General features: G+C 48.6%; 7 protein-coding genes and 1 pseudogene across 20 annotated transcripts; 4 read left to right on the top strand and 4 right to left on the bottom strand.

Moving 5' to 3' along the window:
• Window positions 1–1,210: 1,210 nt before the first annotated feature.
• Znf653 (zinc finger protein 653) lies at window positions 1,211–17,374 on the bottom strand. Of its 2 annotated transcripts, none has more exons than XM_021172188.3 (9): window positions 16,735–17,374; window positions 14,027–14,070; window positions 11,550–11,765; window positions 3,593–4,204; window positions 3,290–3,467; window positions 3,076–3,187; window positions 2,161–2,275; window positions 1,745–1,844; window positions 1,211–1,645 (listed from the first exon to the last, which is right to left on the bottom strand). In XM_021172188.3, the coding sequence occupies exons 1-9, from the start codon at window positions 17,025–17,027 to the stop codon at window positions 1,468–1,470; spliced, it is 1,848 nt and encodes a 615-aa protein (XP_021027847.1). In that variant the 5' UTR covers window positions 17,028–17,374; the 3' UTR covers window positions 1,211–1,467. The 2 variants fall into 2 exon arrangements, with proteins under 2 accessions (XP_021027847.1, XP_021027846.1); XM_021172187.3 differs by having other exon boundaries at window positions 3,290–3,491.
• A 492-nt stretch (window positions 17,375–17,866) lies between these two features.
• Ecsit (ECSIT signaling integrator) lies at window positions 17,867–30,959 on the bottom strand. Of its 9 annotated transcripts, none has more exons than XM_029481641.2 (10): window positions 30,864–30,959; window positions 29,520–29,705; window positions 23,453–23,570; window positions 22,500–22,637; window positions 21,555–21,972; window positions 20,173–20,396; window positions 19,313–19,370; window positions 19,056–19,204; window positions 18,602–18,707; window positions 17,867–18,210 (listed from the first exon to the last, which is right to left on the bottom strand). In XM_029481641.2, the coding sequence occupies exons 3-10, from the start codon at window positions 23,546–23,548 to the stop codon at window positions 17,954–17,956; spliced, it is 1,446 nt and encodes a 481-aa protein (XP_029337501.1). In that variant the 5' UTR covers window positions 23,549–23,570; window positions 29,520–29,705; window positions 30,864–30,959; the 3' UTR covers window positions 17,867–17,953. The 9 variants fall into 9 exon arrangements, with proteins under 9 accessions (XP_029337501.1, XP_029337502.1, XP_029337503.1 ...); XM_029481642.2 differs by having other exon boundaries at window positions 30,856–30,947; XM_029481643.2 differs by having other exon boundaries at window positions 29,520–29,701; window positions 30,864–30,942.
• Window positions 30,960–37,708: 6,749 nt separating this feature from the next.
• Window positions 37,709–38,105, top strand: LOC110300973 (ATP synthase F(0) complex subunit f, mitochondrial pseudogene; annotated as a pseudogene).
• A 6,805-nt stretch (window positions 38,106–44,910) lies between these two features.
• Window positions 44,911–54,886, top strand: Cnn1 (calponin 1). Its single transcript, XM_021172395.2, has 7 exons — window positions 44,911–45,080; window positions 46,779–46,900; window positions 50,021–50,087; window positions 50,931–51,068; window positions 51,237–51,347; window positions 53,565–53,711; window positions 53,800–54,886. Exons 1-7 carry the CDS (start codon window positions 45,018–45,020, stop codon window positions 54,043–54,045), a joined length of 894 nt encoding a protein of 297 aa, XP_021028054.1. The 5' UTR covers window positions 44,911–45,017; the 3' UTR covers window positions 54,046–54,886.
• Window positions 54,887–58,888: 4,002 nt separating this feature from the next.
• Window positions 58,889–63,109, bottom strand: Elof1 (elongation factor 1). 3 transcript variants are annotated; one of them, XM_021172449.2, is made up of 3 exons: window positions 63,017–63,109; window positions 59,717–59,852; window positions 58,889–59,588 (listed from the first exon to the last, which is right to left on the bottom strand). In XM_021172449.2, the coding sequence occupies exons 2-3, from the start codon at window positions 59,830–59,832 to the stop codon at window positions 59,453–59,455; spliced, it is 252 nt and encodes an 83-aa protein (XP_021028108.1). In that variant the 5' UTR covers window positions 59,833–59,852; window positions 63,017–63,109; the 3' UTR covers window positions 58,889–59,452. The 3 variants fall into 3 exon arrangements, with proteins under 3 accessions (XP_021028108.1, XP_021028109.1, XP_085700607.1); XM_021172450.3 differs by lacking the exon at window positions 63,017–63,109 and adding an exon at window positions 62,844–63,010; XM_085844481.1 differs by lacking the exon at window positions 63,017–63,109 and adding an exon at window positions 62,749–63,010.
• Window positions 63,110–72,844: 9,735 nt separating this feature from the next.
• Acp5 (acid phosphatase 5, tartrate resistant) lies at window positions 72,845–78,065 on the bottom strand. Of its 2 annotated transcripts, none has more exons than XM_021172205.3 (5): window positions 77,918–78,065; window positions 76,049–76,315; window positions 75,717–75,844; window positions 73,934–74,279; window positions 72,845–73,376 (listed from the first exon to the last, which is right to left on the bottom strand). In XM_021172205.3, the coding sequence occupies exons 2-5, from the start codon at window positions 76,313–76,315 to the stop codon at window positions 73,134–73,136; spliced, it is 984 nt and encodes a 327-aa protein (XP_021027864.1). In that variant the 5' UTR covers window positions 77,918–78,065; the 3' UTR covers window positions 72,845–73,133. The 2 variants fall into 2 exon arrangements, with proteins under 2 accessions (XP_021027864.1, XP_021027865.1); XM_021172206.3 differs by lacking the exon at window positions 77,918–78,065 and adding an exon at window positions 76,700–76,801.
• Window positions 78,066–105,858: 27,793 nt separating this feature from the next.
• Window positions 105,859–107,408, top strand: Pigy (phosphatidylinositol glycan anchor biosynthesis class Y). The gene is made up of 2 exons (XM_021172899.3): window positions 105,859–105,938; window positions 106,791–107,408. Exon 2 carries the CDS (start codon window positions 107,054–107,056, stop codon window positions 107,267–107,269), a length of 216 nt encoding a protein of 71 aa, XP_021028558.1. The 5' UTR covers window positions 105,859–105,938; window positions 106,791–107,053; the 3' UTR covers window positions 107,270–107,408.
• Window positions 107,409–113,754: 6,346 nt separating this feature from the next.
• LOC110301238 (zinc finger protein 441-like) lies at window positions 113,755–119,492 on the top strand. Of its 2 annotated transcripts, none has more exons than XM_029482080.2 (4): window positions 113,755–113,864; window positions 116,409–116,535; window positions 116,723–116,780; window positions 118,364–119,492. In XM_029482080.2, exons 1-4 carry the CDS (start codon window positions 113,862–113,864, stop codon window positions 119,316–119,318), a joined length of 1,143 nt encoding a protein of 380 aa, XP_029337940.2. In that variant the 5' UTR covers window positions 113,755–113,861; the 3' UTR covers window positions 119,319–119,492. The 2 variants fall into 2 exon arrangements, with proteins under 2 accessions (XP_029337940.2, XP_085700611.1); XM_085844485.1 differs by lacking the exon at window positions 113,755–113,864 and adding an exon at window positions 113,934–114,230.
• The last annotated feature ends 19,941 nt before the right edge of the window (window positions 119,493–139,433 follow it).

Here is a 139,433-nt window from a genome sequence, read left to right on the forward strand (position 1 = left end):
CATGAGCTGTCTCAGCGGTCCTTTTTTTTTTTTTTTTTTTGGTTTCTCTGTATAGTCCTGGCTGTCCTGGAACTCACTTTGTAGACCAGGCTGGCCTCGAACCCAGAAATCCGCCTGCCTCTGCCTCCCCTGCCCGGCCCCTATTTTTATTCTTGTACGCCCTTTCAGGATCCGGTTTGTCTAGAGTGCGAACCAGCCTGATTTAACCAATCAGAAATGGCTCTCGAGAGACCCAATTGTAAGAAGCTCTGGAGATTGAGCCAATGAGAGGGCGTACGCGCTGGAGAGGGCGGGCTAATCACAGTGATCCACACAGTAGGGGCGATGGCAAAGCAGGTTCCCGAGTGGCTCCTTCGAGGTTTGTAGGGCAACTCAGCTGCGGAAGCAGGACCTCCCCCAAATGATAGCTCACCCTTGACCCCGCGTTCCCCTTGGCTGGCAGTCAGTCTCTGCAGCCAGGTTACTCCTGGCGCAAAGGCCCCACCGTGGTTCCCATGGAAACTGCCTGCTCCCACTGCCTGAGAAAGAGAACTGGCTCTTGGAGAGCTTAGATCAGCCCCGTTAATTCTGCACCAGGCTGATGTACCCCCGAGTCCCAAGAGGGAATTGGGTCTTGTTGCCACTCCCTCGGGACCAATCTGCGCGTGGCGCCGCAAGGCTCCCAAGGGCACGTGCCAGAGCTCGCGGATGTGCTCCCCTGGGTCACGTGTCAGCTACTATTTCGTCCGAATAGACAAACGGCTCGCGCACCACCTGGTGGTGGCACCTACTTCTTCATGAGTCTCCGAGGCAATTGTTATTCCACGGTGTCCTCTGTTCCAGGAACACACTGAGTCCTCCCATGCAGGGATGGATTCTCTGTCATTCAAGTTTAAGAGCAAAAGCCACCTTCTCAGGGAAGGTTCCTAACCCAACCCATCACTCCATTTTTTGCCTGATGCTTGTCTACATTGGAGTTTCCAAATGTTTGTTCAACAGCTTAGCTCCTCCCACAATTCTCTGGGCCAGGAACAAACATTCTGTAAGGGATGGAAGGTGTGGGCATCAGGATTCTAGTCCCCATCCCCTACCCGTGGGAGCAGAGGCTAACAGGAAAGATCCTTGTGTTTTATCCAAAGGCAGCCACTCCCAACCTAGCCTGGGTCAGGAAGAGAGCAGGGTAATTGGTCACAAAGGGATGCCCAGTGCCCACAATTATCCAGGCTTAGGGGAAGGGCAACTCTTTTTTCACTTTAATCTCATTCTGAGCTCTTGACACAGTTCAGCAGTGCAGTCCCATGTGCCAGCTCCATGGGTGGGATGTGATGGGGCAGGGTGGGGCACCTGCCCAGGGAAGAGTGGGAATGCCTCCTTCCCGCCTGCGGTTGGGGCAGCCCCTGTGGCTGGCTATCTAGGGCTCTGATAGGTCTGGACATAATGTCCAAGAGTACAAATAAATAGAGGCTGAGGTCCATGGGCATGGGCACGTCAGGTAGGTTTGTGGTCCGGGTGGCTTTTGAGCGTGTGGAACTTGACACTGTCCAGCTTCTCGAAGCGCTTCCCGCAGCGATCGCACGTGAAGTTGTACTGCACCTCCGCTGTGTGCTTCTTCATGTGCCAATTGAGCGAAGCACGCTGCCGACACTGGTACCCGCATATCTCGCACCTGCGTAGCAGGAGAGGGGGCCCAAGGGCAGTTCACCGCGGGCTGAGCCTCCCCTGCAACCCGCTCAGGTCACCTCCCTCCCGAGCGCTGGACACTCACTGCAGGGGCGTCTCCCCAGTGTGCGTGCGCCGGTGCACCTCCAGATGGTTCTTCCTCTTGAAAGACTTGCCGCAGGTCTCACAGGTGAACTCGCGGACGCCTGCAGGTGGCAGCGGCCTCAGGACCCCGCCCAGTAGAGGTGGCTACAAGGAGCAAGATCTCCCCACCCCCACCCGAGCGCCAACATCCACTGGAGTGACAGCAGGTAGGAAGAGGGCTTCTGACACAAGGTGTCAACTGCCAAGCTAAAATGAGCTTGCATATGAGTTTTGGGACTCAGGACAACTGCACATGAAAACCAGTGCCGGGTATAGGTATGAATGTGGGAGTTCACGGTACAGCCCAGGCTTCCTGAACGCTGGAATTTACACATGTGCACTACACCTGGCCTATGGATTCTAGCTGGCAGGCCTGACCTGAATGGATGATCATGTGGCGTCGCAGGTGGTTGGATAAATAAAACTTCTTGCCACAGCCAGGGTGAGGACACACTTTGGTCTTCCCTTTTCGGTGCACAAGGTTGACGTGGTTCTAGGGGTGAGAGGGGCAGGAGTGGGTGCCATGGGGCCACGGGGGAAGGAGCTGTTAAAGTGGGGAGACATGCAAATAGCCAGGACATAAGCCATAGCTGGCCTAGACTGGGAAGTGGAAGAGGCATCCTAGTGTCCAGCTTGGACAGGAGTACTGGGGTCAAAAAGCAGCTTTTCCAGTCCTGGCCCAGTTCTAGTTAACCTCGGTAGGCTCCTGCCCAGTACTTGGGAGGAAACCGAGGCTCCAGAGCACAAAGTTGGCTGATGCCTCTCAAGTGCTAGACCGCCCCTGGGAGATTTGAGTCTTTTCTTTTTTTCTTTTCTTTTTTTTTTTTTTTTTTTTTCTTTCTCTTTCTTTAACCCATGAGAACAGCCTAGGTGCTTAAAACATTCTCAGCAAGTTCAAAGGCTTTCTGGTGCTGCCTTTTGTGTGAAGTGATGAGGAAACACCACTCTGCCTCTCCCTAGGGTATACTATCCACACTATAGAAGGTGAGCTATGGGGAAAGTTCTAATTATATAAGGATCTGGCGCTCCCATGTATGGCTAGTGCCTGGGCCTGGGACAGTCTTCCAAGATCAAGAGCCTGACCTGGGAGATGCTGGTCAGATCAGGTTGGCTATACCTATGTCTGCAGACATGGGGTCGAGGAAGTCAGAAGTCAAGCAAGGCCAGCTGTGAAGAAATGGGCTCATGGAGACAGGCCCTACACTACTGACACCTGGTAGAGCCCTCTACTGCAGCCACATGGCCCAGGTCAGCTGGACCCAACAACAGGCCTGCCTAGGGGGGTGGCCTCACCTGGAAGCTGCTGAGAGCCACATACACCTGGCTGCAGCCCTCGTATGGACAGTGGAACATCTCCAGCAGGCCATCAGCATCCATCACCCGTGACCGTTTGCTCCGCCGTCTCCTGGAGAGAAGGGGCCTGTGGCATCAGGGTGCCAGTCCCCAGTGGGCTATAACCTGCAGCTGACCCTTGCCCTTGGTCCCACCCATCCACCCTAGCACCCACTTCTCGGGCTCCTTGGGAATCTCATAGATGATGGCTGACATTTCACTGCTGTCCAATTCTTCTCCATCCACTTCTGCCTCTGCCTCTGCATTCTCAGGCACCGTGGCTGCCAGCTCTGCCAGCTCTGGGGCCACTGAATCCTCTTTCTCCTCCTTGAGCATATACAGGTCCTCCTTCTCTATGGGGTGACACGGGGTGGTGTCTGTGGGGATAAGGCTGTCAAGGAGCTCACTTCGAGGGCTACTCCTTTCCCTCTGCCACCCTTCCCAACCCCTGCCAGAGGCCACAGTGGCACCCCCAGACCTTTCTTGGTTTCAATGCTGGCTATGGAGGTGGTGTCCATGGTGCTGTGCTGGGTGCCCTCGGGCTCCGTCTGTGTGTAGGCTGCCACACCCTCCATCATGGCACAGGGCACCTCCTCACCCAGGCTGCTGCTGGGGGTGCCGCCGCCAGCAGCTACATTGAGGCGGATGCCCTCGGCTGTGAGAGCGTCATAGCCAGGACCAGCAATGATGATCACCTGGGAGCCGGGCACCATGCCTGACACCGGGCAGCTGGCTACCACCTCACCCAGTGCCTCCTGGGGCATGTTCTCAAAGAGGGTGCCGGGGCCAGTGCCCACTTGCATGGGAACTGGCACACACACCACTGTCTCTAGGGCCTCAGGCCCGCTGCCTGCAGGGTTTTGGCACAGAGGGGTGCCCTGCTCAGCCAGGCTCTCCACATGGTGGACGTCAAAGGGGATATGAACTCCTTCCTGAGTGATAAGCCCACTGCTGCCCGTGGGACTGGCGGGGGTGAGAGCTGCAGCAGCAGCTGAGGCTTTGGCTGGCTGGGTCTCAGGAGGCTCCTCCGAGTCAGAGCTGGAGCTCGAGCTGGATGAGTCAGAGCTACCAGCCACCAGGCCATTGCCCACTGCAGGGAGAAGAAAGGAGACAGTTACTAGCTGGGGAGGTGGCTCAGCTTAAAGTGTTTGTTTTATAAATACAAGGACCTGAGGTCCACCCCCAGAACCCATGTGAAAATACCATGCATGGGGACTAGAAAGATTGCTCACTGTGATGACCAGGGTTCAGTTCCCAGCACTCATATATGGTGGCTCAATCTAGTCTGTAACTTTAGTTGAAGGGGATCTGACAGCCTTTTCTAGCCTCTATGAGTACTGCACACATGTGATATACTTACATACAAAGACTAAACACTCATAAAATAAAAACAAATCTTTAAATTTCTGTGTATCAACTAGTGAGATGGCTAAAGGCATTTGCCATGCAAGTCTTGCTACCTGAGTTTGGTTCCTGGAACCCAGATGTGGTGATCTGAGTGGTAAATGTTCCCATAGGTTGAGGCACTTGAACACTTGATCCCTAGCTGGTGTCACTGTTTGGAGAAGTTTAAGTCATACAGCCTTGCTGCAGGAAGTATGTCAGTAGGGGCAGGATTTGAGGTTACACAACCTCATTGTCTCTTTCTCTCTCTCTTCTTCTCTCTCTCAGACATATACATGTGCACACACATATACACAAACAGACATGCATGCAGAGAAGACAAACATACACAGAGAAGACAAATACATACATGTACTCACATACACACACACACACACACACACACACACACAAATACCCATGTGCATGCACATACACAGAAACACGAAAATGCAGGTACACACAATACAAACACACACATATACATACAAACAGATAAAGTAAAAATAAATCAAGGGGGCTGGTGAGATGGCTCAGTGGGTAAGAGCACCCGACTGCTCTTCCGAAGGTCCAGAGTTCAAATCCCAGCAACCACATGGTGGCTCACAACCATCCGTAACGAGATCTGGCGCCCTCTTCTGGAGTGTCTGAAGACGGCTACAGTGTACTTACATATAATAAAATAAATAAATCTTAAAAAAAAAAATAAATCAAGGAACTACTCATTGTGTGACTAATTTACAAAAAAAAAAATCTACACTCATGAAATTCTAAGGATTTTAGAAGTTTGTGCAGAGGGGATTGGTTCTTGAATTCCAAGCTGACATCCAAAATCTTTGATCAGTTTTGGGGTAAAGAGGTGCTCAGTGGTTGAGACCAGGCACATGTATATGTCTGAGAGAGAGAAGAAGAGAGAGAGAAAGAGACAATGAGGTTGTGTAACCTCAAATCCTGCCCCTACTGACATACTTCCTGCAGCAAGGCTGTATGACTTAAACTTCTCCAAACAGTGACACCAGCTAAGGATCAAGTGTTCAAGTGCTTCAACCTATGGCTGTTCCTGCAGAGGACCTGAGTGCAGTTCCCAGCACCCACATGGCAGCTCATAATTGGCTATAACTCCAGTTCTAGGGGATCAGAGACATTCTTTTGGCCTTTACAGGATACGTGTATGGTGCACATATGTATGCAGGAAAACACTTACACACACACACATTTAGACAAGGTTTTTCTAGATAGCCCCAGCTGTTCTGAAGTCTCTCCATAGACTAGGTTGACCTTGAACATGCAGAGATCCACCTCTATCTGCCTGATCAAAGGTGCGCATCACCATGCCCAACCTATGTAATTTTTGTAAATGTAGCGTTTGCAGGGCTGTATCCGCAGCTCAGGTGGTAGAGTGGTTGCCGAGCACACATGAGGCTCTGGGTTCCATCTCCAGTGCTGCGTAAACTGGAGTGGTGCTGTACCTCCAGCACTGCGGTAGTGAGACTGGAGGACCAGGAGTTCACGATTATTCTTGGCTATATAATGAGTTCAAGGCCAGCCTGGAATACATGAGAACCTGTCTCAAAAAATAAGCAGGGAAGCTTGGCATGGTGGTAGATGGGAGGAGAGGCAGGGGGATCTCTGTGAATTTGAGGCCAGCCTGATGTACGGAGTGAGTTCCAGGCCAATCAGGGCTACGCTGAGATGTGTCTCAGAGTAAGGATCTGAGTTTGATTCCCAGAGCCCCAGAGTGGAATGCCAATCACCAACACCCATTAAGTTGTCCTCTGATATACTGACATCCACAACAGTGCTGCAATACCACCCACACTCCCCCAACAAATAAATGTAATAAAAATTAAATAAGTTGCAAACCTTCATAGAACTTATATACACTCCCCCATTTGCCTTAAATCATTTATAATGCCTAATACAATACAAATTACTCTTCCAATACTGTATTGTTTCAGAAGCAAATAAACAAAAGCAAACAGAACAAAGTAAGGATTAAGCATCTCAAGAAACCGAAAAGAAGCCGGGCGGTGGTGGCGCAGGCCTTTAATCCCAGCACCTGGGAGGCAGAGGCAGGCGGGTTTCTGAGTTCGAGGCCAGCCTGGTCTACAGAGTGAGTTCCAGGACAGCCAGGGCTACACAGAGAAACCCTGTCTCGAAAAACCAAAAGAGGCCCACACTATATTGTGTGTGGACCGAGGGCATGCATGCTGCCCTTTCACTCCCTCCAGTTCTTGGATGACTGAATCTGCATGCAGACAGAAGCATTGCATATGGAGCCTCTGGCTGAGTACAGAGTACAGGCTGCATCCATTTTGCATGCGTATGTTTATGTATCTGCATTTGTATGCACATATGTACAGATACATAAGGAGGTCAGAAACCAACAAGTATTGAGTGCTTTCCTCAATAACTCTCTACCTATCTTATTTATTTTTATTTTATTTTTGAATCAGGGTTTCAGTATGTAGTCCTGGCTGGCCCACAACTTACTTTGTAGACAAAGATGGACTTGAACTCACAGAGATTCACCTGCGTCTGCCTCTCCAGTGCCACATTAAAGATATCTGACATCATGTCTAGTTCCAACTCATTTTTGTAGACAGAGTCTCTCTTTCAATGGAGCTCACCATTTTGGTGATTAGCCTGGTTGGTCAGTGAGCCTCAGGGATCTCCTGTCTCCATCCTCCCACTGCTGGGGTTACAGGAGCTGTGGGAACTTAAATCATGTTCTCACGCTTGCATAGCAAGCGCCTTACCATCTCAGACATGTCCCTAGCTCCTGAACTGTATCTATCCTTATGACAACATAGACTGTATCAATGTCCTGGTGACTCTATGCTTTCATGAGGAGCTGGGTCTCCCTATTGAGCCTCAAGTTCTTGGTACCACACTTTCTGCTACCCCATCTCAGAATCCACTCAGCAACACTGGGATCCTCTTCACAAGACATTCTTCCAACAGAGCCTGTGCTGCTCTGCTCACAGGTGGCCCTGTCTCACAGGGTGGCAGTTCTGTCCTTCCTGTGGCTCAAGCCAACGTCCTAGGGCTTTCCTTGACTTTCTCTCTCACACCCACTTCCAATCTGTCAGCAAAACCTGTTGGGACTGGATCCAAAGTCCATCCACCCACAGCCCAACTGTCTCTTCTCAATCTCTACAGATGCTGGTCAAAGCCTCAGCATTCCTGCAACAGGGGCAGCTTGGTCCCCTAGCTCCTGAGAATCTGCTTATTGCCTCCCACAAGAAACAAGCTGGCTACTCTCAAACCCAGCTTTTTCCTGTCCATTCTGCTGTTCAGCCATCTCCCATGCCCTGCAACAAGTAGATACCAGCCAGCACTGGTTCCAGCCAATAGAGCAGCAGATACAGTTTCCCTTGGGTCAAGCATCTACCTCCCTGTCTCTACCATCTAGCCAGGTAGGCCCAGGAGGAAGCTAGAGTCACAGGATGAAAAGGTCCTGAGTCCCCAGGTACTGAGAACAGGTACATTAGGGTTGTCAGGTTTGTGAGAAACAAGAGCATCATGCAGTAGTAAGAACTGTGATGTAGCCATGGGAACGGCTCTAAGGGTAAATGACAAGCTGAGTCTATCCAGGAAAAACTACATGTTACATGACAGAAGTGACTCCTGCAAATTGTCCTCTGACCTCTACGTACATGTTATGCCATGGTCAGCCTACACTCACACACACAATGTCTTAAAATGTATAAAACTTCTGAGTGTGATTTTAGCACTCAAGAGGCAGAGGTGGGCAAATCTCTCAGTTCAAGGCCAGCCTGCTCTATAGACCTAGTTCCAGGACAACTAGGGCTACACAGAGAAACTCTGCCTCGAAAAACCAAAACCAAAACACAAAAGTAAAAAAGTCCTAATGTGTGCCACTGTGAGGCCAGGTCGTCTTTAGTAAGTATTCTGAAGGCACTCAGTGTACACCTGTGGCCCATGCTATGTGTCCCAAGTCGTCTCCCTGCCTCCTGTCTTCATTTCCTCTCTAGGTCTCTTACTCCAGGGACATTAGACAAGTTCTGGCCTCAGGGTCTCTGCACCTGCAATCCCAGCTGCCTACCAGAACCTTCTCTCTGGCATTGGTTGGGGCTGTCAGGCAGCTTACTGAGTTTCCCAGGGAGGTACCCTGATCACCTGTCTCCAACAGCACCTCTCCTAAAGTATTTGATGCTGTACTGATTGTTTTGTTCACTGACTGCTTCTGCTCTAGAACAGAAAGGCCCAAAGTGGGCCAGAGAAGTTGTTAAGAGCATGTCCTGCTACTGCAGAAGGTCTGAGTTCAGTCTCAACACCCGTGTCAGAAAGCTCGTCACCATAACTCCAGATCCACGGAATCTGATGCCTCGACACACAGACACACAGACACCACCCACCTACCCACCCCTCCCATTCCCAGAAGGCCACCCGTAAGCCAAGGGGCCCTGACATGTCAATTAGGCATTTGCTTCTAAAATACTAAATTCATGAAGAGACTGAGGGAGCCACGAGTGACTGGGACTTTGACTATGCCCATAACGCAACTGAAGCATGCTGTCTGGTACCCTGAGTTCTATGGCTCCAGAGCCTGGGCTGGTACTTGCTTGCAGTCATGCGCATGGCCTGCCTTCACAGCACCACTCTGGGTCCCAGAATCATTCTGCTATCAGCCTAACTGACACTGGAGCCATTTACTAAGAAAACAGACCTAACGAGTAGATGGGGTTCTGACATTCTGTTTGGGTTTTTTGTTTTTGTTTTTGTTTTTTGTTTTTGGCTTCATGGCTATGGCTTGGCTAAGTGTTCACCAAGGCTCCTGCTTTAAAGACACAGTCCCCAAGATGGCACCATTAGAAGATGGTGGAACCTTTAACAGGCAGGCTAATCCTGAGGTCCCGGGTCACAAGTGTGCTCTGAAGGAAACTGCAGTACCTCTGCCTGTTCTAGCTTTCTATGGTGGAGGCTGTGGCAAGTGGCTCTTTTCTGCAGGCACACCCTCTGTTGCTATCTATCCCTGAGTACCAGGTTCCAACATCTCCAGAGCCTCTGAAACCTAGACAAGCCTTTTCTTCCTAAGTTGACTGTCTCAGGCACTCATTATAGTGACAGGTGACTCACATAGGCATGGAGACACCACCTGATTCAGAGGCCACAGAATGGTTAGGAAGAGGAACAGGGCTTCCGGACACCTATAACTTCTCAGTTCCCAGGAACTCCCTGAAGGATATGTAATCACAATGGGCCTGGGGGTGCCAGTCTGAAACCCCAGCTACTCAAAAGACTGAGGCAGAAAGATAGCTAGTTCAAAGCCAGCGTGGACAACTTGGTGCCCCATATCCAGCTTCCAAATAGCTCAAAGGTAGACTGCTTGCCTAGCAGTGTAAAGCTTTTGGTCCCAAGCACCAACCAAGAAAACATCTGCGCTTCTGGATTTCCTTCACAGCTCTGGTAGAAGGTTCTCAGGCTGACTCTGGCATTACCACCCCAGACATAGGGAGAGGTGCTTGGGGAAGAGGCCAGGATAGGAGCAAAAACATTTCCTTACTCCTGCCTGGGCAGACATGGCTAATGGATCACAGGGCTCATTCCCCAAAGCCCAATTATGGAGATCAGTATTGGTCTGGGGTGACGCCATTGCAGCCTAGGAAGGTACAAGAGAGACAAGTCTCAATCTTCCTGGGCTTCCTCAAGAGCTGTATGGCAGGAGAGATGACAGAGTTAGGAGGAGGAGTCAGATGGCCCGGGACAAGGCCTCCAGTAGGACACACTGAGGAGTGGCAGGCTGAGGAGGGCAGGGTGCTAACCAAAAAGCACAGGACACCTTCCCTCTGGAGACTGGCCGAGGCCCAGCAGGGTGGCTGTGGGTGTGGACCCATCAGGAGTATTTCTCACCCCAGCGTCTCCTCAGCCAGCTGGGATGCCACCTGCTTGGTGGTGCCTGCCAGCACAGACTAGCTCCACCCTCAAGCTGCCATAGCACTTGGCAACTGGCCCTCCCTACAGGCCTTGTCAGCCATGCCAGGTTCTAAGGTAGCATCCTCACTGCCCACACCAGGATGTACTTGGGCCTTCCTGGGAGTCCCTCTCAGCCTCTGTGGGCAGCTAGCCTAGTGTGACTTCTGTGGAACTGAGAGAGGGAGGGATGAAAAGTGTGACAGACTCAAGAGGCAGGGGGTGGTGGCGGAGAAAAAGGGACCACAGTGAGAAACAGAAGATCAAGGACAGGAAAGAAGCCTGAGTTCAGTCCAGGCCTGTAATCCTAGTTGCTTAGGATGCTGAGGCAGGAGGATTTCAAGTTCAAACTTGAGGTTCACTTGAGCTAGAGAGTTCATGGGCAGTGTGGGTGACTCAGTGAGACCATAGCTCAAAAGTAAAAAGGCTAAAGGGGCTAGAGAGCCTCCTCAGAGGTTAAGAGCATTGACTGTTCTTCCAAAGGACCAGAGTTCAGTTCCCAGCAACCACTTGGCGGCTCACAACCATCTGTAATGGGATCTGAGGCCCTCTTCTGGAGAGTCTAAAGACAGCTAAGTCTACTTATGTATAATAAAGAAATAAATCTTAAAAAACAAACAAACAAACAAACACCCACAAAACAGGGCTGAGTGTGGTGGTGGTGCACGCCTTACCTCCAGCATTCAGGAGGCAGAGCCAGGCAGACTAGTGTAAGTCTCAAGCCAGCATGTCTAAAATACCAAGTCAGGCCAGCCAGAGCTATATAATGGGACCCTGTCCCCAAAGCAAATGGAAAACAAATAAAACCCACAAAACCACAAAGCATAAACTCTTACAAGGAAGCCAGTGAGTAACCCAGCTGATGAGAATGGAGAGGGTGGGAAAGGGAGTAAGCAGGAGAGCTGAAAGGCTGGAGGGAACTTAAAAAGGTTGCTAGTACACACAAGGACAAAATTCTGCTCAGCTTGGCAGGGACTCTAGGCTGCAAGTCCTGCAAAGGGCTTGTCCAAGCCACTGTCCCAAAGCCACCAGTGCCACAATCCTGCCTGACCCACAAGGGAAGTGTGCAGAGGCCCCTGTGCCTGCTACGCAGTGCCCTTGCCCTGCAGACCCACCTTTGTCACTGTCAGGTTCTGAGTCACTGAGGGGCTTGAGCGGGGAGTGTAGGTCCTGGAAGTAGCGGTGTCCAGCCTCGCACTGCCACACGGCCGTTGTGTAAAGGCCAAAGGTCGGGTCAAGCTCAGCCAGGTGTGGCTCATACGGGCAGCGGTGTTTGTGGTCCTCATACCAGATGACCACGTTCTTCAGGCAGTTCACATTGCGCCGCCGCCCTGTGGACACAGGGCCCCAGGCAGATGTGAGGACAGGTGCTCCACTCCCCCTGGGGCCAACAATTCCCAGTTTGAGACAGCCTCTTGAATCCCACTCTCATTTTGCAGAGAGGAAACTGAGGTTTGGGGAGGTGACACATCCTAGAGATAACTAGGACCTGGAATAGCCAGAAACTGTCCTTGGCTGAGAGAAGTCATACAGTAATGGAGCCTGGCACAGGTGAAGGCACAAAAATTGTTGGCTGTGTTTCTTTCTTTTTTCTAATAGGACCTTATTATATAACTGAAGATAGCTTTGAACTCACAGAGATCTGCCTGCTTTGTCTCACCGGTGCTGGGAGTAAAGTGTACCACCCTCAGCCTTTAGCTGTTTCTCTGGAATTGAAGACATGCATCACCACACTGAGCTGTTTCTAAATAAAAATCTTCATCCTGCCACCACTGGGCAGTGGTGCACACGCCTTTAATTCCAGCACTCGAAAGGCAGAGGCAGGCAGATCTCTGTGAGTTTGAGGCCAGCCTGGTCTATAGAGCGAGTTCCAGGACAGCCTAGACTACACAGAGAAACCCTGTCTCAAAAAACAACAACAAAAAAAAAAAAAACAAAGAAAAAACAGCCCCAAACCAAACCAAAATCTTCATCCCACACAACCCTGGAAGGTCTCCCTGGTGCCTTCCCACTGCCATCTACAGCCACCAGGGGGTGCCAGGAGAGCAGGGCATGTCCTCTCTCAGCTTCTCAAGGGGGATGGAGAGAAAGGAGCAAGTGCCATGGTGGTTAGCAAGGCCATATGGCACCACCAGGTCCCATGCCCTCCCTATCTCCTTCTAGCCACACGACCTCCTAGCTATCCTTCAAACATGCTAGATATGACCCTGCCCCAGCCTTTGCACAGGTTCCTCGTCAGCGCCTTCATTTAGAAACCTGCCCCCTGGACACTCTTCTCAGCAGGCACCCTTTCCAGTGTCTGTCTAGTCAACTCTAGTTTGTTTATAACAGCACAAAGAGGCTACCTGTGGCACCCACTTAGATGCCACTTGTCTGTCTTCTCCTGTAGAGTGCCTGCCCCACAGGGGACGAAACACAGATCAGCTTTGCTTCCTTGGGACAAAAGCTTCCAGACGGGGTAAGGAACTGGAGGGTGGGCATGGCAGAACCAGATGCCTGCATTTAGATCCTGGCTTTGCCACAATCTGGCTAGACAACTCGAAGTGAGTGGCCAGGGGCAAACCCAAATTCTGCATCTGCCAGGGAGGCAGGAGGGAGCAAAGAAGCCAGGAAGGCCCTGAGGAAGGCTGAGGCCTATGAGAGTAAGATGACGTTGGGACTGTCCTCCACCTATAGGACTGGAAGGGAGAGAGGGCCAAAAGAGGCACCTGGGCTGCAGGAGTGAGCCCAGGGTCTCCACGCTAGTGAGACTCATGTCAGCGACATGGACCTCCACAGATGCTCCATTGCCAGCTCGGCACTCCCTAGCCCCCTGGGGCTGCAGAGGGAAGCCTACAGCTCACTTGTGTGCCGACGCTGGAAGGGGAATGTTTAGGCATGCCTGTAATCCTGACACAGGGCCATTTTAAGTTTTGAGGCCAGTCTTGGTTACACAGCAAAACCAGCCAGAAAAAACAAGCAGGCAGTCAAGATGGCTGAGAGAGTGAGTAAGGGCGCTTGCTCTCAAGCCTGGCCCACCCAGCTTAGGTACTCAGAACCCATGTGGTAGAAAGCAAAGACCAACCCCCACAAGTCGCTCTCTCATTCCCACACCTGTGATGTACACACACAAAAAAGGATAAATGCATGTAAAAACAATTTTTAAGCTTGGGAGCTGGAGATACAGCTTAGTCACAGAGCTTCTACTTACTATGCACAAAGCCCTGGGTTCCATTGCTAGCACCACGTGAGATACAGGTGGTACACACCTGTCAGCCAAGTATCGTGGGATACAGGCCAGCCTCTGCCATAGGATGAGTTTGAGGCTAATGCATCAAAAAAGAGGTAGAGCAGGGCTCACTGCCACCAGGTGGTTCTCTCTTGAAACACCATGATGGGCATGATGTAGACCCAAAACCCAAGGATTTGACAAGGCACTGAGGTCATACTTAGTGGGGCTATTTTAGATTCACAGCATACTGCCTCGAGCAGCTACCGGACTGGCTTGTCTCCCTTCTGACAGTGTAGCAAAGGGACAAGAATGGCTACTGGCCACTTCCAGTATGCTCTGCTCTACATGCTCCCACCCCTCCCCATGCTGGGCTCCACTTACTTTTCTTCCGCTTTGGCTTTTTGGGGACTTGCTCCCAAGGCTTCCTGTAACACAGAGAGGTGGTGAGGGTGAACGAGGGGCCCAGGTGGCCGAATCCTGGCCTGGTAGAAAACAACAGCTGTTTATGTGCTCTGGGTGCCACCTGAAGGTTTGTCGCCCTGCTCCCTTTCCAGCAGTAGCTCTGAATGGAGGTCTCACCATTCCTTAGCTCAGAGAACACTGGCACTCAGAGGTCCCTGGTAGATGGGATGTGGGACAGTGGAAGGAATGCTGAGAGGGGACCGTGCCTACCCTGGGGGACATATACCCCGAATGTAGTCAGCCTTTGTGTCAATCATTAGAAACGTTACAGATGCAGGAGAGGTGGTGCACACCTGTCTCCCCAGCACTCAGAAGGCAGAGGTGTGGGGATCATGAATTGAGACTAGTCTGGGCTATATCAAGAAAAGGACAGCTTAGGTTATATAGGAAAGCCTTGTTTCAAAAAGGCAAAATATTGGAGCACATACTTAGCATGCACAATGCCCAGGTTTCCTTCTCCCTGAACTGCACAAACCCTATGTGGTAGCTCCCGCCTGTAAGCCCAGCACTCAGGCGGGAAAGCAGGAGGACGACAACTGCAGGTTCCTCCTCCCTGGCTGCCCAGGGCCTACCCTTACCACGCATGCTTCTGTGTCCGAGTTTCCTGGTTTAAAAAGAACGTGTTAACTCATTTATTTACAGGGTAAGGAATATGCCATAGTGCTGTGTATGGAGGGCAGAGGATTACCTGAGGGAGGAGCGTCCTTCCACTACCATGTGTCAAACATCTTCCTCTGAAGTGCTGGGATTACAAATGTGCAAAGAATCTAGAGCTTCATGAAGGATGGGGAAGCTACTGATGGAGCCATATGCTCAACTAGTAGGGTTTTGTGTGTGTGTGTGTGTGAGAGTGAGTGTGTGTGAGCGCGTGCGCCCAGAGCTTCTCACACATGAGACACTCCACCACTGAGTTATACCCCTTGCTCCTAGCTGGTTATTGCCCCTAAGAATCAATGTATTTTTGGTTTTTGTTTTTGTTTGGAGACCTCTGTCTCTCTGTGTAGCCCTGGCTATCCTGGAACTCAACATATAGACCCAGCTGGGCTCAAACTCAAAGAGCTCTAGTTGCATCGGCCTCCAAAATGCTGGAATTAAAGGCACGTGCCACTATGCCTGGATAACTTCTTAAAAATGATTTTACTATTTCATGTGCATAAGTTTTTACTTGCATTCATGTCTCTGCACCTGCCTGATGCCCATGGAGGTCAGAAGAGGGCATGGGATCCCTTGGAACTGGAGTTACAGATGGTTGTGAACCACAATGCTGGTGACTGGAACCAAAGCCAGGCCCTCTGAAAGAGCAACAAATGCTCTTAACTAGGGAGCCAACGTCTTCAGGGCCTAGAATCAACTCTTAAAGAATCATTCATACAGATGAGTGCAGACAAGAGCAGAACACGCTACACCTGAATCCTTACTATGGGCCAAAGCCTTTCTAAGCTCTCTATTTTCATTTTGTATTTTATTTGAGATAGAGTATTGTTATGCAGCCCTGGCTGGCTGGAACTGTCTGTGCAAACCAGACAGATAATATGCAATCCAGTGTTCACACCATGCAGCTACTGGCTGGGGAAGCTGGGGCAACAGCTGGAGTCCCAAGGTGAGCTTTCCCTCCATGGCTTACATCCAGCTTGTCCACTGTGGACACCTGCACTATGAGACAGCAGGAGTAACCTCTGTTGGAAATGCTCCACCTGCTAGCTGTTCTTAAGGGCATGGGGTTTTCACTCTTGGGCGCTTCTGCTGTCCTTGTCTCTTCCTGTCACTGAGTAAGGCAAAGGGTAGTGGAGGTCACTGAGACAGACATGCTTGAGTCTCAAACAGGAGGGGCCATCCACACTTTCATAGCCTGCTTCTCAGTGTGGCAAGCAGCACATGACAGTTTACCAAGTGTCTGACAACTACAGCGTGGTGAACCATTCATGGTCTTAGTCTGATCCCTAGAGCACACGTGGTAGGAGAGAACTAGTTCTGCAAAGCTGTCCTCCCACCTCCTTATGTGGGCCTACATACACCACACACGTACAAATACACAAGAATAAAAGTGCCCTCACACCATGCCTGGCACATGCCTTTAGTCCCAGCACTCAGGATGCACACAAGCAGCCCTGACAAGGTTGTTGAAACAGGTGGCTGGGTTAAGACTGCTTTCTTGTAGAGGATCCGGGTTTGGTTCCCACAACCTACATGATGGTTCACAATGGTGGTTTCTGGGGATCCGACACCCTTTTCTGACCTCTGCAGGTAGTTCATGCACGTGGTACACATATATCCACGAAGGCAAGGCACTCAGACGCAGAAAATCAGAGTGCCCAGCACCTTTGGAGGTTTACACCTGAGAGCCAGCCCCAGGCCAGGCCAGTGGAGGCGGGTCGACTCTTCAGACCGGCCAGTCGGAGCTTCCGAAGGCGGGCAGAGGGGTGGGGCACAGGCTTGCATTGGGTAGTCAATGGGTCGGAGGCGGAGCCGCGAGGAGGTGCGTGAGGGGTCTGGGCTGCCTAAGCCCGAGACCGAGGCCCGCCAGGCGGCCCGGGGGTGGGGCCTCACGCTCCGGGGGCGGGGCCGCTGCCCTTTTCGTCCCTCCCCCCGGCTTCTTCTCTCCCTCTCCCGGCCCCGCGCCCCCTTACCCGTGGCGACCGCTACGCTGGCCACGCTCCAGCGAAATGAGGTAGGCGGCAAGTTTGGCGTCGCTCCAGCCGCTGCGGCGTCTCAGGTCCACCCAGGGGCCGTGCGCCTCGCCCAGGTACACGCGCCGCACGTCGTACTTCTTCCGGGACTCGAGCCGCCTCCGGGCCCGGTCCGACTCGGTGAGCCGCGGCCGGCCCCGCGCCTTTCTGCCTGCCGCGCCTTCCTCTGCCGCCGCCTCCCCGCCTGCGCCCGCCTCCGCCTCCGCCCCGGGCTCTGGAGCCCGCTCCGCCATCCCCCCCTCCCTGGTTACCGGCCTCCCCCGTTGTTAGGAGCCTCGACCGGAAGTGGCGCGCCTAGCCTGCGCCGCCGGGAGATTTCTCACAGGGTCTTCTCTGCCCGCGGCGCCAAACGGGGACAACTAGCCAAAGCTGCGCATGCGCGTAGTCCGTCCGGCTCTGGCCATGGAAGTGCTCTCTGTTTACAGTCAGTTATTTGGGAGGTAGAGGCACTGGGTCCTGAAACTCAGGTTATCCTTGCCTCTCTATTGAATTCGAGAGCAGTGTGATTAAAGATTTTTTTTTCAAAAGGGCTGGAGAAATGGCTCAGTGGTTAAGGGCACTCACTGCTTTTCCAGAGGACTTGGGTTCAAATTCAGCACCTACATGACAGCTAGAACTGTCTGTAACTCCAAGATCTACCATTCTCACATAAACATATATACATGCAGAACACCAATGCACATAAAATAAAGGTAAATACATTTAAAAGATGTTTTTAAGGGCCAACAAGATGGCTCTGCAGGTAAGGTGATGGCTGGCATACTTGACAATCTGAGTTGCATTTCCGAGATTCACGGGGTCGTATATCAGAACAGACTCCAGCAAATGGTCTTCTGACCTCCACATATCCCTGCCATACCATAAATATATAAATGGAACTCACTCTGTAGACCAGGCTGGCCTCGAACTCAGAAATCCACCTGCCTCTGCCTCCCAAGTGCTGGGATTAAAGGCATGCACCACCACGCCCGGCTATAAATGGAATTTTTAAAAAGACAAGTTTTAAAAAGGAGGGTCCCAAGGTGGTAAACCCAAAAGAACCCATGCCGAACATATGAAGGGAAGCCACAGGTCCAGGGAAGAGGTTTTGATTTTGTTATTTTCTCCATATTATTTCATACCAGTCCAGTCTTTTCTCCTCATGCCAGCTCTGTTTGACTCAATTTTGCCCCTGCTGCTGCTCTACCTGAATGGCCTCATCCTCTTCCTCCGGCCCCTTGGGAGAACTGTGGGGAGGGGACTGTCCCTCCAGCCTTGAGGTTGTCAGGAGCTCCCGCGTGGACCTGGCCAGGCGGAATACCACCGGGATCTGTGCCAGGGTTGGGTTGGTCTCCTGCAAGCCTTGGATCCACTTGATCAATGTTGCCTGGTCATGGCCACCAGCCATGCACATGGCGAAGACGGGACCTTCTGTCACTGTTAGGAAAAGAGTTTGTGTCTCACTGCCGTGATGTACTCTGAGCACCGCCATGAGTTCACAGCCAGCTCCCTGTGCCACAGAAATGTTCTACATTTCCCTTGGCCATGCCACCCACTGCTCAGATACTATCAAGAAACTAAGTTTGAGCCCTAACTTGGAGGCTACCATGTGCCTCCTCCCAACTCCCCACATATAACTTGACTGTTCCCTGCTGACCTGAGGCTTGCGTGTATTCTGGTCACATTACTAGTCAGTATAGAATGCTCCTTAAAAGATAGTACAAAGGGGAGAGGGAGTAGCCAAGGAGAGGTACCCTGGACCCCTCATTGTGTGGAGCGTGGACAAATGGCCACCACACAGATGTGCTGTGTTGAGACCTGCTTTTACCTTCATCCACATCAAACTCATAGTCGTCCCAACCACTCCTTGAATATTCCAGGTCCAGCTTCTGTGGGTAGTACAGCTCCCATTCTTCTGGGATCTCCTCTACTTTCTACCTCAGGCAAGAGAGCAGGCAGGATTAGAGGCCAGAACACAAAACCTGTCCCTCAGCTGAGCCTTCAGGATAGTGCCAGCCCCACCCCCGACACAGAATCTGTAGTTCTGGCTAATCTGGAAGTTGCTGTGTAGACCAAGCTGGCCTTAAACTCAGAGAGCTCTGCCTGCCTTTGTCTTCTGAGTACTCCGCTAGTTATGTCCTTTATTTTTTTGGTAAACATTTATGCATACCCCTGTGTAATTCAGAGGACAACTTGTAGGAGTGAGATCTCTCCTTCATGGGCCCTGGGGGTCAAACTCAGGTGGTCTGGCTTGGCAGCAAGTGCTTTGGCCAGTAACTCACCTCTTCCTCAGGAGGTGGCAGGTCAGCTCTTAGGATGTGATAGTAGACACACTTATTACGAAGCCAAAGAGGGAAGGGGCCCTCAACAAAAACAGGCCTGGATGGGTTGTGGCGGGCCAGGGCAGCTTGCTGATCTGGACTCTGGATTCCTGGTGTAGAGATGAGAACCTGTTGGTGCCTTAGCAGCAAAAAGCCCAGGAGCTCATTTAGTGGGCCCAGAGGGATCCAGCAGAAACTGGGATAGGCTGGGGCCTTACCTACAATGTGAGGCTGTGTGGGATCTTCCATGCCTGTCGAGTCAGTGGGCAAAGACATCTGCAAAGAAGAGCAGGGCTGTGACTCCCCAACCTCTACAGGGGAGCTTGAGAGCAAAGGGAGGGAAGGGGTGCTTCCTGGGTGACTGCACCACGTCTTTAGAAGTAGCCTTTCTCTCCTTCCTTGTAGCCAGCTTGACCAGAGTGCCAACACTGAGAGTTTACCCAGAAACCATCAGCCTAAGTTCAGCCTGCAGTGACCTCATCCAAGTCACGGTACCTACATAGCTCAGTTTATCCATGCGCAAAAATGGCAGTGACAGAAAGTAACAGTTCTTCAGATGGCATCAAGAGTTTGACTTGGCTGGGGAGTGCTTGCCTAGCATACAGCATAAAGACAAGTTTCTCTCTTTTGTCACTCACTAGGAATGGAACCACATGCCTTGAACAAGGAAAGCAGGTATCCTACCACTGAGCCATACCCCCAGCTCCATCCCAATAGGGAACAAGGCAGAGACTCCTTGTCCACACCTGGCCTGTCAGTGTTTGTTTTGTTTGAAGCACTATGTAGCCCACGCTGACCTTTAACTCAGCAGGCATCTCTGCTTCCCAAGAGCTAGGATTAAAGACAGGAGCCACTGTGCCTGGCTGCTCTTTTCTTTATAAAGTACCCAGCCTCCAGAATTTTGTTTCAGCAACAAAGGAGGACATAGGGTCTTTTCTTCCAGTGAGTAAATAGACTGAGACAGGTCCGACTGTGGTAATAAGGGATGGTCATGGTTACTGTCAGGACAGCAGCAGAGCCCAGGGAAGCAGTAAGGCCCAGCCAGGGAGGGCGGCGACACGTACACAGGAATGCATACCTGGTAGACAGTGACCTTAGCACTGAGGTCAGGCTCCATGTGTCGCAGGCCTAGCTTGGCCAGGTCCAAAGGGTCCTGGGGAAGATCTCGGGGCACTGGGTAGGGGTTGATATTCTTGAATCGGGTGAACCACAGCTTCATCCGCAGGAACTTGAGCATGGGGTAACTTTTGCGCCCGAATATCTGAATCAGTAGGAACTCCGTCTCTGCGCTGGGCATGACCCCTGTTTTGGGCAGATCCAAGACTTGTTAGACACAAGTTTGAAGTCAGGAAGAACAGAATTACAAGGGATTTATTTTTCATGATTTGTTTTCTTCTTACTTTGAGACAGCGTCTTGCTACTAGCTATGTAGGTAGCCCTGGCTGGCCTGGAAGTCTACCATCTGTAGAACAGAACTCACAGACATCTGCCTGTCCATGTCTTCCAAGTGCTGGAGTTAAAAGTGTGCACCACCACATCTGGCCCATCCATGGTTTCTTGTTGGTTTGTTTGTTGGAAGCTGAGGTTGAGGCTAGGGCACAGTTGAGTAGAGTGCTGGTCTGGCACACACGGTGGAAGGCTTCACTCCCAGCACCATATAAAAGGGGCACTGTTGCACATGCCTGTGATCCCAGCACTTGGAACAGTAGGCAAAAACCTGCCAAGGCCAGACATGGCTACCCAGCACAGCAAATTCAAAGGCAGCCTAGGCTACATGAGACCGTGTAAAGTGTGTGTGTTGGGGAAAGAGGGCTGGAGAAAGAAATAGCTCAGCAATTAGGAGCATGCACTGCACCACTTTTAACTCGAATTCCAGGGCATCCACCACCCTCTTCTAGCCTCCTTGGGCACCAGAATTCACATACCCACTAACACATAGCATACATATAATTTTTCTAAAAAAGATTTATTGTATTTATGTGAGTACACTGTACCTATCTTCAGACACACAAGATTAGGGCATCAGATCCCATTACAGATGGTTGTGAGCCACCATGTGAGTGCTGGGATTTGAACTCAGGACCTTTGGAAGACCAGTCAGTGTTCTTAACTGCTGAGCCATCTCTCCAGCCATAGCATATATATACTTAAAAATAAAAAAACCAAAACCAAACCAACCAAACAACAACAGAAACCCCAAAACCATATGGAGTGAAGGATGAGCTTGAAGCCCTGTCGACCCCTCATTGCCCAGGGGCAAGGTGACAGGGAAGCACCTGAGGTTATTAGATACTGGGATCAGCCTGGAAGCATCCCAGGTAAGTCCTCCTCCAACTTTTCTACAGCCCAAGCCCAATAATTGGAAGAGGGAGGGGAGGGGAGGGGCAGGCAAAGGACTTGGGAGACTGAGAAAGGTGAGTGGAGAAGCATGGGAAGGAAGGCTGGGCCCACATCCCTCACCGTGTCTTTCCATCTGCTCCAGGACTGCGACCCCACATTCCTGCTGCCGTGGGTAGTGGACGAAGATGCGCTGGATAACGTTGCGGGGCCGGAAGACCTCCTTGGGGAAAACATCCAGCAGCAGGTTGTATACTGACAAGTCCCGCTCCACACCAAACTCTGGCATCTTGCGCAGTGCTAGGTAGATGAAGTCCACGTGGCCGCGCTTGCGCACATTGTGCGCCCCAAAGCTGCGCACTGCATTCAGGAAGCTTGCCTTGTCCTGCTCCCCATTTCCTGATGGCTTGAACAGGTCTTCATGCATTGATGGAACCTTGATGGGCTTCCTCTGGGGCTCCGGGGGTCGAGGAACCAACCATGCCTCATCCTTGTGTGTAGCTGCACTACAGTGGAGGCCTCGTAGAGCCTGGAGGGACACCTAGGAGAAAGGATGGTGCCTGCTTTTTGTTTTCTGCTTCCTGGCAGAGGTACCCTGGACATCATGGAGGACCTTTTAGGCGCTTTGATACTGTTGCTGCTAACCATAGCTTAGATATCATGATATAGTACATTAAAGTACAATGCCACATGGTAGTACACACCTGAAATCCCAACCCCAAGGAGGCTAAGGCAGGAGAATTGAGAGCTAAACACTTGCTTGAACCACACATTCATGTTCTAAGGCCATATGGGATTACATATGGTACACACACATGCATACACACACTCGAAGAAAACATCAAGAAGCATTGCCAGGACCACATTGTTGTGGTTTGAATGAGAAGTTCCCCCACAGACCTGTCAAACTCTGCTTACAGCATTCACTTGCTTGGTTAGACCAAATTTCCAAAGTCTTCCACCTTCCCAAAATAACAGTCAGGGTCTTTACAGCAACCACCCTGTTTCTGGACACCGACTTCTGTACTAGTACTTTCCTGTTACTGTGATGAGGTTCCGTGAGCTAACCTGGCAGTGTTGTATGGTACTGGCTCTGAAGGCAGGAAGGTAGGAGGTCCCAGGATACCACTGCATCAATCTGTGAGAGTGAAGCTTGGGTTGCTGAGTAGACCTCAAGATGTTGGTGATGTCAGAGCTATGAGATGTCTGCCAAGGGAAGCCGTACAGAGACTGGAGCCAGTCTGGGGTGGGGTATGGCTTGGGGCAGCTGAGGTAGAGGAGTGGGGCTGTCTGAGCACGTTGGAGCTACAGGGCTTCCTGTTTGTACTGCTGGGTTTTCAGTCTTGTTTGGGGTTCAGTATTTCTTCATTTTGGCTTCATTCCTCCCTTTTGGAATGGAAGGATGGAATGTGTCATTCCCTGATGGAAGTGTGCGATTTACTCCTGCATAGGATGTCACAGCTGAGAGACTGCCCGAGTCTCAGAATAGACTTTGGACTTTTAAGTGGTATTGACACTGTGGCAGACCATAGGAACTTTAGAAATTGGATGAAATGCATTTTGCATCATGATACTGTCAGGAGTCTATGTGGCCGGGAGAGAGGCAGGTTGTTATGGTCTGAGTGAGAAATGTCCCTCAAAGGCTCGCATATTTGAATACTTGGCCCAGATGGTGGCACTGCACAGGGAGGGTACAGAACCTTCAGGTTTATACCGGCTTCTCAGTTACAGGTTGTTCTCCTTCCTATATGCTTGAGATGTGATCTCCGGTTCCTACTCTGGCCACAAACAGCCATAAGGGACTCTACCCTTGGAACTGTAAACCAAGACACTCTTTCTAATGTAAATTGCTTTTGGCCATGGTCATGGTACTTTAGTACTGCGATGGCAAGCTAACACAGGACCACAACTAGGACAGGCAGGACAAGGGCCACCTTCAGTTTCTGTGGCCTGATCCTGAGAGGGTGAGAGTAAAGCTAGGCCTTCCCCTCTCCACCCACAAATGCCCAGCCTGTGGTTACCTGAGCAAAGGGAGTTCCTGAGAGGGCAGACCTGCAGAGGCCTCCCCAGCCCCTAGAGAGGCTTCGCACCAGCAAGTTGACCTGCACCCAGCTCATGTCTCTGTAGATTCAACCACACCTAGTTGAGAGAGATTAGAGAGATTGAGACAGCATTAGCCTGCAGCCTACCTTCCATGAGACAGGGCATCACTATGACAAAGAGCACAGTTCAGACAGAAGAGCCTAGTCCACCAAGCTCCAAGGGTTACTTCTGTTTGATTTTGTTGTTTTCAAAATAGAATATCATATTGCCCGGGTAGCCAAGGGTGGCCTTAAACTCCTGATCCTCCTGCCTCTGTTTCTCCAGTGCTGAGATTACAGGTGTGAGCTACCATGCTTGGGAATCTTTCCATTATATTTACTGATTGTGTGTATGTGTGTGTGTGTGTGTGTGTGTGTGAGCGTGCACATGCATGTATGCGCATGTGTGCCCTTGTGTGGAGGTCTGAGGATAGCTTGGAGAACTGGTTCTCTCTTCCATGTGGGTCTCAGCATTGAGCTTGGCTTTCTAGGCTTGGCAGCAAGCACCTTCATACAGTAATCATTCCACTGCCTCATACCTGGGAGTTTTTTTTTCTTCATTTTTTTAGAATAAATAAATTTTTTTAAGATTTATTTATTATTATATGTAAGTACACTATAGCTGTCTTCAGACTCTCCAGAAGAGGAAGTCAGATCTCATTGCGGATGGTTGTGAGCCACCATGTGGTTGCTGGGGTTTGAACTCAGGACCTTCAGAAGAGCACTCAGTGCTCTTACCCACTGAGCCATCTCTCCAGCCTCTTCATTTTTTTTTTTTTTTTTTGAAAGAGTTGCCTGTTTATTTTGTGTGTGTGTGTGTGTATACTTAGGTTCACATGCTACAATACTTTTGTGCAGGCCAGAGAACAACTTTTCAGTAGTCTTCTCCCTCACTTTAGGAATGCCATGACATCTAGCTTTTTTTATTTTTATTATTACTATTATTATTATTTTTGGTTTTTCGAGACAAGGTTTCTCTGTATAGCCCTGGCTGTCCTGGAACTCACTCTGTAGACCAGGCTGGCCTCGAACTCAGAAATCTGCCTGCCTCTGCCTCCCAAGTGCTGGGATTAAAGGTGTGTGCCACCACACCTGGCTCTGGCCTTCTTTTTTTTTTTTTTTTTTTTTTTTTTTTTTTTGGTTTTTCGAGACAGGGTTTCTCTGTATAGCCCTGGCTGTCCTGGAACTCACTTTGTAGACCAGGCTGGCCTCGAACTCAGAAATCCGCCTGCCTCTGCCTCCCGAGTGCTGGGATTAAAGGCGTGCGCCACCATGCCCAGCTTCTGGCCTTCTTTTTGAGACAGGGTCCTACTAGCCCAGGCTGGTCTAGAAGTTGCTATGCAGACTAGGCTGGTCTCAAACATCACAGAGCTCCCCAACCTCTGCCTCTTGAGTCCTGGGACTGCCAGCATGCACCATGTTTCCTGAGACAGCTGCACTGAACTGGAGCTTACCAGTTTATAGACTGGCTGGCCAGTGGGCCCCAAGGACTCCCTTTCTCTGCCTCCTCCAGCTTTAAAAGGAAAAGAAGACAGGCTTGGGCACAAGGGTTAAGAGAAGGGGCTCAGGAGCTGGAGAGATGATATAGAGGTTAAGAGCACTGACTGCTCTCCCAGAGGTCCTGAGTTCAATTCCCAGCAACCACATGGTGGCTCACAACCATCTGTAATGGGATCCGATGCCCTTTTCTGGGGTGTCTGAAGACAGCAACAGTGTACTCACATACATAAAATAAATAAAATCTTTTAAGAAGAGAGAGGGGGCTCAGAAGAAAGTAGGAGCCACCTGACAACAAGTATGGCCGCAAACAAAATTATTATTGTTATTTTTAGAAAACTTTATGTGTGTATTCCTGAGAGTATATACAAATGTGCCAGGCACCATCACAGAGGACAACTTGCAAAATCGAGTTCTCTCTCCCACCATGTGGGTCCTCGGGATGGAATTCAGGTCCTCAGGATTAGTAGCAAGCACCTTTATCCCAAACTGTCTCCCTCTTTTCTTTGGTTTTTCGAGACAGGGTTTCTCTGTCAGCTTTAGCTGTCCAGGAACTCATTCTATAGCTCTGGCAGGCCTCGGACTCACAGAGATCTGTCTGCCTCTGCCTCCTGAATGCTGGGCATGTGCCACCGCCAACTGGCTGATTTGTTTAACTAAAAAAAAATTTCTTTTGCCACATGTATGAATATTTTGCCGTTATGTAGGTGCATCACATGAGTGCCTGGTGCCTGAAAACATCAGAATTGGGCTTTGGATCCTCTGCAACTCAAGTTTCAGATGGTTGGGAGCCACCATGTGGGTGCTGGGGATTGAACTCAGGTCCTTAGGCTTGGCAGCAAGCACTTTTACCCTGGGAGCCATCTTACCCGTCCCATCTCCTTTTGACCCTGGGTACCTGAGATAGAGCTCAGGTGGTCAGGCTCCTGCAGGAAGTACTTACCTATCTGCACTGTCTCCATGGCAGCTCTAGGTCCTTTTCCTGCCTGAGTGCTACAACAAGATGCTTGATGCAACACTGACAAGTGGCCAGAGTGCACAGCCTTGTCTGGCAAAAGAATCTATTCTTTCACTGGGCATGGTGGCTCATAGCTTTAATCCCAGCACTCAGGAGGCCGAGGCAGGTGGGTATCTGTGAGTTGGAGGCCAGCTGTAGATAGGGCACAGCTTACAGACAGCACTAAAGAAGAAGAAACTGACTCCCACTTTCCATCCAGAAGGCTGGAGATGGATGCGTTAATACTTGGCAGACTTGGCATGGCTGAGACCCCGGGATCCTGAGAGCTTTGTCTCAGTCAGTAGAGCCCATTCTCAGGAAGAGGGCCCTTGTATTCTGCAAAAGAGTTTGCTATTCTGCTTATTCTTCCTTGGGCCCTTGTCCTGATCACTGTTCTCAGCCAACAAAAGCCACTCTTGTGGGGCAGGTGCTTTGCTAGGGATTTTCGATGCAGCCATGCCTAAAGCTTTGTTGTGATACTGTCTTGTGGAAACTTATCCCCAAAGTTTTACTGCTTAAATGTGTAAGAAATAAGTCACTCAGCATTAGACTCCAGAAGTTTGGAACCAGGACCAGCTAAGTTCTGCTGACCCAAGTTTCCTTCTTTGTTTTTGTTTGTTTGTTTGTTTGTTTGTTTTTCTGAAACAGGGTTTCTCTGTATAGCCCTGGCTATCCTGGAACTCACTTTGTAGACCAGGCTGGCCTCGAACTCAGAAATCCACCTGCCTCTGCCTCCCAAGTGCTGGGATTAAAGCAGCCCCACCACCGCCCAGCTCCAGGTTTCCTTCTTAACCTTATCTGGACTGTCTCAGTGCTGGGTATGACACTTGCAGGAACACCACAGCCAGTGTGTTCTACACAGAGAGATGTAGTTTCTAGCAAATAAATAGAGCAAGTGTTGGATTTTCTCAAATATTTTTCTGCATTGCCTGAAATAATCATGTAGCTTTAGGGTTTTTCTATTGATATAACATAAATGTTCAGACATGAAACTAACCTCGCATTGTGAAGACGAGTTCTCTTAGCATGACGTACAATTCTTTCTGCATGTTTGCAAGCCCATTTTGAGAGAATTTTATAGTCATATTCATGAGGCACTAGTGTGCAGTTTTCTTTCTTTCTTTCTTTCTTTCTTTCTTTCTTTCTCTCTCTCTCTCTCTCTTTTTTATGGTTTTAGAGCTTTATTGTAGAAGGGCAGAGAGAAAGAGAGACAGTTAAAGAAAAAGAGGGGCTGGCCACGGCCACATGGAGAGAGGGAGAAGGGAGGGAGAGAAGGAGGGCTAGAGATGAGTGTAAGAAAGGTGAGAGCTTAAGAGATGTGTGCAGTCTTCTTGGTGCACCTGTTTGGTTTTGGTATCCAGGTACCTAGGCCACAGAGAACATGATAGGAAGACTTTGGATCGTTCTTGCCACCACTACAACTGTGTGGAAGTGGGTGCTGTGGCGTACACCTGTAAATCCCAGCACTGGGGTGGAAGCCTTGGGTCAGCCTTAGATAAACAGCAAGTAGGAAAAGTATGAAGCCAGCCTGGGCTATAGCAAACCTGTCTCAAAAACAGGAAAAGAGCTGGGCAGGGGTGGTGCATGCCTTTAATCCCAGCACTTGGGAGGCAGAGGCAGGTGGATTTCTGAGTTCAAGGCCAGCCTGGTCTACAGAGTGAGTTCCACGACAGCCAGGGCTACACAGAGAAACCCTGTCTTGAAAAACAACAACAACAACAACAACAAAAACGGGAAAAGAAAACCAAGACAACAACACAACAAAACACCTTTGGGATGACACAATGGCTTTGCAGATAAAGGCAGTTGCTGCCGTGCCTGACAACCAGAATTCCATCCCTGCAATCAATCCAGGGTGGAAGGGAAGAACTGACCCCACAAGTTGTCCTCTGACTGCCACTCCTCCAGTGGCATGGCAGGCACGGGCACACAGACGCAGAGTGAATAAGTGAAAACAAACAAACAAACAACTTCCTCTAGTTGAACCAGACATGGTAATGCACACCTTTAATCCCAGCCTTCAGGATGTAAAGACAGCCAGACCTTTGTGAGTGCCAAGTTCTTACATATGAGAACTTATTTAAGGAAAAAAACAACAACCCCTTTTCTAGTGTCTCCCATTTTGGCCCAAAATCTCCACTCAGCTCCCTGCTTTCTTATCATTAAAGCTACACCTTAGCCATGTCTATGCACTGGCTCCTTCCTCAGCAACTTGATGGCTGCCCTAGTAATGCCAGTCCAATGAGTTGGTGTGCTCAACTCTTTGAAGAAGCCAATGACTTCAAGATGTCAACTTTCTCCCAAGTATTAGATAGTGAAGTCCCCTCCCCCTCAGCCCTTGTTAACATCTTGGGTTTCTTCCTAGCATCCATGCTTATTTCTCAGCCAGTCATGAGATGCCTTTCAATGTCCACAGTGTCTGCAAAGCTGAGAATGCAGACAAATGCCCTGGGAGCACAAAGCCTGCAGATTCAGGCTTAGTGGAAACATGTCCAAACTTCTGCAACTTTCAGGTGATAGCAACAGTGGCTGGTCTGAGGATATGCAATTGGACCGGACTCAGGCTGTGGCTTGGTAATACAGACCTGTCCTAGACTCCTCCAGTGAGCTGCTGGACCCCGTGAGCCTCTGCTAGGGGGCTAGGAGTGTGGCTCAGTAGTAGAGCCCCTGCCTAGAATGCTCCAGTTAGAGACTGAGGGTGTGGCTCATGGTAGGTACTTGCTTGGTATAGTTGGATGAAAAGAATCTAAAACCTTGCTTTGCAAATTGTGTTGTGTTCCAGAACCTGTAAAATGTTGGCTCTAACGCAGTCGCACTGCATGAGAATCTGCATTGTAATGCCCATAGGTGGCTCCAACTTGTATCAGTGTCGTGAGTATTCATGCTCATGGTTCCCTGATGCGTTTGCCTCCTACAGAAGCACAACTCTGGTACAAAGCAGCCACCACCCCAAACTCCATTCAGGGAACACCAACTGACAACACTTTTGTTTACAGTGCTTCTCTGGAGGTTAGCCAGTAGCACCAGTGCTTACTCAAGCCACAACGTAGGAATCATCCAGCATTCACTGTGTCCCTATTCAATCCATCAGAGTCCTGAAGACGGCTTCCAAATCTATCCCTCTTGCAGGTCACCACAGCAGTCCATGGTCTACTCTCCTGCATTCGTTTCCGCCCTCCAGTTACTTCCTTCCATTGCAAAGGAAAGCTTTTAACAACAGGAGCTAGGTGAGCTGGAAATGTGGTTCCCTTGGTAAAAATGCTCGCCCTGAAAGTATGAGTCCTACATACAAAGCTGCTTGCAATCTGAGCAGTCGGAGGAAGCAGAAACAGGCAGGTCCCTGAGCTCGCTGCATGTCCCACTGAAAGGTCTGTCTCAGAGCACACGGTGGACAGCTCCTGAGGGACAACATCCAAGGTTGACATTTGTCGTCTGTACACGTGTACACACACTAACATATATCCCTGTACCCACATATGAACACATAAGATTGCTGGGTGGGATAGCACATACCTGTAATCTCAGCACTTGGGAGACCCAGGCTGGCAGACCTCTGAGTTTGAGGTGAGATGATCTATATAGGCATAGCAAGTTCCAGACCAGCCAGGACTACTTAGGCAGGAAGATGGCCTCCAGAATCAAACCAGCTGGTGATAGTTAGTGAGTCCCATGTCAGTCTGAGCTACAGTAAGGTCCTGTCTAAAATTTAAATAAATTGGGGAGAGGAAATTTAGCTGAGAAAGGAACTTGCTGTTGGAACAAAGCAAACCTAATGACTTGAGTTTAAACCCTGGAACCTACATAAGGTGTACAGATAAAACTCCAGAGCTGTCCTCTGACCTCCACCATGCACCAGTGCACATGTGCCCCACCCCCACACCATGGCTAAAATAAAAACTTGAAAGTAAATACACATGGGATGGAGTCTACCTGCTGTACTCCAGCCACACTGTTATTGGTCTCATGCACCTCATGCACGGGCTTTGAATTTCTTTTGTTTTTGTTTTTCGAGACAGGGTTTCTCTGTGTAGCTCTGGCTGTCGTGGAACTCACTCTGTAGACCAGGCTGGCCTTGAACTCAGAAATCCGCCTGCCTCTGCCTCCCAAGTGCTGGGATTAAAGGCGTGAGCCACCAGGCCCAGCTTTGAACCTCTTTTACCCTCTGCCTACTACTTACTGTCTTGGTGTGTATGCCTGTAATCCAGCACTCAGAAGGCTGGAGCAGGAGGATGTTCATGATGAATTCAAGGCCAACTTGGGGTACATAAAGGACTCTTGTCGCAGGGAAAAATACATTGCTTGCAATGTATTTTTGTGATTACTGTTTTGAAGTCACGAAATTATCTGTTCTGTTTGTGATTTGCTCAATTAGGAAATACTTTTTAAATTTTTTCTGTTTTTCTCATCTGATTTCTGTTTAAAATCTGGTTGTGTCTCCACTAGCTGGGCTAGTGCCTGGTACATGGTAACTGCCCAACACCGACTAACGGAGTCGGAATAAGCAAGTTTCTACAAAACAGAGAGAAATCTGAATAGCCAGGTCGCGTGTGTGTATGCGTGTGGGCTGGCACGATTCCGGGTCTCTGAGAGGTCTCATTGGAAGGTTCCAATGCCTGCGTCACGGACAAGATGTGTGGCCCAAGTCCGCGGTCCCATCTGTGAAACGGAACGCCTGCAGCAAGAGGTGCCCAGCAACCTTTCCAGGCACGTTCCCAAGCCTTCACCCCAAAAGGTCACAGTGTCCCGACCCTGAGGCCGAGTTGAAGGTCATCCTCCCCGGCTCTACCAGGCCTGGAAGTGGACGGCCCGAATCCCAGACAGTCCCATAGACCTCCCACGCGCGACCCACCTACTCACGTGGCCAGCCGCAGACCCGAGCCGGCTCCGTGGGACCGCTGGGCGCTGTCATGTTGAGCTATGGAGCTTCCGGTTACGAGTCGAAGGTGACAGCAAATCAGAAGAGCCTGTGACGATAGGTCCCGCCCTCAAGAAGAGATCCACCAATAGGAAGGGGGAAGACGCTGGTTTCTCCTCAGGAGCAGGCCCTGCGGGTCACCGAGCTCCAGAAGCCTGGAGACTTTGGGTACCAGCGCGGAGGCGCTGGAGCGGGTGCCCCGGCGTCCATCCAGTCCAACTTTCTCCGCGGTGTGGTAAATTATTATTATTATTGTTACGGACCGGAAGCACCACATCCGGTTCGGAGCCCAGGGCGGCTTGCGTGCTAAGCAAGCACTCTACCGCTGTCAACTAAGCCGCAGCCCCGAGTCCCGGGATGCATTCTTTTTACTAAAGAGGTTTTTTAGTTTGGCTGGTTGAGTTGTTTGAGTCAGGGTCTTGCAGTGGTACTCAGACTGTTCTCAAAACCCTGGATTCCAGAGATCCTCGGGGCTCAGCCTCCCGAATAGCTGGAACTTCAGCTGGGCAACACTGCCAACAGCTTTAACAGAATGTCAAGCTGTGTTTATTTTTATTGTGTGTTACGTGTGTAAGTCTATGTGAGCATGTCCGTGTGGAAGTCAGAGGGCAGCTTAGGGGGAATGTTCTTTCCATGTGGGTACTGGGGATGAAACGTGGGTCATCAGGCTTGGCTGCGAGCACTTTTAACGCCCTTTAATAAAAATGTTTGAAGTTTGAATTCATCTATGTGAAATGGCCATATAAGTACAACAAGGGCTACTGTGAAAAAGGACATGCATTCCTGACCCCCCTCTCTCCCTCCCCAACAGGGAGTCTAGATTGACTCTTTAGCCCACCCACACTGAGGGCTGCGAGGCCTATGGAGTGTATGTCCAGATGACTGGATCACCCTGGAATTGTTGTATGCATGTATAGAGAATAGGGATTTTATACATGTATAAAATGATTGAATATAGGCTTTTATTGTTTTAAATGCATTTTTAAATATTGTTTTATTTTGGGGGTGGCACATGTGGTGATAATTTACTAGAATCTATCCTTTGAGTCCCAGGGATTGAACTCGGGCCATCAGACTTGGCAGCACTTTACCCACAGAGCCGACCTGTCAACCCCATAAGTAATTATTTTTATTTTTTGTTATTTTTGTTTGTTTGTTTGTTTTGGTTAGGTTTTTTGTTTGTTTGTTTGTTTTTGTTTTTGTTTTTTTCGAGACAGGGTTTCTCTGTATAGCCCTGGCTGTCCTGAAACTCACTTTGTAGACCAGGGTGGCCTCGAACTCAGAAATCCGCCTGCCTCTGCCTCCCAAGTGCTGGGATTAAAGGCCAGCAGTAATTATTTTTAAAACAAGGTCTTGTGTAGCCCAGACTAGCTTTGAGCTTGTGTGTAGCTGAATTTGATTTTGATCTGATCTTCCTGCTTCTTTTGTCCTGGGATTACAGGCCTGTGTCACCATGCATTGTCTCTGTAGTGCCAGGGATACAGTCCAGAGCCTCTTACATTGTAGGCAGGTTCTCTACCAACTGAGGTGTAGCCCCAGTCCTTTTCTTTCGTCTAGACAGGGTCTTACTATGTTGCTTGGCCTGGCTGACCTGGACCTCTTTATATAGACCTAGCTAGCCTTTGTTTATGGCTCTAGTTAGCAGTGTAAACCTGGGAGAGTGGAGCCTCAAAATGAGGGCGACTAAAGTCTCATGCTCTCAGGCAAGTTATACTCTGGGCGTTAAGAAGCATCACATGGGGGCTGGTGAGATGGCTCAGTGGGTAAGAGCACCCTACTGCTCTTCCGAAGGTCCAGAGTTCAAATCCCAGCAACCACATGGTGGCTCACAACCATCCGTAATGAGACCTGACGCCCTCTTCTGGTGTGTCTGAAGACAGCTACAGTGTACTTACATATAATAATAAATAAATAAATCTTTAAAAAAAAAAAAAGCATCACATGGGTGATGTTCAATTGTAAGGCCACATGTGGCAAGAACATGTTTTCCCATAGAGGTACATGAATAACAGCTGAAGCAAATGCCCTGCTGTTCACTACCCCTGGGGGAGGAGCACAGAAACACATCCAAGAACAGTTCTGTGTTGTGAAGAAACTGAAGTCACAAGAGTCATGTCTGGTTTTCTTAGGAGCACCCAGAATTCTCACACAACTCCATCCTTGGACTGTGTTCCCACAGGCCTTGATTTCATGGAGATCTGCAGATGTAGTGCGTGCTGCTGCAGGAAGTGCTGCTCTAGACGTGGCCATAGATAAGCATCTTGTGCCACTGTGCTTGGCCACTACATTAACTATTTTTAGGTTATTAGGATACTAGCTGTATTAGTCAGGGTTCTCTAGAGTCACCGAACTTATGGGTAGTCTCTATATAGTAAAGGAATTTGTTGATGACTTACAGTCTGCAGCCCAACTCCCAACAATGGTCAGCAGCAGCTGTGAATGGAAGTCCAAGGATCTAGCAGTTGTTCAGTCCCACACGGCAAGCAGGCAAAGAAGAGAGAGAGTAAATCTTCCTTCTTCCAATGTCCTTATGTAGGTCTCCAGCAGAAGGTGTGGCCCAGATTAAAGGTGTATACACACACACACACACACACATACACACATGACCTTGAACTCAGAGATCTCCCTGTCTTAATTTTCTAGAATTTCTTGAGGCCACTATGCCTCAAGATCTCCCTGCCAAGATCCAGGTCAGAAACTTTTAACTCCCAGCCTCCAGATTAGGATCACAGGAGAGCCTTCCAATTCTAGATTGTAGTTCACTCCAGATATAGGCAAGTTGACAACCAGGAATAGCCGCTACACTAGCTATTTTTAGGATTACTATTATTATGTAGCCCAGGTTAGCCTCAAACTGGATCTGTAGCTAAGAAAAGGAAGAAGATGGGAAAGGGAAGTGAGCAAGCCCAGCACGCGCCTGGCATCCTAGAACTGGAGAGGTGGCAGTGGGAGAATCAACAGTTCACAGTCAGCCTGGACATGGTGGAGCCTGGGCTAGATGAGACCCTGACTCCGCAAAAAGGACAGAACCCAGGTGTGGACTTAGGAGGCGATGCCATCGAGGGCTGATTGGGATACGTGAAGTCATCAGAACGGGGACCAGCTATTGAGACCTGGTGGCTTCATATAGAGAAGAGGCAGAGGCAAGCACACCTCTTAGAGCTGGAGACCAGCCTAGTTCACCTAGCCTTTCCTAGTCCAGCTAGAGCTACATAATAAGAAACCCTGTCTCAAAAGGTGTGTGTGTCGGGAGGACCCAGAGGACGTGTTCACACTCCCTGTCTCTTGGCATGCAATGCTTTGCACTTCTGCCAGCAAGAAGGCATCACTCAGTGCTGAGCCTTTGAACCTCCAGAACACATATTAAACTGAATGAATCCTTTTTTATAAAGCTACCCAGTCTTGGGCATTTCACTATAGCAACAGGAAACAGATTAAAACACCCAGACAAGGCAGAGGGAGATCTAGGGCCTTGATTTGTCTCTGCCAACCCCTTACTGCCTAGTTAAGGCTGTCCAGTGAGAGATGATGTGCATGCTACTGACCTTTCTATGACCTTTTGGACTATGGCTTCTGCCTTAGTTACTTACTGTAAAAGTAGGGCAGTCTAGCTGGGCAGACCAGGGGTCAGCTCAGGGGACCAGTTACACTGCTAAAACTTTCTCTTTGCCTTTGATGGTTGTTTTTGTGTTTTTGTTTATTTGTTTTTGTTTTTTTTAAAGATTTATTTACTTTATTTTATGTGAGTACACTGTAGCTGTCTTCAGACACTCCAGAAGAGGATGTCAGATCTTGTTACAGATGGTTGTGAGCCTCCATGTGGTTGCTGGGATTTGAACTCAGGACCTTCAGAAGAGCAGTCAGTGCTCTTAACCACTGAGCCATCTCACCAGCCCCTAAATGTGTAGCCCAGGCTGGCCTCAAACTCATGATCCTCCTGCCTCTGCCTCCTTCAGCAAATCCTACTGGCATGTGCCACCACAAGCAGCGGTTAATTTTTATTTTTTAAAGATTTATTATTATTATTTTATTATTATTGACTATGAACCCCTGACTAGCCTGGAACTTGCTATGTAGACTAGGCTGGCCTTGAACTCACTGAGATTCACCTGCTTCTTCCTCCCAAGTACTTGGATTAAAGGCCTGGGCTACCATGCCCAGATAGTTTGATTGTTTTTATTTGTCTGTGTGTGTGTGCACTTGTGTGCAATGCCTGTAAAGGCCAGAAGAGGGCATTGAGTCTGAAACTGGAGTCACAGGTAGTTGTGAGCTGCCTGCCACATGGGTGCTGGGAACTAAACTTGCTCTTGCTGGCTTTGAAGGCACACGCGACACTTAAGTGCAAGCAAAACACTCATGCACATAAAACTTTAAAATGAATAAAGTCTTTAAAATGAAAAGGTACCATGGGGCTTAATGTGTAGTTCAGTGGTAGAGTGCTTAATTAGCATGTATAAAAGTCCCTAGGTTCAGTTCTCATGCCAACCCCAGAGCAGTGATGTAGTGATGTGACCCATGTTTTGCAACCCATTTGCAACCCGAGAGCTGACTCGGATTCCTGGGACTCGCGGTGGAAGGGGAGAACAGATTCCCACATGTTTTCCTTTGCTCTTTATGTATGTGTTTTAGCTTGTGCTTGGATGTACTCACACAAGTATATGAATGTAATAAAAATTTTAAAACAAACAGGGCTGAAGAATGCAGCCCCAAGTGGCTGATTTAAACAAGTGCTTTCACTGACACCTGTGTCCCTGTGTCAGTCCTACATGGTCTAGAACACAATAGTATACTTGGGGCCCCAGGTGTCCCTCTTTATCATGAGGTCCTTAACATAACCCTAGGAAAATAGTGGAGAGTGCTGGCAGACCTCCTGGCAGCCAGAGGACCATGCTTCCCATCACCAGCCATGAGTCACGGTGACAACACATACCCTGGGTATGACGCACACAGAAGGAATACTGTCACCTCTCCTGTGCTCTTCCCAAAAAGCTTCAGTCAGGGCCAACTACATAGAGAATCACTGCTGAGGGGTTGGCACGGGGGTCAGGCTCACAGACGACTGAAGTACAACCAGTGGAGAGTCTATAGAGGCGTGAGACTGAAGGCTCACTCTACTTGCCTATAATCCCCAGACTTAGGAGGCTGAAGCAGGAGACTTGTGAATTTGAGGCTGGCCTCGACTACAAATGAAATCCTGTCTCAACCAACTAAACAAACACACCAAGAAGTTCATTTATTTTTACAGCAGTTAACATTAAGGGCTGGAGAGAGAGCTCAGGAGTTAAGAACACTTACTGTTCTTACTCTGCTGTTGCAGAGAACCTGAGTTCAGTTCGCAGGACCCATGTGATAGCTTGTAACTCCTGCTCCATGGAGCCAACACCTCTGAATACTGCACACACAGACATACACTCATGTGTACATGCAAACACATGGGAGCACATATACACATGTACAACTTAAAAAAAAATGTTAACACTGGGGCTGGAGAGACGGCTCAGCAGTTAAGAGCACCAGCTGTTTTTCCAAAGGTCCTGAGTACAATTCCCAGAAACCTCATGGTGGCTCACAACCATCTGTAATGGAATCCAATGCCCTCTTCTTGTGAGTCTGAAGACAGCTACGGTAATCTCATATACATTAAATTTTTAAAAATGAGCCGGGCGTGGTGGCGCACGCCTTTAATCCCAGCACTCGGGAGGCAGAGGCAGGCGGATTTCTGAGTTCGAGGCCAGCCTGGTCTACAAAGTGAGTGCCAGGACAGCCAGGGCCTCACAGAGAAACCCTGTCTCTAAAAACCAGAAAAAAATAAAATTTTAAAATGTTAGCATAAGCATCTAGGAATAAGTATATAGGAGAACTCTGTAACTAGTTTCACAACTCTTTTCTAAAAATTGCCAGTTGTGTGTGTGTGTGTGTGATATGTATGTGTAGGTAAATGTGTGTCAAGGTGCCTGTGCCCTGTATGTGCCCTGAGGAGTCCAGAGGAGGACATCTGGTGTCTCTCTTTATTGCTGTCTTATTCCCTGAACATGAAGCCTCTCAATGAACCTGACTCCTATTGTCGGGCGGCTGGCTTACTCAGCCAGCTTCCAGGACCCTTCCTGTCTCTGCCCCAGCTCCTAGCCCATGCTGGGCTCACAGGCACAGGCAGCTATGCCTGGCTTTTATTTATTTGTTTTGTTGTTGTTTTGAGACAGGCTATCTCTGTTATGTAGCCTTCACTGTCCTGGAACTCAGTGTATAGAGTAGGCTGGCCTTGAACTCACAGGGATCCATCTGATTCTGCCTCCCAAGTGCTGGGATTAAACCTGTGCACCACCACACTCAGCTGCTTTTTTAAAATATGGTGTACTGGCTGGTTTTGTGTGTCAACTTGACACAAGCTGGAGTTATCACAGAGAAAGGAGCTTCACTTGGGGAAATGCCTCCATGAGATCCAGCTGTGGGGCATTTTCTCAATTAGTGATCAAGGAGGAAAGGCCCCTTGTGGGTGGGACCATCCCTGGGCTGGTAGTCTTGGTTCTATAAGAGAGCAGGCTGAGCAAGCCAGGGGAAGCAAGCCAGTAAAGAACATCCCTCCATGGCCTCTGCATCAGCTCCTGCTTTCTGACCTGCTTGAGTTCCAGTCCTGACTTCCTTTGGTGATGAACAGCAGCATGGAAGTGTAAGCTGAATAAACCCTTTCCTCCCCAACTGCTTCTTGGTCACGATGTTTGTGCAGGAATAGAAACCCTGACTAAGACAGATGGGTTCCAGGGATTCGAATTCAGCGCCTCATTCTTAGTGGGTATAAATGCTTGCACCCACTTCAAGATGGTGTCGCTTGTGCCACTGAAAGAGAAGAAGCTCATGGAAGTCAAACATGGAAAGCTGCTGAGCTGGATCATGATGCGGGATTTCACCTCCAGGGGCATTGCAGGAGCCTTTCGGAGAGGGTATGACTGGTATTACACCAAGTACATCAACGTTTGAAAGGCAGCATCTCAGGGATTAGCATGGTCCTGGCAGCCTATATGGTTTTCAGCTACTGCTTTTCTTACAAGGAACTCAAACATGAGCGGCGACGCAAATACCACTGAAGAGGGGTCACAGGAGGGCATTGCATGGCCGAGCATAACTGCCCGCCCCACTCCGACCTAGGAAGAATTCAACTGGCTGAACCTTCATACCCTGACTGAGAACTAGTGTCCAGTAAAAGGTGACTGGTTCACAAAAAAAAACAAAACAAAAAAAACAAAACAAAACAAAAAAAAAAAAAACAAAAAAAAACTTGCACCCACTAGACCAGTTTATAAATGCTTGCATCCCAGGAGGCCGGGAGATGAGTCAGCAGGTAAGGCACTCACCACCAATCCTGAGGACCCAAGTCCCATTCCTGGGACTCCCATAATGGAAGGAGAAAACATTTCTGCAAGTTGTCCTATGACCTCCACATATACTGGCATACAAATGAATGAATGAATGAATGAATGAATGAATGAATGGTTAAAAACTGTTAAAAACGAGCAAGCCTCAAAAGAATGATTTCAGTGTCCATTACAGAAGGGATGGAGGTTCATAAATGTGAGGTCAGCTGTCCAAAGTCAAGGGGGTGGCCGTGTGGGGGGTGAGGGTGTGTGCACATGCCAGCTGTCATCCCATCACTCAGAAGACACAGGATCAAAAACTTAAGTCTATCCTGAACTACATGTTAAGTTACATTTAAAAAGTATTTGACTTTATCTGGATGGGTCATATGTGCCTTGGTGTGCATGTGGAAGCTGGAGGACATTAAATGAGTTGGTGTTCTCAGGGGTCCTAAGGAAAAGTTTGAGGTCTTCAGGCTTCGTATCAAAAGCCTTTTACCACTGAGTCATTCAGTGACCCCCACATTGAGTTCTTAATCAGCTACCTGAGACCTGTATTTTTTTTTAAAAGGCAACCCAGAATAAAATCAACTTGTCTAAGGTCATGAAGCCTGGAAGCATTGGCTCACATCCTTGTCTTAGTAGCGGTTTTATTGCTGTGAAGAGACACCATGACCAAGGCAAGTTATAAAAGAGAGCATTTACCCACGGAGCTTGCTTACAGTCTCACAGGGTGAGGCCATGACCAGCATGGCGGGAGCAACGGCGGCAGACAGGCAAACATGATGCTGGAGCAGCAGCTGAGTGCTCATATCTGACCCAAAAGTTGGAGTCAAAGGGACAAAGTCTGACATGGAATTTTGAACCCACATCTGGGGACACATCTCCAACAAGGCCATGCCTCCTAGCCCTTCCTAAATAGCCCACCAACTAAGGACCAAACATTCAAATATATCAGCAGATGGATGGGGGAGGCGGGAACATCCTCATGCAAACCAGCCCCAAAGAGAGCAAACGGTGAGAAGTTCTGCACTTACCATCTCTGTCTGGCTGCAGCGGAGGCTGCATGCAGTGGGTGAACATGAGACCCGGATCTTTTTCTCTTCTTTTCTTTCTTCCTTCCTTTCTTTTTCTTTTTCTTTTTCTTTTTCTTTTTCTTTTTCTTTTTCTTTTTCTTTTTCTTTTTCTTTTTCCTTTTCCTTTTCCTTTTCCTTTTCCTTTTTCTTTTTCTTTTTCTTTTTTCTTTTTTCTTTTTTCTTTTGATTTTTTGAGACAGGATTTCTCTGTGTAACCCTGACTATCCTGGAACTCACTCTGCAGACCAGGCCGGCCTTGAACTCAGAAATCCGCCTGCCTCTGCCTCCCAAGTGCTGGGATTAAAGGTGTGTATCACCAGTGCTGGGCAACCCGGATCTTCCACTGCTCTTGCATTTAGGGTTGAAATCTCCCTCTATCTTCCCCCAATTTGATCTCACCCCTTCCTAGCCCCTCCCCCACCCACCCACCCCCTTCCACCCATCCAATGTCTATTCTATTTCCCCTTCTGAGTGGGATTCAGGCATGACCCCATGGGCTCTCCTTGTTACTTAGTTTCTTTGGGTCTCTGGATTGCAGCATGGTTATCCTGTAATTTATGGCTGCTATCCACTTACAAGTGAGTACATTCCATGTTTGTCTTTCTGAGTCTGCATTACCTCACTTAGGATGATATTCTCAAGCTCCATCCATTTGCCTGAAAATTTCATGATGTCATTGTTTTTAATAGCTATGTTGTAATATTCCATTGTGTAAATGTACCACATTTTCTTTATCTGTTCTTCGGTTGAAGGACATCTGTGTTGTTTCCAGTCTCCATTACAAATAAAGCTACTATGAACATAGTTGAGTCCTTGTCGTATGGTTAAGCATCTTTTGGGTATATGCCCATTAGTGGTATAGCTGGGTCTTGATGTAGAACTATTCCCAGTTTTCTGAGAAACTCCCAAATTGACTTCCAAAATGGCTATATAAGTTTGCAACCCACCAGCAATGAGGGATGTTCCTCTTGCTCCACATCCTCACCAGCATCTGCTGTCACTGAGTTTTTGATCTTAGCTATTCTGACAGGTGTAAGGTGGAAATGCACAGTCGTTTTGATTTGCATTTCCCTGGTGACTAAGGATGTTGAACATTTCTTTAAGAGAGGGCTGCCAAGAAAAAGTGGTGTAGTGGAGTTTAATCACTCACACCAACACACAAAGTATTGAAATGTGTGGGGAAGTGTTTTAGGGAGTCCCCTCAAGCTTAGGGGAACACCGGTTTTACCTTTCCTTCTTTCCTATTTGTTTGTTTGTTTGTTTGTTTAATATTTATTTATTTATTTAACTTTTTACTTTTTGACACAGGGTTTCTCTGTGTAGCCCTCGCTGTCCTGAAACTTGCTTTGTAGACAGATGCCTTGACCTCAGAGATCTGCCTGCCTTTGACTACCCGGTGCTGGGAGTAAAGATGTGCACCACACTGCCTGGCTTATTTAAAAAGTTTTTTTGTTTTTGTTTTGTTTTTCGAGACAGGGTTTTTCTGTATAGCCCTGGTTGTCCTGGAACTCACTTTGTAGACCAGGCTGGCCTCGAGCTCAGAAATCCGCCTGCCTCTGCCTCCCAAGTGCTGGGATTAAAGGCATGAGCCACCATGCCCCGCTTTTAAAAAGTTATTAATTAAAATTTTTGTTTTGTTTTGAGACAGGTTATCATGTAGCCCAGGCTAGCCTGGAACTCACTCTGTAGTCCATGTTGACCTGAACTCCTGATGCCCCTGCCTCCACCTCCTGAGTGCTGACCTCACAGCTGTACATCCGCAAACTTGAAAGATTCCCGAGTTTCTTCTAGGAGTGGGAAACAGGCACTGTGGGCCTGTGGTTAGGTGATCTGAGACTAGGATGGGACCAGCGACGAGCTCCAGGATCAGGATGCCAAGGGAGGCCCATTGAGCACCGCCCCTGGGGTACCCGGGCTCCCCACCCACCGCCCCCTCTGCCTGCGCTCTGACTTCAGAGCTCCCAGGGATTCTATAAATGGCCAAGCCGCGGCGGACTCGGGAGCCCCGCGAGTGAGTCAGCGCTGACGTCAGCCGCTCGCCTCGGCGCAGTGCCCTGGCCACCAGGGGGTACCAGACCTTGCTGTAGCAATAGCTCTCTTGGTGGAAGAAGCTTTTGGTTATGAATTAATTCAAATTCCACTCTACTTCCTTCAGGCTGTATGACCTATACAACCGACTACACTTCTCTGTTGCTCCTTAGGGTGGTTGGGAGGCATGGGTTGCTACGTTATTTGATGCTATTTGATCCTTAGCCCAATGGGTCTGTCTGCCTGTCTCTCACTCTCTTGCTATCTTTGTCTCTGTTTCTGTCTCTGTCTCTCCTTTTCCACTCCCTCTCTCCCTCTCTTCCTCCTGTCCAGTCTCTCACGGTGTAGCCCTGTCAGGCCTGTGTGTGTGTAATTTATATATAAATTTTATATATATACACATATATACATACAAACATTATATATATACATATATACACACACACATATATATATATATATATATACAGCTATACACACACACATATATATATATATATATATATATATATATATATATATATATATATATATGGAGAGAGAGAGAGAGCCCATAATAACAGCATTGATAACAGCAGTGGTTGTAGAAGTGCAGTGAGTATCGAGCAGGCTATATGGTCACAGGTTAGACAATGCATGCCTGTAATCCCAGCTACATAGAAGGTAGAGAGAGGCAGATTCTAGTTCAAGTCCAGCCTGGGAATTTAATGAGACCGTGTCTCAAACAAGGTTTTCTTTTTTCTGTGTATATATTTGTGTGTGCAGTGCCCTTAAAGGCCAGGCCAGGGTATCAGATCCCCTGAATCTGGAGTTACAAGAGGTTGTGAGCCACCGGATACGGGAGCCAGGAACTGAGTTCAGGCCCTCTGCAAGAACAGTGTGCTCTTAGCCACTGAGCCAGCTCCCCAGCCTGAAAAGTTTTGTGTGTTTGTTTGTTTAATATTCTATATGGCGTGAAAGCAGACATGGGGCCAACTGGGCAGAGAAAGACAATCTAATATAAAAAGGGGGAGCAGGGAGGAGAGTGGTGGGGGACTGGTTGACAGCGTGCCTGGGTGGTTGTCCATGATGGACACGTCAGGGCTGGGAGTTGAGGAAGGAGAATCAGGAGTTCAAGGTCATCCTTGGCTAGATTGCAAGTTTGATATCAGCCTGAGCCGCATTAGACATCATCTCACTCGCTGCCTAAAAATGTTAGGATAAACATTTGTATTTCACTCTGTGTGTATGTGTGTGTGTGTTCATATATATGTGGAGGTCAGGGAACAACTTTCAGATTTCTCCTTCCATCATGGAGGTCCCAGAAATCAAACTCAGGTAGTCAGGCTTGGTGGCAAGTTCTGTCACCTGCCAGGCCACCTCATCAGCCCTTCTGTTCACTGATCTGTTCAGCATCTGGAAGCATCTTCAGTCTACACTGCTTGCTTGCAGTGGACAGTGAGTTATACTTGAAGATTGTCACATGCTGGGTAAGGGCTTGTCACTGAGGCTTGTCCACTGACATGTGTCTCCAACCCATACCAAAATACAAACTTATTATTATTTATTATTGTTGTTTTGAGACAGGGTCTTGCCATGCAGCTTTGGCTTGCCTGGAACTCCCTGTGACCCACCTGCCTCTGCCTCCTGAGTGCTGGAATTAATGGTGTGACCCTCCACACCTTGCCAGATGTGTCCTTTACATATGGCCAGCAAATTTCAGGTTCTTAAAGTGCCATTAATGCATAGAAGATTGATGTCATATCCTTGACATGATGTGGGTAGAGCATCCAACTCCATGGTCCAGATGAGAGCTGTCTAGATCTCTACTTACAGTGTCCAACCAGACCAGCCTGATTTGGATAGAGATAGGGGAGTGTTCGTGGCCCAAGACCTGTTAAACTGGCCCCGCGGGCTCAGGTGGCCAGTGAATGGATATTGGGAAGAGATCCAGGCTATTTCCTTGTTTGCTTTTTCATTTCAAATAGCCCAGGCCGGACGTGGTGGCGCACACCTTTAATCCCAGCACTTGGGAGGCAGAGGCAGGTGGATTTCTGAGTTTGAGGCCAGCCTGGTCTACAAAGTGAGTTCCAGGATAGCCAGGGCTACAGAGAAACCCTGTCTCGAAACCCCCCCCAAAAAAAAAAAACCCAAAACAAACAAAAAAAAAAAACCATCAAATAGCCCAGACTGGTCTTGAACTCATCATGTAGCCAAGGATGACCTTGTACTTCTGAGCATCCTGCTTGTCCCTCCTGGGTGCTGGGTTTACACACACAAATTACCAGGCTTGGATTATGTGGTCCTGGGGATTGAGCCTAGGGTTTGTGGATCGAAATGTTCTACTAACAGACCTATGTCCTAGCCTCACCCTTTAAAAATGTCTCATAGCCGGGCGTGGTGGCGCACGCCTTTAATCCCAGCACTCGGGAGGCAGAGGCAGGCGGATTTCTGAGTTCGAGGCCAGCCTGGTCTACAAAGTGAGTGCCAGGACAGCCAGGGCTATACAGAGAAACCCTGTCTCAAAAAACCAAAAAAATAAATAAATAAATAAATAAAAATAAAAATGTCTCATTACATTTGTGTGTGTGTGTGTGTGTGTGTGTGTGTGTATGTGTGGCTTGTTCTCTCATTCTATTGAGTCCCGGAGTTCAAACTCTAGACATCAAACTTGTTGGTAAACACCTTAACCCAGCCACTGCCTACCCATTTTAAACTAATGTGTGTGTGTGTGTGTGTGTGTGTGTGTGTATGAGAGAGAGAGACAGAGAGAGAGAGAGAGAGAGAGAGAGAGAGAGAGAGAGAGAGAGAGAGAGAGAGAGAGAGAGAGAGAGTCTCAAGGCTAGGCTGTGCTGGAATTCTATGTAGCCCAGGCTGGCCCCAGACTCTCAGGCATCCTTTTGCTTCAGGTTCTCAAGTGCTGGGATTGCAGGCACGGGTCATCCACGAGCTTAGATCTAGGTTCTTTGCTGTTCCAAGTCCTTATGAGTGATCGGAGAGGACAGAACTGGGTACTAGATTCTTCAAAGAAATAAAGCGTTGCTGAAGTTCTCCTTTGTGCCAGCTTTCATACTGGGCACCCTGGAGGTGACATTTTCCCCCTGCCCTTTACTGCACCCTTATGAGGCAAGCACAGTTGTTAGTCCCTCTAGAGATTTGGCAATAGGGACCCATAGAGGGGAAGGCTCTATGGAGAGGGTTGGTGAATGGAGCTCTGTCAGATCATCTTGCTATGCTAGGGGCTTGGGTGGGGGTGCAGCGGTTCTGTCTTGGGACTGAAGAAGGAGATCAATGACCTCTGAGATAAGGAGTCTCAGAGACGGGACAGTTGGCATGGGGAGAAGGGTGGAAAAGGGGTGGGCTGTATGAGAACCCCCCCCTCCCAGAATAAGGCATTCAGCCCCCTAGGTGGAAACAATGACACAGTCAGCTCCCAATACCAAGGCTCTGACATCAGGAGGTGGGGGTGGCCAGAGTATGTGTGGGGTGCCACGCCTCTTGGCAGCCCCCGTGGCCAATGGGACAGGCTTGGAAGAGCCCAGGGCTGGCTTCTGGAGCTTCAAAAACGTGTGAGGAGGGAAGAGGGTGCAGACGGAGGCTCGGCTGCCTGTTGCGCTTGTCTGTGTCATCGGCACCTCCGCTTTGCCAGAGCCCCCTGGCCAGCATGTCTTCTGCACATTTTAACCGAGGTCCTGCCTACGGCTTGTCTGCTGAAGTAAAGAACAAGGTAAGGCTGGAAGGACTGACAAACACCCTGCCCGGGACAGAGCCCTGTTCCCCGAAATCCCTCCTACCTGTGTCACGTGTCCTAAGACCTGAGAAGTTGACGGTAGGGGCTGTTTTTCTGTTCTTGCAACACCCCAGAGCCCTCCGTTACTTTAGGGGTGAAGTGAGGGGACCCCACGATCTATAAATAGAAATAATCAGAGTACTGCAAAGCTTCCGCACCTGCTCAGAGTCCTTGGTCAAACTTCTTGTTCCTGGGAGGGATGTAAGGAGAAGGGACAGATTCCCTAGCTTAAAAAAAAAAAAAAAATCAACTGCCAGTCTGAGAGCTAAAAGATATTGAGAGATAGCATCTTCCTGTCATGGATGGGTAAACTGAGGCTTAGAAAGGAGAAACAAGGATCTAGGGCGCCAGGTAAGGCAAGTGCAAAGAAACTCCACAACTGGATGGGCAAGCCTCTCAGGACAGGGGACTGCACGGAGCGGGAGAGGCAGTCCCATTTGACAGAAGGGAACACTGAGGCACTTTTTTTCCAGGGTCCCACAGCAGGAGCTGTGAGGAGCGAGGAGCAGGGATTGGGACCTGGATCCGGTTAGGGTATCCTAGGGGCTGGAGTTCAGGGAGTGTGGGGGCGGGTGCTCTGCCAGAGACTGATGGCAGCGCCGCCCCCTCCCCCCAGCGCCGGCCCCAGAGTCGCAGAGGAGCCGCCGCGCCTTATAAGGCGGCCTTGGGCAGCCCGGGCCCGCGCTATATAAGGGCCGGTTTGCTTTATAAAGCCGGGCTGGTGAGGAGGGGGGCAGCAGGGCTGGGGCCAGGTAAGGGGCTGCATCCCTCCTCTTCCCATGCAGAAGAAGTGAAGCATCTCTCTATCTCACCGCCACCAGGGGCTGGGAGGCTAGCATGCAGGAGGATTGCAGAAAGGACGTGAAGCAGCCTTGGAGACTGGAGACAGGAGACAGGAGAGCAAGCCAGGAGGGAGATAAGAGCTAAGAGGTTGAGAAGGAGTGTGCAGAATCCCACCCCTACCCGAGAAGATGGAATAAGAGTTGAAGCTTTAAATAAAAAAAAAAAAGCCATGGGCCCCCCAAGACTGAGTGAAAGATAATATAGAGAGTTGGAGAACAACGAGAGAGACCAAGTGGGACTGAGGACGGACCTAAAGAAACATAGACAGTCAAGGGTTTGGAGGGGCACAAGATGCTCTCATTTCTAACTAGAGATTGTATACACAATAACTTGGACTACATGGAGGGAGCGAGCAAGCGGGGGGGGGGGGCTTCTTCTTAGGGTTCCTCCCCACCCCCAGTGTAAGGCATTTCCCCTTCCAACAGGAGAGTGGTAAGGGCTGGGTCAGGGGAAGCTAAGACCCAAGTTTGGCTTGGAGGGGAAACCAAGGAGCCAAGCGCCGCCCCACCCCCACCCCCCAGCTTCAAGGATCTGGCTTTCCAGTCCCCTCTTGTCTATTCATTGGTGCCAAACCTCAGAATGCCCGGAATGGCCCCCTGGGCAGGTGCCACCTCAACCCTGGCCCTCAGCCTCCCCCCAACACCCCTCCCCTGCCGTGGACACTAAGGATTGCCTTAGTTGGGATGAGGTAGGAGATCCAGCCTATCCGGGCAGGGCCGGCCAGCGGAAAGCCAGAGCCACTCTATTGCCTGGGTCCTCATCACCTGCTCTGCGTGCCTGTCTCCTCCTCAGCTGGCCCAGAAATACGACCATCAGCGGGAGCAGGAGCTGAGAGAGTGGATTGAGGGGGTGACAGGCCGGCGCATCGGGAACAACTTCATGGATGGCCTCAAAGACGGGATCATTCTTTGCGAGTGAGTGAGGTTCTCAGGGTGCAGGACCTGCCCCCAGCCCAGCAGCCCCTCTCCAGAAAACCCCTCAGCATCCCCTGGTGACCCCCAGCCTGGAGCTGGAGTTACACACTGATATTTGATGCCACCCCCATTCCTTGAAAGGCCAATGAGACTCGCCCTGTGCCTGCATCACAGGCAGAGATGACAAGAGTCAGTCAGGTAACAACAGAGCCCTCAGGTGTTGCAAGGGAATACCTACACACTCTTCAGAGCAGGCCTGTCTGTGGATTCCAGCATCATAGCTAAATGGCAATGGGCAACAGTGGCTGTTTATCACCAGTTTAAATGACAATAAGGTGGAGTCACAGGAATTTCTGTAGACCATGGCTTCCCACTCTCCTCATCGCTGGGGAAGATGGAAATCCTTACCGTGGCCTGGCATACGCCTGTGCCCCCATTGCTGGCAAAGCTGAGGTAGGGTTCAGAATTCTATGTCAGCCTAGGCTGCATAATAAGAACATGTCTTCTAAAATGAGGAAGGCTGGGGTGGGGAAGGTGGAGCGCTCCCCCAGCATGCAGGAGGCACTGGGTTCATCTCTTGCACAGTATAAAGCCAGGTATGGTAGTGTAGTCCTGTAACCCCAGACACATTAGAGGTGGAGGTATCAGAAATTCGATGTCACTGGTGTCTCCACACTGAGTTTGGGACCATAGGCTACAGGAAAGCCTGCTTTGCAAAACAAAACAACATAACACCAACACTAGGCCCAGGGAGATGGCTCAGTCAGGAAGGCCTTGCTGTGTAGGTCTGAGGACTTGGTTGGTAAAACAGAAGGCAGGCTGGAGAGATGGCTTAGCGATTGATAGCACTTGTTCTATGATCAGAAGAACAGAGTTGGGGCCCGAACATCCATATAGCGAGTGAAACATCCCTGCAAATGCCAGCAACCCTGGCTCAGAGGGTTAGGAAGACATGAAGAACATTGGGGCTTGATGGCTTCCAACCCAGTTGAGGAAAAGTGAGCCCCAGGTTCAGGGAGAGACCCTGCCTCAAAAGCATGAGCAGAGAGCAATAGCGGAGGACACTCAGTGCCATTCTGTGGCCTCTACACATGTGAGCAGAGGTACACACACATGCACACGCACACACGCATACACATTTTTATCATATTTGTTTACTTGTTTGCTAGGGCTCACACATATGTGTGCGGAGTGTGTGTGTGGAGTGTGGAGGCTGGAGAATAGCTCTCAGAGTCCGATCTCCCCTTGCACTATGTGGGTCCTGGGGGTCAGACACAGGTGTTCAGGCTTGGCGGCAAGCAAGCAGAGCCCAGGGGTTCATTGTCTGTCCAGTCTAGCCTATTTGGTAAGCTCCAGGCCTTGTCTCAAAAAAAAAAAAACAAGGTAGGGGCTAGAGAGACCTCTCACTGGGTACAGGCGCTGCTGTGCAGGCCTGGCAGTCTGAGCTCCATTGCTGACCCATGGAAAGATGGAGGAGAGAGAGGATGGAATCCACACAGCTGTCCTCTGACTTCTACTTAGGCACTCCATCTCATACGCCTCCCCCCAACACCAAGGTGAATGGCACCTGAGGGGTCACAGGGGAGACTGGCCTCTGGCCTCCACACACATACGCTGCACACATGCAAACATGCACACACAGGCACATAGCACATGCATGCAAACATGCACACACAGGCACATAGCACATGCATGCAAACATGTACACACAGCACATAGCACACGCATGCAAACATGCACACATAAGCACATAGCAATAGTAAAAGAGACTCTTGCCAGTCCTAGCACCCGGTACAAGTTCTTCTTTGTACATGTATTTGTGAGTGTGAAATGGGGTGCACATATTGTGTGTGTGCATATAGAGGTCAGAGGGCAAACTGTGGGAGTTGGTTCTCTCCTCTTACCTAGGATCTGAGCTCAAGTCATCAGGCTGGGTAGCAAATGGCCTGACCCGCTGAGCCACCTTGCTTGCCCTCTTCTATGTAAAACAAAACAACCAAAGCAACTTTGCTTATACATGTGGGTGTTTGGCAGCATGTACGTCTTCCCCTGGACGAGCAGCCAGTGCTCTTTACTGCTGAGCCATCCTTCTAGCTCCCTCTTTCATTTTGTGGTAGACAGGGTTTCTTGTAGCAGAGGCTGGTCTTGAAATCCTCATCCTGCTGCCTCCACCTTCTGGATGCTGAGGTTTCAGGCTAGCATGACCACACCTAGACATCCCACTTCCCCCTAACACTGGGCAAGGTCCTGTCTGCTTCTGAGTCTGACACCATGAGTTACAGCTCACCCTGGAAAGCTCTTCAAAGGTGTAGCACACACAGCTCAGCTTCCCCAAGGCCCAGATGCTCAGAGGTGGGGCTTCTACCTCGTTCCACTCCTGTCTACCAGAAACAAGGATCCCGGACATGCTGGAGTCCTGACTTACAGAGAGCTGGCTCAGGCTTGAGCACCCAGCCAGGGTTGAGGTCCTACAGTGTAGGACATAGGCCTGAGCAAGGCTGCCTGAATCTCATTCCCCACACTTATACAGCTAGTGGGACAACCAGTCATTTCCTTAGTCAGTCACGTACTAAGCACGTATAGAGCTCCTGGTATATACAGGCCTTTGCTCTAGGCATGTGCACAGTGAACCAGACTCCGTGTGGAGCCTACAGAGGGAGCTTTGGTACTAGTGGGCAAAATCTTGGTGGCTCCATACCCAGCAATAGTGTCACAATGGTAAGAAAAGATTATCAACCAATCAACCACATAATCACACTCATGCCCATAGCAAGAGAGCACAATGAAGACCACTCAACGGACTGACGATTGGCTCGGTGGGGACAGGCACTTGCCACCAACACTGCTGGCCTGAGTTCAATTCCGAGGACCCACATGTTGGAAGGAAAGGACAGACTCCTAAAAGTGGCCCATCGATTTTCACACACATGTGACTGACACGAGGATTTCCTGGCTGGCAACTGGGTCTAGCTACCCATAGTTGCATCCACCATAAGCACGTGCTAGGTACAAAAGTATCCCCTTTCAGCTGTGGGCTCTTCCAGCTGTGGACTCTTCCACCCAGCCGGGATCCTGAAGCAACTGGGACTCAGCCGCCCCATCTCTGCTTCTCTTTGTTAGATTTATCAACAAGCTGCAGCCGGGTTCTGTGAAGAAGGTCAATGAGTCAACCCAGAACTGGCACCAGGTGAGTCCAGACACAGCGTGCTAGCTTGTTTCCTCTTTTAGTAATGAAGCTTGAACCCAAAGCCGCCAGCGTGTGCTAGGCTGGAGCTCCACTGCCTAGCCATGCCTCAGCCTCTCTCTGGGAGACTCTCGGCAGGGTCTTAGAACCACACTGATCCCAGATCTCCATTGTCGGTGTCGTCAAAGCCCCCCTCACGTCAGAACACTACTCTGGTCTTGGTCCTCTCCTACTTGCTTGAGACAAAGTCTTCAACTCTTCATCGTTTTCCTCGGGGACCAGGCTGGCAGTCTCCTGAACTCAGGCTTCTTTCTGTCCCTGCTTCTGGTCTCACCTATAGGAGTCCTAGGATTTCAGACATTCATGCCATGTATCGGGCTTTTACTTGGTTTTGTTTGCTTGTTTGTATTTCTTACCAGAATCACCTTCCTGGCTCCTACTTTTTATTCTGAGACAATGTCTCATTAAGTTACCCAGGCAACCCTTGAATTTGCAGCCTTAGCTGCCTCAGCCTCCTCAGGGGGATTCCTTTTTATGTATTTGTGTGTGGGTGTGAGGGTGAGTGGGTGTGTGTGGGGGGGTGAGGGTGAGTTTGGGGGGTGTGTGAGGGTGTGTGTGAGGGTGTATGTGTGTGTGGCATGTGTGTGTGTGTATGTGTGTGGTATATGTGTGTGTGTGGTATATGTGTGAATGTGTGTGTGTGTATGTGTGTGTGTGGGGGGGGGCACGTGCCACAGAGGCCTGGGAGAGGCACTGGATCCCTTGGAGCTGGAGTTACAGGAGTTTCAGTCAATTCCTTGTCCCCTAGCCCCTCAGCCCTCCACCCTCCCATCTCTTCCCCTACAGCTGGAGAACATAGGTAATTTCATCAAAGCCATTACCAAGTATGGGGTGAAACCCCACGACATCTTTGAGGCCAACGACCTGTTTGAAAACACCAACCATACACAAGTTCAGTCCACTCTCCTGGCTCTGGCCAGCATGGTGAGTGTGGGGGCAGAGTGGGCCTGGGGCTGGGGCTGGGGCTGGGGCCGGGGCTGGGCTGAGGTCTGATATCCACAGGGACACTTAGGCCTTTGAGCCTCATTGAGGTGAGCCACTGAGGGACAGTGAGGCCTGCTGGAGGCTTATGTCCTTCTTTCCTCCATTCAGGCCAAGACAAAAGGAAACAAAGTCAATGTGGGAGTCAAGTATGCAGAGAAACAAGAGCGGAGATTTGAGCCAGAGAAGTTGAGAGAAGGCAGGAACATCATTGGACTGCAGGTATGGCCCCTTCTCCACCCGGCTGCTCTGTGCTGAGGGGAAGGTAGCCCAAACCCTGGAGGCTTTGCAGCTGAGAATATTAGTATGGACTGGGTGGGGCACTGGATGGCATTAGTGTCTCCTAGTTACTAACTTGCTCCCTCTGCCCACAGTCCTAAGTAGTTCCTGATTTTACAGACCCTTAAGATATTTTATATTTACCTGTATGAGTGTTTTGCCTGCATGTATACCTATGAACCACATGTGTACCTAGTACGCACCAAGGCCAGAAGAGGGCATCAGATCCCCTGGACCTGGAGTTATAGACCATTGTTAGCAGCCACGTGGACGCTGGAAAACAAACCCAGGTCCTCTGTAAGAGCAGCCAGTGCTCTGAAACGCTGAGCCTTCTCTTCGGTCTCTCGATAGTTTTCTTTCTTCTTCTTTTTTATTTTTTAAACATTATTTTTATTATTTATTTGCCTGCCTGCATGTATGTATGTGCACCATGGTGTGGACACCACAGAGACAACAAGAGGATGTTGTGTCCCCTAGGGATGGAGTTAAGGATTGCTGTGCAGGCTGGGACTAGAACCTGGATCCTCTGGAAGAGCAGTCAGTGTTCTTAACCATTGAGTATCTCTCCATCCTTTATACAGGCAGAGGAGTTTGCAGAAGGAAGCACACCACTCTCTCCCTCTTCCTCTTCCTCTTCCCCTTCCCCTTCCCCTTCCTCTTCCTCTTCCTCCAGTATTGGGGATTGAGTCTAGGCAAACACACTGCCTTAGTTACATCTCCAGCCCTGTTCACTTTTATTTTGTGTGTATGCGTCTGTGGATGTGTGTGTATATCAAGGTCAGAAGTCTCAGCCACTGTCACTCCTCAGGAGCCATCCACTTTGTTTTTGTTTTGAGACAGGGTTTCTCTTTGTAGCCCTGGGTGTCTTAGGACTTGCTATGTGGACCCCAAGCTGGCCTCAAAAACAGAGATCCACCTGCATCTGCTTCCCAAGAGCTGGGGTCCAAGGTGTGAGCCTCCACATCTGGCCATCTTGCTTTTTGAGACAGTCTCTCACTGGGTTTTCTAGCTTGCATTCTGATGTAATGAAACACTAACCGAAGTAATTAACATGAGGAAGGGGTTATTTGGCTTGCATTTCCATATCGCAGTAAGTACAGGACAGAAGTCAGGCAAGGAGTTGGAGCAGGAACCTGGAGGCAGGAACTGAAGCAGAGACCATGGAGAAACATTACTTACCTGTAGCATTGCTTCTGAGGCTTGCTCAGTTTTCTTATATAACTCAGGACCACCTGCCTAGGGATAGCACTGCCCTGTGGGCTGGGTCCTAGGCAAGCACTTGAGGCAGGGTCTCCTAGAGCCCAGGTTGCCCTTGAATTCACTATTCAAAGCAAGCCTTGAGCTTGTCTTTTTTTTTTTTTTTTTTTTTTTTTAAAGATTTATTTATTTATTATATGTAAGTACACTGTAGCTGTCTTCAGACACTCCAGAAGAGGGCGCCAGATCTCGTTGCGGATGGTTGTGAGCCACCATGTGGTTGCTGGGACTTGAACTCTGGACCTTCGGAAGAGCAGTCGGGTGCTCTTACCCACTGAGCCATCTCACCAGCCCGAGCTTGTCTTTTGATCCCCCTTCTTCTACCTCCTGAGTACAGTTTTTACCCTGACACAGGGTCTTGATATCTAAGTTGCTCATGCTGGTGGCCGTCTGCTGGAGGCAAGGCAGGCCTTTACCTTGCTGCCCTCCTTGCCGTCCTCTTTCCTTGGGCTCCCCATCAAGTAGCTAGGACTACGGGCCTGTGCTGGCAGCCCCAGCCTGATCTACCTCCCTTTCTCTTTTCATTTGTTTTACTGTTTGAGACAAATTCTCACTGTGTGGCCCAGGCTGGCCTGGAACTCACCATGTAAACCAGGCTGGCTTCAAACTCACTGAGATTCACCTGCCTCTGGCTTCTCAGGTTCTTTCATTATATGGGTCCCATGGGTCCAACTCAGAGGGCATCAGGTTTGGAGGCAAGACCCTTTACCCACTGAGCCATCTGTCCCTCAGGGCCTGACCTTAAATGTCTTATCCTCTTGGGATTATGGCTGTACTTCCCTCCGGCCAGGATTCCAGTTGACAGGATGTGGGCCACATGTTGAACCTTGTTATATAATATCCCCTCTGTTTCTGGCCTCCCTCTCTTGTGTCTCCTTATTGATTAGTTAATCTCTTTCCTAGATGGGCACCAACAAGTTTGCCAGTCAGCAGGGCATGACGGCCTACGGTACCCGGCGTCACCTCTATGATCCCAAACTGGGTACAGATCAGCCCCTGGACCAGGCGACCATCAGCCTGCAGATGGGCACCAACAAGGGTGCCAGCCAGGTCTGTGTAGTCAGTGGGACACCTGGTGAGATGTGGTGGGGGAGAGGGGCTGCTACCCCTGTGGCTTGACCACTGTTCCATCCTCTAGGCTGGCATGACTGCACCAGGCACCAAGCGACAGATCTTTGAGCCAGGTCTGGGCATGGAACACTGCGACACACTCAACGTCAGCTTGCAGATGGGCAGCAACAAGGGGGCCTCCCAGAGGGGCATGACAGTGTATGGGCTTCCTCGCCAGGTGTATGATCCCAAGTACTGCCTGAACCCGGAGTACCCAGAGCTGAGCGAGCCCGCCCACAACCACCACCCGCACAACTACTACAACTCCGCCTAGGGCCCCGGGGCGGCTGCTGCTCTTGGCTGGACCCAGCCGGCCCAGCCAGCCCCACCTCCTGCATGGCGTCCTCCCAGCCCCCTGGCACCTGCCTATAGGGTTACGGTTTGGGGAGATGAGGCCGAGGGGGGCAATGGGAAGAAGGGGGCCCCTCATCCCTGGAGCTTTCGCAGGGCCCAACATAGAACTGGGTGTCCCCAACAGCGCCCTAAGGAAGCACTGAGTCGAGCTGTTTCAGCTGCCCCCCTTTATTCCCTCACAAGTAAGTACCTCCCAGAACCAGAAACCCTTCCAGCGAAGCCCCCAGAACCCAGGCTTGGCCTGACCCCTGCCCCATTCCTGCGACGGGAGCAGATGCATGCCTGGAAACGCAGTGGACACACGCATTTTGGTTTTGCAGTGACTGGCGTTTGTGGATGTGACAGCAGCGTTTGTAACTCGAACACTTTCTTTTCTATTTCACTGGAGCACAATAAATGGCTGTGACATCATTGGAGTCTTGGGGCCAGTTGTTTAGGAGTGTGGCTTAGTCTCCATCCTCCCACATATGTAGGAGGTATACATACCCTCCTATATGCACTAGGACCAGTGAGATGGCTCAGAGCTAGTAAAGGCGCTTGACACCAATCAAGTGCCTTTACTTATGACTTGAGTTCAATCCTTGAGACCCACATGGTCAAAAAGAATAGGTTTCTGCAATACCCACTGACCTCCACACACAGGCCATGTGATACGCTTCCCTAAATAAATATGTATTTAAAATTAAATAGATAAACCTACAGACCTTACACCACTACACAGGGTGGGCACATTGCAAATGCCACATATATTTTAACAAAATGATCAGGAGTGGTGGGGGGCGGGGGGGGGTATCCCAGATTGTGTGCATGCGGTGTGCACTGGTTCTACTGGGCCAGGTAATGTACCTAATATTAGCAGAGCAGTTGAGTAGCTAACTTTGGGGCATGGCTTTCTCTATATGCCTGCCTTGTTCTCAGAGGTGTCTCTTTTTTTTTCTCCTTAAAACTGAATCCCATGGGCTGGTGAGATGTCACAGCTATAAAGGTGTGTTTGTGTAACACAACAAAGTTGTTGCTGCCAAGTCTGACAACTTTGTGTTCAAACCCCAGTTCCTACTGGATGCAGGACCAACTCCATTCAACTGCCTTCCACCTCTTGCCACAGCATGCATGCACCCACCCACACTTTTTTATTTTTTTGGCTTTTTGAGGCAGGATTTGTGGTGTGTTTAATCCTGGTTGTCCTAGAACTTGCTCTTTTGACCAGGCTGGCCTTGAACTAAGGAAGACCTGCCTGCCTCTGTCTCCTGAGTGCTGCTGGGACTACCATCATCCACTAATAAATGTCTTTGGAAAACAAACAAACAAACACTGAGTCCCAGGGCTGGCCTAGGATCCTGAAAGTCTAGACAGGACTTTGACTTCACCTTGCTTTAGCAAAGACACTGTTCTCTTGAAGACGGCGCTAATGTTTTTTCCCGAAAACTACCTGTCTCTGGTCAGGACTCCAGAGAATGCAGAAAGATGGGAGGGAACCCAGTCTCTTCCCCACCCCATCATTCCCAGGACAGAGGTTGAGGCTGTAACCCTTGGGGAATATCTGAAATTTTGCATACAGACACATACATGCTGGCCTCACAAACTGGACTCCAGGCATCTTGGCCCACTTTGTTCTGGGGAGGGCATGAGCCCAGACCAGGCTTGGCCTGCCAGTCAGATAAGGTAGCACTGACCCCTGTCACATAAGAGGGCACTGATGTCAGCTTTGGGAGTCCCATCTGCTGAGGGCACCAATCTAGGAACCTACCTACCATTGTTGCCTGGGGACTCTGGCTCCGGCCGCCAAGCCTACAGAACCTCAGTGCACCAAGGGGCACATCACTGAAGGGTGAATCAGGAGATAAGATCTAGCAGCCCGACCTAGCAGCCATCATTTCTGGGTCAGCGTCATTCCTACCTTGGCTGTTTACCTGCCCTGGGGTAGCCACAGAACCACGTGATGCCAGGTTCTGCCACCGGCTCATTCAGCATGACTCCAGCAGTGTTCGTGTGTGGTTTACACAACTACTTGTGTGGGCATGTGCTTGTGTGAGCACGAGGGCAGAGGCTGATATCATACCATCCTTGGTCAACCTGTATTTTATTTTTAGAGACAGGGTCTTCCCTGACCCCAGAGCTCACTGATGTGATAAGGCTGGCAGGCCATCAAACCCCAACAATCTCATCTGTCCATCTCTCCTGCCCCAGCACTGAGGCACAGAGACGGCTTTTACACGGATGCTAGAGACTTGATCTCGGGTCAAGTACTTTACTGGCAGCCACCTCCCGAGCTCTCTACAAGATACACCATGAGGAGCTCTAAACCGCAGGTGAGGGGCTGAGTACAGGTCACTCGGTTCAAGTCTCCCGTCACCCTGAGACCCTTTAGGGCACACAGGCGGGGCTCTCACACACTTACCATAAGAGTGTGTCCATCCCGGGCCGGGCGTGGTGGTGCACGCCTTTAATCCCAGCACTCGGGAGGCAGAGGCAGGCAGATTTCTGAGTTCGAGGCCAGCCTGGTCTACAGAGTGAGTTCCAGGACAGCCAGGGCTACACAGAGAAACCCTGTCTTGAAAAACCAAAAAAAAAAAAAAAAAAAAAAACCAAAAAAAAAAACAAGTGTGTCCATCCCGTCACAGCCTCCATCCTTCCAAGAGCCCTCACCACCCTTAGAAAATGTCCCTTCTGTGACCATTACTTTCCCAGTGGCCCAAAATACCCAGTACTTGAGACCTGAGCCCAGAACCTGGACTACAAGGAATGAAAACGGTGGGCTGTGAGGCCAAGCTTCCTTGATTTAGATCCTTCTGTGCAGTTAAGGCTGCAGGGCATCAGCCTCCCCTCTTATCTAGGAGTGACTGCCAGCACACAGCAAGATATCCAACGTGGGTACCAACTTTTGAGTGTCACCTGTGGGTCACCTGTCTACAAGTCTTGTGTATATGTGGATGGACAATCGTGCCGAGGTCAACCTCAAATGGTGGTCTTCCTTGCTGTCCACATTTTCTATTTTTAGAAAAGTTTTATTTGGAGCAGGAAAGATGGCTCAGTGGTTATGAGCACTATCTGCTCTTGTAAAGCACCCGAGTTCAGTTCCCACATCAAGCAGCTCATGACTGCTCAAACTACAACTCCACGGAACCCAACGCCCTCTTCTGATCTTCAGGGACACGCTCATGTCTCATGACCACCTGCAGCTCCAGTTCCAGGAGATCCGAGTCGCTTCTGGACTCCTCAGCACTGCGAGCACGTGGCACAGACAACCAGACAAAATGTCATCACACATAAAATCCTTCCCAAAATGTGTACAAAACCTTAATCTTTCTTTAGTGTGGGCGCCACAGAGCATGCATGCTCAGAGGACCCCAGAGGTTGGTTCTCTCAGCCCACGCACAGCGTGGGGCTTGAGGACACAGCTTAGGTTGTCAAGCTGACACAGCAAACACCAGCCAGCTGAGACATTTCGTTGGCCTAGTTTTTGTGACTTAAAACAATTTTGTTATTATTTTGTGTGTGATGCATGGGGCAAGGGGGTGTTTGTGTGCTACCGGGAATATGTGGAGGTCAGAGAACAACTTTCAGAAGTCACCATGAGGGTCCTGGCGACTGAATTCACAGCATCAGGCTGGGCCATCTGACTTTCTCTTTATTTTTTATTTTTTTGGTTTTTCGAGACAGGGTTTCTCTGTGTAGCCCTGGCTGTGCTGAAACTCACTCTGTAGACCAGGCTGGTCTTGAACTCTCTCACTGTGCAGCTTTGGCTGGCCCAGACCTTGCTATGTAGACCACACCTGCCTCAAATGCACATTTCCCTATCTGTCTCCTCCTGAGTGTTGAAAACTGGCCTGGTGGTTGAGAGCACTTGCTGTTCTTCCAGAGGAGCTGAGTTCAGTTCTTAGCACTCACACCAGGTCTCCCACAATGCTCCAGGAGATCCGATGCCTTCCCTCCTCAGGCACCTGCTCACACACCTCTGTGTAATTAGAGTAACACCCCAACCTTTCACAGTGTGTGCTCCTACGCCCAGCACAGCCATTCTTCTCTGAGGCAGGGTCTCTCTCTGGCCAGGAACTAGCCAACTAGACGAGGCTGTCTGGTGGGGAGCCCCAGGGATCTGCTGTTTCTGCAGCCTCGGCACTGGGGTTACAAGCACACGCAGCCATCCCCAGCCTTTTCATGTGGTTTCTGGGGATCAGCTATAGTCTTCACGTTTGTTGGCAAAGGCTCTACTTACTGAACTGTCTCCCTACCCATGTCTATCGTTTACTGCTGCTGTACATACAAAGCCAGATGCCCGTCTGGTTACTGAACTGTCTCCCTACCCATGTCTATCGTTTACTGCTGCTGTACATACAAAGCCAGATGCCCGTCTGGTTCACTGGTGTCCTCCATACCCAGAGTCATCCAACTGCGCAGTGTCTGAAGTGGTCTAATATCTCTGTAATTCTGCCATTTAGAAGCTGGGGCAGAAGGATCAACTTGAGACTATTCTGGGCTGCACAGTGAGATCTTGTCTTAAACACTACCACTGGTTGGGTATGGTGGCTCACACCTTTCATCTCAACACTTGGGCAGGCAAGCTGATCTCTGAGCACGAGGCCAACCTGGTCCACAGAGGCCAACCTGGTCCTGTGTCACCTTACCCCTCAAACCAAAACTAAGCCAACCAACCAACCAAGCAACCAACCAACCAAGAAAAACTGAGCGGACCATACATCATAGAGTCCTCCCTCCCCTTCTGATACTGGAGCTACCTCACGACCCAAGAAAGTACAGCGGCAGGGGGGATACACACTGTTTTATTGATGGGCTCATGAATGAATGACAGCTGTACCCCAACTAGCCCCTACCTTTTCTACAAAGGCAAACCAAGAAAATGGTGTTCCCCAGCCAAGCCCAGCCAGGGGACCTGGGTGGCCAGTAGCCTCAACCCCCAGACCACAAGCACTAGGAGACTGGGAAGGACAGAAAGTCTAGGTCCCGAGGGCAAGGTGCTGGTGAGGTGGCTGAGGAGACTGGAGGTCCCACAGCTATTCCTTGCCTGGATGTCAGGAACCGTCACCAGAGAAGACAGGAGCCTGAAGTGTGGGGGCAGGGTGGGGGCTGAAGATGGGAGCAACTCAAAGGCTTGCAGAGTCACCTGAGGCTCAGGGTTCCGTGAAGCCACCCTGGGCTGCTTGGTGAGACCCGGTGTCTCTCGCCTCCATCCCTACAGTCACATCTGCAGCCACAACATCTACTCACTCACATCCATCCCATCTGTAGAGGGCGGGCTGTCCCAGCCCTGGAACGTCTCTGGATTGGTAGCCAGATGGGGGCTGTGGAGGAGCAGGTCCCTGACTTCGCTACTGATTGGCTGCCTCGCAGGCATCTATCCAGTCGCTGTACACATCCACTGGTTCTGACAGGTATGTGATGGGTGTCTGGAATTCCTCTAGGCACACAGTACAGGAGATGACTCCAGTGTTTCGAGCACGGTCCCTGCAGTGAGACAAGGTGTAGGTATGCATGAGAAGCGAGCCCTGAGCCTCTAGAGGTGACCCCACCAGCAGGAAGGCCCAGGGGGAGCAAGGGAGGAGCCTGGATGCCCACCCTGAACACCCACTCACATTTTCACATCACAAGACTTCTCGTGGTTGCAGAAAGGGCAGGTGAACTGGGTCTCCAGGGTGCCTGTCATCTTCTTCTTGGGGGGCGGCTTCCGTTTGGACTTCCTTCGTCCCATAACTGCAGAGGGAATAAAACCTGTGGTGCAGAGGACAGGGGTCAGATGCTGGCAGCAGCTGGCCACTCTCTACCTCTATCCTCTAGAAGCAGGCCAGAGGCAACCAGCAGTGGTCTGTGGAGAGGGGAAGATGTATACTCTGTCGTCACCCAGGCTCCTGGGCCTAGGCACAACAGTCCCTGTGTACACCCTGGGCAACAGGACCAAGAGCAGCCTTTAACCTTGGTTTCCAACTTCCTGTTCATCATTAAGTAGGTCACTTACGACCTGTGCTCAGGGTGTCAGGATGGTAGGGGTGGGCAGCTGGCTGGAGAGAAACCAGGGACAGAGAGGGGGTGCTGACATAATGATGCATGCTGTTCAGGGGTGAGGGAATTAAGTCCCAAGAGTGACTAAAGATGACGTCAAGGGCAGAAAGATAGCTTAGTACAAACCATGACAACACAACCACCCTAGTTCAATTCCAGAAACCTATACAAGGCCCAGCATAGTGGCTCAAATCTGAAACCCTGGCATTCTCACATGGAGGTGGGAGGCAGAGACAGGAAGGATTGTCTGGGACCCCGCTGGAACCGGTTAGCCTGGACTATATGGGGATGGGCCAGAAACAAGATGAAAGATGAGGACAGACTCCCCAAATTCTGTTCTCTGACGTTCACATGCATGACATAGGACGTGTCCCTCCCCTGACCAAATACAGACTTTCAATTACTGCCCCACCCCCCACGAGACAGTCTCACTATAGTCCAGGGCTGATCTGGTACTCACCTGTAGACCTGCCTCTACTGTCCATGTGTGGAGACTAAAGGGACGCAGCACCACACTTAGCTATTTATTTATTGAAACAGGGTCTCACTGTATAACTCTGATTGACCAGGAATTAACTATGCAGAACAGGCTCGCCTCAAACTCAAGAGACCTGGCAGCCTCTGCCTGGGATTAAAGGCACACATGTGCCATCGCACTTGGCTTTTGCACTAGAGAGAACTGGAAAACGCCAGCATGTTAGCATACGCCAGAAGTTCTAGAACCCAGGAGGCTCAGGGAGGAGAGTGGAAAACTCATCTCAGTTGGAGTCTAGTCTGAGCTAGCCCACCCCACACTGCAACTCTCAGCACATCTCAAGTTGGAGTCTAGTCTGAGCTAGCCCACCCCACTCTGCAACTCCTAGCACTTCAGATCACTGAAAGCTGGAGGCCAGTGTAGGCAACAAAACAAATTTAAATCTACTGTCTAAAACAAGACAAAACAAAACAAAGGAAGTACACAGACATACATGCAGGCAAATCGTCTATCTCTCTATATATGATAAAAAAATTAAAAATCCATGTTAATAAAGGTTTACAGTTTTTTTGCTTTTTCAAGACAGGATTTCTCTGTATAGCCCTGGCTGTCCTGGAACTCACTTTGTAGACCAGGCTGGCCTCGAACTCAGAAATCTGCCTGCCTCTGCCTCCCAAGTGCTGGGATTAAAGGCGTGCGCCACCACGGCCCGGCAGGTTTACAAGTCTTAACATGAAAACTCGACAGGGTTTCTCTGTGTAGCCCTGGCTGTCCTAGAACTCACTCTGTAGACTAGGCTGGACCAGGCTGAACTCAGAGATCCAAGTTTATCATCCACCTGCCTCTGTCTCTCCTGGGCTGGGATTAAAGGCGTGTGCCACCACCATCTGGCAACAGGAACACGCTAACTGGATGAATTCAGCTGATAGTAGCCATGCATGGATAAGGCTCTAGGGCAGAGGTCCTCAACCTGTGGGTTTTGAGGTCACATATCAGATACCCTGGATCCAGATATCGCAGACGCAGAAGACAAAAATAAATAAATCTTTAATATATCTGTACTAATAGTTACAGATGTCAGGCTCTTGAGAAAACTTGTAACTGGATGAATCCTATTTCTATGAGGCTATTAGAGCGAAAAACAAATCTCTGAGCTGGGGCTACTTTGGGAGAAGGAGATCAGGAAAGACCTCTTCTGGAGTCATTCCAGGTGACAAAAGGCAGCTTTGATGACAAGACAGCCAGGAAGAGTCTGAGCCAGATGAAGGGTTTTCCCATCATTTTACTTCAGAAAGAATGGCTGAAGCTCCGGGAGCAACGCAGACAAAGTGTGAGACACACAAAAGGAAAGGCCAGACCCTCACGGTGAAGCGCAGCCTGGTCCCGAGCCCAGCTGTCAATTGTCTAGGTGGATGTGTTTGCGTCCCCTCCCATCTGGTCCTGGCAACCAGCTAGCTACAACGGAATCGCAGGTGGGACATCTTAGCTGATCCTGTCTCAGCTGCTACCGGCACTGCTGACAAGCCTAAAAGGCTGAATTTGGAACCCTAACCCACGTAAAGGTGGAAAGAGAGGATGTATTTCGCAAGTTGTCCACTAACTTCTGTACATATTCTACACATATAGGAAAAAATGTAGGACAAAAGATTTCTAACACTTTCAAAATAGGGCAAGAAAGATGGCTTGGCAGGTGAAGATGCTGGCTGCCAAGCCTGATAACCTGAGTTCAATTCCCTGGGTTCTCACGGTGAAGAGAGCCCACTCCTATAAGCTGTCTTCTGTCTCTCTCTCTCTCTCTCTCTCTCTCTCTCGCCCACTCCTATAAGCTGTCTTCTGTCTGTCTCTCTCTCTCTCTCTCTCTCTCTTTCTCTCTCTCTCTCACGCGCGCGCGCGCGCGCGCACACACACACACACAGAGCATCCAAAACAAACTCACGATCACCTTAAAACTCCTCAAAGCTCCTCCGGCGTCTGCCACCCCAGCCCATCAATCTCTGAGGAAGGATTTCACTTGGTCACTGCTGTATCCCCAGGACGCACACTGCTTGGTATACCTTAGGCACTTAATAACTACTTGTTGAACAAATCAGTGAATTGCCCCGAATCTGTCTCTGTGGGGCCCCAGAATCCCACCGGCAAACCGCAGCCTGAGAACGAGCCATGGTGTCCCGAGGCGACTGGGACGGCGGGAAGGGATCTGGGCGGAGGAGCGACGGCGTCCGCCTCACCCAGGCTTCGGTGGCGCCGCCCGCTCGCCCAGCTGCAGGGATCCAGGGGTCAGGCTCCCCACGAGGCCGTCCTCAAAGCCATGCCCCGGCCTCAGCTCTACGCCCTGCGGGTGATCTAGAGAAGAGCGCCGGTCCGCCCAGCCCAACGCCCGCCCGCGAGACCCTACACTTACTTGTACCAGCCCTGCCTCTCAGCCAAGGCCGCTTCACCCAGGAGACGCTAACTTCCGGCCCCTAACGGAAGCGGAAATATCGCTTTGGGTTTCCCGCCCACTCCTTAACCAAGTAAATGCGCGTATAGACCCCGCCTCCAACTACCTGGCTCAGCGCAATTGTTACAGCGCATGCGCCACCGTCCTGCTCAATCTCGAGCAAAATCCAAGGGGTGTCCGTGATCCAGTCGCAAGGAGCATTGGCTCCACCTGTACTCATCCTGGTTGAGGTCGTCACCTGTAATCATCTTCCTGGATTCGTCTCACTTGTCTTACCTCCTTGAAACCCTAGATTTTCCTACCCTTCATGCTCACTCCAATATCCTAGCCCTAGAAGAGACGAGTTGGAAGAGGAAGGGGATCGATCAGCGGGAGTGAGAGACAGGAGAACCGAGTAAGGGGGTTTAATGGTCAAAATACATTGTATTAGTGAGAGTTCTCTACAGTCACAGAACTTATGGAATGTCTCTATATTGAGGGGATTTGTTGTGATGACTTAACAGTCTGTACTGGGGGCTGGCGAGATGGTAAGAGCACCCGACTGCTCTTCCGAAGGTCCAGAGTTCTAATCCCAGCAACCACATGGTGGCTCACAACCATCCATAACGAGATCTGGCGCCCTCTTCTGGAGTGTCTGAAGACAGCTACAGTGTACTTACATGTAATAAATAAATAAATCTTTAAAAAAAAAAAAAAAAAAAGTCTGTACTGTTACTACCCGAACAGTCTGTCCAACTACCCGAACGATGGTCAGCTGTGAATGGGAAGTCCAAGAATCTAGTAGTTAGTTGCTCAGTCCCACGAGGCCAGTTGGTTCAGCTGGTCTACGGTAGAAATAGGTTCCAACAGACGTACTGGCAAGTAAATGCAAGCAGGCGAAGAAAAGTGAGCCTTCCTTCTTCCAGGGTCCTTATATAGGCCTCCAGCATGCTTGCCAGGTAAGCGTGAAGACAGGAGCTTGAATCCCTAGCATCTACAGAAAAGCCAGGTAGGCTTGGTTACCCGCTTGTAATTCAAGCCTGCAGGAGACAGAGGATCCCCAGGGCACGGTGACTAGCCAGATGAGGTGAGTTCTGGGTTCAAGAGACCCTGCCTTACATCAATATGTAAGATGGAGAGATGTGAGGGTCTGGCTTTCACATGCAGACCCTCACAAACATACCTGCTTGAGTACATACTTCTTTTCTTAATTAAAGGCTCTGACCAGCAAGATGGCTCAGCAGGTAAAGGCAATTCTTAACACACACACACACACACACACACACACACACACACACACACACACACACACACACACACACGGCAAGTGCTTAGCTGTGTCACACGTTTCGTATGCTTTAAAGAGAATGCCCTATAGGGGGCAGTGCCATCCTTGGAACTGCCTTTTCTGAAGACCATTTCTGGTTGGCAGCTTCTATTCACACAGGAGTGTAGTGGTTCAGGCCTTAAATCCCAGTCCTCAGAAGGCAGAAACAAGATCTCTGCTAGTTCTTAACCAGCCTGGGCTATGTGAATAATTCAAAGCTAGCCTTGGCAACAGTGGGAGGCTCACAAAAAAACAAAACAAAAACAAAACCACAAATGCACGTGGGATAAGACCAGTCCACGCATGTTACCCTGTGGCTTGCCGACTTGATGAAATATCTTGCCTGCAGCCACGTGAGAGAGGACGAGTTTCTTCTGGCTCACAATTCAAGGGCATGGTCTGCGGCGACTCGGAAGACTGGCAGCAAGGGGCTTGGGGCAGCCAATCACAGGGTCTCTCTCTATAGCCCATTCTGATCTCTGACTCAGTGAAATCCTCCTATCTCAGCCTCCTGAGCTGGGATTACAGGTGTGTTCAACCATGCCATGCTTTTGACTCCTAACCACAAAGACTTGGCCAGCCATCATGCCTCGAGTCAAAATAAATAAAATCACAGAATTAAAATAAACAGTCCGATGTCTTAGCCTGGCTTGTTGTAGGTTGTCATGCCAGCCTCTATGGAGGCTGAAGCAAGAGGCTAAACAGCTCAAGGTCAGCCTGGGCAACTTAGCTCCAGTCGTCGTCCCCCCCCCCCCGTCCCCCCCAAAAAGTCAAAGATAGGCATGGTAAATCAACCCTTTAATCTCTACACTCAGGATTGGGAAACAAGAGAAATCTGCATAGACCAGAGACCAGCCTAACTTCACAGTGGTCTCCAGAAAAACCCAAGCTATACAGTGAAGTGAATTCTTGTCTCAAAAAGCCAACCATAGGGTGGAGAGACAGCTCACAAGGTAACCATGATTGCCCTGCAAGCTAGGTGACTCGAGTTCAATACCCAGAGTCCATAGTGGAAGAAGAAAAACCAGTCCCTCCAAGTAGTTCTCTGGCTTCCGTGTGTGTGTCATGGTATATGTGCACACACACACACACCAGTAGTAATAAACTGGTTGTGGTAGCACACAACACCAAAGAAGCAGAGGCAGACAGAGCTCTGTGAGTCTGAGGCCAGGCTGGTTTACATGGTGAGATCATATCTAAGAAAAAGCACCCAGGGACTGTGGATTGTGTGGTCGAGTGTTTGCTTAGCATGCACAGGGCCCTGGGTTTCACGTCAAGTGCAGGGGACAAACAACATTGATCTCAAAACCAGCAAGCGGTAGCTACTGTCACCTCAGCTGGACAGAAGTCCATCTGCGGGCATGGCACAGCCTCCAGTGTTCTCTCCGTGTCTCTGAGAAATCTTTGTAGCATTTGGTGCTTAGCTGGACAGGGGAACTTGTTTTGCATTCTGCATGTGACATTTACTTTGTCACTTCTCCTTTCTAGACTCTGGGAAAAGGGACACTGGGTGAAGCTGACTGCTGATTCAGAGCTCCGACTGCCAGGAGCCTCTGAATCAGTGGGAAGAGGCTTGGTGGCTGTGAATTTCCAAGATAGTTGAGCAGGGCCAAGCTGTAGTCACAGCTAGTTGGCAACCTGTGTTGGGTATGTGGGTTTTTTTTTTTTTCAACTTGACACACAACTAGGGTCATCTGGGGACAGGGAACCTCAATTGAGAAATGTCTCCATCAGACTATCCAGTAGGCAAGCCTGTGGGACACTTTCTTCGTGATCGATGTGAGAGGACCCAGCCTACTGTGGGTGGTGCCAGCCCTGGGCAGATGGTCCTAGGTGGATGACAGCGCCATGGAGAGCAACCCATGTGCAGCATCGTTTAACAGCTTCTACCTCCGTTCCTGCCTTGAGTTCCTGTGCTGACTTCCCTCAGTGATGGAGTGAGATCTGGAAGTACAAGTCTTATAAACCCTTTTCTCCTCATGTTGTTCTTGGTCAGAGCCGTTTATCACCACAGTCGAGAGCAAACCAGAACAAACATGATGCTGAGAATTGTGTGGGCCTCCGTAATGTCCTATGAGAAACAAGGATGAGTCTAGACTTTGCCTCAAGGGTCAGGGTCAGAAGTGATTTCTTTTTAAGGACAGGGTGTCATATATCCTAGGCTGGTTACAGACATGCCACTCTGCCCTTTAACCTCTTTTTTTTTTCTTTTTTACATTAACTCAGTGTGTGTGTGTGGTATGGTGTAAGTGTATGTGTAGTGTATGTGTGGTATGTGTGTATGTATATGTGATATGTGTGTGCCATGTGGTAATCATTTACTGAAAGCAGCCAGTGGGTTGAAAGCAATCTTAAACAAAACAAACATCCTGTGAGTGTTGGAAGCCACTTGAGGACACAGACTGGTCACATCAGTGTGGTGTTTGGTGCCAGTCTAGGTAACTGAAGCTGGCAAAGTAACTCCCCTTGCAAACTCTGCAAGCCATTTCCCTACAGAACCCCGCTTCCTTTCCCATGCCAAGTCTTCTGTGCTGTTCAATACATGCAGAACAGAGACCCTTGTTTGGGACAGACACAACAGACAGGCACAGACAACAGGGACAGATCAGACACACACAGCAGGCAGACTACCGACCAGCCAGTAGCCAGACTACACACACGTGTATAGCACAGAGAGAAACATGGAGAATTCAAATTTGGGCTTAACGTTGGTCAAAATAATCAAGACTAGTTTCTTTCTACTTTCTCCTTAATGTGACATTGATGCAAGGATCCACTGCAGCCCAGGCTAACCTGGAATTCCTTTTGTAGCCCAGGTTGTCCTCAGACTCATAGTGATCTTCCTACATAAGCCTCCCAAGTGTTAGAATTACAGACATGAGCTATCACACTAAAACCTGCCATCTCGGGCAGTGGTGCCGCAGCCTGTAATCCCAGCACTCAGGAGGCCAGGCTGGTCTACAGAGCTAGTTCCAGGACAGCCAGGCTATATAGAGAAAGAGAGAAAGCCTGCCTTGAACAAAGAAGGATCTGTCTGTCTGTCTGTCCGTCCGTCCGTCCGTCCATCCATCCATCCATCCATCCAACCATCCATCCATCCATCCATCTCAGCTCAAGGAACAGTTTATAGAGTCTGAGAGAAAAATAACAGAGCAAGCAAGCTGTAAGAAAGCGCCTCTCGGGGCTGGAGAAATGGCTCAGTGGTTAAGAGCACTGACTGCTCTTCCAAAGGTCCCAGCAACCACGTGGTGGCTCACAACCATCCGTAACAAAATCTGACGCCCTCTTCTGGAGTGTCTGAAGACAGCTACAGTGATCTTTAAAAAAAGAAAGAAAGAAAAGAAAGCGCCTCTCAGCAGCTGCCAAGGAGGAAGGTGAAGGAAAGATGAGCTTTTTATTTTAGGTTCAGGAAGGCAGGCAGGATCAGGAAAGGAGGCTGCCAGCAGCTGTGTGGGGTTGGATGCCTTCAGGGGATCAGAAAAAGTCTAGTCAGATGAAGCTGTGGAGGCAGACAACTGCAAAAACTGCTTTTTTAAACAAACAAGCAAATGAACTAACAAACCGTCAAAATATGTGTTTTATCAGGAGGGATAGGAGGGAGTTGGATATTAGCGAAGGTCAGAATACAATTTTGTAAGTTAGTTCCCTCTCCACCGTGTCTGTTCCAGGCATGGAATCTGGGTCGTCAGGCTTGGCTGCAATCACCTTTACCCCCTGAGCCATTGCCCCAGCCCCATGATCCCTTTCTTAACCATAACAGTAACTGTGTCTGAGGTTCAGGGTAGCACATGGTAGCTCGTCTGCCATGCTCCTCTCTGTGGAGAAAACGTCGATGAAGTGCTGTCAGTTGCCGTGTGACTCTGATGGATGAAGTGCTGTCAGTTGCCACTTGACTCAGCCAGGCAGAAAACAGCCCAGCACCCCTTTCTGTCATTCCTGGTGTGACAGCTGAAGCTCTCAAGAGAGTGGTTTGTGTGACTTTCCTCACAGCAATGGTTTAGGCAAATGTGAATGCGGGTAAATGTTACTCAATTCCCCCCCTAGAAGGGAACTGGGCTCCCGGTAGTTGTCAGACCAGCTAGCTATTTGTGTTTATTCTCTTTCCTTTCTACCTCTGTCTGTCTCCCTCTCTTATTCTTTTTCTTTCTTCTTGAAATATAGTCTCACTATAGCCCTGAAATGCACTATGTAGACCAGGCTAGTCTTGAACTCACAGAGACCCACCTGCCTCTGTCTTGAGTGCTGACATTGAAGGTGTGCACCACCACCAGGCTCTGTATTCACTCCATGTGGGACAGGGAGGGTCACTTATGAGCAGAGCGCTTGCCCACACTGGGTGAGGCTCTGGAGTTCATTCCCAATGCCATCAAACAGAAGCTACAATGACAGTGGTTCTCCCAGGAGCAAATCCAGTTTATCCAGAAGCAAGTCTGAACACAGGATGTGAGTACACAGGACAGCCATTGCAGTTCTGTCTGCAGGCAGATTGCAACATCGACTGCAAGCCGCCTTGATAGACAGAGATCCTTGATAGACGGAGGGTTAGAAGTTCAGGATCAGGTCCCTGCCTCTGAACTAAAAGAAAGATCTCCGGAGCTCTCCTAATGCTGCTGGGGCAGATCTCAGGTGTTAATCCTAGAACGTACAACCATTATTTTCGAAAGGAAGTTTTTTGGCTAATGAAAAGTCTGTGTGTTTGGGATTAGGGATGGAACCCAGGAACTCACAGATGCTAGGCAGGTGACCTAGGTGGACCACATCCCCAGCCCTTACTGGGGGATTCAAGGCAGGAGCTCTGCCACTAAGCCACACCCCAAGCCCGTCTTTAGGGGATTAGGCTAAGGCTCTCTTTGCTGATCCGTATTTCCCCACAGGGTCACATGTGGTGGGTTTATGACTTTGCCAAAACTTATCAGAGAGGTTGGTGTAGTACTTGCATGAAGTCCTGGGTTTGATCTGATCCCCAGTACCTCATAAACTGGGTGTAGCTGGCACAGGCCTCTGATCTGAGGTCTTGGGAGACAAAAAAAAAAAAATTAAAGGGCGACAGGGACCAAGAACCACATGCAAATACAGATATCTTAAAAAAAAAAAAAAAGCAGTTTAGGCCAGCTGGCTAGGGGCGTGGTTAGGATACTGTGGGTACTTAGTGTTCTCAAGGCTCTGCTTTGATGTACTCATGCTTGCACATACAGGCATGCATGCGTATAGTCGTGCATGCACAGACACACGCAAGCATGTGTGCTCACTCTTGTAAAACTGTACATTTGATGAGTTTGAATTATCTGTGTGAATTACACGTCAAAAAAAGGTGGGCTTTGAAAAAAAAGGAAGGCTTAAAAAACAAGGTGTGGTTCAGTGGGTAAGAAAAAAAAACATGTTCTGGTTTGCTTTGGTTTTTGTAAGAAAAGGTACAAAAGAAACTGGGCAGAGTGACACACACTTGTAGTCAAAGCTTGTGAGGCTGGGGCAGGAGGGTGGAGCTGGAGGCCCAGCCCGGGCTGCATGGCAGACAGTGAGACCCTCTTTCTATGGGGACAGGGAGGGAGGGACAGAGGGAAGGAGGGAGAAGGAGAGAGAATGGTTATGAGATGAACAGGAAGGGATGTTTCCTGTCAGGACAGAAGGAAGGAAAGGGGCAGACTTGGAGAAGGGAACACTTTTTAATTTTCTATTTTATTTTAATATTTACATTGCCTTAATTTTTTTATCATATTTATTTGTGTGGAGGGGGCGTGCATGTGTCACAGAGTGTGGAGGTCACAGGACATTTGCAGGACTCAGTTCTTTCCTTCCACCTTGTGGCCATGACTCAGGTCACCAGGCTGTGTGACAAGCAGTTTTTACAAATTTTTATATGTTTATTTTATGCACATGGATGTTTTGCCTGTATGTATTTTTAAAAAGATTTAGTTTATGTATATGAGTACACTGTTGCTGTCTTCAGATCTCCAGAAGAGAGCATTGGATCTCATTACAGATGGTTGTGGGCCACCATGTGGTTGCAGGGAATTGAACTCAGGACCTCTGGAAGAGCAGTCAGTGCTCTCTCCAGCCCCCATCTGTATGTATTTCTGTGTACCATGCCCACGCCAGGTGCCTGTGGAGGCCAGAAGAGAGTGTTGATCCCCTAGGTCTAGAGTTACAAGCAGTTGTGAGCTGCCATGTGGGTGCTAGGAATTGAACCTGAGTCCTCTGGCAGAGCAGCCAACGCTCTTAACCACTGAGCCATCTCTCCAGCCCAGGAGCAGGGAGCACTTCTACCTAGATGGTCCCTTGGTTGTTGTTTTCCCTAGGACAACAGGCGTGCACACCCACTCAGCCAGCTGGTTTTATCTAGTTCTGCAATGGAGCCCAGGGCTTTGTGCATACCTAGCAAATGTGCTATATCCCCAGCCACAGATTTTTCTTATTTTCACTTTTTGGTGTTTTTGACACAGGAGCTCTCTGTGTAGTCCTGGCTGTCCTGGAGCTTGCCGTATAGACCAAGCTTACCTCAAACTCACAGAAATCCACCTGCCTCTGCCTTCCTGGTACTGGGATTAAAGTCATGTGCTACCACTCCCGACTCACACATATATTCTAAGACAGGGTGTCATGTAGCCCAGGCTGACCTCAGACTTACTATGTTTCAGAGGATAACCTTGACCTTTGACTTCCTGTCTCCTGGGATTATGTTTGCACCACTAAGCCCTGCTGCACTTTCCTATAAATTTTACATCTTTGAATGTATGAATATTCCCAGCTCCGTATTGAAATGGTTGAAAGTTAATGTTGTGAGACTAACCTGTGCCGAGCTGTGGTCAAGTAGAGGGACCTTGAATAGAGCCGTGTTCATACCTGTGAAGAATGTGGTGCTGAGGGCGGATAGCAAAGGAGAAGACAGGGAACAGAGTGTCCGGGGTGTAGCTTAGTGGTAGGGTGTTTGAAAGGGTGTTCAAAATGTCTGGATTCCGCCCTCAGTGTGAGAGGAACCCAGTGCTCTGTGGTAAACTGTATGCTTAGAGTCTCAAATCCCTCAGTTTAATTCTCCAAAGTCCCTATACCTTGGAGCCTTCTGTGGTGGTGTATCTGCTGTTCTGGCCCTCATGAGATGGAGGGAGGACAGTCAGGAATTCAAACTCACCCTTGGCTACTTAGTGAACTACTTGGTGGCTGACAACTGCTTGTGATTCCAGCCCTGGGGGTGGCGTGGGGGGGGGGACCCAACACCCTCTTCTGGCCTTTGTCGGAAACTTCAAGTACACAGTACACATAGATGAGCAGGCGCACACACACACATCATTAAAAATAATATTTAATAATAATAAAAAAAATTAAAACTGGGATAGAAATGCACCCTTGTTGGTCAGGTGCTTGCCTAACATCCGTGAGGCCCCAGGTTCTAGCCTCAGCACCACAGAAACCAGTGTGCTGTGGAAAAGCTCTATCTCCAGCCCTCAGGGACTGAAGTAGAGGAGCCAAGGTCATTTCTGCTATATAACAAGTCTGAGCACACAAACTTTATGAGTCCTTGTCTCAAACAAGCAAAGAGAACAGGGAAGTGAGGATGTGGAGGGGCGGGCTCTGACTGAGGGGGGACGAGGACGGCCACAGACAGGAACTTGGAAGGCTCGCTATGTCCTTCCTTCTAATGGTAACTGATTGACCGATACATTCATTCGGTTTTTGAGACAGGGGCTCACCATGTAGCATGAGCTGGCCTGAACCTCGGTGTGTAGACAGACCATGGTCCAGAGCTCACAGAGATAAGCCTGTCTCTATCTTCTCATGGATAGAATTAAAGGATGCAACACCAAGCCGGCTGTTCATTTTCAGCAGGACCTTGCTAAGCTGCCAGGCTGGCCTGGGAGTTCTGGATCCAAATGGCCCTCCTGTTTCACTCTCCTGTGTGCCTGGGAAAATCATATCTGCAGCTAGGCAGATGATGGTAGTTGCCTATAATCTCAGTGGCGGGAGGTGGGTGTATGGAACAGAGACAGGAGGATCTGAGTTCAAGGCCAGCCTGTGCTACATGAGACCCTCGTGTAGCTTCAAAAAAAAAACCAAAACAAAACAAAACAAAGGTTAAGAATGTAGCTCAACGGCAGAGTGATTGTATAGCACGCAGGAGGCCTGGACTCCACAGCTCCTGGATTCTCAGGCTCACAGCTGAGGAAGGAGGGCTAATGAGGCCAGCCTGGTCTACAAAGTGAGTTCCAGGACAGCCAGGGCTATACAGAGAAACCCTGTCTCGAAAAACAAACAAACAAACAAAAAGTTAGTTGGCTATGTATTGGACTAAGATAGAAGGGAGGGCTGGAGAGATGGCTTAGCAGGTAATAATGGGACCTGCCATCAAGTGGAACCTGTTGTGTGTGATCCCTGGGTCCCACATGGTGGAAGGAGAGAGCAGACCCCCCACAAGGTAACCTTCAACAGCCCAACAGGGCTGCAGCTGCCTATATGCATACACCTGCATTTTAACCTTGATGACACACCCATTCTGGAGACAAAGCATTGTTTTATTGAATAGCAGTGACAGTAAGACTCTTGACTTAAAGGAAAACCTGTTCTCAAGAAACTCTACCCTAAAAGGGCCTGGCTGTGGGATCAGTTGGTGTGAGCCTACTTCTTTCCTGAAAGTAAGTCCCTTGGTTCCCCTTCCCTCTCTGCCAGAGTACCAGGGCAGAGAAGCTGCCGTGGGTGAGGTCCTCACAGGGCCCACCCACCACGCCTGCAGATGCCTCCTCCCTCACACCCGTTAGGGGACAAGCAGGACGCTTGTGGTGTTCAGGGTCTGGGTCGCCTTGGGAGGCTGGTCTTAAAGAGTGATTTTCCAGAGGCTTCCACATATATGATGCTCATTTCTTTGGGGCTTATCTCCACATGTGTGAAGCCGCCCAGGGAGTCCTCAGATCCATAGTGAAAACGCAAGTAGCCGTTGGGGACCTTTCGTTGATGTCGCACAGAGGGATCCATGAAGTTGCCGGCCCCACTCAGCACATAGCCCACACCGTTCTCGTCCTGAAGATACTGGGGGCAAAGAATACAAGGTTGGTCCGGAATAGGTCTAGCCCTGGCTACATAGCCGAGGTGGGTAGCCTCTCTTTGCTTCAGTTTCCCTGGTCTGCTGAAGTCGAGCCTACTTCAAAGGCACGCCTGGGAGTTACTTTAGCATTTAGGGACCCTTTTGGTTTTGGCGGTGTTGAGAATGAAATCCATGGCTTCCTGCTTGGTAGGCAAGCACTCTGAGTCCCAGTCTCAGCCCTCACTAGGCAGGGGCTCTGCCACTGAGCCACGCCCCCAGCCCCTCCCTGGGGGATTCTAGGCAGGGGCTCTGACACTGAGCAACGCCCCCAGCCCCTCCCTGGGGGATTCTAGGCAGGGGCTTTGCCACTGAGCCACGCCCCCAGCCCCTCCCTGGGGGATTCTAGGCAGGGGCTCTGCCACTGAGCCACGCCCCCAGCCCCTCACTGGGGGATTCTAATCCAGTATTCTGCGGAGCCCCTCTGAACAAGAGGGCAGCCATGTAACGCCTTGCAGTATAGTTAAGAATTCCTTGCCCGATTCCCCATCCACAGAGTCCTCACCTGCAGGTTGTGGTCATGTCCACACAGGTAGGCAGTGACCCCGTATGTGGCTAACAATGGTCGCAAGTTCTTGACAAGGCAGCGCGTGGGTCCGTGTTCAGCGATGGACCAGATGGGGTAGTGGCCGGCCACCAAAACGTAGTCCTCCTTGGCTGCTGCCAACTGCTTTTTGAGCCAGGACATCTGAGTGCGGGCCACTCCCAGGTCTCGTGGCATTTTGGGCTGCTGACTGGCAAAGTCATCCGAGTTGCCACACAGCATCACTGTGTCCAGCATAAAGATGGCCACAGTTATGTTTGTATGTGGAATTTTGAAGCGCAAACGGTAGTAAGGGCTGGGGAAGTTCCTGTGGAGGGAACAGAAGTTGTGGGCAAAACATTTTAAGCAGAGACACACTAAAGTTGGTTCTGGCCAAAGGACCTCCCGTTTTTATTTTTTTAGAAAAATCTTAAACACATTTCTTTTTAGTTGTGAGCTACCATGGGTGCTAGGAATTAAAGCCAGAGGCAAAGGACCTCTTTTTATAGTGTGTGTGTATTCACATATATTCACGTTTGCACATGTGCACAGAAATCAGGGTCAGGTCAGGAACAATAGTTGTTGTTCCTTAAGACCCACTCATCTTGAGTTTCCTGATGTATTTCTTTATGTGTGGTGTGGTGGACACACCCATACATCCATGGAAGCCACACAGGGGGCTTAGTGTCCTCTGTCACTTTCTACTGTGTTCACTGAACACAAGGTCTCTTGTTGACCCTGGCGTGTATCCCATCCCCAGACTAGCCTGGAAACCAGAAAGCCCCTTCATCCTCCTGTCTCCCTTACCACCCCACCGACTTTTTTGTTCCTTTGTTTGTTTGTTTGTTTCCATTTTTTATTATTAGGATGCGTGGGTAAGGGTCAGAGGACAACGTTTGGTAATGGATTTTCTTTTCATGGTGGGTTCCCAGGATTGAACTTGGGTCCTTAGGTTTACAAGGCAAGTGCTTTTGTATCCACTGAGCCACTTGGCTCGCTTATCCCTCAACCTTGCTTTCTGATCAACCTTGCTTTCTGAGACAGGGCATCTCACTGAGCTGTGGGGTCACGGATTCGGCTAGGCTGGCTGGCGGCTGAACCCCAGGATGCTCTGTCCCTGCCCCCCGCCCCCAGCACGGATTCAGGCATGTGCTGCCACGCTGCTTTTTACACAGGCTGTGGACTGACCTCAGGTCTTTGTGTTTGCTTAACAAGCGCTTTCCTGACTGAGCTCCTCTGCCTCAAAAGGCTTCTTTGGCTAGGCACTATGGCACATATCTGCCACCTCAATACTTTGGAGGCTGAGGCAAGAGAATCTTAAATTTTTGAGACCATCTAAGACCACATAACAAGATCCCATCTCAAAAACAAGCAGCTGAATGTAGGGGTGTTTGTGTGAAATCCTACCCCTTGGGAGTTGGAGACGGCAGGGTCAGGAGTAAGATTATCCTTGGCTACATAGCCAGTTCAAGGCCAGCCTGGGCTACACAATACCCTGTTTAAACAAAACCAAACCCAGACCTTCTGAGGGCAGTGAGAAAAGCGCCCGCTGCCTGATGACCTAAACTCCATCCCGGCAGCCACACAGGAGAAGGAGAAAACATTTCATAATCTGTCCTCTGGCCTGTGCACATGGGCTGTGCCCCCCCCCCCCCCCGGGCCCCCAATAACTAACGCACACACACACAGACACACACAAACCAAAAGCCAAAGGAACTCTTTGTCTCTGAGTGACAGTCTCTTCAGGGAAAGAGGGAAGGCTTACCAGCGCTTGGAGATCTTAGAGTATGCAATCTGTGCGGAGACGTTGCCAAGGTGATCATGGTTTCCAGCCAGCACATACCAGGGGATGTTGCGAAGGGCACGGTCAGAGAACACGTCCTCAAAGGTCTCCTGTGACAGACAGTAAGGGCATCCCTCCTCTGGAGTCAACAGCCACTCTGCGGCTTCCACCAAATCAGAAATCAAGGGCAAGGGAACTATCGGGAGCCTGAGGTACCCGAAGGCGTCCTTCTGCCTTCTGTCCTCCCCAGAGGAAGGTCCCAGTGTGGAGTGACCTCACTGCTGTCACCTCTGACCCTGCTGTTGAGCACATACCTGGAACCTCTTGTCACTGGCATCGTGCACTCCAGTGAAGTAGAAATTGTCCCCCAGAGACATGATGAAGTCAGCGCCCATCGTCTGCACGGTTCTGGCGATTTCTTTGGCATTGGCCATTTCCCGGGCTGTGTGGAATGGGGCATTGGGGACCCCTCCCCAGTCGCCCACAGCCACAAATCTCAGGGTGGGAGTGGGAGCTGTACCGTGGGTCAGGAGTGGGAGCCACATAATTTGGAGGCCCAGCAGCACCACCCATGAATCCATCTGTGAGGAAGAGAGGGAGTCCGGAGTCTCTGGTGAGGACAGAGAGCGAGACCCTGGTCCAAGCAAAGAAAGACTAGCCTACTGAGCCTGGTCTCACGGTGCATGCCTATAAACTCAGGCACCACCATGGAGGTGGAACAACTGGACCAGAAGTTCAAGGCCAGCCTCAGCTACATTGGAAGTTTGGAAAATGGAAACAGAAAGTCTGAGATAAGAAAGACATAAGACTGGTCTTAACTCAAGTTACACACACACACACACACCCTAGCCATCTACAGATGTCAGTTCCACAGACACACCAGTAGCAATTGGGCCTGCAAGGAGCTGAGGAGCTGGGAAGGTGGACCCCACAGGCCTCTTCCACCTCGCTCCTCCGACACTCACCCTGGAGGAAGCACAGGTGGTCAGAGAGGCTGCAAGAGGCAATTAAGCTCCTGCACCAGAAGCGGTGATCACCGAGTCTTTATTCTCTGGGGCAGAAGTGCATCATTGGGAAAGATGATGCATTTTCTCCGAGGATCGTCCAGAAGCCCTCCCCTTGGGTCATGTGAGCACTGGACTTCCCCAGAACTGGAAATGGGGCTGGGGCGGGGGCACCCAGGCCAGACTGAGCCGTGAGAAGTTTCTCGAAGCCAGCAGTCAGCCAGGGTCTGATGGTAATGTGTACTGGGCATCTGTAGGTCCCGAGTTTGACTGTTCACTGCGCTGAGGCTGTTCTAGGCTGAACATCTGTGTTCTCACACTCTTGGCCATCTGTAACTCGCTGTCACTTTTTCTGGGTGGGTGTCTGGACTCTAGCATGGGATCCTCAGTGGCTTGCCTGTGACATACACTCCAATTATTTTTTTCTTTGTTTGTTTTGAGACAGTGTCTCAAGAAGCCCAGGCTATCCCTAACTTCCTCCCTAGGTAGCCAAAGATGAGCCACTTCCAAGTGTTGGAATTACAGGCCTAAATAATTCCTCTGTGGCGCCCATGTAACAGCCCCCTGTCTCGTCTGTGTTTTTTAAGTCCTGCTGTATCCCTAGTGCAAATTGTGTATCTGGAGTCATCTAAGTGTGGGACTGTCTCCGAGTTCCCCCTCGCCATCATAAACAGCAGCAATAACTGCCTTTTCCAGGAAGTTCTGTCCACACTCTTCCATGGCCTTTCCCACACCCGGTTTCCAGCCTGAGGAACTACCAGAAGGCACACACCACGTGGCTGGCTGTAGCCTTTTGACCTTGGCACCTACAGCAGTCAGCTGCAGGCTGTTTTGACCGCAGAGCCCAGCGCTGTGGTAGGTGTGGCCAGTTTCCCACCTCCTCCCCTCCCTCCTTAGCTTCACACGCCGCCCATTCTTTCCAGACTCGTTCCTTGAACACTCACCACCAACCTCTCCGGTCCCTGCAAGCTCGGATTCTGGAATCTCTCGTTCCGTGCTTTGCATAAAGGCTCAGAGAGGGTCAGCGACTCACCCCAGGTCACCCAGCGAAGAGTTTGCCTTGCATTCCCCACTCGCACCTCTCAGTAGAGGCGAACAGGAAGGAAGTGGGGTGGCCCCAACAGACAGAGACCCCTCCCCCGTGGGAGGCAGAGCAAGGGCCTGGCGGGCGAGTCTCACCTTGGCGGTGGGTCCAGGACAAGCTGTGCTACCCAACTGAGCTGCGGATTCGCGGCGGGTCGCTCCGGGCTGCACGAGTTGGGAAGAGGCGGCGCGGGCCAGCCTTCGCCCACGGCTCCCTGCCTGCCCTACAGAGTCCAGAGTTGCAGAGGGCGGGTGCCTCGGTTTCCCCGCCCCAATCCTGCCTCAGCCATTACCTGGCGCCTCGCCTCCAAGGTTCAGAGTCCCAGGAGTTAAGGGAGACCCGGGACCTGATTTCAGTACCACCTGCCTTCGACTTTTGGGGTGCTCACAGCCTCTGGTGGCCGCGCTGGGGAGGTCCAGCCTGGGACTGAGCCAGGCTCGGTCTTCTGGTCTTTAAAATGGGTGAGAAGGTACCAGGCTGGCAGGTCAGAGGTGGAGGGCTTGCCTGGCCCCAGAGCGGCTCGGGTTCCATCCCAGCAGTGGGTTTGGGGCGCGCGGGGGCGGGGAGGGGATTTGACTGTGCTATCTGTGCCAGATAACAGCCAGCTGTAAAACAGGCCTTCAAGATTGATCGGGAGAGAAGGAATTTAGGCAGAGAGGGACCCAGAGGGGCGGAGCAAAGCCATCCTCTTCCGCACACTGCAGGTCTTTCCTGTTATTTCAAACAAGAAATTTTGCCGGTTTGCAGGGAGGCTGGGGTGTGACTCAGTTGGTAGAGTGCGTGCCAACACGTACGGAGCCCTAGGTCACAGATGCAGGCCGGTATACACGAGGTGCGCAGTGTAACCCTGGGCCGTGGAGGTCAGAGGGTCAGGAGTTCATGAGAAATCTCAGCTCCATAGCAAGTTCAAGACCTGAGACTGTCTCATTCATAAATAAAGAGGTTGTCCTTAGAATTCCACAAAATAAAGCTGGGCCAGAATGGGACTCGCTTCTTTAATCCCATCACTCGAGAGGCGGAAGCAGATCTCTTGAGTTAAAAGGCGGCCTGATCAATATAGCAAGTTCCAGGATATCCACAGCTACACAGAGAAACCCTGTCTCTAAAAACAAAACAAAAACTAAACCGAACAACAAAGGAATCCCAAAGAATAAAGTCTGGCGATGGGCCTTAGAGACGGCTCAGAGAATGGCTCAGAGCGGCACTTCCTGGCAAGACTTGAGAGCCCGAGTTCCATCAGGTGGAAGGAGAGCACTGGCTCCCAAAAGTCCTCTGACCTCCACATCTGGGTTGTTGCCCTACCAATAATAAGTAAGTAAATAAATGTAATAAAGATTTAAAGAGTCCTGGTGTGGTAGATCATGTCTGTTAATGGCAGGAGGATTGTAGTGAGTTTGAGACAACTGGGCTAAATAGGGAGGACTGGGTCAGCCTGGGCTAAAGTATGAGATCCTGTCTAAAAAAATACACTTCCCAAAAAATGAATTCCTGAGAAAAAGAACATAATCCCAGGGGGTGTTATCTTTCACATGCCCAGTACACTCATAACTGTATGCTGCTCCAGTGGTTATCTCTCACATAACCCAGTGCACTCATAACTGTATGCTGCTCCGTGGTTATCTCTCACATAACCCAGTGCACTCATAACTGTACACTGCTCCAGTGGTTATCTCTCACATAACCCAGTGCACTCATAACTGTACACTGCTCCAGTGGTTATCTCTCACATAACCCAGTGCACTCATAACTGTACACTGCTCCAGTGGTTATCTCTCATATAACCCAGTGCACTCATAACTGTATGCTGCTTTTGCAGAGGACCAGGTTTGGTTCCCAGGACACATGCATGGAGGCTCACAACTGCCTGTAACTTCAGCTCCAGGTCAACTGATGCCTCTGCTGGCCTCTGAAGGCACCTGCACTTGTGTGCATATAGACTCACACAGGCACCTGCACAAGTGAAAAGAATAAATCTACACCCTCCTAGAGACCTGCTGGTAGTTAACAGGTACTGAAGGATGGAGAGGCAGTTTCTTCAGTGGTGAGATTCCCATGCTCCTGTAAGCAAGCCTTAGGAAACTCACGCATGCGTGCGCGCACACACACAGTACACACATGCATGCATGCATGCACACATGTTCACAATCACTACACAATCACACAACGACATGGAAGCAGATAGGATTGGGAAGACTTTTTTGTATTGTCTTTTTTTTTTTTTTAAAGATTTATTTATTTATTATATGTAAGTACACTGTAGCTGTCTTCAGACACTCCAGAAGAGGGCACCAGATCTCGTTAAGGATGGTTGTGAGCCACCATGTGGTTGCTGGGATTTGAACTCTGGACCTTCGGAAGAGCAGTCGGGTGCTCTTACCCACTGAGCCATCTCACCAGCCCCTTGGGAAGACTTTTGCAGGGGAGCCTGAGATCATCCCTGGAGCCCATGTCAAAGTGGAGGGAGAGAAACATCTGTACAAAGTTCTCTTCTGCCGGGCGTGGTGGCGCACGCCTTTAGTCCCAGCACTCGGGAGGCAGAGGCAGGTGGATTTCTGAGTTCGAGGCCAGCCTGGTCTACAAAGTGAGTTCCAGGACAGCCAGGGCTATACAGAGAAACCCTGTCTCAAAAAAAAAAAAAAAAAAAAAAAAAAAGTTCTCTTCTGATTGCTACAGTTTTGTTTTGTTTGTTTGTTTGTTTTGTTTTTAAAGACAGTGTCTCAATGTGTAGCTCTAGCTGTTCTGGAATTGGATAGGTAGATCAGACTGCCCTTGAACTCACAGAGCTATGTCTGCCTCTGCTTCTAGAGTGCTGGGAGTAGAGACCACTGTGCCTGACTGACCTCCACAGTCTTTCCATAGCATCCACATGAGCCCACACATATATCATGCACACAAACATTAAAATTTAAAAAATCCTGAAGTAGAAGAGGGTAGATGCACACCACACACACAGAAGTCTTCATCTGATGTCTCAATGATGTCATGTAGCTTTGAGTTAATGTGTGAGCTCCCCCACCCCTCCTACCCCTCATTCCCCATCCCCTACCACCCCCCCACACACACACACACACTTCCTGTGTGCCTCTCCCTGAACTGCATAGCTGGCACTGATGAGATAGGTATGGTAAGAGGGCTCAGTGTATAAAAGTGCTTGTTGACAAAGATGAGGGAAGGACAGATAGACCGGGCCTCCAAGTCCTGTACACACATACCTATGTATGCCGTGCACACGGTGATGAAGTTAAGCGAATGGGCACAGACCGAGCTGGGCAAGGTGGCCACACCTGGGATCCCAGCACTGGGAAGGCAGAAGTCAGAGGACCATGAACTTCAGGCCAACATCAGCCTCAGAGCCAGAGACTGCATAAAAAAGAGAACAAACAGGTTGGAGCCTGAGGCGACCAAAGAGCCAGCTGTGGAGCCTGAGTATGGTGGGAATTCCAGGCCACCAGGAGGACACTCCTGGAAAGCTGGTAAAATCTACAGACATTTTAGGGACCAGGCTGCCCTCATTCCCCATGGAGTTGGGGATGACTTTGAACTCCTGGGCTTCCAGAGCACTGAGGTTATGGATCAGTGTCACAAAGCCTGCTCGTTTGTTTGTTTGTTTGCTTGCTTTTAGGCAGTGTCGCAGGAACTCACTAGGTAGACCTAGCTGGCCTCAAATATCCAGAGCCTGGCTTGCCTCTCAAGCGCTGGGACCAGAGGCGTGCTCCTCATGCTGTGCTCTGCTTATTGTAGTTTTTTGAGATTAGGATTTGTGGTTAGTCCAGGCTGCCCTGGAACTCCTGGCCTCAAGCAATCCTCCTGCTTCACCCTTTCAAGGAGCAGAGACAACAGGCATGTTAGCCCCATGCCCCAGCTGGCAGGCGAGTACCACTGTGCCCCAGCTGGCAGGCATGTACCACCGTGCCCCAGCGGGCTCAAAGTCTAGTCACTTTTCTGTGCTTTAATTTGCCTTCAGAGAAAAACGGGCTACCATTTCATAATTGTCTTTTTGTTTTTAACTTTAATGACCTGAATTTGATTTAAACTCACTAGATAGCAGAGGCTGGCCTTGAACTCCCGATCTTCCTGCCTCCACCTCCCTAGTGCCAGGAGCAAGGAAGAGCAACCATGCAGGCTCCCCATCTACTCCACCCCACCCTGCACTGTCAGCCTCAGAGCTCCTCTCTGCTGTATCTGCTCCCTTCCTCCTCCTGCCTGTTCTCTTCCCACTGTCCTCCCAACATGGCTTCTCTGACTTACCTTCTCAGGAGCTGCTGACCTCTGACCTTTGACCTCAGGGCCTTTGCCCTCAATGTTCCACTTACTTGTAGGCTCTTCCTCCACTGGTGCTCCAGAGTTCCTCCTGCCCTGCCTCTCCCTTGACTTTCTCTCTTTCTCTGCCTCCCCTCGGCAGCCAGCGAGAGCTGGCTGTGGACCTAGGGTCTCTTGATCTACCACTGAGCCACACCCGAGTGCCCAGACTTATCATTTTGTCGTAGCTTTTTCTGTAGCACATTATCAATGCCTGGCCAGTGTCTTGTGTATTTATCTTCTTTTTCCTTTCTCTCCACCTGCTTGGCTGTCTCACGATAACCTTTTCTGCTTGTGAGGTTTGTTTCTTTGTTTCTTTGGGTGTTTTGTTGTGTTTTGCATTTGAAACAGGGTTTCACATAGCGCAGGGTGGCCTGGAACTTTGTGTAGCTAAGGATGCCTGTCTTCTGGTCCTCCTGGCTGCAGTTATAGCGGGAAGAATGGACAGCATTCCATTCTTTCTCTGTGGCATCTCTGGCTGTGCCTCTAGCATCTATCAGGAGTGCACAGGATGAGGCGAAGCCTTTTGAACATTCTGTTCTCTCCATCCTCCATCAAGTCTGAATATGCAGCCCTACTTACTGGTCCCCCCTTAACTCCTTCACAAAGGTTCTCTGGGGGAGCAGAACCGAAGTGTGTGTGTGTGTGTGTGTGTGTATGTATTTAAGGGGATTTCATAGCTGAAGAGGTGGCTCAGTGGTTAAGAGCACTGGCTGTTCTTCCAGAAGGCTGAGTTTATGGTGGAAACTCCAGTTCCAGGGGATCTGATACCCTCTTCTGACCTCCACAGGCATCAGGCTTACATACAGTACACATACATACATACATGCAGCCAAACACTCACCTACAGAAAATAAATCTTAAAAAGTAAAATAAAAACACCCAAACCAGACTGGGGTAGCTCACATGATGGGGGCTTGCTATGGCAACAGTGGCTGTCTCACTCCGGGGAGGGTGAGAACCAGGTAGCTGCTTCAGTGCACGAGACTGAATGCCTCAGAAGTCCCAACCTGGTGGTGAATTCCTGGGCAGCCACTGGCCTATGGAAGGTGGAGGAAGTTGGGTTCCAGTGTTAGTGAAGGACAAATATGGCAGTGACAGCAGGGGCAATAGGCAGTCAAAAGAAGGAGAGGCAGGTGGGAGGGAGGCCGGGCAGGAAGGTGGGAGGGCAGGCAGGCAGCTTTCCAGATCTGGGCCACCACAGGAAGGCACCACCCATCCAGGTGAGAGAAGGGTATTCCTCCCCCCCCCACCCACTCTGATAACCCTTCCTGAAAGCACAGGTTCGTTCAGAGGAGTCACATCTTGGTCCAGTTCCCATCAGGTTGACTTGAAGGGTTCATTTTTCGTATCCCATTTTATCTCCACTTAGAAACTAGGCCGTGAACCATTTGCTCTCTATTCCAGGTGAAAGGTATTCTGCCTCTGCAGTTCTGCAGCTGACCCACCAGACTGAGTCACTTTAAGGCCGGCTTCTGAAGCCTCGGGTCAGCACCTCAAAGCGACACAGCGGGAGGCCAGGTTGAGGTAGGGGACTGTGCTTCTCTGCCCTTTGTTCTCAGGCCTTGAACGACTCTCAGAGCGTGTGTGTTCACATGGTAATAAACCTGTGAGTCAGCACTTAAATTCAGTCCTAAGTTGAATAAGAGGCTATAACAGCGAATGCCTGCGTGCCTATGCACTAGGAGCAACGGTCTGACTCCACTTTCACCATTTGTTACTGGCTTGCAGGGTCATGGAAAAGTTTGAGACTGTAACTAAGCGGTCCTTAAAGATGCGTTTAGACAAACCCAGCCCGTATCTTATCTCCCGTGTCTGCACCGGGGGCCCTGGGACGCATATCTTCTTTATTACCTTCCACTGATGATGCCTGCAAACCCTCGGAATGCACCCGAAGTTTTAGAAGTCTGCTGTTATCTCAGAAGCAATTAAGCAGTCCCATTATAAAAGGTCTTTGCACACCTTCTGAGTCTTTCTTCAGCGATTCTAGGACTCTCACAGACTGTCAATCGAATTGACTGTCAAAGATAGCCATCACACTTCGACTGGAGTCTACTGCCTCCTGCCAGCTTGACTGTATTCCAAAAGTGTTTCATTTGTTCCCCCACTCCCCTCACTGGCCCCAGGCAGGGTCTCATGTTCCCCAGGCTGACCTCTAACGTACTGTGTAGCTGAGGCTGGCCTTAAACTCCTGATCTTCCTGTTTATGCCTCCGAAGTGCTGGGATGACAGGCAATTGTCACATCCCAGTCCCCCTCACCTCCAATTCACAAGAGCGAGTAGGCTCAGATGCTAATCCGATGGATTTTCCGTCTGGAAAGTAAGGGCCTACCCAGCTTGGCATAGAAGCAACAGAGTAATTTTCTTTTCTTTTCTTTCTTTCTTTTTTTTTTTGTTTTTTCGAGACAGGGTTTCTCTCTATAGCCCTGGCTGTACTGGAACTCACTTCGAACTCAGAAATCTGCCTGCCTCTGCCTCCCAAGTGCTGTGACTAAAGGCGTGCACCACCACACCTGGCTGAGTAGTTTTCATTTTAACTAAAGGTTTGAAGAAAACTGTCTCCAAAGGTGTATTTTATTTATTCAGTTGTAACTTATTTTACGGAGATAAAGTCTGGCTTATAGGGCAAGCTGTCCTGAAACTCACAATCCCCCTGCCTCTGCCCTAATGCTGGGTTGTTCAGGTTTTTTGTTATTGTCATTGTTGTTTGTTTTTTTTAATTTTTTCAGTATTGGAGATGGAGCTCAGGGCCTTGAACACTGTAAGCAACCACTCTAGCTCTGAAGTGACCTCTCCGTCCCTCTTTCCTTCCCTCCTTAGTAAAGGGACATCAGCATCTAGAAGTCCTGTAACTGATGCTTTGGTCTGCTCACTGCTGCCCCACGTGGCCAGCATTGGAACTGTAATCAATGTGATAATCCAGATTTGTTCTAATGAACTAATGAACACTGAGTGCTAGGCTGGAGCTGGTGGGACAAAGCATATCCTATAGTAGAACCAGCCAAGCCTGGAGTGGTGGTATAAGCTGCCATCCCACTCATGAGTAGGTAGAAGCAGGGGAGGCAGGAGACCAAGGTTATCCCCTTGTGATTCAAGGCCAACCTGGGCTACTTGACATACTGTTTCAAAACACGAAAGACGTTAGGCATGTGCAGTCTGTCTTTGACCCTTTGAGTCCAGTGCTTGGGAGGCAGAGTCAGGAGCGTCTCTGTGAGTTAGAGGCCAGCTGGGTCTACATAATGGCAGGGATACACAATGAGATTCTAAGAGAGAGGAGGGGGGGAGGTAGAGAAGAGGGAGGGGAGAAAGGAGGGAGGAAAAGCAGAAGCAAGCAGGCAAGCAACATGGCTCACTGGACAAAAGTGCTTGCTGCTAAATCTGAGACCTTAGTTCAAGGTCTTGTGGTAGAAGGAAAAATTACTTGCAAATTGTCCTCTGAGCTCCATATGATCTTTGTGGTACACACACACACACACACACCACACCCCTAAAATACACATACATACATACATAAAAGTAAATTTAAAAAGACCCCCCCCCAAAACTAAAGCCATTGAACACAAGTTTCCTCCCCGCACACTTTCCCAAGAGCTCCCCCACGAGTAAAGCCCATATTCACCTCATGTGCCTGTCCTAGTGAACAGGCCTTCAGCCTCCAGTTCCTGGACACTTGGCCCAGTTCCGTATCTTTCCCATCTGTCACCTGCTCACACTTTCCTAGGATTCCCCAGTGCTCGGGCCAGCAAGTTCTTCAGCCTGAAGCTGAGGCTGTAAGACCCGTCCACATCTGACTTACTGCTACAGACAACCTTAGTCACAGGGGCTGACTCTGCTCTTCCGACTGAGGGCCCACATGGAATGAAGACAAATTCCGGGCAGTGGGAAGACAGCTTTACAATAAGTTATTTTGAGGCAGGATCGGCTGTGGTCCAGGCTGGCCTTGGGCTCCCCGTGACCTGATCTCTCCTGCTTCCCCTCGGTGCTGGGGTGACAGTCTGGTTTCTACGGTGCTGGGGAGTGGAACCCAAGGCTACATGCATACTAGGTGACTTAGTTAGGATTTCAATTGGTTTGATAAAACACTATGACAAAAAGCTACTTGGGGAGGGAAGGGTTTATTCCATGTACACTCGAGGCAATGATGCACAGTGGGCATTAAAGGCATGTGCCATCATACCTGGGCTCCATCAGTCATACCCAAGCACAGCCCTGAAGTTTTCTGACTCACTCTCTCATTGGCCGGCCAGTGAGCCCCTGGGACCTTAGCTGTCTCCAGGTCCTCATCCCCAGTAAGGCTTAGAGAAGTGGACCGCCTCCGTGTCCAGTTTTATTACTATTAATATTTATTTTAAATTATGCATGTATGTGTGTGCATGGATCTGTGCACATGAGTCCATAAGCAGCCATCTGATCTCTTTTTTTTTTTTTTGGTTTTTCGAGACAGGGTTTCTCTGTGTAGCCCTGGCTGTCCTGGCACTCACTTTGTAGACCAGGCTGGCCTCGAACTCAGAAATCCGCCTGCCTCTGCCTCCCGAGTGCTGGGATTAAAGGCGTGCGCCACCACGCCCGGCCCATCTGATCTCTTGAAGCTGGAATTACAGCTGTAATGAGCCGCCCAGCACGGACTCTGGGAACCAAGCTTGGGTGCTCTGGAAGAGACTCCTAACTGCTCCTTTAAAAAATTTTATTTATTTATTTATTTTACATATATGACTACACCACCATTGCTCTCTTCAGACATACATGAAGGGAGCACCAGACCCCATTACAGATGGTTGTGAGCCACCATGTGGTTGCTGGGAATTGAACTCAGGACCTCTGGAAGAGCAGTCGGTACTCTTTTTTTTTGGTTTTTCGAGACAGGGTTTCTCTTTATAGCTCTGGCTGTCCTGGAGCTCACTTTGTAAAACAGGCTGGCCTCGAACTCAGAAATCCGCCTGCCTCTGCCTCCCGAGTGCTGGGATTAAAGGCGTGCGCCACCACGCCCGGCTCTGAGCAGTCGGTACTCTCAACCACTGAGCCATCTCTCCATCCACACACACCCCCAACTGCTCCTTTAAATATTTAAATTGGTGAGTGATTGCGGTTCTTCAGAGGACCCCAGTCTCTCATCATGTACACAGCAGCTCACAACTGCCTGTAACTCCAGCTCCAAGGGATCTCACGTCTGCTTCTGACCCTCATGGGTAATGTGTGTGTGATGCATATTAAATTCTGGGAAATACACACACACATACACAAACACACTTAAAAACCAAAATCTGCCGGGCGTGGTGGCGCACGCCTTTAATCCCAGCACTCGGGAGGCAGAGGCAGGTGGATTTCTGAGTTCGAGGCCAGCCTGGTCTACAGAGTGAGTTCCAGGACAGCCAGGACTATACAGAGAAACCCTGTCTCAAAAAACAAAACAAAAACAAAAACAAAAACAAAAACAAAAAAACCCCAAAATCTTCGGCTGGAGAGATGGCTCAGCGGTTAAGAGCACTGACTGTTCTTCTGAAGGTCCTGAGTTCAAATCCCAGCAACCACATGGTGGCTCACAACCATCCGTAAGGAGATCTGACTCCCTCTTCTGGAGTGTCTGAAGACAGCGGCAGTGTACTTACATATAATAAATAAATAAATAAATCTTTAAAAAAAAAAGAATATAAATTATATATAAAAAAAAATCTTTTAAAAAAAAAAAAAAAAAAGAGCACTGACTGCTCTTCCGAAGTTCCTGAGTTCAAATCCCAGCAACCACATGGTGGCTCACAACCATCCCTAACAAGATCTGACGCCCTTTTCTGGAGTGTTTGAAGACAGCTACAGTGTATATACATAATAAATAAATAAATCTTTTTAAAAAATCTTTTAAATTTATTTATTTATTTATTTATTTATTTATTTTTGGTTATTTTTTCGAGACAGGGTTTTTCTGTATAGCTCTGCTGTCCTGGAACTCACTTTGTAGACCAGGCTGGCCTCGAACTCAGAAATCCACCTGTCTCTGCCTCCCAAGTGCTGGGATTAAAGGTATGCACTACCACTGCCCGGCTTCAGTGAGTAGTTTCTTATCAAGTCTGGTCACACAAGAAAGAAAGAAAGAAAGAAAGAAAGAAAGAAAGAAAGAAAGAAAGAAAGAAAGAAAGAAAGAAAGAAAGAAAGAAAGAAAGAAAGAAAGAAAGAAAGAAAGAAAGGAAGGAAGAAAGAAAGACTGAAAGAAATTACTCACTGAAAATAAAAACCGGGGCTGGAGAGATGGCCCAGTGGTTAAGAGCACTGATTTCTCTTTCAGAAAACCCAGGTTCAATTCCCAGCATTCACACGGCAGCTCAAAACCATCCCTAACACGAGGCTGAGGGGACCTGACCCCCTCTTCTGACTTCACTGAGCACCCTAACCCTAACCCTGACCATATTTATGGTTCACAGACATGCACACAGGCAATACATATACCCGTATATGTACCAGTATACATAAAAAAGAAACAAATTTTAAGAATAATTAAAAAAAAAAAAGATAAACCATAAAGTAGAATACGGAGGAACCCCTGAGGGGAACGTCAGTTTCATAAGGGAAGCTGCGTGAACCGCGTCGCTTTACACCCAGCAACCGTTATTTCTGCTTATGTATTAACCTGGTCAAGGCCACGAGCATGGAGGTTCATGCCTGTAATCTCAGATCTGGGGAAGATGAGACAGGAAGATTGCTGAGTTTGAAGCCAATCTGGGCTATATAGCAAGCAAGCAGACAAAAATCTTCCAGCAAACAGCTTTGAGCCATTTCCCTGAGAAAGGGAGCTAGCGCCCCCTTGTGGGCACTACCATCCCTAGACGAGTGGGTTTGGACTATACAAAAAAGGTAGCAGACACATCCTCCGCACTGGGTGTGAGTGCAGAATCTGTGTACACTAAACCAGTGACAGGGTAAGAAGAACAGAAGCAGGAAAAGTGGATGTGGTCCTACCCCAGATAGCACAGTTTATTTTGGAAGGCAAATTCACATTAATAATGTATTGATTTATTTAGCTTGTGACTGAGATGCTTCAGCCGTTAAGAGCACTTGCTGAAGCCGGCCGTGGTGGCGCACGCCTTTATTCCGAGCACTCGGGAGGCAGAGGCAGGCGGATTTCTGAGTTCGAGGCCAGCCTGGTCTACAAAGTGAGTTCCAGGACAGCCAGAGCTACACAGAGAAACCCTGTCTCAAAAGCCAAAAAAAAAAAAAAAGCACTTGCTGTTTTTGCAGAGGACCTGGGTTCAGTTTCCTGAATCCAAATTGGTGAGTCCCAACTGTCTGTAACCACAGTCCCAGGGGACCTGACCCCTCTTCTGACCTCTGGGCGCTCCTGCATGCACATACATACACTCAGGCACACAGGCATAAAATAAATATATAAATCTTTTTTTTTTTTTTTTTTTGGTTTTTCGAGACAGGGTTTCTCTGTGTAGCCCTGGCTGTCCTGGCACTCACTTTGTAGACCAGGCTGGCCTCAAACTCAGAAATCCGCCTGCCTCTGCCTCCCGAGTGCTGGGATTAAAGGCGTGCGCCACCACGCCCGGCCATAAATCTTTTAAAAACATTTAAATTTGTCCTTGTTTTATAAAAGCCGAGTATCTTTTTTTTTTTTTTTTTTTTTGGTTTTTCAAGACCACACCACAACAGACACAAGCTTGCTGGTTTGGTGACCACTCAGAGTGTTGGACTTTGGAAAAGCCAGGGAAGTACCAGTGCCCCTGACAGGAGGAGCCTTCTGAAGGACCCCTGAGGCCAGGCCTGTGGGATCCCTCCACTCACAGATGGAGGTCACAAATTGTGACCTGACTTCTTGTGCAGCACTGGGAAGATGAAGTTCAGATGTTTGTTTTTCTTTTATAGGTTTTTAAAATTAAAAACAAATTTCCATACAATATGCTCTGATCACTCCCCCTACCCCCAACTCTTCCCACCTCCCACTCATCCAACTCGATGCACCTCCTCGTTAAAGAACAAGCAGCTGGGCAGTGGTGGCACACGCCTTTAACCCCAGCACTCTGCAGGCAGATCTCTGTGTTCAAGGCCAGCCTGGTCTACAGAGTGAGTCCCAGGACAGCCAGGGCTACACAGAAAAACAAAACAAAACAAAACAAAACAAAACAAACCATTTCTCAGACAGACAGGCAAGCAGGCAGACAGAAACAAAAAAGATAACATAAAAAACAAACAAAAATATACAAGCAAAAGACCAATAAGACAAAAATGCTCAAATAAAGCAGTTTGAGACAAACAGTCTCTAAAAATACCATTAAGTTCATTTTTGTGTTAGCCGTCTGTGGCTAGACAAGCGGTCTACTGTAAAGTGTGGTTTGTAAGCCCAGTGAGATTTCTTTGGTCAGTCTGCCTCCTCTTCCTCAGTTCCTTGAGCCCTGAAGGGAGGGGTTTGATGAAGACATCTGCTTTAGGACCGAGTACTCCAAAGTCTCTCACTCCCTGCACACTGTCAGTTTATGGGTCTCTGTTAGTTCTCACCGATTGCCAGAAACTTCTCTGATGATGGCTGAACAAGGCACTGAGTGCAGCAAGCGTCCTTAGGAGTCATTTTTATGGCTCTAATAGTATTTGGCTTTCTCCCATGTCCACCGCCTGTCCTATCTCAGGCTCTTTGTTAGGCATGTCAGGTTCCATCTTGTGGAGTGGGCCTTAAATACAATCATAATGGGTGGTGACTCTCACAGTGTTTGTAGCACTATCACATCAGCATATCATGCAGGCAGGTCACCACGGTGGATGGCAGGCTTTGCAGCTAGACTGGTGGCTACCTTTCTTTTTCAGAAGCCTATGGAGTGCTTATTACAAACACTTGTCAGTAGAGGTGAAGGCTTTAGGTAGGTACCCGTTCAGCTTCTCTGTGTTCAATGAGTTTTGTGTGTGTTAATTTTAGTGGTAGGACCTTTCCATCAGTTTGTAGAGAGTAACCAATTGCTTTGTTATAGTTTGAGATGTTTGCGGATTTCCATGGGGACACTTTGAGTTATGATTCAACAAGATGTGACACACTCCTGGCACTGAAATTTCACAGGGATTGGTGGTGAAAAATGTCACTCCCCAGTATTTGGTGGTACGTGTGTGTGTGTGTGTGTGTGTATATGTGTATTTTAGGAAGCCTCTACAGTAGCAGGTTTTCATATGGCCTCTCCTACCAGTTGTCCCTCTCACAGTCCCTCTGTCACCCCTCCACATTGAACGGTTCCACTCCAGTCTCTCCCCCCCCATAACTATATATTTTATTTCCCCTTCCTTGGGAGAGCCTCCCCTCCCTCTTAGTCCCTTACTTTGTACCTAAACTCTGTAGTTATATAAATCATAGCAAACATAAGAAGGCTTAAAAGCTCATACATATGTAAGAGAAAACATACAACATCCTTCTTTGGGGGCCTGGGTTATCTTACTCAGGATGGCTCTTCTGTCTGTCTGTCTGTCTGTCTGTTTCTCTGTCTTTCTTGTTCCATCCATTTACTTGTGAATTTTGTAATTTCATTTTTCTTTTTTTAAAAAAATATTTATTTATGTATTTACTTTATGTGTATGAGTACATTGCAGCTGTCTTCAGACACACCGGAAGAGGGCATTGGATCCCGTTACAGACGGTTGTGAGCCATTATGTAGTTGCTGAGAATTGAACTCAGGACCTCTGGAAGAGCAACCTCTCATAACCACTGAGCCATCTTTCCAGCTCCCAATTTTATTTTTCTTCACAGCTGAATATGTTTCATTGTGTAAACGTACCACGTTGCCATCATCTATTCATTAGCTGATGGGCATCTAGGCTGTAATTTCTGGCTATCACGAATAGATCAGCAGTGAACATGGGTGAGCAGGTGTCACTGTAGTAGGATATTCGAGTCCTTTGCGTATATGTCCCAGAGTGGTATAGCTAGATCCTGAGATAACTGATTCCCAGCTTCTTGAGGAACTGCCACACTGATTTCCATAGTAGCTATACAAGTTTGCAGTTCTACCAGCAATGGATGCACGTTCCCTTTATCCCACATCCCTGACAGGGTAAGCAGTCACTGATGCTAACCTTCTGTCAGATGTATAATTAGTAAAGATCCTTTCCCATTCTGTATCCCGACTCTTCGCCTGAATGATGGTGTCCTTTTCCATAAACATTTCATCTTCACAGTGTGCCAGGAGCCGCCGGGCCTGGAAGGATAGAGACAGGGCACAGAGTAGGACTCTGGTGTGGCTTTAAAGCCTGAGCGTCTCAGGCTGCTCTAGCTCTCTAATTATCCTGAAATGCTGATGATAACTTCTGAGAAATCCTAAAAACACTCTTGCTCCTTTCGAGGGTAAAAAGCTGCGGGCTTAGGCGCCCCTTGTAGCCTGACAGCTGAGGATTAAGTGATGTGGCCTTTGTTCTGTCTCAGCAGGAAGTTTGTGGCTCTAACTTTCAGCCTGCTAGTCTGAAGTCACAGGGACAAAAAAGGGACACTTTGAAAAGTGATTATACAGTTTATTACTAAGTTGTAGAAAGTTTCCTATGAAAGCCATTTAAGAAAAGGAGGAAAGTCAGAAACATCCCCAGTGGGGCAAGGGAAATTTGTTTTCTCTTCTGTTCATTGTCTAAGAAGTGTTCTTGTCAAAAACATTCTCCTCGGGTCATTTCTTCTGATTCTTCTCTTTGTCCTCAGCACTTCAACATTTTTCAGAATATATGTTAAAAAGTTCATCTGAAGTTCACAACATAAAATCAAACCATAAATTAATATAGTTTACAATAGAGAATGTTTACATGCGTATCCATTAGGAGTAATTATCTGGCTAAACATCCATCACCTGTCTGAGCTCCACAGGTTCACTGAAAGTTAAAAACCGTAACTAAGTTGTTAGTGAAATTTTGTATAAATAACCCAGTCAATATTTTATCTTCTGCTTTAGCACCTATAATAAATCATTAGTTCTCTTTTTATGACCTCTGATTGTTTTACAACCTCTTGGAATGAGCTCTGAGCAGTGGAATGTCTGGTTACCATCTAAGAGCAATTAACTGGTGACACTTGGGTGACAGAGTTCTCATTGCAGTTTTGACTATCAGAAAAGGACCTAATAGCAGCCCCATTATAAAAGAGCTTGGTAATCACTGATATATTTTTAGGAATTCTTATAGGATCATTATTAAGACTTAAGATGTCATCTATTTGTCTATATAGCATCACTACAAGACAGTGCATCTTCATAGATCTGCAGAGATCTGCTCCAGAGGGTGGGCTAGTGCCTAATGATAGTTATGTATGTTTAATAATAACAGGAAAAGCGTATTAATAGCAGGAATCTTTCCTAAAATGATTTTCTCCTGGGCCTTGCTTAGGAGCAAATCTGTCGTGGTCTATAATCCCAGGCACACCATCTCAGGAAGGTCACCTGCTAGTTATGAGCTTGTTCTGTTATGGCTCCTGACAAACAGTGTCATACGCTAATTGTTGGTGCCTGCACTATTGGTGTCCTGTTAGAAAGTCATTTCCTGCGCTGTGAATTCATGCTTGTTCCCAGGTTTCTCTTCTATCAGACCCAGTGGATCTTAGGATTCTTATATATAGTTTTGGGATGGGTCGGGGTCTGACAACAGGTACTTCTCATTGGTTTTGTCTGAGAGCTTTGGGGCAACCTTATTTGCATGTGGGAGGGCTTGGTGCTGCTCCTATGTGACTGATGGCCACATACCTCTCTGTGGGGAGCTGTGGAAGGCTGTAGCTGTGACCGGATCCAGGGGCCCAGGAGGCAGGGTGGAGCACCTTCCATCCCATGCAGGTGGAAATCACCTCCCACTGGGTCACAGGGGTTCCAGACCTTAGCTTAACAGGGAACCAGACTGTGTACAGCCCACTGCGTGCCACACCCACTCCAGTGGAGTCTGCATGACAAGTCCAAAAGCTGGGCCAAAGTCCCGAAGCAAAAAGTTTCACGGAAACTGATCTCCTGGAGGTCCTTGGCATCCTGTAACATGGATGTGGTCCAGATTTGTCCTTGTGATAGTCGGTGGAGGGTTTTGTGTGCTTTCTTTAAGTATTGTTTTTGTAGAGGTGCCCCCAAGGAATGATTTGACTAATAGCCAAGTTAGATTAAACATTGCTTCCTGGCCTCCACGGGTGTCCCAATATCCTAGTCAACCATTGAGCTGAACTTTGTCTTTGAATTTCGTAAGAATGCTACTTATTCAGACGAAATACCTCCAGTGTTAAGAGAGATAGTGAAATAAATCAGGCATTGCAGTTTACTGGGTAAGAGTTAGAAATTTCAGGGCGCCGGGTATGGTGGCACACGCCTTTAATCCCAGCACTCCGGAGGCAGAGGCAGGCAGATTTCTGAGTTCGAGGCCCGCCTGGTCTACAAAGTGAGTTCCAGGGCAGCCAGGGCTATACAGAGAAACCCTGTCTAGAAAACCAAAAAAAAAAAAAAAAAAAAAAAAGGGGGGGGGGGAAGAAATCTCAGGGCAAGTTCAACAAAGTAAACTTAGAATTCTCATTACAGTCATGTATGGCAGACTACATTACATAACAGTAGAAAGAAGGTGGATTGTGGTTTAAGAAGGAACTAAAGTAAATACTTAGAATAACAGCTGAGTCACTCCCATACATAGGGATTTACAATGGCCTAGGAAGAAGGTGGATTATACAATAGACTAGAATTGGAACTATGGCAAGGGCAGAAAGCCCTTGCCCTGGCTTCTAAGCATTAGCTGACTTTAGATAGGGCTGAATTTTTTTTTAATTAATTTATTATTATACACAAGTACACTGTAGCTGACTTCAGACGCACCAGAAGAGGGCATCAGATCTCATTATGGGTGTTTGTGAGCCACCATGAGGTTGCTGGGATTTGAACTCAGGACCTTTGGAAGAGCAGTCGGTGCTCTCCCCAGCCCAGGGCTGATTTTTATCTCAGTTGTAAACACTGTCTGGTTCCTGCCAGTTTTCATGTGCACATTTTTCTGTTTTGTTTAAAGAATGATTATGCATCGGATGACCTCAATGTATCTTGGCTGACGTATCACCTAACTTCCTTGTTTTCTTCTGTAGTGACTACATAAGTCTGATGCTCGCCTTGAAAGATCACACTCACATTCAGCACTCTTGTGTTCCTGACTGCTTGTCACTCACCGAATCCCTGCCCACCTGAGTACCGGAACCCTGATTTTTGAATAATTTTTCTATGTGTTGAGGGACTCCGACTGGGTCTTGCCTGTGGCAACTGCCCCACAATTAAGGATTGTTTTAGCTATCCTGGGTTTTTGTGTTTCCATATGAAGCTAAAAATTGTCATTTCAATTTCAGTGAAGAATTCTGTTGGGATTTTGGTGGGGATTGTTTCGAATCTGTAGATTGCTTTTGGTAAGATGGCCATTTTTATAATATGAATCCTACTGGTCCATGAGCGTGGGAAATCTTTTTATCTCCTAGTGTCTTGTTCAGTGTCTTTCTTCAGCATCTTAAGGTGTTTATTATACAAGTCTTTCACTTGCAGGGTGCTGTGGAAGGCACTGTTTCTCTGATTGCTTTCCTAGCGTCTCATTACTTGTGTTTAGGAGGGCTGGTGTTTGTGTGGTAACTTTGTACCTTGCTGCTTTGCTGAAGGTGCTCATCAGCTGTAGGAGTTTCCTGGTAGGATTTTTTTGGTCACTTATGTACCAATAAACACATTTTTACTTCATTCTTTACTATTTGTATCCCCTTGACCTCCTTCAGTTGTTTTATTGCTCTAGCTAAGACTTCAAGTGCTATACTAAATAATTATGGAGAGAGTGAACATCCTTGTACTGTTCCTGATTTTAGTGGAAATGCTTTGAGTGTAGATTGATAGTGACTGGCTTGCTGTAACAAAGCCTTACCTATGTTGAGGTATCTGCCTTGTATCTTTAGTCTCTCCAGGACTTTTATTATGAAGGGGTGTTGGATTTTGTCAAAGATCTTTTCTGCGTCTATTTTCTGCATCTAGTGAGGGGATCATGTGGTTTTTGCATTTCAGTCTGTTGATTTATGTGTATTGAGTCATCACTGGGATCAAGCCTACTTGATCATGGTGAACAGTTTTTCTATGTGTTCTTGGACTTGGTTTGCAAGTATTGTATTGAGAATTATTGCATCTATGTACATAAGGGATATTGGTCTGTAACTTTCTTTTCTGTTGTTGTTGTGTCTTTGTGTGGTTTTGGGATCAATGTATTAGAAAGAATAAATAAAAAAAAAGAATTAGAAAACATTCCTTCAGTTTCTATTTTTGTGGAATAATTTGAGCAGTGTTGGTGTTCTTTGAAGGTGTGGTAGAATTCTGTGCTGAATCCATCTGGGCCTGGACTTTTGTTTACTTTTATTTCGCTAGGAGTTATGGGTCTGTTTAAATTGTTATCTGCTCTTTATTTAACTTTGGGGTTTATGTGTTGATCTCTAATCTTATTAATGCAGATCTTCTCTCCTTGTTTTTTAGTTAATTTGGCTAAAGGTTTGTCAATCTCACTGTGTCACTGATTCTTTGTATTGTCTTTTGTTTGTTTGTTTTTGTTTCATTGATTTCAGCCCAAGCTTGATTATTTCTTGCCACCTCTTCTTTTGGACAATATTTTTTCCTTTTGTTCTAGAGTATTTAGTTTGCTGTCAATTTACAAATATGGTCTCTCTAGTTTTGTTTTTGTCTTCCTTTCTTTCTCTCTCTCTCTCTCTCTCTCTCTCTCTCTTTTTCTTTCTTTCTTTCATTCTTTCTTTTTTGTTTGTTTGTTTTTCGAGACAGGGTTTCTCTGTGTAGCTCTGGCTGTCCTGGAACTCACTCTGTAGACCAGGCTGGCCAAATCTGCCTGCCTCTGCCTCCCAAGTGCTGGGATCAAAGGCGTGCGCCACCACTGCCCGGCTTGTTTTTTTCTTGATGTACCATTTAGAGCAATGAACTTGCCTCTTAGAACCACCTTCACTGTGTCCCATAGGATTTAGTATGCTGTAATTTCATTTTTGTCCAGTACTAAAAAGATTTTAATTTCCTTCATGATTTATGTTTTGATTCATTTTCATTCAGTAGAGTCATTCAGTTTCCATGAGTTTGTTTACTTTCTGTTGTTGACATACTGCCTTAATCCATAGTGATAAGATAGGATGTGTGGTTTATTTCAATTATCTTGTATCTGTTGAGACTGGTTTTGCGTCCAAGTATGTGGCCAGGATTGGAGAAAGTTCCATGGGCTGCTGAGAAGAAAGTTTAACTCTAGCACTCCTCTTTAGTTTTTGTCTAGAGGGCCTGTCTGTTGGAGAGTTTTATGTAGGGATATATTTTTTCTTGATCTACTTAAATAAGGGTTCAACCTCCCTTCTAGACCACCCCCTAACAGAGGTTGTGGAAAAGAAAGGTTATTATGACATGGGGGAAGTGGGTCTGTTTAGAAATAGTCTTTGGGGCATTTCCCATCTTTATTGTACTCAGTCCAGTACACTCAGCAGACACCACACATGAACCAGCAAGGGCCGTTCAATCCAGAAGAAACTGCAAGGCTTGCCAACTAGCCCAAGTCCAAAGAAGCAACAAGAAGCCAGCCGCAGGAACCTCAGGATAAGTTCTCTGGCCAGTCCTCTCTCTCTCTCTCTCTCTCTCTCTCTCTCTTTCTCTCTCTCCCTGACGTCACCACAAGTGAAGCTCAACAATGCAATGTAAGTTGAACCATTGCATGAATGCGGTCAGCGAAGGTGAGCAAAGCCAACCAGTGCTCGAGCTCCCACGTCTGCGAGGTCATACTTACATTCTTTCTAAGCACCATGCGTCCTTTCACGTGTCTGCTACAGCAAAACATCATCTGACTTACCTGACTTTCCAAAGAAGCCAGACATCTCCACTTCAGACTTATTCATTGCTTTTACCGTTTTCAATGCCTGCGATTCTCTCTTCCATGTGTTGTTCTGTTTGTGAGTCACACTTCTGGGGTATTGTTTGACATCCTACACTTTTCCTTTTTAGTTTTATTTCAGCTTGTGTTTTTTTTTTTTTTTTTTTTGATTCTCTTTCTACTTTTATCTGTTGTCAGGATATCAGCAGTTCAGTTCACAGCAATCAGCAGGAGAATCCACTTGCAAGCACCATTCACAGATCAGCAATGGCAGCTCAATTCAGTGACAACCTTGAGGCTTTGCCAATCGGTCGGAGTCTGCAGAAGCTGAAAGAAGCCATCAGAACACCACCAGAAACTCTTTGGTGCATTTCTCTTTATGAAATCATGATAAACATTGATCAGCAAAGATGGCAAGGTGAACCAATACCACACAGTGTCCTCCACTGTCTGTTGGGTTATATTTATACCCTTCCCAAAAACCACATATTCTCACAAGCATTCGCTCTAGCAAAACATCACATGCTCTTTTTCTAGGAAGCTTCCAGAAAAACACCACGTGTCTGCTTCAGCAAAATATTCTCCCACGTGTCTGCTTCAGCAAAAACATCCTGCCATTAAGACAGCTTTCAGAAAAACATTGCACACACAATTGAGCCTCCAAAGAAACCAGAAATCTCCACCTTCAGATAACTTATAAGGAGACAGTTGTCTGAGTTCAGCTATCTCAAGAACAACTTCTCCATCTTGCTGTCAGAGTCAAACCAAATTCAAGTTCCCAGGCCTGGGATCCAACTCCTATCCTGATTAGTGGAAACTCCCTTGCTAACCCCTTAAGTCAAATATGATTGAGCAATGCCACAGTCTACCCTGCTCACCTAGCTTTACAGTTTCGTCCTTTAAATATGCTGTACAGTAGGGCGGTGGTGGCGCACGCCTTTAATCCCAGCACTTGGGAGGCAGAGACAGGCAAATTTCTGAGTTCGAGGCCAGCCTGGTCTACAAAGTGAGTTCCAGGACAGCCAGGGGTATACAGAGAAACCCTGTCTCGAAAAAACAAAAAACAACAACAAAAAAAAAATATGCTGTACAACATTCCTCCAGGGTTGCAGTTCAGCTCACGGGTCTGATCTCCAGCCCTGATCACTCAGTAGTGGCTTGATTACAATAATTTTTGTCATCTGCCTTGACCTGGTATTTGAGTTGTGTTGGATCTAAGCAGATCCCATAACATAGGAAAGACTTAATCTGGGTCTGCACCAGGAGGCGGAGTCTAAGATATAAATCTTTGAATGTCTTCAAAAGGAAAGAATCAGAACTGGAGCTGGAAAGATGGCTTAATGGGCAAAAGAACTCACTGCCAGTTTAACAACCTGAGTTTGAGTCTCGGGATCCACATGAAGAAAGGAGAGAAATGACTCCCATAAATTCTCCTCTGACCTCTCCATGTTCAATGTGGCACAGAAGCATGTGTGTCCACACACAAATAAACAAATGTAATAAAATGTTTTATAGATTTGCTTATGTATATGGGTATTTTGCCTGCACATGTCTGTGTACTGCGTGCAATGCCCGAAGAGGCCAGAAGAGGCGTTACAAGGCCTGGAACTGGAGTTACAGGTGATTGTGATGTGGTGTTGGGTTTGGGGTGGAAGCCAAGAAAACTCACTTCAGAGACAGAAGCTTAAAAATGAAAGCTTCATTTTTCTAAGTGCACAGAGAGGCAGCAGCCAGTTTGGGATTTGAACTGAGTCCCCAAAGGGAGATTGTACAATATTTTTAAAGGATGGGAACCCAAAGCAAGGGGGTAGCTGGGAGGAGCTGGGGGGGGGGGGAGCTGGGGGGAGCTGGAGGGAACAGGGGGAACTGGGGGGAGCTGGGAGGAGCCGTAGTGTTATCTAACTGTATTTGGCATTATGGGTTAAGCAAGGGATCACCCTCTGGAGACTGGGTCATATCCAGGGCACCTGGCTCAGAGTGATAAGGGGACAAAGGAGCAGGTCAGTGGCATGCAGTTAATTAGGGCATAGCAGGCAGGTGGCATATATTTTTATAACTTATGTACCTTGGTTTAGATAACAGTAATTTCTATATTCTTTACGGGGTTAGCAGACAATTAAGAAAACATTTGGAGAAGTGGGGTAGGAGTTTGTTCCTAGGCCTGGGAATATGAACTTGTTTGACCCTGCCAGCAAGATGGAGAAGTTGTCGCTGAAATCTCTGGACTCAGACAGCTGTTTACAGCAGAAGCTGTTCAGGAATAGGGAAGTCCCAAGGCCCTGTAGGGCCTGGGATCTTGGATTCAGTTTCTCTCTATGATTAAGTGGAGTCTAAAAACAAAATGGCAGCACTTACAATAAGTTTCTTTTGCTTGCTCCTAACAGTGGGTGCTGGGATTTGACTTCTGGTCCATAGGAAAAATAGCCAATGCTCTAATGGGTGAGCCATCTCTCTAACCCCATAAAAAATTATTTTTAAAGGGTCCTAGCAAAAGCTCTTGCACTTATCTGGGATCTTCTGGACTCTCAGATGTTTCATGGACTTAGCATTTGCTTTTAAGATGTAATCTTTGTTCTTGCCTCAAAAAAAATTCTAGACCAGAGGCTTCTCCAAAGCTGTGAGTTGACTTCTGCTAACTTTAGAATAGTGAAGAAGACAAGCCAAGAAATAACTAAATATGGGCTGGTGAGATGGCTCAGTGGGTAAGAGCACCCGACTGCTCTTCCGAAGGTCCAGAGTTCAAATCCCAGCAACCACATGGTGGCTCACAACCATCCTTAACGAGATCTGGTGCCCTCTTCTGGAGTGTCTGAAGACAGCTACAGTGTACTTACATATAATAAATAAATAAATCTTTAAAAAAAAAAAAAAGAAATAACTAAGTATACTACTGAACAAGCTGGTAGGGGAAAATGGAAAGTAGAACAGAAAAAATAACAAGCACCACTAACCATGTTTTCAGATGATGTCAGAACTGATTGCTGCTGTTTCCCCCCTAGAAGGAAACATTCCACCTGGCAGAAAAGCTCATAAGACGGGAAGTAAGTAACTCAAAAGATCATCAGGAAGTCCCTGAAACTGATCAGATTCACTAGGCCCCTCCCTCCCTAAGGGTATGTGAATGTGTGTGTGTGTGTGTATGTGTGTGTACCGGTACCCCGCCCACCCTTGCCGCTTCATCCCTATCACAATTGTTTTCAAGTCATTTCTACACCTGTAAGCAACTCTTCACTCGTATTTCTGTAAGTAACCCAGCCAGACTCATTGTTCACCACACTGGTGCTGTCCATACTTTGGTTTGTGGTGGGGCCCCTTTCTGGAGTGAGTAAATATGTGTGCATGGTGTGTGTGTGTGTGTGTGTGTGTGGTGTCTGCACAGGAAAAGCCTGTCACACAAGTGCCAAGTGTGCTACTCCAATTCTTAGTGTAGCAACATCTGTCAAACACCCAGGTGTATCTGTCTATTTAATGTGTGTTTCTCTCCACGAAAAGGCCAGGGGACAGCTCAGAGGAGTCAGGCTGTAGGGACTCTAGCTATCCGCCGCGTGGCAAACATGGCTCTGGCAGGCCTTGCCCTTCTCTCCCATTCCCTCTGCCTTGCTAAAAACCTCTCTATTATATTCCTAAAGCTAGCCCCCAAAGTCTGTTCCCTTATTTGGCCACTCCCTCTTCCCGAGGCTGACCACCAAGGTCCAGCTGTGAGAGTATTGGAATTCAGCAATCTAAAGCTCCCTTTGGCTGCCCTATGTAACATGTCCAATTAAAATTAAACACCTCGGGGCTGGAGAGATAACTCAGCAATTAAGAGCACGGTCTGCTCTTCCAGAGGTCCTGAGTTCAAGTTCCAGCAACCACATGGTGGCTCACAACCATCTGTAATGGGATCTGATGCCCTCTTCCGTTATGTCCGAAGAGAGCGACAGTGTACTAATATACATAAAAATAAATCTTTTTTTTTTTTTACTGAATAATGTCATTAATGCTTATTTAAGGAAAACCAGAATACTTATTAGCTTACCCAATTCTAAATTAAAACGAGGAAGTTGCTTTCTGAATACAGTACTTCTTGCTGAGACATAGTACGCTATGAATATAGCTTGAAAGCATCCCCTTTGGAAAGCTCAAACCAAGATCTCAGTTATGAACAGAAGCCATCCCTCTACTACCTTGAGACGTTTGCAGATTGGGAGGCACAGTTATATAATCAAGCATAATGAATGCACATTCGCTTATGTATACGGCAACTTATTCCAGAAAGGAACAGGGGCGGCTGTGATGAGTGAATCACGGGGAAGCACCAAGAGAAAGACGATCTGGTGCGTTGGTCCAGCGCTCCGCACTTACAGAACACACAATAGGAGACGTTGCCAGGGAATGGACGTGAAGAATAAAAACCTCGCGCTCTCTGCACTCTGCTTCTGGGGCGTCGCCTCAGAACAGCAAAGCTCCATTTGCATCCTTCCTGTCCATTGTTAGCCGTAGTCAACAGCCACAACCTACTGGGTTCAGTTTCACAGTCGTCTTATTTTTCATCCACATCTTCTCTGCTCTTACTGCCAATCCTCTCATTCCCATTGCTGCGTCACTAATGATAACCTCCCACGTGTTTCTCTGCCCCTCGCCTCTCCTCTTTCCCTCCCTCTCCCATTACCATCTGATACAAACGAGCCATCCTATGCGTCCTAGTGAGTTAATTTTTCTAAATTATGCCTCTGGTCCTGTCATTTGCATGCACAAGCCCTGTGGCTGCTGACTGCTTTCTGTTCCTGTTGGGTTTATTTGTACTGACTGTTGGTGGCTTATAACTCACATGACAATGCTTCTTACGGCCATTGGAGCTTCGTTTTTAGAAACTTTCTTGCACTGCTTCCCCATAGCACCTAGCTCATCGTTGTAAGGTATCAATGAATGTCGAAAAACAGAAATCAGTACATAAATGGTAGAATAATATATCATTATGTTGATAGGCATTTCTAACTAGCACAACTGTGTCTTTGTGATGCTCTAATTTGATCAGGACAAAGAGAGATATAAATCACCAATTTAGGAAGACCTTAATTACAGATTTGTGAGATAGTCACACAATTCCATTAAATTAAAAAGAATGCAGTTTCATCTTGTCACTTACCAGGCAAGTTGTGACAATTCAGATATTAACCGAGGGGGCTGGAGAGATGGCTTAGCAGTTCAGAGCACTGACCGTTCTTCTGAAGGTCCTGAGTTCAAATCCCAGCAACCACATGGTGGCTTACAACCACCTATAATGAGATCTGATGCCCTCATCTGGTGTGTCTGAAGACAGCTACAGTGTCCTTAGATATAATACTAAATAAATCTTTAGGCCGGAGCGAGCAGGGCTGACCGGAGTGAGCAGAGGTCCTGAATTCAAATTCCCAGCATCACATGATATACATAAAATAAATAAAAAAATATTTTAAAAAATTAACCAAAAGGTTAAGGAGAGCTAGTAGAGTAAGGGGGAAATGGCAATTGAGAAAGACTTTTTTTTTTTTTTTTTTTTTGGTTTTTTCGAGACAGGGTTTCTCTGTATAGCCCTGGCTGTCCTGGAACTCACTTTGTAGACCAGGCTGGCCTCGAACTCAGAAATCCGCCTGCCTCTGCCTCCCAAGTGCTGGGATTAAAGGCGTGCGCCACCACGCCCGGCCCTGAGAAAGACATTTTTAAAGGTACCGTGACTGTAGAGGCTCTAATGAAAATCTTAGACTGAAACGCCCTTACTTGTAAAAGGGAAAAGTGCGCGCAAGACTTAGGTCAGGTGGATATGCATCCTACCGGTTGGTTTTTACCATCAGCTTGGTACAAACTAGGGTCATCTGGGAAGGATTCTCAATTGAAGAATTACATCCATCAGATCGGCTTGTGGAACTGTCTCTGCGGCATTTTCTTGGTTTCTAGCTGATATAGGAGCGGCCAGCCCATCGTGGGCGGTAACAAACCTAGGCAGGTGGGCCTGGGTTACATGGAAAGCTGTCTGAGTGTGGGAGAAGAGGCAAGCCAGTAAGAAGTGGTCCTCCGTGGTTTCTGCTTCAAACGTCTGTCTTGAGTCTCTGCAATGAAGTCCCTCCATGATAGATCGTCACTCCTCTGCTGTCTGCCCCGCATCTCTCTGACACCCTCTTCCGGTATGTCCGAAGAGAGCGACAGTGAACTCATATTCATAAAAAGTAAATTTTTTTTGTTTGTTTTTGTTTTTCGACACACGGTTTTTCTGTGTAGCCCTGGGTATCCTGGAACTCACTCTGTAGACCAGGCTGGCCTTGAACACAGAAATCCGCCTGCCTCTGCCTCCCAAGTGCTGGGATTAAAGGCGTGCGCCACCACTGCCCCGCAAAAAGTAAACCTTAAAAAAAAAAAAATTAAACACCTTGTCCTAACACGGGGTTTCCTCTTTACCTTTTTAAACCGCCATTTCCCTGTGCACCACGTCTGTCTCTCCTCTATCCAGAGGCAGTCCTTTGCTGTGCTGTCATCATCCTGTCTGTTGTGACCACCCCCTTCTCCCTCATCCTCTATCTTTGTCTTTGGCTCTTTATTCCCTGCCCTTTGAACTTTGGGGCAAAACCCCTCTACGCTGAGAACTTGGTCTTGGGTATCTTGCGCCAATACTGGCCTTTTCACAGGCGTGTGTAGTGAGTGCCTTTACCTCTTGAACTATTTTGCTGGCTATTTTTTGTTCCGATTTTAATTTTTTTTAATTAAAAAATGTTTGTTATCTGCTCTGTGTAAACCATAGGATGGTTTGTCCTCAGCTCTCTCCTGCCACCTTGTGGTTACAACAGAAACTGCATGGACTCTATACCACTACTTACCTCTGGGAAGAAAACCTTTCTGATCTTTTAGCTTGCGGGAAGATTAAGGGATGGAGCTTCCTGTGCAGTACTGCACAGAATCCTAGCTCAGCCTCATTTTTCTTTACGCTGGGATCAGAGATAACACTGCCTCACTAGGCAAGGCAGTGGCCGGCTCCGTAGACAGCATTTACGAACACCGTCCCTCCCCCAAACCCCAAGGCACACACACTCATTGGCTTACTATGTAGTCTGGATGACCTGGAACTTGCCATGTAGACCGGGCTGGCCTCGAACTCACAGAAATCCGCCAGCTTTTGCCTACGGAGTGCTAGGATTAGGAGTGTGCTTGGCTACATTCTCTCTTAAAACTTCATTTTGCATTTTTGTGGGAGTACACGCAGGTGTGCCACAATACATGTGTGGAGGTCAGAGGACAATGTGAGAAGAAAATAGGTTCTCCACCATGTGGGTCCCAGAGGGTCGATCTTAGGTAGTCAGACCTGGCAGGAAACACCTATACTCGCTGAGCCATCTCATCAGCACAAACTATTATTTTGCCATTCACCGATTCATACGTAAAATAATGGATCAGTCTTCTTTCCGCTGCTTAAGAGGGTTGGTGATAGTGGCTGCGGCCAGGTGCGATTCAGGGAAGGCAGTCGGGCGTGGTGGCGCACGCCTTTAATCCTAGCACTCGAGAGGCAGAGGCAGGCGGATTTCTGAGTTCGAGGCCAGCCTGATGTAAAGAGTGAGTTCCAGGACAGCCAGGGCTACACAGAGAAACCCTATCTCGAAAGAAGTGGGGAAGTCTTTTCAGGGCAGAAAGACCCCACTGTCCTCTCTGGAGCGCCGTGAATAAACTGTAGCAAATACGTTCCTACTTCCAGCAGGACTAGCATACAGGACGCCCAGCCAGAGGTGATGGTCCTTAGCTATTGGGGAGCTCTCAGAGTCTGGCTTCACCCGTCAATCAAGACTACGGGGGCGGAGCCTGAGCCTGGGAGCGAAGGAAAGGTGAACTGTCCAATGAGCACGCGCTGACCGGCTCCATCGCGGGATCTGGGTTCCTCACCCCGCCCCTGCAGGGATTTGATTGGGCTGCTGGCCGGGCTGTCCCGCCTTCGTGGGGCGGTGACTGTCACCGCCAGGCGCCGCAGGGACAGGACTTCTACAGGCCTGCAAATGGTGAGTTTAGGGCCTCGAGGTCCCGAGATACGAGCGGAGGAGCTGTTGAAAACCGGCTGGGGCGGGACTCGCGCCAGCTAGGCGTCTGCGCTACGGACGCCGCCGGCTCCGTTTGTCTGGTTGGTTCGTTTTCGGTTCGGCCGGGTTCCCCCTGTCCTGTCTTGCCCTGCTCGGCTCGGCTCGGTTTTCTTCGGCTCGGCTCGGTTTTCTTCGGCTCGGCTCGGCTCGGCTCTGTCCGGCCTGGCCATCGTTCCCGCGGTCCGTCAGAGACTGCAGCGGGCTCGTTGCCCCTTCCGGTCCCCGAGGCGGCTGCGCCCAAGGGATGGCGCTGTCTTCGGTCTGTGCATTGACGGCGGGTGGCTCGTGACCTGGCCCCAGGTTCTAGTGCTGGGCCAGTCCTCGTATAGAAAGCCTCACTCAGATGCCTGAAGCGAACCCGGATTTGTAGGTCGCATTCCGCTTCCCCAGTTCACAAAAACATTATCAGTCCACCTGACCTTCATTCTGTTTTTCAAATTGTTTACTTTCCAAAGTAATGCATGACACTTGTAGTGTTTTAAGCATGGTCTGGCAGCCGTTCTTTTGTCACTGCCTCCTCAATACTGATACCTCTGATGGGGGTCACCATAGGCAGTTTTGGAGGACACTCCTTTTTTAAAGGTTTGTTTCTAGCGGGATGTGGTGGCTTGGGGAGGCTGATGCAGGAGGATCACAACGTTCGAGGCCAGTCTGCCGGTTCCAGCAATCCTGTCTCTAATCTACTCAGTGCTGGTACAGGCTGCTTCCCCATTCTTTTCTCTCCCTTCCCCTGGCCTGCCCTTCATCTTGTCATCTTGCACGTTTCTCATACAGTTAAGAGACCTCTCGCCTGCGCTGCGAGGGACACAGGTGGTGTCTGCAGTCGCTGGGAACTGCTGCGTGTGACTTGGAGGCTGAGGAGCTGGCACCTTCTGCCTGGGACCCCTGGAGTTTTTGTGTGCCCTTGGGAAGCATGCCTGGGTGAATGAGGAGTCGGGACAAGGGAAAGATAAGACAAGAGCGCACCTGCACAAGAACAGAACTTTTCAAACAACTGAGTTTTCTTGAGACAGTTAACCTTTTAAGAAGGGAGGAAGATGATCCCGTCCCTGCCCACCATGACCGTCCTCATCCCACTGATCTCGCTGGCAGGCCTGTTCTACTCCGCCTCTGTGGAGGAAGGCTTCCCAGAGGGCTGCACCAGCGCCAGCAGCCTGTGCTTCTACAGCTTGCTCTTGCCGGTCACCGTGCCTGTGTACGTGTTTTTCCATCTGTGGACATGGATGGGCCTGAAGCTCTTCAGACATAACTAGGGGAGCCCCTCCTGCTGGGGCTGCCTTCGGAGTGGGGCTTGGCCGGAGGTTCCTGGCTGTTGCAGATTCTTTTGTAGCTGAAAAATACTTTTCAATAAAATGTCTTGAGGGAGAGGAACACGACCAGCCTTCATCCGAAGACTGTTTCTTCTAAGATTTGTTCTTAATTGTGTGTGGGTATGTGCATGTGAGCGTGGGTGCCCAAGGAGGCCATGTGAGTGATGGGTCCCTGGAGTTGGGGGTACAGGCAGTTGTAGGCTACGGGAGCTGTGTTCAGATCATCCATAAAGGATGCAAGTTCATGTTCTTAGCCCCTGAGCCATCTCTCTGCCCGCCTATTGCCTTCTCATTTAATCCTGGGGAACCTCAAGCTGTGAGAGGCAGACCTTGTCCTCCTTGCCTTCCTGTCTCTACCTCCTGAGTGCTAAACTTATAGGCAAGCGCTCCACATCTATTCATGTGGTGCTGGAGGAACCCAGGGTTTCAGGAACGCCAAGCCAGCAGTCTGCCAACCCAGCACCCAGGCCCTAAGGACTGTCTTTTTCTTCAGCCCATTCATTTAACAGTTAGTTGTTTGGAAGCCAGGCAGTGGTGACACACACACTTGGGAGGCAAAGGTGGATCTCTTGAGGTCCAGGCCAGCATAGTGAGACTGTCAAAAATAATTTGGGATTTTGTTTCCGCTTCAACATCAATGGTGAAGTGTTATGTTTGTTAGGTTTGACTCCACCCAGAGGAGCCGAGTGGAGTAGTGCCATATATAAAAACCAATATCTGGAAGCTGGACATACCAAGCCTGGGTTTGCGGCTGGGCAGATGGCTCAGCAGTTCCTTGGACCAGCTGCTCTTAGTCCCCAGGTTGGTGACTCACGACTGCCTGTAACTCCAGTTCCAGAGGATCAGACCTGATTCTGGGCACCTGCAGACCTGTGGCATGTTTATTCATGCACACACACATTAATAAAAAAAATTGTTTTACAGAGGAAAGAAATCTGACTTTATAACATTACCTTTGTTTTTTTCTTTTAGGTTTATTTTATTTAGATGAGTACACGGTAGCTGTCTTCAGACACACACCAGAAGAGGGCATTGGATCTCATTGCAGATGGTTGTGAGCCACCATGTGGTTGCTGGGAACTGAACTCAGGACCTCTGGAGGAACAGTCAGTGCTTTTAACTGCTGAGCCATCTCTCCAGCCCAGTGGGTTTTTTTTTTTTTTTTTTTTTTAACTTTCTGAGACAGGGTTTCTCTGTATAGCCCTGGCTGTCCTGGGCTGTAGACCAGGCTGGCCTCGAACTCAGAAATCTGCCTGCCTCTGCCTTCCGAGTGCTGGGATTAAAGGCGTGCACCACCAGCGCCCGGCTAGGTTCTTGGATTCTTATTCAAGGAATAAAAGCCCATATATAGATTTGCAAAGTTGCCAGGAAACTTCACTCAAAGCCAAGCTATAGGTCAGGCATGCAGATATGTGTCTATGAGGGTGTATTAGTCAGGGTTCTCTAGAATCACAGAATTTATGGATAGTCTCTATATAGTAAAGGAATTTATTGATGATTTACAGTCTGCAGCCCAATTCCCAACAATGGTTCAGTAGTAGCTGTGAATGGAAGTCCAAGGATCTAGCAGTTACTCAGTCTCACACAACAAGCAGGCGAAGGAGGGAGAGCCAGACTCCCTTCTTCCAATGTCCTTATATGGTCTCCAGCAGAAGGTGTAGCCCAGATTAAAGGTGTGTTCCACCACACCTTTAATCCTGGATGACCTTGAACTCTGAGATTTAATCTTCTGGAATCCATAGCCACAATGCCTCAAGATCTCCATACCAAGATTCAGATCAGAAACTTCTATCTCCAAGCCTCCAGATAAGGGTCACTGGTGAGCCTTCCAATTCTGGATTATAGTTCATTCCAAATATAGTCAAGTTGACAACCAGGGATAGCCACTCAGAGGGTTTGTTTGTTTTTTTTTTTATCAAAGCACCACACCTGTTCTCGCAGACTCTCCCCTCTGATCCTCCTCTTCTCCCTGTACCTCCAGGGTCAAAAACTCTGCCTCCAAAAGCACGGTACTCAGGTTTGTAACACACACCCCTAAAAATAGACACAAAGTCTTGAAAAAAGAGAAAGTTCTCTTTGGCTTGAGGGTAAGCCAGAGATGGGAAGTGTTGGGTGTGACCATTGCCAGTTTTTGATGCCTGCATGGGACACAGAGTCTGGAATTCCCTGAGTACATTGGACTTTGTGGCCCCTGGGGAAGTCCCCACAGTCACCCTAGGAACAGGATTAAAGAAGTCAGGGGCTGGAGTGATGGCTCAGAGATTAAGAGTGTGCCCTGCTTTGCTTTTATAAAGTTTTTTTTTGGATTATTTTGTGAGTATTTGACTTGCGTGTATAAATGAGCACCGTATGCGCGCGATGTGCTTGGAGGTCAGAGGCCGGTGTCGGATCCTCTGGAACGTGACTTAGGGGAGTTACGTGAGCCACCAGGTGGGAATTGAACCTGGGCCCTCTTAAAGAACAGCAAGTGCTCATAACTTCTAAGCCATCGCTCCAGCTCTGGGCTTGTTTTCTGTTGCTGTGATAAAATCACAAGCAACTTGGGGGAAGAAAGGATTTGTTTGACTTCCACTTTTCAATCATAGTTCACCAATGAGGGGGACGGACGTCGGGGCAGGAGCTCAGGGTGGGAGCCTGAAGGCAGGGATTGAAGCAGAGACCCTGGATGGCTTACTCCCTAGCTCACATCAGCTACTGTTCAGGCCAGGCCTACCTGCCTGGGGATGGCACCACCCACAGTGGGCTGGGCCCTCCTATATCAGTAATTAAATTATGTCATAGACATACCCACAGGCCAATCGACTAAGCCATCAAGTAGTTCCTTAAGGTTCCCTCTTTCTAGATGATTAGTCAAGTGTAGCCGCCTGCCGGTTACTGGGTTCCTGAAAGTAAAGATGGGGTGGATGGGAAGGGCAGCGAGAGAAATAAGGAGCCAAGACAAAGTTTTCTGATCAAGTCCATGTTTACTTCTGCGTGTGAGCTTATAAAGGGGGGAACCCATCGCCCACCATACCAGGATCTTGTTGCTTGGTCAGGATCCTGTCAGAACAGGTTCAGCCTTTCAGCGGGTAGTGGTGTCTTGGGGGAAAGCTGGTGGCAGGACAATAGACCTAACTTGGTCTGAAGACTCCACCCTAGGTGGGCTAGCAAGTGTGGCAAGCCAGGCCTGAGCCAGCCTGCTCAAGGCTGGGGGAAGGGCACAGTCAAGATGACAAGGCTAACCAGCACGGATGTGTGCTGCTCTCCCAGAAGCCTGTGGTTTCCAGTGCCTGTGGATGGTGGCTCACTATTGCCTGTAACTCAGTGCCTTTCTGACAGCCTCAGACAACCGCACTCATACACGTACCCAGGTACCGAGACAGACAGACAGACAGTAATACAATAATAAATCTTATTGTTGCTGTTAGCTTAGGGGGATCGGAAGTCCCAGCTTGGGAGAGGCCGTGGAGATGGGGTCTCCTGCCCCAAGCCTTCCCTCCACCCGTGCTTACGCTTGAGTGGCTTGCCTTGTTCCTTTACGTGTGAGGGGTGGGAGCTGGCAGACAGCACCACCCCTCCCCAGATGGCGAGGAGGCTCACGGTCATGGACAGGAGGATCTGTGGTGTGCGTGTGTTTTGTCTGCCCCTGTTCCCCCTGTAGCCCTTTGCCTTCGAGTCTTCCAACGGCACAGGAAGCAGTCTCACACCCACGGCCCTGTCCCTCAGAAGCCCAGCTCTCCCCTTCCTTCTCGACAGGCTGAAGGGCCTTTTCTGCAACTGTTTGAAGAACGATGAAGCACACCTGTGCTACACAGGAGAGATGAGAGTGGCTCACTGTGAGAGTGGTTGTAGGCCTGTGATGAGTGTGTAAAGCATGTGTGTGTGTGTGTGCGTGTGTGTGTGTGTTGTGGGCCATGGCTTCAGTAAAAATAAACTTTAGTAGCCAATAAACTCGAAACATTCTTGGCCTCCTTTGGGGCTAACACGCTAGAATTTTTTTTTTTTTTAAATCCAATTTGATGTTACACAACCAGGTTCTGTTGCCCATTTGAAACGAGCTTTGCAAAGACAAGAGACAGTCAGATACAACATGGGGGATCCAGTTCTTCAGTTGGCATCCTGAGCTGGGGTAAGGCTTAGGGGTACTTAAGTGATAAAGAAACAGAACTGAGGGCTGGCGAGATGGTGGCTCAGTGGTTAAGAGCACTGACTGCTCTTCCGAAGGTCCCGTGTTCAAATCCCAGCAACCACATGGTGGCTCACAACCATCCTTAACGAAATCTGATGCCCTCTTCTGGAGTGTCTGAAGACAGCTACATTGTACTTACATACAATAAATAAATAAATCTAAAAAAAAAAAAAAGAAGAAGAAGAAGCAGCAGAACTGAGGAGGAGCAGTTAGGTAAGACAGCATGTGAGGTCAGACCACCCCTGGGCCTCCACCTGCCATGCATGCAGAGGTCTAAGTACATCACACCCATGCTGTAGTGTGCATTTCCCCTCCAGAAATAATTTAAAATTATTTTATCTATTTGAAACATAGTCTGTGTATCCTTGGCTGGCCTGGAGCTTGATATATAAACCTGTCTAGCCTCAGACTCAGAGACCTACCTGCCTCTGCCTCTGGAAGGCTGGGGTTACAGGAAAGCACCACCACACTGGGCCCTTTTCTTTTCTTTTTTTTTTTTTGGTTTTTCAAGACAGGGTTTCTCTGTATAGCTCTGGCTGTCCTGGAACTCACTTTGTAGACCAGGCTGGCCTCGAACTCAGAAATCCGCCTGCCTCTGCCTCCCGAGTGCTGGGATTAAAGGCGTGCGCCACCACGCCCGGCTTTTATTTTCTTAATAACACGGCTGGGGACTGAACCCAGGGATTCTTTTTTTTTTTTTTTTTGGTTTTCGAGACAGGGTTTCTCTGTATAGCCCTGGCTGTCCTGGAACTCACTTTGTAGACCAGGCTGGCCTCGAACTCAGAAATCCGCCTGCCTCTGCCTCCCAAGTGCTGGGATTAAAGGCGTGCGCCACCACTGCCGGGCAAACCCAGGGATTCTTGAGTTCTAGGCAAGGAAGGACTCTGTTAACTGAAGTTACATCTCTGGTTTCCATCAGGCATTTTGCCCTTTGTAATGAGCAGTGGGTGTTCTCTGAAGGGTTATTGACCTGAAAGCCCCCGGGAGCTGGGAAACCGGACATGCTGATAACCTCTGCTCACCAGAGCTCGGAACACACCGGTGTTCCTCTGTATCTACACCGTCCAGGCTTCTCGAGGTAACAGATCTGCAGATGGGATCGTCCACCCCGAACTTCCCTTTGCTGTCCTATAAAACCCCAAGTTCCGACCGTTGCCCTTCATTGTCCTGGCCAAAGGTCGACTCGCCTCTGTGGAGGTCTGCCTCTTACTTTCATGTCCTTTCCATCGATCCTGTTCTAAAACTTTTAGTAGTTTGAGATGAACAAAAGCAAGCTCAGAGTTCCTGAAAGACAACACAGGTGATCTATTATTACCGTCATGACCCGTCTACCACAAAGCGAATGGGACCACACTCCTTAGTGGCTCAGAAAGGTGTCCTGGTGGCCCATGAAAGAAATTCGAGTACTCAGGGAGTTGGAAGCCAATGACTAGGGGTAGAGCCTTTTGGGTAGAGTGGCTACCAGGAAGAAGGCCATTGGTGGCATCCCCAACACAACATAAACCCAGCTGGGTATGAAAGCATACACACCTGTAATCCCAGCGTTCAAGAGACAGAAGGATCAGGAGTTCAAGTACATCCTCGGCCACACAGCTTACTTGAGGCCAGTCTGGGCTACATGAGACCCTATCTCCAAAAAATAAAAAATAAAAAAGCCTTTATGTTTCTCCTTAGTAGCCCCAATCAACTTGAGATTCTAGAGCAACGGTTTCAACCTTCTTAATGCTGCGACCCTTAAATATACTTCCTTATGTTATGGTAACCCCAAGCCATAAAATTATTTTCATAGCTATTTCATAACTATGACTTTGCTAATGTTATGAATTGTAATGTAAATATCTGTTTTAGCTCGGTGACAGAGGCACACTCCTTTAATCCCAGCAGAGGCAGATAGATTTCTGAGTTAGAGTCCAGCCTCTACTACAGAGCGAGTTCCAGGAGAGCCAGGGTCATACAGAGAAAACGTGTCTTAAAACAACAAAACAAAACCCTGTGTCTTGTGACGCTCCTAAAACGACCCTTTTTGCAGGGTCTTTCGACATCCCCGCCCACAGCCCCCAAAGGGGTTGCAATCCACAGCAACCTGAGCAATTGTCTTGAGCAAATTTAACCCTAGTTTTCCCCCTCTCGATGTGCAGGGCGAAGGGGCGGGACTGCAGTAACTGTCCAATGAGACGCGCCGCTAGCCGGGGCGGGACGCTGCCACGCAAAGCCACCAAAGAGACTCTCTCACTCGCGAGGCTCGGGTGGTCGGGTCTGTATCGGTAGTTGTCACTCAGGCTGTCTGCCCCCGCCCGGGTCCTGCTGTGCCCTGTGGGGAACCGGGAACCGGGAGGGGGGCGTCCTTAGGACCTCCGGGAGGACGCGATGGTGAGTGCAGCCGGGGAGTGACTGCTGCTTGACGCTGCGCCACTCGGGAGTCTGCGCCCCAGTTTGTCACCGGCTCCGATCGCTTCGGTTTGGCTCCGCCCGGCTCTGCTCTCGGCACTGCCGTGGGGTGGGCGGGGCGGCAGCGGCATCCTGGCTGTGCAGAGTGTGCGAGAGCTGCGGCCTGAGGGTCCCCAGCCCATCACTGCTCCCTAAGTGGCACCGACTTCCCCAGTGTTGTCCCTGTTTACTGGAGGTCTCAAATGAGCGACCCTATTCCAGCGTAGCTTTTCAAAGTCAGCTGCCACTGGAGGCCTTCGTTTCCGGTTCCCCCTTTCCACATTTCCAGTAGCAGCAACCCCTCTTCAGGTCACTGTCTTTTTTTTTTTTTTTCCTTTTCCCCTCTCGTCCGTCGTCCCCCCCACCCCCCTCAAACCCCATTCTCTCAGCAGGGTTTCTAGTCTCTTCTAGCCTGGGTTTAAGCGGTACTGGGGATGGATGCATGGCTTCCCACCTGCTGGTCAGTACTCTCTCCATGCTAACTCCTCATCCTCTGGCCTTCACCTTCCAAATCCCAAGTATTTCGAATACAGACCTGTACAATCGCATCTGGTGGCTTTTCTACATCCTACACACACACACGCTATTTTAATTACAACTTTTCTTTAGGGCAAGGTTGGTTTGGTTGGTTGACTGATCTTTGCAGTGCTGAGGACAGGACCCAGGGCTTTGAGCGTTATCATTGAACTGTATCTCCAGTGTGTGTGTGTGTGTGTGTGTGTGTGTGTGTGTGTATTAGCATGTATGCATTGTATAACTTTCACTTTGCAATTCAGGATGGTCTCAAACTAATAATCCTGTCTGTCTCAGCTTCCCTGTTGGTGGGGTTACAGGGAAAGGATTCCAGATTTGGCCGAATGGCTGTTACAAAGCCCTGTGTTTTGTTGGCTGTCTGCGTGAAGCTTTCTGGAACTGTGTTCTCTAAGATGTGTAGACCTGCCCTCTCAGTGTCTTTCCTGGGCACAGACATTGAAATTAAGGTTTTTTGGAAACCTTTTTCTGGGTCCCTTGCCCTTGAGGTACAACTCCTAAGTACTTCCTTTCCTGGCTGGTGTCACCTTTAAGGGCTTTTGAGTCGCAGTTTTTCATTAAAAAGGGAAACAAAGGGCTGGGGAGATGGCTCAGTGATTAAGAGGACCCAGGTTTGATTTTCAGCATTCACATGGCTGTCCTCAGCTGTCTGTAAAGCCACAGCCTGGGCTCCATCTCCTGCTCACACCCATGCAGACAAAACACCTACATACGAATGAGTAAGTAACAAGTGAGACTCAGTGCCCCCCCCCCCCCCCCCCCCCCCGCCGCATGCCACCTGCTGCAAGCTAGAATGGAGGACCCAGGGGGCTTTGATCTCCACACCCTCTGTGGCACGTGTGTGCCAATAAATAAATAAATAAATAAACAAATAAATAAAATTTAGTTTAGCTGGTCGGTGGTAGTGCACGCCTTTAATCCCAGCACTCGGGAGGCAGAGGCAGGCAGATTTCTGAGTTCGAGGCCAGCCTGGACTACAGAGTGAGCTCCAGGACAGTCATGGTTACACAGAGAAACCCTGTCTGGAAAAAAAAAATAGTTTAAAAACTGTGCAGAAGTATAGCCATTAAGCTGTTTCAGTGTGAGCCAAGCCCTGCTAGAAGGGGCTTTTAGGGTGCCTTGTTTCAGCGTGTGTCTCAGTGCTGACGAGGGAGTAGGCAGAGTGGAGGATGCGCTAAGGCTCAGGACTGTGAAGATGTAATCGGCTCTAGGTGCTCATGCCTCTCCCTCCTGTCCGCTCTCTGTCTGTCTGTCTGTCTGTCTGTCTGTCTGCTGATTTCCTTGTACAATTTTAGGTTTAAACGTTCACGTTTATTTTACACCTGTAAGTAGATGCCTGCAAGTATGTCAGTACAACATGTTTTGCCCTCAGAGGCCAGAAGAGGGCGCCAGAACTCCTGGAAGTAGAGTTACAGATGGTGGTGAGCCACCTTGAGAGTGCTGGGAACTGAACCTGGGTCCTCTGGCAGCGCAGCGTCATCTGGCCAGCCCGTCCAGCACAATTTTAAAGGGAGGCAGAGAGAGAGAAAAAAAAAAATGGGCCTGTGATAAATCTGTCAACAAGTTCGACCTGGTGGCCCCAGCTGTCATCCCAGCCTTGAAAAGGATTGGATAAAAGATCATGAGTTGGAGGTTGGCCTGGGGCAACAGCCAGATACTGTCTAAGGCCGACACACCATTTTTATTTATGTGTCTGTGTCTGTGTTAGAATATGCTGTGTGCTGCCCTGCCTCACTGCAAGGAGACCAGAAGAGGGTGTTGAATCTGGAGCTAGTCGTGGTTGTGAGCAAGTAACCCAGTGTGGGTGCTAGGGACTGAACTCAGACCCTATGAAGACCCTCAGAAACGTTCCTAACTGCTGAGCCATCGCTGCAACCCCTCACGGGAATGTTTTATGACCTCTGTGAATACATACGTATCTCTCTTCCTCTTGTAAACACATATGGGACATTTCAGGACTCAGTGACCTTTGAAGATATGACTGTGGACTTCACCCAGGAGGAGTGGGCTCTGCTGGACTCGTCCCAGAGGAACCTTTACAGAGAAGTTGTCGGGGAGATCTTTATGAACTTGGCCTCTGTGGGTAAGGATGACATCTCCCCGTTACTTTTCCAGTTACACAAACATGATCTGCCCGTCATTGCTGGTCCATGATTGGAACTGAAAAAGGAACTCTTTGATACTAACCATAGCATTGTTGCAGCAGATCGAGATCCTGGAGTCTCATACATTCTCTCTAATAACTCCGCTTTCTCCACTCCGGGTTGCAGGGGAGAGATGGGACCAGAATATTGAAGACTGGTACAGAAACCAGGGCAGGATCCTAAGGTAACTCACTGAGAACAGAAAGGATTGTCCCATGATAGGAGGGTAGGAGGTGGCGCAGTAGCTCAGGCGGTGCAGTGCCTTCTGAGCAGCCGTGGGGAACCTATGTCCGCCTCCTGGAATCTCTGTGAAGAGCCAGGTGGGTGGGGAATGTGCTTGCCATCCTGGTTTTGGGGAGGTAGAGCGAGGTTGATCTCTGGGGCTCACTGGCCCCCCCAGTCCAGTCATATTGCCTAGTTCTTTGTGGAAGCAGAAACCCAGTCTCGGAAAATAAGGTTAGCCAAGTGACTGAGGAAGACATGGGAGATTGACTTCTGGCCTCCACATACACACACATGTACACACATACACAGACATGTACAGATACACACAGAATTTTAATTCGACATGAAGTTTTAAAAAATAAATCTGAGCTGGTGAGATGGCTTAGTGGTTAAGAGCACCGCCGACTGTTCTTCCAAAGGTCCTGAGTCCAAATCCCAGCAACTACATGGTGGCTCACAACCATCTGTAACAAAATCTGATGCCCTCTTCTGGTGTGTCTGAAGACAGCTACAGTGTACTTACATATAATAAATAAATAATAAATCTTAAAAAAATCCACCTTTCTGCAGGCTTACTTATTTATTTTCACACTTTATTTATTTATTTATTTCTGTGTATGTATATGCACGCACACATGTGCACCTACGAAGGCCAGGGGCATCAGCTTCCTCTGGAGCTGGAGGTAAGGGGGTCCTTGTGAATCTTCTGACATGGCTGCTAAGAACTGAACTTGGGTCCTTTGTAAGAACAGTACACATGTACACATTCTTTGGGCTGGGAGATGGCTCAGAAGTTAAGAGCATTTTTTTTTCCAGATTTATTTATTTATTATATGTATGTCATATATTATATATGTATGTCATATATTATATATGACTGTAGCTGTCAGAAGAGGGCATCAGATCTTATTATGGATGGTTGTGAGCCACCATGTGGTTGCTGGGATTTGAACTCAGGAACTAAGGAAGAGCAGTCGGGTGCTCTTACCTACTGAGCCATCTCACCAGCCTGCATTTGTTTTTCTTGAAGAGAACCTAGGTTAAGTTTCCCAACACCCACATGGCAGTTCATAGCCATCTGTAAGTCCAGTTCCAGGAGTCCATTGTCTTCTGGCACACAGGATGCCATATATGCCATATATATTCAGACATATATGTAGGGAATACACCTATACACATAAAATAAAAAAGAATAATAAAAGCAGTAAAAAAGTGAGTATGGGATTGGTGAGATGGCTCAGCGAGTAAGAGCACTGACTGCTTTTCTGAAGCAAAATCTGAGTTCAAATCCCAGCAACCTCATGGTGGCTCAAAACCACCATAATGAGATCTGACGCCCTCTTCTGGTGAGTCTGAAGTCAGCTACTTGTACTTATGTATAATAATAATAAAAAAAAAATCTTAAAAAAAAAGTGACAATACATATTCTTAACTGCAGATATATTTCTCTAGCCCCCAAGTAGAAATATAAAATTGAAGCATATAAATAAATATGAAATTGTGAGCAAAGCATTTATAATGTGTTCTATTTATTTTTAACAGCAGCCATATCGTGGAGAGACTTAGTGACAGCAAACAAGGTAGCCATTGTTGGGAAACCATCAGCCAAATTCTTGACCATGATCTGAAAAAGAAAAGCTCTCCTGGAGTAAAACTCTGTGAGGGCAGTGTGTGTGGACCAGCCTTCGTGCCTTGTTCATCCGGGAAGCCCAGCAGTGCGCAGGCGCACGCTGGACAGGATGTACGTGACTGCAAATGCAAGCGATGTCAGACAGCCTTCTGTAATTATTCCTTCCAAGCCAATGGCAGGTCTCACTGTGAAGACAAGCCCAACGGGTGTCGGGAACGCGAGGAAGACTTCCTGTCTTTCCCCAGCCTTGGTGACTTCGTTATAACTCGTACTGAAGTTGGGCCCCATAAATGTAACGTGTGTGGAAAAGGTTTGCACTATCCCAGCTCTCTTAGAATCCATGAAAGAATCCACACAGGAGAGAAGCCCTATCAGTGTGAACAGTGTGGGAAAGCCTTCAGTTGCTGGGGATCAGTTCGGAGACATCAAAGGACTCACACTGGTGAGAAACCCTACAACTGTAAGGAGTGTGGGAAGGCCTTCAGCTCTCTCTCAGGCCTTAAAGGACACATGATAAGACACACCGGTGGTGGACCTTATAAGTGTAAGGAGTGTGGAAAAGTCTTTAACTCACCCAGCGCACTTAGTAAACACGAGCGAACTCACACGGGGGAGAGGCCTTTTCTGTGTAAGTACTGTGGGAAAGCGTTCATTTGTTCCACCTCAGTCCGCAAACATGAGAGGACTCACACTGGAGAAAAACCCTACCAATGTAAGCGCTGTGGGAAGGCCTTCATTTCTAATTCAGGCCTCCAAGGACACATGATCAGGCACACTGGTGTTGGGCCTTACAAATGTAAGGTCTGTGGGAAAGCCTTTGGCTCTCCCAGTGCAGTTCTAAGGCATGAAAGTGCTCATGCTGTATAGGGAAAGTCTTCACTTTGAGAATACTTAAGGTCCCGAGAAAATGTTTCACTGTCCTAGTTCAGGTACAGAAACTGATTACTGGAGGGAAACTCCTGTTTAGAGAATATGGGTAAGCCATAGACTGCCAGATTTTATGTGGAAGCACGAAGAGACTGAAGAAAAACCTTATAAATAAAAGAATAAAACCTCTCTCTCTGTGTGTGTGTGTGTGTGTGTGTAACAGCACATTTTGTTGAGATGGGCCAGAAGATGCACAAATGAATTCTTTAGTCAGGTGTGCGAGCACAGCCTTTAATCCCTGCACTTGGGAAGCAGAGGCAGGTGAATCTCTGAGTTCAAGGCCAACCTGGTCTACATGATGAGTTCCAGGACAGCCAGGGCGATATAGAGAAGCCCCTTGGTTAAGAGGGCTTGCTGTCCTCCAGAGAACCAAGTTTCTGTTGTCAGCACCCATGTGTGATATCTTACAACCGTGAGTTCAGGTCCAGAGGATTCATAGGTAAGCCGTAGACTGTGGCCTCTGCAGGCTTTGCACTTAACATATAAGTAAATGCGTGCAATTTTAAGAAGATGGGATGATTTCTCAGGTTAGTACCCAGGGGACATGAATGACAGTGGTTGCTATGGAGAAGGCTTTGAGATGGGATGTAAACCAGGGAAAGGCACTGTTCTGATACAAAGGCACGTGTGAGGTCAGGGGAGAACTCTGGCATGCATTTTCCTCCGGCTCTACACGGAGTTCAGAGGCAGAACTCAGGTTATTAAGGTTGGCAGCAAGAGCCTTCTGCACCTGCTGAGCCATTTTGTCAGCCCACCTACTTTTATGTGATTAGCTCTTGCTCTCAGCATGACCTGGAACTCAACAGTCCTCCTGCCTCAGCCTCTGCAGTGTTTCCAGAATAACATTTGAAAACCTTTTTTCATTTATTAATGTGCGGGTGGGAGATCATGTGCTTCTGTGGGGCAGAGGACAGCTGTCTGCAGTTCGTTCTCTCCTTCCTTTACATGGGCTTTAGGGGCCAAACTCAGGTTGCCCACATGCCCAGCGAATGCCTTTACCTGTTGAGCCACCTGGTCAGCTCTAAGTGGTTGTTTTTACTGTGTGTGTGTGTGTGTGTGTATGTGTGTGTGTGTGTGTGTGTGTGTATGTGTGTGTGTTTGTACCAGTGAAGGTGTGGAGAGCAAAGAAAAACCTCCAGATGTTGGCCTGTTGCAAATTGTTTGAGTCAGGGTCTCTCTTTTTTTTTTTTTTTTAAGATTTATTTATTATATGTAAGTACACTGTAGCTGTCTTCAGACACTCCAGAAGAGGGCGCCAGATCTCGTTACGGATGGTTGTGAGCCACCATGTGGTTGCTGGGATTTGAACTCTGGACCTTCGGAAGAGCAGTGGGGTGCTCTTACCATCTCACCAGCCCGAGTCAGGGTCTCTTGTTTGCATACCCTACACTAACTGGCCCGGAGCTTCCAGGGATTCTGGTCTACACCTTCCATCTTACTGTAGGAACATGGCAATTAAGTTGCTACTGTGCTGGCTGAAATAGAATGGCCCCCATAGACTCATATATTTGAATACTTGATCCCCAGTTGGTAAAAATGGTGTGACTTTGTTGGGGGAGGTGTGTCACTGGGGGTGCTCCACCATTATAGACTCATCTTCTGAAACTGTAAGCCCCAAATTAACTGTTTTTCTTTTATAAGTTGCCTTAGTCATGGTGCTTTATCACTGCGAATGGAAAGTCACTAAGAAAACTAAAACTACTGGCTCTCAGCTTTTACATGGGCTCCGAGGATTCAAGCTTGCCCCTTCATACTTCCATGGCAAGTGGTATAGCCAGTAAGCCACTTCCCCAGATCACGGAGTGACCCTGCTGACAGAAACTTGTGGTGCAGGGAGGCTGCTCTAAGGTGTCAGCAATCCTGATGATTAGAACAAAGCTCTGGAGTTTAGAATCATCTTCCCCGCATTGGTAGGGATGGAGCCTAGGGTTGTGCATATCCTAGGCAAGCCCTGCAAACCCTGAGCAGACCCAGCTGTAGGTTGGATTTTAAGGCCCTACAAGCCACTTAAAGGTTTGGTTTCCAATGTGACACTGTTGGGAGGTGGTGAAACCTTTAATAGGGCAGCCTAATGAGGTGTTTGTTTTTTTGGTTTTTTTTTTGTTTGTTTGATTGTTTATTGCTTTTGGTAGGGGTGGGAGTATTGAGACAGGATCTCTATGTAGCCCTGGCTGTCCTGAACTCAGGAACCAGGATGGCATCAAACTCAAAATCTGACTGCCTCAGCCTCCCAAGTGCTGGGATGACCAGTATGTACCACCATGCCTGGGTTATTTTGTGTGCATGTGTGTGACTCTGTGTGTAGGCTTGTGCAGGTGGCCACAGAAGCCAGAGAAGTTAGATCTCTCTGAAGTTGGAGTTACAGGCAGTGGTGAACAGCCTGGCGTGGGTGCTGGGAATCCAACGAAGGCCCTCGGGAGAGCAGTGTGTGCTCTTAGCTTCAGCATTCTCCCCCGGCCCTGGTTTTTGGGGACATGCTCAGAAGGAGACAGTGGGACTTTAGGCTCTTCCTTTCCTCTCTTTCACTTCCCAGCAGTGAGGTGAGCCAACTGCACTGTGCCAGGATCCTCTGTGAGGTGCTGCCTCATGACAGGCCTCAAACAGTGGGGCTCATCACTCAGGAACTGGGGCTCATCACTCACAGACTGGAGCCTGCTAAACGGAACCAAAATAAGCATTAGCATTATCTATGGGATACTTCCAGAGTCGACTTTGACTTCTTGCTTGTAATCATGGAGTCTGCAGACACCTGTCTTTATTTTTAATTTAGATGTGTGTTATACCCTGACAAATTCCTCTGCTTACGCATATGTCCTTGAGAGACTGTCGTAGCCTGAAAGACACGGCCTTAGTCAGACATAGATAACGTGTACCATAGACTCACCACATAAGGATTTGTTGTCATTATTTATCGTCCTGGAATTGGTCATGCTTTGTATTGCTTGCCTTTAAAGACACTGAGAAAATACTTGCTCGCTGGCATGGTATTAACCAGTGGCCCTCCCATATCTGTCTCTTGCATCTTATTTCTACCTTTCCTATAATCACTCTCCCAGTCGTGGTTCCCATGTTGACTGACCAGCAGGCTTTGGCAGGTATGGATTACATAATTACATACTTATGTGTGGCTGTGTATTTCTGTGTGGGCGTCTGTACATGTGAGTGCAGGTGCTCTCAGTATCCAGAAGAGGATATCAGTAGCAAGTGGTTATGAGCTGCTCAATGTGGATGTTGGGAACGAAACTTGGATCCCCAGAAAGAGCAAATTTCTTAACAGATGAACCTCTCTAGCCCCACTACAAAAGGTTTTATAAGGCAGCCTTCCCATCCATGAGGATAAAGACATCTTAATCACCTCTCATGGCTCCCACCTCTTAATCCTGTTGCTTTGAGAATTAAGTTTCAATATTAACCCAAAGACTCGGATCATGATAAGATTTTCATAAAGTCATGTGTCACCAGATCTAGCTAGCGTGTAATTTTAAATAGTGTATTTGCATGGCTGGAGAGATGACTCAGCAGTTAAAGGCACTTGCTATTGCAGAGGACCCAGGTTCAGTTCCCAGCAACCATGTGGTGGCCACAACCATTCATAACTCCAGAGTCACCTGACTTACGGGGGGCCTGAAGAGATGGGGGAGCCTGCAGGAGTCTGACCTAGGTTTTCAGCATACATGTAATGGCTGAGGAGCTTGGTGTTCATGTGGACTCCTAACAGTGGGAGTGGGGCTGTCTCTGACTCTTTTGCCTGCTTGTTGGCCCTTTTCCTCCTCCTGGCTTGCATCATCCAGTCTTGATGTGATCCTGTGTGCCTGGTCTCACTGAGCTTGTTATGCTGAGTTTGCTGGGTTTCCTTGATGTCAGCTGGGAGGCCTGCATTTTTGTAAGGGTAGGTGGGGGGGGGGAGGAACTTGGCAAGAGGAAAGATATTGGGGATAGACTGGGGAGAGGGGAGGGCGGGAAACTTATGTCAGGATGTAAGATATGAGAGGATTGAGAGAGAGGGAGGGAGGGAGAGAGAGAAGGAGAGAGAGAGAGAGAGAGAGAGAGAGAGAGAGAGAGAGAGAGAGAAAGAGAGAGAGAACTGGTTGGTTTTGGGTGTCAACTTGACACAGGCTGGAGTTATCACTGAGAAAGGAGCTTCAGTTGGGGAAATGCCTCCTCGAGATCCAGCTGTAAGGCATTTTCTCAATTAGTGATCAAGGGGGAAAGGCCCCTTGTGGGTGGAACCATCTCTAGGCTGGTAGTCTTGGGTTCTATAAGAGAGCAGGCTGAGCAAGCCAGGGGAAGCAAGCCAGTAAGGAACATCCCTCCATGGCCTCTGCATCAGCTCCTTCTTCCTGCCCTGCTTGAGTTCTAGTCCTGACTTCCTTGGTGATGAACAGCAGTATGGAAGTGTAAGCTGAATAAAACCCTTTCCTCCCCAACTTGCTTCTTGGTCATGATTTTTGTGCAGGAATAGAAACCCTGACTAAGACAAATTGGTACCAGGAGTGGGGTATTTCTGAAGGCATGAAGGGGTCATGCAGAGCAGCTGAGGCTCAGCACTGTGAGAGGCCATGGAAGGCCACTGGTGAAGGTGCAGCCTCAGCTGCAATTGATGTCCCAGGACAGAAGGAGTCATGTAAAGGAGTTGAGGCTTGGCACCATGAAGAGAGCCTATGAGAGGCTGTTACTGTGGAAGATAGCAGCGTTTGGAGATGCCAGTACCATGAGATGCCCACCAAGGACAGCAGCAGCAGTGGAGTACAGGCAGCTGGAGCCCAGAAGACAAGATGTATGTTACAAAGGTATGGCTGGAGAAGTGACCCAAGCCCTTAGAGGAGCCCAGATGATGGTGAGTTGGATCCCAGACACTGGACAGTTCGAGTTTAATTTTTGCTTTTGATTGTGACTGTGCTCTGATATTTTTCCCTCTTGAAGGAAGAAAATATTTTAGTGGATCCCACAGTTAAGAGACTTTTAATTGTAAAAAGACTTTGGATTTTAAAAGATATTGGGTATTTTTAAAGGATCGAACTTTTAATATCTAAAGACTGTGGGACTTTTAAAGTTATTTAAGATCTTGGGGATGAATAAGAACTAAGAGTTGAGGCTTACTAGTGATGTGTTTGTGTGTCAAGTTGAAGGGGTCAATTGTACTGGCTGGTTTTGTGTGTCAACTTGACACAAGCTGTAGTTATCACAGAGAAAGGAGCTTCATTTGGAGAAAATGCCTCCATGAGATCCAGCTGTAAGGCATTTTCTCAATTAGTGATCAAGGGGGAAAGGCTCCTTATGGGTGGGACCATCTTGGGCTGGTAGTCTTGAGTTCTATAAGAGCGCAGGCTGAGCAAGCCAGGGGAAGCAAGCCAGTAAGGAATATCCCTCCATGGCCTCTGCATCAGCTCCTGCTTCCTGACCTGCTTGAGTTCCAGTCCTGACTTCCTTTGGTGATGAACAGCAGTATGGAAGTGTAAGCTGAATAATCCCTTTCCTCCCCAACTTGCTTCTTGGTCCTGATGTTTGATATTTGTGCAGGAATAGAAATCCTGACTAAGACAGACAGACAGACAGAGAGAGGGGGTGAGGTGGGGTGGGGTGGGTGGGTGGGAGGGAGGAGGAGAGTGAAGAAAGAAAGAAATATACTCAACTCACTCATGGATACAACAAATTACAAATTGAAAATTAGGGCTAGGATATAGCTCAGTGGTAGAATGCCTACTTAGCATATGAGAGACCTTAGGTTCAATTCCTAGTACTGAAAAACAAAGCACCCTGTGCTGGTTAGGGTTTTGCTTGTTTGGTGTGTGTGTGTGTGTGTGTGTGTGTGTGTGCTTGCGTGCGTGCGTGCGTGCATGTCAATTCAGCACGCAACCTGGAGTCACAGGTGAAGAAGGAACATCAACTGAATTTTTCAAATTTCTGCCCTCATTTAAGATTGGCAAGTGGAAGTGTTAGGGTGAAATAAACTCTTTCTTCCATTAGTCCCTTTTGATCAGTGTTTTATCATAGTAACAACAACTAACCATAAACAAACTAGGACATCTCACAAAACAAAACAAGCCCCCACATGCATTTTTTAAGTTATTGATACAACTGAAAAAAAAAAAAACATACTAGCATTTGTACCAATTTGGACCCTTTCTTTTGCTCCTTCCTTTTTTCTTTCCTTCATTTCCTCCTTTTCCTCCTCTTCCTCCTCCTCTTCCTCTTCCTTCTCTCCTTCTTTCTCCTCCTCCTCCTCCTCCTTTTTTCTGGAACTTTCTATGTAGACTAGGTTGGCCTCAAGTTCACAGAGATCGGCTGTCTCTGCTTCAAGTCCTGGGATTGATGGTCTACGTTATCATGCCTGGCCATTGGATGCAAAACAGAATCCCCTATCTTTATGAAGGTATTACATAAAAGTCAGAAGTTCAGAGATGAGCTTTAGGAACAAGTCATGAGGAGATGGAGAGATGGCTCAATAGTTAAGAGCACTGGCACCATGAAGACCTGGGTTCAATTCCCAGCACCCACATGGTCAGTCATAACCATCTATAACTCTAGTGCTAGGGTGTGCGATGCTCTCTCCTGGCTTCCATGGGCACCAAGCACATAGGTGGTACAAGACCCATAGCTATGTAAAACATCCCAGCACATGGGAAACTGAGGCAGGAGAATCTCAAAAGTTCAAAGCCAGCCTGGTCTACATAGTAAGTTCTAGGCCAACTATGGACACAGCCACTAGCCAATAGAGTTGTGTCACCCCTGAGCCTGCACATGACTCCTTCCTTGTACCCCTCCCATATCCATTTCTTGTTAATCACCTTAGATAAGGAATTGTTTGCTTAGAGACCCGTGATTTGGAAATCCCCTACTCTCCCCCCTCCTTTCCCCCTTGAGGGCCCATAAAAGGTGGGTCCCATGTCCCATCGAGGTTGACTTCTCTACCCCTGCATGGGATATGAGTCATCCCCAGAGCTCTGGCTTTTCCCAAATAAAGCCTCGTGTGATTTGTATTAAGCTTGGTCTCTTGTGAGTTCTTGGGAGTCCACTGTTGTCCCGAGACTTGAGTGAGGGTCTCCCTTTGTAAGACCCCCTTTTGGGGACCCCCACTCTAGTCTTGGGAGAGAGAGCACACCCAAAGAAACACGAGAATCCTTCTTGCTGTAAACACACAAGGTAGTTTAATGATGGAGCTCCGGATCAAAAAGTATCTCACGCAGGAGACAGTGGATTCGACCCCGAGGCTCGAAAGCTAGGGGTTTTTATGGGGTAAAGGCTTAGGGGTGGGGAACTCAGCATAGTGACACACTATTGGCTTATTCAAACATCAGCAGAAAGATTACATGTCAGCAAAAAGAATACATGCAGGTCAGGGTGTCAGGGTTCTGTGAGTTGTTGACTCAGTTCAGATAGCCCTGTTATGTCCTCAGATTCCTCTTTATCTTTATGGTCAAGCTGTTCCCAGGAATGCCCAGGTTTGTTTTTCTTTGTTCTCAGCCCCAGACAGCCTCTAGGCTCACAAACAACCAGGAATTTCTGAGTACTTTATGTGACTTACAGATCTTGAAATTTCATCTTTCTTTCATTCCCCTCTTCTTTTACTGAATAATTCTAATCTTAGAATTTTAGAAGTCTATATCTCTATGTGGAGAATAGAAATCATATTCTTCTATCTTAACTATAGGTTGGTATTGACGCTGGAGGACCATAAGCTATACTGCATTTACTCTATCTTTAACATGGGAACAAAAACAGAATAAGAAGAGATAGTAAACAGGACTAGGCAGGGACCCTTCTAGTGAGGCTTGAGGGTCTGGGCATGATGTAGGTACACGTAGATCAGATCTCTGACTGGAACTGGTGAGATGTCTTTGGGGTACCCGGCTCGTTTGCTGTAGCCAGTTGTGACCAGACTTCTTCCTGCACCACCTGCAAGCCTTTTAACTTAGCATACAGATCATTATTATAACAACATGTAGGTTTAAACACATCATTTTAGACAGTGATGTGCATGGGAGCCCCATAAAGGATCTCAAAAAGAGTAAGACTGAACCAAGAGGAAGTATTTCTAGTTCCAAATAGGGGAAGGGGAAGGAACACCAAGTCTGCGCCAGTCTCCATGGTTAATTTTTTCAAGGTCTCTTTTAGAGTTCTATTCATTCTTTCTATTTGTCCTGAGCTCTGAGGTCTGTACACACAATGTAAATTTCATTTGACCTCTAAATACTTGGCCACACCCTGACTTACCTGGGCAACAAAGGCAGGGCCATTATCTGACACTATTGTTTTTGGCACTCCGAACCTTGGAAATTTTTCTTTAATAATCTTCTTGATGACTATCTGAACAGTTTCATTTTTTACAGGGAAAAGCTTCTATCCATCTTGAGAATGTTTACAAAAACCAGAAGGTATTCATACACATATTTTTCTCAGTAAAGTCTATTTCCCAGTGTTGTGTCCGGCCAGCAGATCACAGCCTGGGTTCTAGCCTGGAAAGGCATTTTGGAAACCTGGAAGAGAAGAGGGGCTAGGCGGCGAGAGAAGGGAATGAAGCTAAGACAAGATTCTGATCAAAGCTCAATTTTACTATTTCCAGACACTCAGTTATAAAGGAAGGGGGAGGGAACCCGATTTCCCGCCAAGTAACTCAGGGTCCAGTAGCAGGACGAACACGTGTGTGCCTCCTCCAAGCAGCAAAGGCAGGGTCCAGCAGTAGGCGTGGCAGGACGAATGAGCAGGAAGCTCCACCCTTGAGCAAGCAGGTTCAAGCAGATGGGGGGAGACCACATCCCAGTAGACACCAGGTCTGTCTTCCCAGTGTCTTTTCCCTGGATCTACTACTATAGTGTGGCAGACATTGACTCTTTGGCAGGGCACACACTTGTGCACCACCTGTTCCACAAGGTGTTTTAAACCTGGTACATGGTACTTAGGCTTGGAAAATGTCTGGATGAGCTTGCTTACCCCTAAGTGAGTCCACTGATGCATCTGTTTGATCACAGCTTCTGCTTTTCTTTGTGGCAGGATTTTCTTTCCTTGGAGGTGTATCACAGTCTCTTATTTTTGTTGAATTGGTGACTGGAATCTTTGGAAATGAGGGTTAAGTCCTCTGCTGTGTAGGCAAACTCAGGCTCCATTGCCAGGAGCACCAGCAGGGCGATGGCTGTTTCTGCTCATGCTTTTCAGTCTGTCATGTTGTTGTTCCTTGCTATCACAGTATCTTCTGGTGACTAGGACAGTAGATGATGTTTACCTTGGCAGGGTCGTGGAGGCCCTTCAGTGGAGCCAGTACTACTTCTTTGTTCTTATTTTCTTTTTCTTCCCGATGTCAGTAGACTTCTCTGTTGATATATGGCCTCATAGATGTGGGCTGTGTGGCAAAAACGTACCTGTTATCTGTGTAGGTGCCGAGTCTTTTGAGCCGATGTGTCCTCTGGCAGAGCCCGTCTAGCTACCACAGCTGCTCTAGTATGTTTTTTTTTTTTTTTCCTCTTCTTATAGATAGCTGTTCCAGTCTTTGAACCAGGTAACATTTGCACCCTCTAGTAACTGGGTCTGTCAGATCTCCATGTCACCTATGTGTCTCAGCAAGAACCTGCTGAAAGTCTGGGTCTGGGAGCAGGGTAGCTGAGTTGAGACTTGCGGGGGCAAAAGTGACTCTCTCTCAGAGTTGAACCACAGGGTCTGATAATGAGTCATGTGAGCGTTAGTCAGCCATCGGTCAGGGGACCTGACAGACCACACTTTTTAGGTCATGTGCCAAGTTTTGTCCCAGAGTCAATTTATCTGCGTCCTTGACCAGAAGCCACTATGTGCAGACAAGCAGGCCATCTTACAGCCACCAGGTCTAATTTCTTACAAGTATGCCACAGGTCTTTTCCAGAGTCCCAATCTCTGAGTAAGAACCTCTTTGGCAATACCTTTGTTCTTGGTCACATCTAGGAGTCCCAAAGCTGGGGACGACATTAGGGCAGTCTTAATGACATCCAAGGCCTGTTGTTCTTTATTTCTCTATACGAAGGGCTGTTTCTCTCTTTAATTCAGCAAAACCTGGAATCCACAATATGTAAAAGCCCGCAGTACCCAGGAACTTTTCTAAATTGTTTTGCACTGGTTGGTGAGGGAATATGAAACACAGTTTCTTTTCTAGCTTCTTTGACAGGTAGGCCACTGGCCTCTTCCAAGGACTCGGCTTCTGTGTTAGCACCCCTTTTTTTATCTCTTCACTTTTAGCCACGAACAGGTGAAGGGTTTAGTCATGAGAGGGGCTCCTTTTCTTTTTGTGGGGCAGTCTCTCACCCAGTGCCCATTTTCTTTACAGTAAACACATTGATCTTTAGCCAAAAGCTTTCTGTAGTTGCCAGGTACTATCTAAGCTCTCTAGTTTTCCTGACTCTTGTGGCCAGCATTTTCTCTTATTCCTTTGGATGTTATCTAATTATCACGTCCCTATCCTGTCACTCATCTTCTCTCATAGTTTGCCTCTACCCTGGTTTATCTTTCTGTCTCACTGCACAGCTCTAATTCTGACTCTGGTCTCTGTCTTTGTCAGCCTCATGTTTCCTCAACTCTTCTTCTTGTCTGTCTCTTACTTACTGGTTCCTCCTCTAAATATTTCTCATTCAGAGTATCTCTCTCATCTCAGACCTCTCTAATCTCTTTCATCTCTATTTTTACTTCTCCTCACTGTTAACCTCTCTATTTGCCACTGTCATCCATCTCTCCTGAGTCTGCTGAAGCTTTGCTCTTAGCTCACTTCTTTGCAGACCTCTATCCTTCCTTCGTTTCTCCTCCTCTGCACTTTCTTACCGACTTACCCTGTCCTTCTTCTAACTTTTGTAATTTCCTATTACCTTGGTCAGATTGTTGGGGCACTTTCTAGCCCCACAGAGACGAGACCCCCATCAGAGTCTGGCGGTTAGACTCGCAGGTGCTCCTTACCTTGGACAGGAGAAGCCCCAAGTGGGCGGATGCCTCCCTCCCTGGAGCTTGGAACAGACTCACTGCCAGCATCTCAGGGCAGAGCCGCCCTAGAAGAGAAAACACGTGGGGCAGGGAGGGAGTGCAGCTCTCACAGCTGGCTGCACTGGGCCACTGACATCTCAAAGTGAAAGCACTTTTTCTGTTAACAAGAGCCGGGATGCAGGTGAAAGGGGAATGAGAAGCAGCCAGGGAACCCGCAGCGCTCTTGGTCAGCCACTCTCACAGTGTCCTCCTCTTCTTCTCGTCTGTCTGTCCCATGGAGGTGGGGCTTGGGATCAGGGGTGAGGGAGGTTGGCTCATGGAGCGGGTTCCTGGGAGCGGGAGGAACCAGCGGCCCCTGGAGGGGGTGGCAGACACTCGGGGAAGGGGGGAAAGGCGGCAGAGGCGGTGACTCTAATCAGTCCCTCCCCAGCTGTGGCAGGCATCACGGCCGCTCTAGGGAGCCAGGTGGGGCCCTGCACTCATCTGGTGCCTGCACTCGTCATCTTTTTTAGGCTGTGACTTCAGCATCTCGCCAACCATCGGATAAGACTCACTTGTGGGGCACAGCTGGCCTCTGCCCCTGCAGCGCTGGAACCCAGAAGTGGACAGTAGGTGGCCAGAAGGCCTGTGTGTGCTGTGTCACTGTTGCTGCCAAGGCCCTAGCTGCGTGCCACCACCGGAAAACAGCACCGAGTTGTTTTTCTTAACCATCACGGACAAATTCTGTCCTAACGTCAGTCCAAGTCCACAGTCAGAGACAAAGGGTTAACAAGTCTGTCCCATGACGAAAACCACAAACAGAAATAAGACAGCATCAGAGAAAAAAGACGCCAGTATATCTAAGCACACTCGTTCTTGTCCAGACTTGTACAACCAGCCAAACGCTACCTCTGACGGGGTGGGATTCTGCTCCCTCTCCCTTTCTGGCAAAAAAAGCACCTTATCTTCCTCACTCTGCCAGATGACAGTCAGACCTTCTTGACTGTCCCTCACCCTGGGTACTTCCTCCAGGGTCATCCTTGGAACGTCTTCCAGGGTTGCAGTCTGCGGGGCTTTAGGACGTCTCTCTCCTGCAGCCACTAGGTCCTCACAGTCCACAGTGGCGGCTGCCATAATACATAATACCAGAACTGGAAACCCAGGTGGGACTCAAACCCACCAGGTGGGACTTGAACCCACAATCCCAGAAATGAAAAACTAAGACACAAGGTGGGACTTGAACCCACAATCTCAGAACTGAAAAACCAAGACACAAGTTCAGCAGTGCCACACTTAGACACCTAGACAACAGACAACATACAAGACTCACATAACGTACCTCCAAGGGGTATTCTCGGGTTTCTGGGTGCCCCCAAATCCCGGACGAGCCCACAAGATGTAAGACCCCCTTTTGGGGACCCCCACTCTAGTCTCGGGAGAGAGAGCACACCCAAAGAAACATGAGAATCCTTCTTGCTGTAAACACACAAGGTAGTTTAATGATGGATTGAAATGTATCTCATGCAGGAGACAGTGGATTTGACTCTGAGGCTCAAAAGTTAGGGGTTTTTATGGGGTAAAGGCTTAGGGGTGGGGAACTCAGCATAGTGACACACTATTGGCTTATTCAAACATCAGCAGAAAGATTACATGTCAGCAAAAAGAATACATGCAGGTCAGGGTGTCAGGGTTCTGTGAGTTGTTGACTCAGTTCAGATAGCCCTGTTATGTCCTCAGATTCCTCTTTATCTTTATGGTCAAGCTGTTCCCAGGAATGCCCGGGTTTGCTTTTCTCAAAATTCATGTATATCTGGGGCTGGAGAGATGGCTCAGTGGTTAAGAGCGCTTGCTGCCTTTCCAGAGAACCTGAGTTCAATCCCCAGCATCTTTACGGTGACTTACCTTCAGGAGATCCAATGCCCTCTCCTGATCTCCATAGGCACTAGTCACACACACACATATATATATGCCAGCAAATACTCATAAAATAATAGTAAAATAAATCTTGTTTGTTTTGTTTTTGAAATAGGGCTTCTCTGTGTAGTCCTGGCTGTCCTAGAACTCATTCTATAGACCAGGCTGGCCTCGAACTCAGAGATCCGCCTGCCTCTGCCTCCTAAGTGCTGGGATTAAAGGCATGCACCACCACAGTGTGACTGAGATAAATAAAATTTAAAAAAAAATTCAAGACCATGAATTTTGAGGACTTCCTTGTGAGGTTTCTTGATAACACGAGTTCATGGCGGAAGCATGTTTGTTTGTCTTGAGACAGGATCTCACAGTACAGCTGGCTTCAAATTTGTGTTGATCCTTTGATTTCAGCTCCTTGCGAAGCCAGTCTGGCGAGGAGGCACCTTGTTCCCTCCAAATGCAAACAGCCCAGCACCATATCAAAGCTCCCAGGCTATTCCCCAGGCGAGCTCCCGGGCTAGCTCCAGGGCTAGCTCCCAGGCTGATGCCCATTCCCACCACTGGGACTCCCAGGCTCTTCCAACTCACACGCTGCCTCCCACCTCAATGTGCTCCCTTGAAATCGCAGGGCTCTCCCCATCTTTTGCTATTCACACTGTATCTTCAGTCTCACTGTACCAGCAACTCACTTTGTAGACCAGGCTGGCCTTGAACCAGGCCCTGCCTTCGAGGTTACTTTAAAGTGTCTATATTTAAATGTGTTACAGTCACTTTTTAATTATATTTTTTGAGGTCATTTTAAAAAATGGTTTGCTGTGCTAAGGGGGCAAACACAAATCTTCATATTAGACATGTGGTCTATCTCTGAGCTCTCCGGAGTCCACCAACATTTAAGATAAATATTTATTTATTTAGTGTATAATGACTCCCTGGAACTGGAATTAAAGACTGTCATTAGCCACCATGTGGGTGGTAGGAGCCAAAGTCAGGTCCTCTACAAGAGAAGTGCTTAACCACGGAGCCAGCTCTTCAGTTTGATTTTTAATTTTATTTTATACTTGAGACAGGGTTTCATGGTGTGGCCCTTTCTGGCCTATAACTATCTATGTAGGTTAGGCTGGCTTTAAACTCACAGAGATCCTTTGCCTCCTGAGTGTTTGAATTAAAAATTTGGCATGCTTCATTACTTTCTTTTAAAATTTAATTTTAGAAAAGAATTGTCTTTATCTAATGTGTTTGAGTGCTTTGCTTCTATGTATGTAGGTGTGTGCACCATGTGCTTGCGGTGCCCACGGAGGCCAGAAGAAGGTATTGGGTGTCATGGAGTTGGAGCTACGGGTGGTTATGAGCTGAAGTGTGGGTGCTGGGGACTGAAGCAGGGTCCTCTGAAATTGCAGCAAATGCTTTTAACCACGGGGCCATTTCTTCAGGTCTGTTGAGGGCACTTTTAAGTGTCTGTATTTAGATATGGTGAGTTCACTTTGAAGTAAATTTGGATCATACATAGTTTGTGAGATGCTGCTCAGCCCGTGTTAAGCCTGAGAGTACATCGGTAGAACCTTTCTATTTGAGGATTGAAACAAACAAACAAACAAACACGGTGTGTGTGTGTGTGAGAGAGAGAGAGAGAGAGAGAGAGAGAGAGAGAGAGAGAGCTACTCTCATGAGTCTCCTATCTTGTGGTTGTCAGGTTCGTGGTGCCTCTTCCTGCTCAGCCATCTCACAGGCCCTGTTTATTCTGTTTTTGTTTTGTTTGGCCTCTTGCTTTGGAAAAAGGTGATCTCGATTTGAAAGGTCCTGACAGAATGTAAAAGGTCACAGAAGCCCTGAAGTTGGCAAAATAGATTTCATTGTTAGCAGAACTAGCTTCACTGATTTAGAAAAATAGAGGTGCACAATGCTCTGGCTGCTCCTTGAACCCGTGTGTCTGCCAATGTTCTGACCGTTCTTTGAACTCATGTGTGTGCCCACTGCTGAAGCCCATCTCCCAGTGTTTGTGATATTGGTTGCTGGGGAAGAGTCGGAAAATCTTCTCAGCAACCATAGCCGTGCCAATCCGGAGTTGCTACACCTGCACCAGACTCTTTCCTTGTACCCCTCCCATACCCATTTCTTGAGAGATCATTTTAGAATAGACATTGTTTAGATCTGGAAATCCCCTACTCCCTCCTTTTCCTCCCCCCCTGAGGGCCTATAAAAACTGGGACCTCTTTCCCCTCGGGGTCGACTCCTCTACCCCTGCGTGGGATATGAGTTGTCCCCAGAGCTCTGGCTTTCCCTGAATAAAGCCTTGTGTGGTTTGCATCAAGCTTGGTCTCTTGTTATTTTTGGGGGGGGGGGTCCGCTATTATCCTGAGACTTGAGTGAGGGTCTCCCTTCGGGGGTCTTTCAGCTTCATCTCGGAAGGAAATCTGTAATTTCCTGCACCTACTCATATCTCTCATTCAGAGGGAGCTAAGACGAACACCAAAGAGCAGTATCTGATCGGAGAATTTTTTCTCGTTAAAACGCAAAGATGCTACCAGGGAAACAAACTCTGGCAGGACCACTCAAGAGTGTCCTGGTGCTCAGCGGTCGTTCAGGCGAGTGGGCGTGTCCGCGCCAGCTGCCCAATCAGGGACGCCGGCGTGTAGGTGTGGGAGCGCCAGGGGCAGAGCGCCTGGAGAACGGCGCTCTCCTGACTCTATTTCAGTCAGGTTCGCTGGGGTGCCAGCCACGGAGGCGGGAGCCTGGGAGGACGCGGGGAAATGGTGAGTGGGGGCGGGAAGGGGCAGCTGTAACCCGACGCAGCCCAGCTCGACGGGACCGGAGCGGGCCTCTCCCGCAGCCTTGGAGTCTGCGCTGGAGAGCGTCGCTGGCTCGGCCAGGTTAGGCGCCACTCGGCTCCACTTGGCTCCACTTGGCTCCTCTCCTCTCGGCTCGACCCGCTTGCTCTGCCGGGCTCTGCAGTCCTCTGCCCGCCTAGCCTCGGCTCTGCCCCCGACTCTGAGACTCTGCGCAGACTTGGCTTCGACCGGCTCTGTGTTGTGGCTCCCGGCTCGGGTGCGGGGTCCTGAGGATTCCCAGCCTCCAAATAACGGGACCCGTTTCCCTTTAAGGCTTCCAAGTTTGTGGGCGCCAGGGTCTCGAAAGCACGATTCCATATTCTTTCTTAGCTCTCCTTAAATCCCCAGGTTTCCAAATGCCAACTCTCTCCCCTTTGGACTGCATCTCTGTCAACTGTCACCACTGCCGCGTTCCAGCCAGAGGCAGTGTTTTAATTCTAGAACAAATGAATTGGTTTTCCTTTTTAAAGATTTTTTGACTCCTTTTGAAATTACTTATTGAGAAGGGTGTGTGTGTGTGTGTGTGTGTGTGTGTGTATGAGTTGCAGCTCTGAAACGAAAGGCTTCCCCTACAGAAGTGTTACAGCTCTTCTTGGACTGCTGCAGGGGAAGGTTTTCCCAGCAAAAGTTCTGCTCCAGGAGGGGAGCCCCACCCCCAGAAAGTTCTGCTCCTGGAAAAGTGTTCCAGCGCTGCTCACATGGGTCTCCTGGCAATCAGGAATCAAGGAATAATACAAGGTCACACCATAACAAACCTCACATAGAGATTTACTGGGAGAGAAAAAACCCAGGAGAGGGACCGCCTCTGCTGGGGTGAGGAGCATTAATGTCGGGGTCCAGCCTCGACACAACACAGGAGCGAAGTTCTCAACTGGAAGCAGGGATATCTGAAAGGCGCTGTCTTAGTTAGGGTTTTACTGCTGTGAACAGACACCATGACCAAGTTAAGTCTTATGAAAAATAACATTTAATTGGGGCTGGCTTACAGGTTCAGAGGTTCAGTCCATTATCATCAAGGTGGGAGCATGGCAGTATCCAGGCAGGCATGGCGCAGGAGGAGCCAAGAGTTCTATGTCTTCATCCAAAGGCTGCTAGTGGAAGACTGACTTCCAGGCAAATAGGGTGAGGATCTTATACCCACACCCACAGTGACACACCCATTCCAACCAGGTCACACCTATTCCAACAAGGCCACACCTTCAGATGGTGCCACTCCCTGGTCCAAGGATATACAAACCATCACATTCCACTCCCTGGTCCCCATAGACTTGTTCAAAAACATGAGTCTATGGGGGCCATACTTAAACATAGCATAATGCAAAATGCATTTAGTCCAACTTTCAAAGTCCTCATAGTCTATAGCAGTCACAACAATGTTAAAAGTACAAAGTTCAAGGTCTCTTCTGAGATTCATCCAACTTAATTAACTGTAATCTCCAAAGCAAGGCAGGAAACCAGCTGGGCAAACTCCAAACTCTGCATCTCCATGGCTGATGTCAAAGCAGTCTTCAGATCTCCATTCCTTTTTCATCTTTGTTGACTGCAACAAACTGCTTTCTCCTGGGCTGGTTCCACTCCTGTTGGCAGCTTTCCTCAGCATGTGTCCCATGGCTCTGGCATCTTTAACATCTTTGAGTCTCCAAGGCAATTTCAATGTTACAGCTTCTTGTTTCAGTGTCTGGGATTCCACTTGATCTTTTGGACTCCTCCTAAGGGCTGGCATCACTTTTCCAGCTCTGCCCTCTGTAGCACTCTAAGCTCAGGTTGATCCACTCCACTATGGCTGCAGTTCTTGGTGATCACTCCATGGTACTGACATCTCTAATACACTGGGGTATTCAACTCCAACTAGGCTTCACCAATAGCCTCTCATAGGCTCTCTTCAGGGTGCCAGGCCTCAAATCCTTTGCATGACCCCTTCAGTCCTGGGCCATCAACTACAGCTGAGGCTTCACCTTTTCCAATGGCCTTCCCTGGCCTCTCACAGTGCTAAGCCTCAGCTTCTCTCCATTATCCCTTCATTCCTTCACAAGCAGTACCACCTGAGTGACTCTTACACATTACCAAGTCCAGCCGCAGCATGAGGTGCAACCTTGGTTATCTCTGGAACACGGCTTCTTTGTGCTCCCAGAAAACAATTTCCAGAAGATTTCACCTCAGTGATGCTGGTCTCTTCTTAATCACTGCTAATTCCTTAGCTCCAGCTAACCAGCATCAATTTTCCCGGTAGTTCCTTCCATTCTTAACTCTAGAGCCAGAGCCACATGGCTGAAGCTGCCGAGTTCTGCTGCATACAGGAACTAGAACATGATCCCCTTGTCCTATTACATTATCACTAGCTTTATGTTTTCTAAATCCTTCACTGCGTAAGCTTGGCTATCCTGGTTCTTGCTCTGTAGATTGACCTTGAATGCAGAGATCAGCATGCCTGTCTCCTGAGATTAAAGGTGTGTACCACCATGCCTGGATTTAATTTAGCTGGGTAGGATCTTGCCCCAAGGTCCCACTCCCTTAATCTGTTATCTCCTAGAACACAGGAATTTGTTCCATTTCACTTCCTGGTACCCCTTTAATACTCAAACCATATATTTTATATTTTTCCTTTCTAAGCTTGCTATGCTTGTTCAAACTTCTCTTCATAAGACTTAACCAGAGAACAAAGTCTCTGCTGGGCTTTTTTGAAACTTCCTTTGTCAATGCAATTAATCCAAGTCTCTTCACCTTAGCCTCAGGCAAACTTTTCAGACAAGGGCAAAAAGTAGCCACATTCTTCACCAAAGTACCACAAAACCAGTCTTTATGCCACATTCTGAAATTCTTCTCTTTTGAAATCTCTTGGGCCAGGTCAACACAGTTCAAATTACTCCCAGCAACAAAGTCTTCCATATTCCTACTAGGATGACCCATTAAGCCCCATTTAAAGCATTCCATTGCTTTCCAAATACAAAGTCCCAAAATCCACATTCTGTCAAATAAAAGCATGGTCAGGCCTATCACAGCAATACCCCACTCCCAGTACCAACTTCTGTCTTAGTTAGGGTTTTACTGCTGTGAACAGACACCATGACCAAGTTAAGTCTTATGAAAAATAACATTTAATTGGGGCTGGCTTACAGGTTCAGAGGTTCAGTCCATTATCATCAAGGTGGGAGCATGGCAGTATCCAGGCAGGCATGGCGCAGGAGGAGCCAAGAGTTCTATGTCTTCATCCAAAGGCTGCTAGTGGAAGACTGACTTCCAGGCAAATAGGGTGAGGATCTTATACCCACACCCACAGTGACACACCCATTCCAACCAGGTCACACCTATTCCAACAAGGCCACACCTTCAGATGGTGCCACTCCCTGGTCCAAGGATATACAAACCATCACAGGCGCATAATATATACAGACTACTTTTGGGGTACCAACTGACAGGCAAATTTTCAAGGCTTAAAATTACTCTCATAACGTTCTCTTACTCTCTGCTCTCTTGATCACCTGCTCGAAGCTTGAGGTTGTACACACTCTGCATTCTCTTGGCTTTTCTTCGGTGTGCCTCATTTTTTTCCTTGAACTCTCACTCCTACATACCTCTGTGTGTTCCCCTTTCACTCTCACACACACTCTTTACACACATCTCACACACACCACATGCACTCTCCTTTCACTCACACACACACTCTCCATATACACCTCACATTCTCTCCTCACTCACTCTCCACATTCCCTCCTCACTCACTCTCACATTCCCTCCTCACTCACACTCACATTCTCTCCTCACTCACTCTCCACATTCCCTCCTCACTCACTCTCACATTCTCTCCTCACTCACTCTCCACATTCCCTCCTCACTCACTCTCACTTTCTCTCCTCACTCACTCTCCACATTCCCTCCTCACTCACTCTCACATTCCCTCCTCACTCACTCTCACATTCTCTCCTCACTCACTCTCACATTCCCTCCTCACTCACTCTCCACATTCCCTCCTCACTCACTCTCACATTCTCTCCTCACTCACTCTCCACATTCCCTCCTCACTCACTCTCACATTCTCTCCTCACTCACTCTCCACATTCTCTTCTCACTCACTCTCACATTCTCTCCTCACTCACTCTCACATTCTCTCCTCACTCACTCTCACATTCTCTCCTCACTCACTCTCCACATTCCCTCCTCACTCACTCTCCACATTCCCTCCTCACTCACTCTCACATTCTCTCCTCACTCACTCTCCACATTCCCTCCTCACTCACTCTCACATTCTCTCCTCACTCACTCTCCACATTCTCTTCTCACTTACTCTCACATTCTCTCCCCACTCACTCTCACATTCTCTCCCCACTCACTCTCCACATTCCCTCTTCACTCACTCTCACAATCTCTCCTCACTCACTCTCATATTCTCTCCTCACTCTCACATACCCTC

Source organism: Mus caroli, unplaced genomic scaffold (assembly GCF_978045245.1).
Source record: "Mus caroli unplaced genomic scaffold, Mus_caroli_1 scaffold_11, whole genome shotgun sequence".
Taxonomy (NCBI): Eukaryota; Metazoa; Chordata; class Mammalia; order Rodentia; family Muridae; genus Mus; species Mus caroli.

Excerpts from the sequence above, each read along its gene's own strand:
- LOC110301238 (XM_029482080.2), top strand. Across the intron at positions 116,536-116,722 it reads TATGAACTTGGCCTCTGTGG|GGGAGAGATGGGACCAGAAT; the intron begins GTAAGGATGACA and ends TCCGGGTTGCAG. Across the intron at positions 116,781-118,363 it reads AACCAGGGCAGGATCCTAAG|CAGCCATATCGTGGAGAGAC; the intron begins GTAACTCACTGA and ends TATTTTTAACAG.
- Acp5 (XM_021172205.3), bottom strand. The coding sequence starts at position 76,315 with ATGGATTCATGGGTGGTGCTGCTGGGCCTCCAAATTATGTGGCTCCCA. Across the intron at positions 75,845-76,048 it reads CCAGTGACAAGAGGTTCCAG|GAGACCTTTGAGGACGTGTT; the intron begins GTATGTGCTCAA and ends TGTCTGTCACAG. Across the intron at positions 74,280-75,716 it reads TCTAAGATCTCCAAGCGCTG|GAACTTCCCCAGCCCTTACT; the intron begins GTAAGCCTTCCC and ends TTCCCTCCACAG.
- Znf653 (XM_021172187.3), bottom strand. The coding sequence starts at position 17,027 with ATGGCGGAGCGGGCTCCAGAGCCCGGGGCGGAGGCGGAGGCGGGCGCA. Across the intron at positions 4,205-11,549 it reads AGAACCTGACAGTGACAAAG|TGGGCAATGGCCTGGTGGCT; the intron begins GTGGGTCTGCAG and ends TTCTCCCTGCAG. Across the intron at positions 1,845-2,160 it reads CCACATGATCATCCATTCAG|GCGTCCGCGAGTTCACCTGT; the intron begins GTCAGGCCTGCC and ends TGCCACCTGCAG.
- Elof1 (XM_021172449.2), bottom strand. The coding sequence starts at position 59,832 with ATGGGACGAAGGAAGTCCAAACGGAAGCCGCCCCCCAAGAAGAAGATG. Across the intron at positions 59,589-59,716 it reads AAGTCTTGTGATGTGAAAAT|GGACCGTGCTCGAAACACTG; the intron begins GTGAGTGGGTGT and ends GTCTCACTGCAG.
- Ecsit (XM_029481641.2), bottom strand. The coding sequence starts at position 23,548 with ATGAGCTGGGTGCAGGTCAACTTGCTGGTGCGAAGCCTCTCTAGGGGC. Across the intron at positions 20,397-21,554 it reads GGAGCAGATGGAAAGACACG|GGGTCATGCCCAGCGCAGAG; the intron begins GTGAGGGATGTG and ends TGCCCAAAACAG. Across the intron at positions 18,211-18,601 it reads TGAGTTTGATGTGGATGAAG|TGACAGAAGGTCCCGTCTTC; the intron begins GTAAAAGCAGGT and ends TTTTCCTAACAG.
- Pigy (XM_021172899.3), top strand. The coding sequence starts at position 107,054 with ATGATCCCGTCCCTGCCCACCATGACCGTCCTCATCCCACTGATCTCG.
- Cnn1 (XM_021172395.2), top strand. The coding sequence starts at position 45,018 with ATGTCTTCTGCACATTTTAACCGAGGTCCTGCCTACGGCTTGTCTGCT. Across the intron at positions 45,081-46,778 it reads CTGCTGAAGTAAAGAACAAG|CTGGCCCAGAAATACGACCA; the intron begins GTAAGGCTGGAA and ends TCTCCTCCTCAG. Across the intron at positions 53,712-53,799 it reads CCAACAAGGGTGCCAGCCAG|GCTGGCATGACTGCACCAGG; the intron begins GTCTGTGTAGTC and ends TCCATCCTCTAG.